Source organism: Haliotis rubra, unplaced genomic scaffold (assembly GCF_003918875.1).
Source record: "Haliotis rubra isolate DU_JTF1 unplaced genomic scaffold, ASM391887v1 Scf28, whole genome shotgun sequence".
Classification (NCBI taxonomy): domain Eukaryota; kingdom Metazoa; phylum Mollusca; class Gastropoda; order Lepetellida; family Haliotidae; genus Haliotis; species Haliotis rubra.
Genome location: NW_025766891.1, coordinates 2,742,717 through 2,878,978, shown reverse-complemented (window position 1 = coordinate 2,878,978; position 136,262 = coordinate 2,742,717). Strand labels below are relative to the sequence as shown.

The following is a 136,262-nucleotide window of genomic DNA, read 5'->3' as shown; positions in this document are numbered from 1 at the left end:
CCATGGGGCTATCGATATGTGAAGAACCAATTTGAGGAATTGTACTTGTATAGTCACCAGTGAGTGTGTTGAATTTAGCGTGCCCGCTAGTCGTTTGGTTCAATATACACCATACCTGAAAACTAGACTAATACCCCATCCCCACCACCCCCAGTCTGAATTACACCATTGCAAACTGATTAACGTAACTGTAATTGTATCACCAAGCATAATTCCAATAGTTAACACATAGTAGCTTCAGTCAGCGTCGGTAGCTTGATTCTACTGCAATAACTGGTGCCAAGGTGGCCCATTTGTCTATGGGGCAGCAATTCGCTGTGGTTGTTGTTCAAATCTCGGTAAGGTTGCTATGTCTGTCAGCACCATATACGTTGCCATGGTTTCACCAGAGTGGTAAACTCCTGAGACCTGCTTCATTCCCTCATCAAGTAAAGAGGGTGAGCCAGTTTGGTTTTAAGCCGCTTTATGCAATATTTCAGCAATATCACAGCGGGGGGCACCAGAAATGGGCTTAACACATTCTACACATGTGGGGAGTCGAACCTGTCTTCGGCGTGACGAGCGAACGCTTTAACAACTAGGCTACCTCACCGCCCCTCATCAAGTCTAACAAGAGAACTGTTCACAGCTGCTGACCCGTGAAGATCTGGGTTAGAATTGATCTTCAGTAACCCATGCTTATCGTAAGAGGCGACTAACGGAATCGGGTGGTCAGGCTTGCTGACTTGGTAGACGAATGGCATCGCATCCCAATTGCGTAGAACGATGCTCATGATGTTGATCACTGGATTGTATGGTGCAGACTCGATTATTTACAGACCGCCGCCATATAGCTGCAATATTGCTGAGTGCGGCGTAAAATTAAACACACTCACTTGCGTATGTATGTAAGTGTGTATGTATGTAAATGTACATATATGTAGGTATGTATGATGGTACGGCTGGTGGTATGTATATATATTCAGCAGCACAAAAACCAACATCAGTACGAATTCAAAATTAGATAGGCACTGTAATCAATTGATTTCAGAAATGGACATAATAAGCGGATCAAAAACATTTTTTTGAGTACAATATCTTGACACATCAACGAAAAACATTACGTGAACGTTTGCAGTCCATTCAGACCCTTGACTTCAGTATCTAGTGTGACCACCACGAGCGGCAATAACTGCAGCACAGCGTCTATGCATGGAGTGCACCAATCGATTGATGAAGGCCATTGGCACCTTGAAAAAACACACTCTGACAAAGGCCTGGCGGAGTAAATCGGCTGTGTTCGGCCTTGGTATGACATTATTCTGTCTCCTCTGAATTTCATCCCAAAGATGTTCAATTGGGTTTAAATCAGGACTAAGGGCTGGCCACTGCATAATGTTGACATCGTTCTGCTGTATGAAGTCCCGTGTAGCCCTGGCAGTGTGGGCCAGGGCATTATCATGCTGGAAAATGTTGTTCCAGTGACTTGCGAAATGTGGTATGACGTGGGGTCTGAGAACTTGGTCGATGTAGCGCACCGCTGTGATGCCGCCTTCTCTCCTTGCACCAAGGTTCTGGAACACCATAGGACCAACTCTCTGGTTCAGGTCTATTCCAACCCATACCATGATGCTTGCACCTCCCCATGGGTCTCTTTCCATAACATATTGGTCTGAGTAACGCTGGCCATGTCGTCGCCATATTCTTGTTCTGCCATCTGCAGTTGATCAGTACCGACTCTCATCTGTGATCAGAACAGTTCTCCATTGCCTGTATCGCCAGTTTTGGTGTTGTAGGGCAAACTGTAGACGTTCACGCCAATGACGAGGGGTGAGGATAGGTCCCCGGTAAGGTCTACGGCAGTGGAGGTTCTCGCTGCTAAGATGTCGGCGTACTGTATCAATACTGATTGGGTCTTCCGTGTGTTCCCACTGTCTGGCGTGCTGTTTCAGATGCCTGCATGAAGAGATTCTGTGCACAGCATGGCGGTCTTATCGATTTGTGGTCACCCTTGGTCTACCAGTACGGGGGCGAGCATTTGTGGTGTTGGTGGCCCGGAAACGTTTCTGCAGCCTGTATATGGTCCGAACGTTGACCTAGAAGTTATTGGCAACGGCTTGTGCAGTGTGGCCAGCTTCAAGTCTTCCTAGCGCCTGGTTCCACTGAGCTGTCGTGAGTCGCAGCATCCTGCTGACGTTGTTATGTGAATGTTTCAACCAGGTTTGGAGGTGCATTTTATAGGGCTGTTCTTTGTGCAGCACGAGTTGCCTGAAAAAAATGGAGAACAACGTACCATCTCCGAGATCAGGTTGCGTTTGTGAGACCATTTCCTGGGTTCTATTCTGAGTATTGGAAGGAATGTCTTTGCTCAGGTAAAGTTGGAGATGTTGCCAAAAATATTCAATCAAAACATTAAATGAGTTTACAGTTATCCGTTTCTGCGAAGGAAAATTCGAAACTGACGTTTCTTTTGCTGCTTAGTATATGTATTTATGGTTGTACATATGTGTGGTTTTATCTATGATGTTTATGATATTTATACGAGTGACTGTATTTGTATTCATGTTGTATTGCTGATATAATGTATGTGTTACAGTACAACCAGAAATTATTGAGAAGTTAAAAAAGGTATTTTTTTTTACATTTTTTTCACTCATTACTCAAGTATTAAATGTGAATATTAGCAGAACATAAATCCAGATACAAAGACAGGTGAACAGTCAGTATTTTGTCAGGTCACCATGGTCAACAATGCAACCATGGTCAACAATGCAGGCTTCAATGCGGCGGGGCATACTACTGATCAAAGAAGTTAGAAAGTCGTGGTACGTGCTGTCCCAATATCGGACCACCTCTTCTTTCATTTCAGCAATATTTGTCAGATTTTTCTTATTGACACTTTCCTTCATAAGTCCCCAAACATTTTCTATTGGATTTAGATCAGGGCTATAGCTTGGCCAATCTAATAATGTCATATTTTGGGTTCGAAACCAGGCCTGTGAATGCTTTGAACGATGTTTTTGGTGGTTGTCCTGCTGGAAAATCCAAAAATGTCCATAGAACTCGTGAGCAGATGGCAGTAAATGTCCCTCGAGAATATCTGTGTACCGCTCACTGTTCATATTCCCCTCAAATACACAGAGGGGCGTTGCCCCTAACACAGATATGGCACGCCACACGTTAAATTTCGGACTGTACTTGGGGCGCTGATACAAAGGTTTTTCAGTTTGTTTGGTCCACAATTTCAGTGTATTAGGAAACAGCCACACAAAACATTCATCTGAGAAAATCACATTGTCCCAGTTAAAAGTTCTATGCTGTAAGCACCAGTTCAACATTCGCTCCTTTCGTTTAGGTTTCATGATCGGTGATGGAATTCCTCGATTTTTTTGCCAACCCATTGCATGCAGCTCAGTTCTAATTGTCTCCTTACAGACAGTCACATTTCCTCTATCAATCATATCCAGCTTTAAGTCTTCTAAACTCCTTCGTTTGATTTTAGAAACAAAAATACCAAGTCGACTCCTGTCACCGACAGTCAATTTTCTGGGCCTACCTGCGCCTCCCTGGTGCTTAATGCCATATCCATTTGCTATACTTTTTCAAAACACGATAAACAGTGGACAAAGCGATGCCTGTTCTACTTATAATCACTTTAGTTGATCTGATGTCCTTGTTATAATACTCTAAAATCAACTTCCACTTCTCTAAATCATCCATACTGAGGATCACTGAAAATGTCGTCTGCTAGCAAGTAAACAAGGGGGGATAACTCTTCACAAACTAATGAAAAGGGATTAACGGAGTTGTCTCTCTTGAATGAAATCAAGCACTTGATAGCTGGTCAAGGTAGTTTATACTAGAAATCTAATTTAACATATTCCTAAAATTCTTAATAATTTCAGGTCATACTATAGTTCAGGGTCTTTATGTTATTTGTATTTACGGCAGAAATGTAAGCAATTAGTTTTGGATTTAGAAAATTAAAACTATTTTCAAAAAAACATTCATTTATTTTGTTTAGACACAACTGCATTTGCCGTTCAATAGTATGCATATTTTTACCACGGCAAGATATTAAAATCATCCACAAAAAGTGATCCATCGATTGAATCGTTTAAAACCTTTGATAAACTGTTGATCTTGATACTAAATAAGGTCACAGACAATATACTGCCTTGTGGGACACCCTAATCCTGATTGTAAGTATCAGACTGGGTAGAACCCACGCGGACTTCAAATTGTCTGTCATTTAAAAAGTTGGCTATAAACTGAGGCAAACGGCCTCGCAATCCGAAGCCATGTAAGTCATTTAAAATGCCATATTTCCACGTCGTGTCATATGCTTGTTCAAGATCAAAGTGAGTAAGCGAGTGAGTTAATATTAATCGTCACATCGGCAATATTTCAGCCATATCGTGACGAGAACATTATATAATTATATTAAAGATGAATAAAGTTAGAAATTAAAAAACCTGTTGACGAAGAACAGTAAAACTACTAGTGGTTCAAGATAAAAAAAGATAGACACAGCGTGTTGTTTATTAATTAGAGCGTTTTTAACAAATGATTCCAAACGCACTAGGTGATCGACAGTACTTCTGTTTTTACGGAAACCACATTGAATATCTGTTATAAGGTTATTGGTTTCCAAGTACCAAACATGTCGGTTATTTGACATTCGTTCTATAGTCTTGCAAACGCAGCTAGTTAGAGAGATCGGTCGATAATTGGAAGGATCAGTATGGTCACGTCCAGGTTTCGGGATAGGAACAATAATAGCATCGCGCCATGAAGAAAGAAATTTTCCAGAGGTCCAAATATCATCAAAATTGTTTAAGAGGGTCTCTAAACAGGATTCCGGTAAGTGCTTCAGGAGCTGATAATGTATGTTATCAGCCCCTGTAGCAGTATCGTTAGCTTGTTCAAGACCAATATGAAGCTCATGAATAGAAAATATTTCATTGTAGTCTTCCCCATTATCTGAATTGAAATTAATAGTTTTCTTTTCCTAATGTTGTTTATATTTTTGGAATTGAGGTACATAATTCGATGAGGAAGAGTGTTTGGCCAAAGTTTCTCCAAGTTTACTTGCAATATCAGATTTACAAGTTAATAATTCGTCTCCGGCTTTGAGATGTTTAATGCTAGATTGAGAGCCCTTACCTCTTATTTTCTGGATCATATTCCATACTTTTGATATCGGCGTTCGTGAATTGATTATACACATAATTTAGCCAGATTTGGCGTTTACTTTGCTTGAAAGTACGCCGTGCCTTTGAAGTTAAAATTTTGAAATTATTCAAATTATGGACCATAAGATGGCGACGGAAATAATGCTCAGCTTTTTTCCGTGCCTTTCTAGCCTGTTTGCACTCATCAGTGAACCATGGCTTTCGTATGTGTGGAATTGCAGAAGATTTGGGAATACACTCATCAGCTATATTATTGAGTTCATCAGAACAATCCTGTATGGCAGCAGGAACCTCTATAAAAAGTTCAGGTTGAAGTCGGTTACAACATAGAGTTCGATATAAGTTCCAGTTAGCTTTTTTAAAGTTCCATCTCAAGGATGGGGTAGTATCAGATGGGTTTACAGGATTTAATACCTTTGGAAAATGGTCACTTCCACAGAGGTCATCTTCGACTGACCATTCAAATTCACCCAATAGGTCTGGGTCTGTTATTGATAGATCTAGAATAAGTTACTGTGCCAGGATGAAAATATGTGTTGGAACCGTCATTATATATGCATAAATCATTATCTCAACAGAACATTTCCAATAGTTTACCTTTAGCATTAGTAGTTACCCCACCCCAGAGTGGGTTGTGGCCATTTAAGTCCCCAATAATAATACTGGGTTTTGGTTGTTGGTCATATAGAATTTGAAGATCAGTCTTCTGAAGGTTTGAGGACGGTGAGATATACAAAGAGCATAATGTAAATACAACGTGTAACGAAACTCGCACTGCAACTGCTTGGAGATTAGTAGTAAGTGTAACAGGGCTATGGATAACATTACGTCCGACCAGGATGGATGATCCTCCAGTGGCCCTATCACCCGGAGGTGAAAAACAATGATAGGCCTTGTAATGACGCAGGTAAAAAGTATCAGTCTGTTTTAAATATGTCTCCTGCAGACAGAATGCTGATGGCGTTAAATCCTGGACTAAAAGCTGCAATTCACTGAAATTAGTCCTTAATCCTCTGCAATTCAATTGCATAATATTATTCTGATAACCTATCTTTTGGAGGGATGTATTGAGGATCTACCCCAAAACCTTTTTGGTGGGCGACAAGCTGTGTGCCCTAGAACTGACGTTTTCGGACACGTCCATATCCTCCAAAGAGCCATATTTGTTTATATTTGAATTGTATTTTCTGACCCTTTTCGGGCTCTGCAAATGAGATTTTTTGAATAATCTGGCTGTTAACTTTTGGTTTTAACGAGACCTTGTTGAGACTTTGTTGATGACTGAGAAGCTTGGTCATGATCAAGGGGTGTCTCTGATTGGATTCGAGATGTACCAGGAAGTGATTCTCCTGTTTGATAAGATGCAACGGGCGAGAAAAGTTGAGGAGAATCTGTTTTTAGCCAAGTATAGTTTGTCTGACAACTTGCAGATACTTTAGTTACTCTAGATATTGCCTCAGTCATTGGTCTGGCAATGGAAGCATAGCTTTCTGTCTGTTCTGAGCTTTGGGCTCATTTCTTTGCTTCTGCAAAACCAATGTTTTGCGTGAAATTTATTTTGTTGATTGCCATTTGCTGTTTCCCAACGGGGCAGTCTTTAGAGTAAGATGTGTGATTCCCTGCGCAGTAAGTGCACTTTTTTGACAATACTGTCACAATCTTCTGCTGTGTGTGTCTTTTCATCACAGTGAGCACACACAGCAGAAGGGGCGGTGGGGTAGCCTAATGGTTAAAGCGTTGGATCGTCACGCCCAAGACCCGGGTTCGAATCCCCACATGGGCACAATGTGCGAAGCCCATTTCTGGTGTCCCCCGCCGTGATGTTGCTGGAATATTGCTAAAAGCGGCGTAAAACCAAACTCAGTCAGTCAAGCAGACACACAGCAGACAATGTGCAAGTATTTACGCCATGGCCAAACTTCTGACAGTTGAAGCACCTAAGAGGGTTTGGAATGTATGTCTCCACATTGAAGTTACAATAACCAGCCTTGAGAGATTTTGGAGTATTAGGGAAAGAAAAAGAAAACAGATAGGTGTTGGTTTTAATGGTTGTATCGTTTTTACGTGTTGAAAAAAACGTTTAACTTAAAGTACACCCTGATCCTTCATCTAGGAAACGATATCTAGTTCGGAAATGTCAGCCAGCAATCACTCACTCCAACGATTCCCTTGCTCGTGTCTTGTGAGCCGCGACGGTGACAGGAATGCCAACAAAAGTTTCAGTGTTCAAGAGGCTGGTTGATTGCTGTCTCTTGCCACACTCAAGTAGCAGCGCACCAGAGCGTAATCTTTTAATGTTCTTCACATCGCCGGCAATGCCTTGGATACACGTAGACACAGCAAAAGGATTTAATTTTAATGGTGTATTATCTTTGGTCTCAATGACAACAAACGTGGCCAGTTATCAGTGGGTTTTGGCAGGCTGAGTTCGTTGTCAACAGGGTCATTGTCAAGAGGACGTTTAATTTGGGGGGGGGTTGGGGTTTCAAAAGCCATCGTTAGTGTTTAGATTTCATCATCCGAGCTCCCCACCCACGACGGAGTATCACAAGGACAATGCTAAAAACAAGTGGATCTCCGACTTGCAGCACCAGGGATACCCGGATAATATACTCCAGCAGAAAACTAAAGAATTAATTATTCTACCAGATTGGTCCATGAGCCAACGCCTTCTGGGCATAGGACTCTACGCTGTTCCTGGAACCAGTGCCCTCAACCACCAGACTCTCGTCCTCCACCGACACTGGGGCGCAACCCACGGCAAACGGGTTGGTGGACCAAATATACCCCACAAGAGCGCTTAGCGTTACCCAGCACCCACCACGAGGAGGTGGCTCTTTACGGTGCCTGTAATCCCAAATATAACGTGTTACATTTGACCACTTTCTAAAATGGCATTGCGTATTTTCATAGCTTTCGGCCGTGGGACCCGTGGCAATTAACGCTTATCAGAGGGGTACACAAAGTTCCCAGTGTAGACTTCCATTTTTGTCGAGCCGCGGTGGTTGAGCGGTCTAGGCGTCTGACTTTGTGTGCTGGCGATTAGGTGCCTGACTCTGTGGGTGTGGAATCGAATCCCGGATGGGACTAGAATCTGTACTTTACTGAGAAAGTGTAATACCAAATATAACTTGTGTTACATTTGACTATTTTCTAAAGTGGCATTGTGTATTTTCATCAAAGTACCGCATTCAACGCATTTTGCGGCCCGGACGCTTAACTTTACAAAATTCAAAGGGGCGCTATTTTGGATACTCCAATTTGGAGGGGGCGCTTATTTCAGCAAACAAACAACAAAAATGTATATGGTGCTATAATCATAAGTAAATTGTACACCTTTTCTTTATCGTGCTACATTATAATAAGAATATATAAACTTCTTCCTGGCAACTTCATGAAGTGTGCAGGCACACATCGGAACATTTTGGTTGAAAGGAGAGAAGTGTGAGCTCATCATCTCATGTATTTCTAATGGGGGGACGCCTATTAGGGAGGGGGCGTTAAATTCGTCAAACACGGTATGAAAGAGTAATTCCACGGTGGCGCTTTGACGACACTCCTTTGTCCTTTACAAAATGATATTTTTCAAGGAAATAGTTATATTCTACCTACCTACCTACCTACCTACCTACCTATTCTACCTATCATTTAAATAAATCTTGATTTACGTTGAAACATTCTTGTCCATGTTCATTGTTTCTTCTGTGTTTGGATGTTTCGACCAAAATATTTATCAGTGTATTTATTTTTTTAGTCAATTTATGGGAAAGGATAAAAAACAACACATAACATTCCTTCTCACTTTAATCACAATCACCAAACTAGGTACCATGGGGACTTATAGTACCTTTGCTACCTCCATGGACCCTAGTTGGATTTACATCATCCCTTCAGCAGCCAACGATGGCAGTCAAAATTTAGCCATTATTAAAATCACAAAAATTCTACGCTTAAAATTCTGGTAAGTTTGAAATTCACTTTGAGAATTTTGGGACTTGCGTACCCTCTCAGGAGGGTCGCCTATTTTGAAGCAATAAATACATATTTCACTTTTTGTATGTCATATTTCAGTAATACTTTGGTAATTTCATTAATATTACCATGAACAGGTGAGCTTCATAATGAAAAATGATATTGTTGGACATTTTTCAAGATATATCAATTGTGAGAGATTTGATATATACATATATACAGTACATGTAATTAAGGGACAATATTAATTTCATATTGGATATTTCAGCGATGTTGAACAAAATATTTCAAAATATTATTATGATGTCTTGTATTTGATAGATATTTTTCCCAACAAAAGGAAGGAAAATGTGATATTGAGATTAAAGCTATTAAATTTGGAAGGAGGTGTTGACATAAGGTTTACTGACAATCCTTTTTACTGCTCAATGGAAAGGATATATGTTGAATTTTATATTAGTGAGATTTTTGGATGAAATAATAAAGATATTTTTCACTATCGGACTGTGATTACTTTTTTTCATTGAAGTATTTATTGTTGGAATTTATTGGGTAATACATGAGAAGAAAATTATGGAGGGTGAACTTGCAGAAAGCTTGAGTTCTGCGCTTACATCGCCACTGTTAGTGTATTTCATATCTTGGGCATTTATCATTTTTTATCGTTATATTGTTATTATTTAATAATCTGTTAAATTTGTATTATTTTGTGTTTTATTTTAAAGAATAAATTCTATTTTACAAGTACATTTGTGTTGTTTTGTCCTTTAAATATTGATTGTTCCAGGCATGTGTATTCCTGTTGCAACAATACATACATACATACATAGATACATACATACATACGTGAGTTGAGTTTTACGCCGCACTCAGAGTGTAGGACATGGAAATGTCGTTTCCACCAGCCGAATGTCCTCTCAGTTGTGACACGAGTCGCTTATATAGGCTGTCATTGTGTCTCTGTTCTGGTTGTCCATGGGGGTTAAAGTAGGGCGTGAGGAGGAAAGGCCTACACGGGTATCCGTTGTTTCCTAAAATGAAACCGTCAGCAATCCTTGTGTGGTGTTGCTCGAGATGATGACAGTGCAGATGTCCGGAATATGTGGCTGTCGTGAGCGGCACCTGCCCATTTGGCACACACGTTATCAACCATCCTGCAAAGCAGTTGTAATACAAGCATAAAAAATCACATTTTATGAGCGCTTCATGTCACTAAAATAGATAAAATAAAGTCTAATTGTCAATCTTTACGATCAATATATTGATTTCAGTTATTCCTCACAATTTATCATTCATATATGTTGATATGAAATGAACTTTAAACAAAAAATAAATGAAGTAACTGAAAACATTCTGGAATGGTCACCTATTGTGTATTCTATTTAGAAATGGATTTTATATAAACCAAGGAAAGTCACTCTTTCGCCCTAATATATATCTAGTCTACCTTCGTGGTCACATACAGCATGAACGTTGATACTATGGTAACCTTTTCTGTTCACATAAGCTGGTTCATCTTTTGTTGGAGCTTGGATTCCTACGTATGTACCATCTACGGAGCCTATTCCGTTAGGAAACCCACCGAGTTGGTAGAATCCACTCTGAATAGTACGCAGGTGCTCGGCGTCGGTGCTCGTGCCAAGTAATGTAAGCGTCCTTGCGTGCAACGAGGGCATCAGTGACATCTCTAACCACTCCCGAAACACAGGTCTTGTCCACACCCAAGGTATCCCCAACCACTTGGAGAAAACATCTACCAGCATTAAACCGCAAGGCAATTAAAACGTGTTGCTCAACTGAAAGTGCGTGTCCGTGAATTGTTGGTTGTCTCTTAAAGTGTCCACCAAATACTCGATAGTGAGTGAGTGAGTTAATATTTAACGCCACATCGGCCATATCTCAGCCATATCGTGACTAAATACTCGATAGACCTTCCAAACCTGTAACGCAGACGCAGTTCATTGTCCGAATAGCCTAGAATGTTTAATTCGTGAGCTTTATAAACTTTCTTTTGTCTTTGGTTCTTTACCGGCACCATAAACGCAGCAGCGTTCGGGTTGCATCAACAACCCGGTTAACTATTTGCGGCGGTCCGTAGGAAAGTTAAACTTTAACGCCAAGATAACGGCGGATTTTGAGCAACGCTTTAAACCACTTGGTTAACTTTAACGGCCGGAAAAGGCTATTTAACCAATGATTAAAAGATAACCGAGTTGGAGCAACCGAATCCTGTAAATAATCAAGTTTTAACCAGACAATCCAGTGATCAACTGTTCAAGCATGTACATGGATCTACGCAATTGGGATACGATGACGTGTCAGCAAGCTCGGCCACCCGATCCCGTTAGTTGTCGCCTCTTAAGCCTGCCTCTAATGGTATCTTACTTGTCAGTGAGCTACTAGATAATTTATGCTTACGGTTTCAAACTGCAAATATCCTCTCTTTCCTATAATATATAAGGGGCGGATACAACTTTTGAGACAGGGGTTTGTGCACAAACACAACAAACTTCAGCACAAAAAAGGGGGAATGCGTAACCCTGCAAACACACACCCCCACCCCCCCGGATTCGCCTATGTATCTGCTCAAAATATAGCTAAAGATTAAAATTTGACACGACACGAGAATGAAATGAAGTAACTTTCGCAATGACAATAAACTAGAGTTTTCTATTTATCACTCCCCGATCGGGGCCTCGCAGTAAAGCTATAAAATCCGAATCGAGCATTTGTATAAATAATTTACCAATCACTGACGAGAAAGCTGACATGCACTCGACTCCAGTAAACATTAACATCAAATACAATGTTGATATATTGTTTCATAATCACATCATGATGATTATGTCACACAACTCAGGACAAGTTACTTTCTTAATTTTTTTAAACCCCTGTCTGCATTTAAGAATACATATTTAACATTCTAAATGTACAAGTTGCCTGATGCTTGCAGGTAAAAAAGACACTTTTCACAGTTGTTCCATGATTTTATGACAAGACACCCTACACAAGCCGAATTCCAACTTATCTTTTAAAATGAGACATGTTCCAATTTCATGTTTACTTTAAGTGAGGTGAGGTGAGGTGAAATTGGGTTTAACGTCGTGCTTGAGAATATTTCGCTCATATGACGACGTGCATGCGTGTATATGTGTAGGTGTGGCTGCTTGTACTAGCCCAGACTTAAGCTTTATAGTGCTAGCCCACTGAGATACCATGCCGCAGTGAAGCATGAATACCCCACTCAGACACATTATACTGACTCCGAGCCGACCAGTCCTTGTTGTACCCATTAATGCCGAGCGCCAGGCAGGGACCAACAAGTACCATATTTTAACGTCTTTTAGTATGACCTTCCGCTCTCCGGGCGGACGCTCTAACCACTACACCACGGAGGCAGTCTCTTTACTTTAAGTGACACAAATATACTGTCAATAGAACATGAAAACTTTGCTTAGGTTCTATTTGAGAGCACACAAGCGCACAATATTTGTAGTAGAAAGGGGACTGGTCAGCTAAAAAGGTTTCATATTTTGCATGGTGAGGTGAGGGTGTGCCCAGAAAAGCGTGTAAGATAATCATTGTTTCTGCCTTACTACACCAATTCTATATATACACCTCCTGATGAAGAGGATCGGGACATTGATGATGGTGGCCTTCCTCCACAGCAAACTACCACCAGTGATGGACGGCGATACAGACAGCACTTCACTAATGTTCACTTTCAGAGTATGCAGCAACATGTATTCAAATAAATACAAAACTATGTTTAATAAGTACCTTCAATATCTCCAACCATGTTACCCGTTTAGTAATGGAGAACTTTTGATAATGTTTAGCATGTACAAACATGGTTCTTGTATTCACTTACCAGATTTATCTATCCTCATCTTTTCTAATTTAAGCATCAACAGTTCTTTCTGAAGTTGAAGGACATCAATCTGTAACACTGTCCTTGAAAGTTCTTTGTCAGTGGGGCCTACTTCGCTTGTGCGGGGTAGAGCTGGAGTAGTGAATGCTGCGGTTGCTGTACAGCAGAGCTGGGGTGGGGCTAGAACATCAAGGGCAAGCATGCTTCAGATTCTACTTCTAAAAAGAAATATTTTAATTTTATGTTTGAATGCTAAAATTAAACTGAATATTAAAAAAATATTATAACCCCCCCAAAAAAATAAAATAAAAATGAAAATGAAAAAAATAAAACAAAAATAAAAATAAATAATAATAAAAAAATGAAAAAAATGTTTGCCGGTTTGAGATGGCCATGACCAGCAAAAGGGTTAAGTAAAAAAATCCCCACATGTCCACTTTTACTGACGTTGGACTGGCATAAACAGCTTCGGAAACAGCAAGTGTTGAACCAGGTCCACATCCTGCAAACTTTGAATGTTGATGTATTTTTTTTAAGCATTTAACAATTGGGACCCAATAAATGAGGATAAAGATTTTTTTTCCTTTTATGGCATAGTTCGAATTCAGTCTTTTTGCCAGGTGTGGGGAAACATGCGAAATGTGATCATTTTGTCTAAACTCTGGTCCTGGACAAGTGGTTCTGTACTAAAGGCAGAATCATGTCGCTAAATATCTATCATGTTTGAGTTTCAAAAGATAGTAATGATATAACATTCTCTGAAATAACTTACAGTGAGTGAGTTAAATGACAACAAGAGTGAACGTTTTGTGTTTCAGTAACAGGCTTCTTACCTGCAATAGCAATCTTCTGTGGGTCTACTCCATACGTCTCTGCGTGTGTGAAGACGTGAAGGGCAGCCTTCACACAGGTGTCAAACGGTACTGGGAACGGATTGTCTCGAGCGAGTGGGTACCTGTAGAGATTAATATTTTCGACAGCTCATTGATGTTATTGGAGATCAATTCCATGTTATGTTTTGTTTGTTGTTTAACGCAAATCACGTATAACTGTGATACAGTGCTGAATAAAGAGATTGGTGTCTACTGGAAACACATGCAAACAAAACAGGTGTGCCCATAACGTCTACACACAAACCAGCTACATCCACAACCAGATGTGTTTTGTAATAATAATAATAAGACGTTAGATGCCACCATTTGCCAGTTCCTGCGGCAATCAATAGACATCTGACATCACCTCCATTTCATCGGCAAATAAACATTATGAGGACAAAGAGTTCATGTCGTCGAAGCATGTGTTTATAGGTGTGGTTAAAGAGAAGAAGCGGGCTGGCAAGGATGTAGCCAAACATCCTGATCCTATTTCATCTGGCGATATGGAGCGTTTATACTCCAGCGGTACTTTGTCCCATAAGTCCCCTCTCTCACTTGTCAGGAAAATGTTGTTCGAGGTGACCCTTCATTTTGGGAGGCTTGGCTTTAAGGGCCTTCGGGGTCTACGCGGTGACTCTTTGTTCTGTTACAGGATGACACTGGGGCAGAGTATTTCCAAATGGCCTATAATGAGGCTGGCAAAACTCATCATGGGGTAGACAGTAGGGAACAATCCAAAAAGCCTCGTATGTATGAAACTGGGGGTATAAATTACCCTGTACAAAGTTTGAAATTGTACCTTTCTAAGCGAAACAATTCCGTCAGTGCTTTTTTTCAGCGTCCACTTGCCATTCCAAAATCCGATTGCTGGTTTTCACAATCGGCATTCGGTGAAAACACCCTGAATAAAACGATGTCGACCATATCTAGGGCGGCTAGTTTGTCGCAAACTTACACTAAGCACTGTGTACGTGCAACCACGGCGACTAGGCTGTCTGAAGCAGGGGTAGGAATGATGTCAGTCACAGGCCACAGGAATGAGCAATCACTTTAAAGCTGAATTACCACGCAATCGGTAGCTCAACGAAGGGCATACATCACATATTGCAGGGCAACGACAGCGCAATCAATGCTCTTCCGCCATGTTTGTCGAATGACAACTGTTCTGTCACATGTGACAAGTTTGTATGTATTGTATTTTAACGAACCCGTGTTAGGGTTAGGTTTGGTTTTCCGTAGCCCGAGCTTGTCGTAGAAGCGACAAATGGGATCGGGTGGTCGGGCTCGCTGGCTTGGTTGACACATGTCATTGGTTCCCGATTGCGTGGATCAGTGCTTATGCTGTTGATTACTGGATTGTCGGGTCCAGATCGTTGTTTTCAGACCGCTGCCATATAGATGGAATATTGCTGAGTGTGGCGTAAAACTAAACTCATTCACTCACTTATGTATTTGCAGTATGCTTTGCACAATTTGTTTTAGTGGTATGCACTGCGCAATCTTCTGTGTCGCATCTCACTGGAAGATCCTGGTGTTAGGTTTCAGTTTGTCATGGATTGCACACGCGATGTTTTTGAGCAATTTGGTTTTAAGGCATTGCATGTTAAACTCCAGTTCCCCATGGTGTAAGTACACACTCAAGATGTTGGATAATGTTTTGCAGTACATTGTAACCCACATTTCTATCATTTAATGTAAATTTGGTTCGAATTACTATCATTCTTTTCAGAGTTCATGCCATGTGCTTGTTAAACTGAATGAAGCATTCATAAAATCTTTCTGCTAACTTTGGCTAGGAAAACCTGTGTATTTTGGCTCATGTGTTTAGAACTTCAGATTGTAATATGTTTTGGTAATATAAGTAATTATCTGTTTTCTTATTGTAGCAATTTACCACACTATTGAGGGTGATTGATACGCTCTCAGCACGGATAAAAAGCTTACAGCATAACAACGTTGTGTCATGTCAGGTCATGGAGCCCCGGAGCATTTGTGACGTCGCGTCGAGTAACATGTCTCTGCCTTGTGCTGTGTCATGCAGTGCAACCAGTTCAGTAAGTACCCTTTTTCATGGCGTAAAGCTCCTGCAGTCGGCGATTATTAGCGGGGGTACTTTTCCCTTCAATTTCTATGACAGCAGCAAGCATAAGATCTAGTTGAGTCGGTTTTGAGTGCATCATCACGCTTCCTACCCAAGCATTACCCATAATTCAACGTGGAATGTTACGTCACGTAATTATCCATATATGGATAGTGTGGAATGAACTGCACGATGGCACAACATTGGTGTTTGAAAGTAAAATGTTTAAAAAAACAGCGGTGTTTGTGTTTAATATTTTTGTGGAAAAAGGAAAAGAACTTACAAGATATAAAATCCCTTGTTAAGTCAATAACAAAATTCAATCGCAAAAATAAATCTATCGAATTTAACCAATAAAAGATGTTTTTTTCCGTAGGGGTGGGTTCTATGAATGGAATAGCCGTCAGTAAGCCCTGTTCATGGATTAATAACATACGATCAGAAAAATGATTATTGCTTTTCAAGATAATTAAATTCGGGATGTTACCTGTAAATGTCATTTAGCATCTTAGAAAAGATGTAAAGTTCGCTCTACCCCAATGTGTTTTGTAATAAAGTATAATTTTGCCCTGAACTATTATAACATCAAAGCACTCGGACTACCGTCCTCGTGCTTTAATTATAATAGTTCAGGGCAAAACTATACTTTATTACAAAACGCACTGGGATAGAGCGAACTCTATTTCCTGAATAGATTGTTTTGCATAAACTTTTTAGTAGAAATAAAACATATGTTCAAGTATCAAGCAATGTATTCCAGTTCATACACAGGTCCATATGTCAAAACTAACATTATTTTAAACATTATATTTTAGCATTATTAATTAAAACGCAAATATTATGGATGACAAACTTCTTCTTTATTGCATGTCACAACATTTCTGGGCTATTCCTTGCCCCTTCGTCAGGTGAATAAAGACGAAGTTCGTTCTACTTGAACAACACCTTTTAATGCCTCTCAAGAACCTCATTATTAATTAATTATGCATTTTTACATACAGATCTACACACGTTAGTTCACATCTCCTACTATACTTCTGGAATAAAGTAACTGTGCATTATTTGATGTTATGCCTTAAGTGCAAAAGGAAAATAACATGATTTGTGGTGTTTCCCTTAATCACTGTTCATAGGATAATATCGAAATATGTATGATTCCACACTAGGCGTCGTGACACGCCCTTGATGTTCACCATTGGCGTTGATGCAGGCTTAACGACGACGCATAGACGACACGAAGAGATTGAAGACAGCTTTGATAATGTTGTTCCATGTCTGAACCAACGCTTGTACCAATTCAGCTAAAGTTTCTGGCTGATTCTAGGATATCAACATACTTGAAAATATGTGGTTCATGATAAGGCGAGATCACAAACCAATCGCTCACAGCTTTTCAAACTGCGATGAACATTTTCGGTGAAATACTACGTGACGTCTCTGGCAAAACGTTGATATGGAGACAGTTCGAGGATTGTACCACACACTTCCGGCTAGATATTTTCACAGCAGAAGCAAACGCAATACTAACAGCTCTTAAATATATTAATAGACACCCCAAATTTAAACAATATGTAATCTTTTCAGATTCTCTTTCTTGCCTTCAGGATAAAAAAAAATCTCTCTTGTAAACATCCACTTTTAATTGAAATAATTGAATTGTATAATGATCTTGCTACTGGCCAATACGACATCGTCTTTTGTTGGTTACCCCGCCACGTTGGCATTTCTGGGAACACAATGGCCGATCTTCCTGCTAAGGCAGCACTCAACAAGTCTGTGACACCACTTTTTCTCCCTTACTCTGATTACAAATCTTGCATTAGAACCTACATCCATGATCTAATGCAGATTAAGTGGGACACCCAAGTAGGTATCAATAAATTGCATGAATTAAAACCTTATATTGGTTACACCTACTTGGGTTGTCAGTCCAGATTTGAGGAGGTCATTATGCGACGATGTCGTATTGGCCACACAAGATATACTCATGCATACCTATTGAAAGGTGAGGATCCTCCGTTTTGCATCCCTTGTGATGAGAGAACCACGGTCAAGCATGTCCTGCTTGACTGTGTTGAATTCTCCATCATAAGGGATACATATTCCAATATCAAAACAGTAAAGGACCTTTTTAGTTAAAGTAATTATCATTTAATGATTATCATTGATTTTTTAAAAGAGATAGATTTGTTAAATGAACTTTGATATATGTTTTGTAAATAGCTAAAGTTTTATAACTGGTAGCTCAGATTATCAACTTAGATTGTCAGTGGCTGTATCCTCAAAGGGGTTGAAGTAGCGTAAAATTATTGTCCTCCTGAGAGGGTACGTAAGTCCCCAAAACCTTCAAAGTTAAATTTTCAGGTACGAAGTTTTTAAAAGTAGTATTTTTGATCTTTTAAATTTCGGCTAAATTATCCTACAATCGCCAGCGGCTGAAGGGATTATGTAAATCCAGCTAGGCTCCATGCATGTAGCAAAAGTAATGTAAGTCCCCATGGTTCCTAGTATGGTGATCTACCTTTAGATGCTGGCGATCTATAGCCCGTGTCTTATTTTGTATTGTCTTCTTTAATTACACTGTTTTAGTTTTACATGCTAGTTTTATGTTCATATCTGTGATACTCTAGTATTTTCACTGTCCATCGTCGACAGGTTTAACTCTTCATAATGTTATAATTTTTATATTATATAAATTGTTTTCGTCACGATATGGCTGAGACATTGCCGATGTGACGTTAAATATTAACTCACTCACTCACTCCGGCTAAAATTCGAGAAGTAATCAGATTAGAATGAAGGCTCATTTGACAAAATATTAAGGTATGTATTAAAGTGATCGTTGAATTAGCAGTCAATCACTTGATCAAGTACAGGTTGCATTTTTGGATGTATGTATCCAGGATTATTCGATTCATGGAAAAAGGTTATTTCCAAAATTTATGTAAACATGAGACCCAAACATCACTTTTTCATACATTACCCAGACATGATATTAGATTGTGGTCCCCTTACCAGGCTTTGGACCATGGGTTTTAAAGCAAACATTCCTATTTCAAGCAGTGTGCAAGGAAATTACAAAATCACAAGCATCTTGATATGACTCTTGCATCAAGGCACCACTTGTTGCAGTGCTACTTCGGACAGCATTGAGCTTGACAATGCAATTTCATTTGACCCTACTATTTATAGTGAACATATACACAGGGAAGCTGAAGATAGAACATGAATTCTTCAATTCTTTGATTACTCCAAGCACGGTATATAGACTACAAAAGTGGCATGGTTCCTGATGATATCTCAAAATGAAAGAGGTTTGGTGATTGGCAAGATACGAGTCATTCTTATGAAAGATATTTAGAACGTCATATTAATGCATTTGGATGTTTTGTATTGAACAAAAGATGTCATGGGAGCAGAGAAACAACGAGTTTGACGAACGACATGCTATATTTATTATATACCCTTTTATCTTGCATTAATCTGTTACTTAATCATAGCGTAGCGATACATATTTTCACGCCCCCTCGATACTTCCGCATTAAGGTTAGTTTAACATTAAGTGTCACCCCGCGCGTGGCCGGATCACGCAGCTGACCTATTTCATAGATTCCTCCGCATGACGTCATGAATCAAGTCCCACATTCACAAGTTACACTAGGCAAAATAATGACACCATCCTAATGAAGTTCATTCATAGTTGTCATACCGTGGAGTGCATTATTGTTTTGGTTTACCTGACTACTGTTAGGCCTAAATTCAAACGATATTGAAAGTGACATGCGTTGTTGGTGAGAGACTGCTTTAGACGAATCGTCAACAGGAACAAGAGAGTGTTCTTTACTACCAGGAAGGATACTAGGTATGTGTTTCTGCATTGGAACGGAAGCAACAGCATAGTTATTGAGACTGTTCACATGTTTGTGCCCTGACAACTGACATATTGTCGTCGCTTCTACACCGGAAAGAAGCAGCTGTGTACACATTGAATTTCGAGCACTTGCCGACCAAACCGGCTCGGGAAGCCATGTTTTTTCTTGAGCCCACCGAGTGTGTTGATGCCAACAAGACCGTTTTGAAACTATAGACCATCATACTTTCTCTTGTGATTGATCGCTAGGTAAAATTGTGCATGGGGAGCTAACAATCTTTTAGGTCGTTGTTTGGCAAAGCATTTGTATTGTACTCTGTGTGGATACATTTTTCATTTCAGGGGAATACTTTAGGATTGAACATGCGATGGTGAGTGGAATTTCCGTCCCTTGTTTTAGTCTCCCTTTCCCCAAACTCAAGATACTCCTGGCCATCAGAATCTGATTTAAGTTGAACGTCACCCGATCTTAATTTTCTGCTTTCATCCCGCCCACGCAATCCAAACATTTTAGTAAAATACTATCGTAAACTGTTCAAAATTGACTGAGGTGAATAACTCTCGAATTCGCCTTTTTCCGACAACCGTTCCTCATCTTCCACTGACAGAAACTCGGATTTATTTGGCCGATTCCCCTTACCTTGTTGTTATAGTTGGCCTTTTGGCTTCAAGAACCTTTCTACTGGAACGGAATTCTCGCACAATGTTTAAGGGGATAATCATTGTCACAAAGGTGGCGATCAATGGCGCGATGGTAGGATGTAAATGTTTCAGGTTCGTAGGGTTCACCATTGTCCATCTCGAGAGAAAGAATGTAGGATCAAGTTCTTGAGGAGGGAGGGTCGGCATTTCTTGTTTCACATTGTTTTCCAATAATTGAATTTAGAAGCAACACTGTTTGTTTTCTTTACCGTGTTGACACTTTTCTTGGTCTCGATGTATTTCTTGAGATCTTTGTTACGAGGGGCACTACTGATGATTCCAAAGTAATCATAGAGTATTCCAGTTCAATTCTCGTCAAATAAGTCGATAGTACCATCGATGTCATTGTTTGCCGACATTTTGACAACAAGCAGACGATGTATGTCACGTGAAAAGAACACATTTTTTTCTTTCAATCTTTTAATGTACTGTGTTGAATTCTCCAAGGGATAAGGGATAAATATTTTAATATCAAAACAGTAAAGGGCCTTTTAATAATGTTAATTATCATTTAATCATTGATTTTTTAAAAGAGATAGATTTGTTAAATGAATTTTGATATATGTTTTGTAAATAGAGACAGTTTTATAATATTGGTAGTTCCGATTATCAACTTAGATTGTTTGTGGCTGTAACCTCAAAGGGGGGTTCAAGTAGCGTAAAATTATTGTCCTCCTGAGAGGGTACGTAAGTTACCTGGATTTTTAAACGTAGTATTCTTGTTCTTTTAATTTTGGCTAACATTTCTTACAATTGCCAACAGCTGAAGGTATGGTGTAAATCCAACTAGGGTCCATGCTCGTAGCAAAGGTACTGTAAGTCCCCATTGTCCCTAGTATGGTGATCTACCTTCTGTTGTTGGCGATCTATAGCCTGTTCTTATATTGTATTGTCCAAATAGTGCTATTATTTTTAACTTTCCACGCTAGTTTTAATTCTAATTGTGATATTCTAGTTGTTTTACTTACCTTCGTCGACAGGTTTTTTATAATATACATATATTCCATTTCAATGTCGAACATGTTCTCGTCACGATATGGCTGAAATATTGCCGATATGACGTTAAATATTAACTCACTCGCTCAACTTTTAATGTAATCAACAAGTACGATATTGTTTTTATTTTCTAAATTAATCGTATTCAACCTAAATATCATATTATATTCAATTGACACACCTCTCGTTAACTTGGATACCCATGACCTACATATTTGGTCTAAATTTAGTGAGTACAGAAAATCCCGGAAAGTGCCGAGCTTTGGAGTAAGTAGAACCGGCAGAGGTTCAACACGGAATCTGGGGTGCAATACGGAATTTGACCACGTCATCCGTATTGCACCCCCGTATTACTATCCTAAGTTTACATGGGTATATAATAGTATCCCATATTTCATTGGAAACCCATTAACACAGTAGTTACCGGTACGATGGGTTGGCATGCATTTGGCACTGAATGTGATGATACATCGTGTTTGAGTATCTTTGAACGTGTGGAACCTTTCCCTATATCATTATATAACATTCATGAAAACATGAAAATGTTTCTCATAAACAGTCAGTCGAACTACCAGTGATGGAAGACATGGCAGAATCCCCTCTGCCTGAGACTGGGCAGCATTTGAGGGACTACATGTGTGGAATTCTAAATAAATCTTTAAGAGACTTCTGAAAAATCTCATGTTGAAGCTGGAGAAGCTTGGAGTAGAGTGTATTGCAGATGTTTCATTCATCGAAGAAAGTGACTTGGATGACATTGTGACGCCAATTGCCACCAGGAAGAAGGGTGATGAGAAATATTCGCCACGTAACACATTCGGCTGGTAAGGTGTCATCATGTTGGAATGATGTCTCTCATTTGGTTTACAGAGTGATTGGAATACGGAATTCCACAATTGCAAGTTTTAATCCACCCAAATGAACATTTCACACTTGATTTGAACTCATCGCTTGTACTGTATGATGCTAGAACATTGGTACATCATACTGATACTACTAGATCACTAGATCATCTATTACGTCAAAGATTAGGATTCGATTAATTTCATTTTGATAAGTTAAGTAAGTCTTGTCTCTTGAGGGCGCAATAATAATTAGCTTTGATCTGTTGTTTTAATAATGATTGAGGCATCAATGGAAAAGACTGAAATATGAGATTGTTTTTCTCTGATTTGCAATATTGAGTGCCCCAGGATTCGTTTCATCAATCAATACAAGAGACAAAACAACTTCTAGGAACAAGTTTCTGTCGCTCGTCTCCTTCTTCGGTTCACTCAGGTAAGAACATAGGGTCTCAACCACCTGTAAGTGCTGCATCAAGTTCTGAAGTTATTACCTCCCATTCCACACATGTAAGTCTTACAGGCACCTACAGAACATTGTCGCCAGGAAGTATTGCACTTCCACCCAGCACTGCATCGTCCTCAACCTGCTCCACTACCGTACCACCTCCAAGTCCCATCCTTATTGAAGTTGGGAATAGAAATCCAAACTGGGCATCAACGTTTCAAATTCAATAAGATCTTCTACCCAGAGATATTTTAGTATGTTTAAGGAACAATCAGCGTTTAACAGGAGGTATTAGACTGCGCTTTGTTAGGGTTATTGTTGACCAAGTTCGCCAAATTAACCATCATCCAACAAAGAGACATTTGGGAGACGTTGCCCAAAGACTTGTGGATATGTATCCTGAAAGTCTCCAAATAAAAAAACTGAAAACGTTATTTTTGGGACAGGTGACAACTCACTGATGATGCTATTTGTCAACCGAAATGGCAAGTTAAATAGAAATTGTCGAGACCTTTGTATGTTGCAGACAAGTAGAAGGAAGTCGTCAGGTTCAGACACAGACCAAAGTGAAGGAAGCTCAACTGACAAGCAGAAGAATTGTCCAAAGGATGCATATGGATGTGCAAATTAGTCACATCCAATAACAGATGCTAAATCTGCTGAAAAGGCTAGAGATTATCTTTAACTCATTCACAAAGAGAACCCTGACAGTCGGTCTTGGGATACCATCGAGGGCCTTCTACTCAAATCGTATCCCTTACAGAGAGCAACTATCAATGATGGGAGACCTGTCCCGGTGGTATTTGAGAGGTTTATTAGCAGGAAGGTGACTTTTTAGTTTAAGCTTTTCGCACGAAGGCGAAACAGGGTACCCTTTGGTATTTAGTGTTTTTTTCAGTAACGTTTATGTAAGGGGTTACCGGGGGATTAGCGTAGGGGTGGCGACTAAACTTTGTCCTAATTTCTACGTGAACACACTTCATGGGTCGTTTCATGCTGTCACTGATTCTGTGAACTGTTTTTGGTGAACTGTTATTAATTTACAGTTGATTGGTAATCATAAGAACTGTGAGTTCGTATCAATCGCATAAAACAACAATGTCAACGGTTTTATATTAATATGCCCACACAAGCGTCACCATTACTCGATTTTCTGAGACATGGCGAACGCACAGCTACATTACATGTATCTGCCTAGGGCTGCAGATTGAATTCAGCAACATCCCCGAAATCTAGCAGTTCGTCAACGCTGTGCTGTTTTGCCTTTGATGCCATTAGCTGATGTAAGTATTCATCATGTTTCTATCTAACGTCCAAAAGGCACAAGTTCACCACTAGATCTATCTATGTGCCAGGTTTGGTGCAGAAATAGTGAACGGTGTTTAAGTTCTGCTCCGGAAAAGAACACTACCACCAATCTCAGTGGAAGTTAAACTTCTTGTTGCCATGGAAACGCTAAAACACATTTTATTCAGAAATTCAAAACTACCAAAAGGCACTGGTACACCGCCAGATCTATCTATGTGCCAAGTGAAGTAATAGTGAATGGTTTTAAGGTTCTGCTCCGGAAAAGACGAATGTGCACGGACAGATGTACACACGGGCTGAGTCCATTTTAATACCCCCGCAAAACGCGTTCCGGGGCATAACAATTGTGGAAACAATTTGTAAATATTGATAATACATACTACGTTTTTATACATTGTTGCAGTCTATCAAACTTAATTCATATAATTTCTGTTACAGGTGGAAGACGTGTGGCTACAAGCGCACTTGATGATATTCCCCAAGATCTGTCGTTTTGATTATCCTGGTTGTAACGATTGGCCGGTTTTAATGGCATCCTAACAAGTTCACTGTCCTTTGAATGAGGGTTGTAGATTCTCACAACAAGATCGATAAAAGATTCAAATTTTTCTTCAACACACAAATATTTCCTTCTGGTGCAAAATTCTTCAAAGTATGTTGAATATAGGCTTTTCTTGGTGCCAGACCTGGGTAAGGAGCGTTTTAATGCACCCCAAGTTGACTCGATGGTGTTTGTATGTGCCCCGGTCTCGGGGTCCTTGAAATTTATGGAATGATTTACTTTTAGGTGAGTAGAGTCTTCCTCTTTCAGACAGTCATATGCTTTCCAGCAATCACTAATAATAGTGGTTCCGGGTTTCATGAATTTTAATATCAGTGGAATCAAAGTTTCTGAATTTCTGTGTTCCACACAAGCAAAAAAACACTGTTTTGTGTCCCTGTCAATGCCTCCAAAGACCCACTGTCCCTCTACCCTCTTTCCCCTATTAAATTTCCTCTTTCCAAATTTTGACTCATCTATTTCTACTACGTGTCCCACACCACCTATCTGTTCACTGTCCTCATCAACAATGCAAACACATACTTCCCTGCAAAAGTTGTACCAGTCCACAGATGTACTCCCAGACACAATGTCTAATTCTCTACGCACAAAATCTTGTGGCAATTTATACACCCAACAGTATGTCAACAAAAGTAGTGTTCCCAATTCTAATTTACTGTTTTCAAAGAAAGAATCGTGCCTTATAGAAAATTTCCTACCACAAGTTTTCCTTGAACATTTCCAGCATCTGCCATCTTTCCCGTAAGATTTGTCCATGCACAAATAATATTTTCCAACACCACACTTACTACAAATTTTGCCTTCCCAGTTACCAAAAAGTCCCTTTCTTCTTAAAAAACGTATTAATTCCTCGTGATTTCTTGCTATTTCATAGACATCCCAAATTTTCATTTTGTGTCTGACATAACGCTCGTCCGTAGTGAGCCGAACTTTCCATATTAGGAACGTGTTATTGTATTACGTCATTAGAAATCAACCAATCAAAAAAACACTTACCAGCAGAGTGTTCCCACGCTGTAGAGTTCCTTTTCCAAGCATGCATTTGAATAACATTTCAACACACGATTACTTTTTACTCTGTTTACGTCAGTGAACGCTGTTAAAATCCCCAGTTTAGGTTTCCTAAACAGAAAGTAAGGTGAGGAATTCGATTTTAACCTTATTTTTTTACCTTAAATTCGTATTTTTATTGGATCGCTCGCAGGCTCGCGCTCTCTGTTTCTTCTATATATAGGAGCCTCATGCGCACATTAGAATGTATATAATTAGGTATCCGGTATTCTGTAAGTGTACCTTTGCCTCATACAAGAAGTACTCCAGCGAGAGAAAACTCTCTTTGGAGACATTAAAGGTGTGGAGTGAAGTCCATCCATCGACAGCGTACCGATGGATGGCAAGAAATCACAGACACCCTAAACGCGTAAGTTGTTCAACATCGTTCCATATTCTGTATTTACTGTTCCTCGAGAAAATATCACCAAAGCCCTCACCACTCACTACCATATTTTCCCAACAATGAAAATAATAACAAATTATCTTAGTTTGTAAAGACAATAACATTTCCAAAAACGAAACAATTTCGGCGATCTATGCGAATGTTAATAATTTATGGCTACGGGATGAGTGGTTGATAATTTCTTGGAGAAGCATGTACAATGGGAATTACTCCCAAACCCCGACCACCAGTCAAAAAAACTTATGAATGGTCCCATTTGTTCATGTTGTTAACATTGAGATTATTGATTTATGCCTGGATCAGCTGTTCAAAGCAATGCCTGTATAGCTATGAATTTATTTACTGTTGACAAATGTCATTGTTAAATGAGATGAATATATATTGTGTGACCTGTATTGTGTGAAACTGTAACCTGTTCCCCATACCCCACCCACAAATGTATACTACCCATCAAAAGTTTAGACTCACTAGTGTAAATGTGGAAAACTAGATTTTGCAAAATATACCATACTGTTTAAGGATACTGTTTACACATGAACTGATGTATTGCAAAACAAATCCATAACGTTGAAAAAAAAAATATTGTCATGAGTTTAATAAATGATGAAACTCAGTGAAAATTGGTGAATTCGTAACAAAACTTTACACCAAAATGCAGCTGTTCACATGCAAGATATCTGCACATTCTTTTCAGTAATTTGATGCATGATCCTCATGCAATTCATCTGAATAAGGTTCCCCCAAGTAAGTGGAGAAATTCATCTTCGATGTAACCACTTATATATTTTACACATAACATATTGTGAGTGCTTTAAGTGAGTCTAAACTTTTGATGGGTGGTATATGTAACTGATCATTTGTGTGTGGAGATATCAAATTTGATAATAAAACTTGTATACTTTCAGTAGACACATCAATGCCAAACGAGAGACACTGGAGGTGAAGAAGAAGTATTTTAATCTGAAGCACAGAGGTACTCTTTCACATTTGATGTAAATAGTAGTGGGTTTGTTTTTCATCCATGATTATGTATTAGGTACTTATTATTTAAATACAGAAAATGATTCTTAATCTCTCCACTAAACTCACACATGAACACATGTCAACGTAAGGATCATTGTTTATTATTCAGATATATTCCAAATATAAAATATGTGTATTAAGAAGTGAATTTAACCTGCAATTTGTTTATTGTAGCTAAAGCAAAGATCGACGGCCTCAAAAGGTTAATGGCCGTTACTGGAGGAGGGCCTCCACCATCAGCACTAACAAGTGCAGATGAGGTGCTTTCCCAGTCATTGGAAGGGAGGCCAGGCATTCATGGCCTAGACCATGGCATTGACACTGATGGTAAGGAGTCTTTTTCCATATTTTTAAAGAATGATATCAATTTTGTGCAAACATTCAGATAATACTGCTGCCTGTGGTGAGACTTAAAACCTGGAACCTTTTCATTCTGATGACCAAACAAGGAATAAGAAAAACATTCTTGACTCCACCATCATGGACAAATCAAGTACTGTCCGAGACAAATACAACAAGTACTATTTTTAAGACACAAAGCTTGCTATTCATGTAATCATAGTAAATAATACATTTGTTGTGTATTACATCGATTCCAAAGCATTCAGGTAATGATTAATCTGTGTCAAATAATGTATTTGAAGACAATTACTCAGTCATAACATTTGAAGGTACAGGTATTTGTATGTAACAGTAATAAATTGAAAAATGTTAAAATAGCTGAAAAATACATTTTGCTTTCCTATTTACAACAGATGCTTATGCCTGTGCAGATGAAACTGACACTGCAGCAGAAGGTAAAACAAACATTTTAGGGTCTCTTAATACTATTTACATGTAATATAGTAATATACACATCTCATGTATAACATGAAACATCTGTAGTACTTGCTGGGTTGTTTCCCTTAAATTACATATTTCAAGAGCATAATTCCTAAAATCTCAACTAATAGTATTACCAATAACCTTTATTTTGTGAAAATATCAATTCCATTAATGTGAACAATATAAGTATACTGTCTTGGAAAAAGATAAGTTATCTTTAATTCCTTGAATGTGAAAAATGGTATTAATCTTTTACAGGCCCAGTAGGTGAAGAACCACAAGGTGAAAGGGCAGTGCCTCAACAGGAAAACCATTCAGATGGTACATTTGAAATATTATACTAATATATGTAAAAATAACAAAATATGAACTAATGTGCATATTTCAGTATTGTCAAAGTTATGATTACACAATGCCATTTAGAAAGTGGTCAAATGTAACATATGTTATATGTGGGATTACACTTTCTTAGTAAAGTACAGATTCTAGTACCTTTTGGATTGAGTCCCATCCAGGATTCGAAACCACACCCTCAGAGTCAGGCACCTAATCACCAGCTCACAATGCGGTAGCTGAATGGGTTATGCGGCTGACTTAGTGTGCTGGCGATTAGGTGCCTGACTCTGAGGGTGTGGGTTCGAATCCTGGATGGGACTCAATTGAAAAGATACTAGAATCTGTACTTTACTAAGAAAGTGTAATCCCACACATAACATATGTAACATTGTCAAAGTTGCAGTTTGGTTACCATAATACAAGTGCAATACTAGCAAACAGTAACATATTTGCATGGAATATCATCCCAAGTTGTCATTTTAACAGAACGTATGATAGAACATTGCTAGATAATTGACTTTACACTAAACATATCAAATGTCTGTTTCATTATGCTTACAGAGATAAAAAAAAAGCCGGTAGCAGAGAAGAAATCAAGCTGAGGCAACATATCACAACACAATAGAGGACACTAAAAGGATTAAACTTGAACAAAAGAAGCTGCAAATGGAAATTGAAATGTTAGCAAAAAATCAAAAGAAATTAGATTCCGAAATTCAGTTGCTCCATGTCAGATCAATATACTATCAACTTAAGATGAATGCCGAATTTGGAGTGTCATTGGAACACTGTAAAACTGAAGAATAAATGACATCAAATTTTACTCAAGATCTTGTCTTACATTTTTAAGCAGAAATGTTTGAAATAGGAAAGTAAGAACTATTTCATCAAGAAGATGTAAATTGTAGTATTTCATCAGCCTAACCTTTAATTGAAACAGTATGTGCACCACTCTCCTGGTCCAGATGGTATTGCTGCAGAATTCATCAAGTCTGCTAAGTACCATATTACTTCAGTTCTGTCAGTTGTTTTTAATAACATTTTTGACAGTATTGTATTCCCTCTAAAGGAATAGTGTTACACAATGTCAGCTTTATTCATGTATTTTTAGGGGTGACAATAATTTCTGCAGAGCAATATTACGCGCACAATCAATAAAAGGGATATAATTGTAATGAGGCAATGGTAGTATGATTAATGATTGAAAAATGTCCGAATAATGTGATGTCTCACATCAGCTCCATCATTTTGACCTTTAACTAATGGTACTTAATTGTCATTAGCATTTGGTGTTGGAGGCACAAGATTTTCTTCATTATTAATTATATCACCCCTTTCAATCCCCAGATTGTGTAAGACAACACATGCAACAACATAGGTGACTGCATTCTTAGGCGTGGCCCGAAGCTCATTGTGCAGGCACTGGAACCGCCTTTTCAGAATGCCAAATGTCTGCTCAATGAGCACCCTTGTCCTGCACAAAGAACCATTATATCGCTCCTCAGCACGATTGGTTGGGTTCAGTAAAGGTGTCAGGAGGAACCAACGACATGGGTAGCCTGAGTCCCCCAGTAGAAAGCCAGTGTACTGTCCTTAAACAAAAAAAATTTGAAAACTTGTAAAAGATGACAGCATAATGTATTAAGCGAAAAAAATTGAAAACTTGTAAAAGATGACAGCATAATGTATAAAGCGAAATGTGTAAATATAACATATGTGATATTTATTTCAGATATTAAGAATTGCAATGCTGAAATTATACATATTGTGTGAAATAACACTTTCTGCTGGAATACTTATATTCATCTTGATTAAAGACAATGTATATCATAGTATATCAACTGAAACTCAATTAAGTATCTACTACTTTCAGAACTAATCACTACTTTCACTCTACATATTAACCAATAATAACAATAACATTATTTGTAATATTTTGGCATTATATGTAAAAATACCATCAACTATATCTTGGTTTTACTTGCACAATACCGTTAGGTACATGTTCTGAAATATAGGTTACCATTTTCAAATAGACGGCACAGTGTTGATGTCATGCACTGTCATGCACTGATCCGGGCCAGCTGGCGTTGCAAATGGTGATTTTAAAGTTTGCATCACAGCACATCTGTAGGATTATAACAGAAGAGAAAATCTAATATCATCATTCCAAATGTACATATCAGAAATCACACCCAACACCTACACCATCTTCGAACCAACCCTAAACTCATTGTGTATGTTAAATTATGTTATTCATATCGATAGTTACCTGAACATTTAGGGAATGGTAACCTCGCCGGTTCACGAAGTCTCCCTCGTTTGCAGTCGGCCGCTGTATTCGGATAAAAGTACCGTCGATGCACCCAACGACATTCGGGAATCCTGCAAGTACAATATATCATAGTCTCACAATAGATAGCATATTTTATTTTTCAGTTTTAAAACAGTTTTCATTCGCAATTAAGTCCCAGATTAAAATCATCGCTAAATTCTAAGGGCCGAATTATGGAAACAGGTTTAGACCCAGTTTAAGGTAAATCCCGGTCTAACTGTGAGTTTAAACCCTGACCTGCTATGATGAAAGGTGGTTTGAACTTAATACAAGTCTAAAACAAAGAAGTTAGACCGAGACGTAAATAGTTCATATTATCGAACGTGGTTTAAGTTAGTCCCGAGTTTTCCGTCGCTCCCCGGGAAATCCCGAACACATTTACGAAGTTTGCCGATAACCCAGGTTTAACCCTGCACTGAAGCTGAGTTTTCATTCCAGGACGGTATTACTAAAGCAGGTTTTGCACTAAACCAGGTCTAACCCGCCAAAACTGGTAAAATGCAGACCTGGGTAGGGGCAGGTTTACATGCAGGTTTTATCATGTAACTCCGATCTACCTCTAAAATTAAACGTTGTTTCGTTCAGTTCGAGAGTGTTCCATAGCCATAAGGTACTACAATAACCAAGAAAAAGTATGTAGGCATACATGTATATATCTTGTAATTTTGAATATCCTTTTTGAAAAAAACCCCCAGAACTAAGGCATGTAATTAGGAAGATGATTATATTTCAAGAACAACACTTTTATTTTTGTTGAATCAACTACAACATAACAAGCTCTTTAAAATACGGAACATTGAAGAAATATGTCATCTTACGGAGCAAGCAAAGTCTTTCAAAAATATGCTGTTGTATGGCTAAAAGACATTGCGTAACAATGACATAACCTACATGACGTTATTGCCTTTGTGGCGCAGTGTGGACATGATGCCTTCAAAATAAACAAGCAGTATTAAATGCACTAGTGTGCATACGGTATCTGGGAACATGAGGCAAGTCCATATCTGTGATTTCTTGAGAGAAATGTTGTGCAATTATCATATCTCGTTCCCTTAGGCCGCGACGTCGCAGAACAGCGTCGGTCACATTGTCATTGTCAGTCTCTGGCTCGCTGTCGTCATCGTCGTCGTCACTGTCGTCAAAGTCAGGATCATGTCTAAGTGACGCAACGTTGTGCAGAACTGAACATGTTATGATAACAGTGAATATTGTGTCCAACTTCAATCGAAGGCCAAAAGATAAGCAGGGAAAGCGACGTTTCCAGATGCCGAACAGACGCTCAACAATCCCTCTAGTCTTTCTCTGAGATGTGTTGAAACGTCTTTCTGCTTCCGTGCGAGGATTGTTTACAGGTGTCAGTAAGTACGGTAAACAAGGATACCCGGGATCACCAAGAAGGTAGCCAGGAACTTGACCACGTTCAAATTTCTCACTGATTCTGCTTTCTTGTAAAATGCGCGGGTCATGGGTGCATCCGGGCCATCGTGCGACAATGTTTGTTATCAGTGGGATGTCGTCACATATTACCTGGGTATTTATTGAAGAGAACCTTTTCCTGTTTATGAAACGCATTGCATCATTGCCACTTTGGGTAGAAATAGGAATGTGAGTGCAATCTACTGCCCCTGTAACATTTGGGAAATTAGCTACTGCCGAGAAACCAGCCATGACTCGTCTTGCTCTAGCACCAGTAGGTATTGTAATGAACTGCTGGCGACAGTAAGCCAAAGCTTTACTCACCCTTTGACAACCACGCAAACTGTCCGGTGGACGTCAAGGAGATCACCAAGGGCAATTTGAAAGGTACCTGTAGCATAAAACCTGAGAGCAATTAAACATTGCAACGCAGCAGGTAATGAATTGTTGCGTCTAGTTAAAGGCTCTGAAATCAAACCAATGATGAAGTTAGCGTTCTCCTTGTTGAACCTAAATCGGCGATGAAATTGCCCGTCGTTGTACATGTCAAAAGGATTCAGGCGATCTCTAAAAACACGGTCTCTACGCAGAGCGCGACGGAACGCATGAAGTTGCCGAAGTGCCCGAATGATGTGTCTCGGCATTTCTTACTTTCATACAAAATATTTCATACGAGGTGATGAATACCAGTATCTGTCAAATTGAAGTGACCTTCTGGGAACTATGTCAACCATATCATGTCCAAAACATACCTTGAAACAAAACGTATTCAAGACCTTTGACATTTGATTTTCAGCATCCTCTCCGTCAACCCTAACGTCGACTAATATCTGCTTGATGTTACTGAAGGTGGTCAGCAATTGTCTCAGACTAGAAGGTGTAAAAAATGAGAAGCCTACGTCAGTCAAAAGCAAACTGTGGAGACCTGGTACTCTACTCAGCAGATCTGAGATACCATCAGCAGTAAAGCTAACCACATTTGTAATCTCAAGACTCACAAGAGAATTGTTGTGAGACAAAGCATTGATCAAGTCACCCTGTAAGAACTTTTGGGCCACGGTAGCCAACAATTTTCACAAACTTCAAATTTCTCAAGACTTCCAAAACTTTGATAGAACACAATTGATTTTCAGATACTTTCAATATGCCTAATGTTTTGATTTTGGCAGGGAAGGGGTAATGTCTAAATGTGAAAGGCCAGGGTCGTCCAATATATCAATGGTTTTGATACTTAGCCAGAAGTGGAAACTATCAATGATACTTCTCCATCGTGTACACACAAAACTGATGTTTCGAAAAATGTCACTAAGTTCCAATTCACGAAATATGTTTCCCAAGATTTCGTCTGGCAAATGATCTATAGATGCAATCTGAAATGAAAACAAAATGTGTGGATTTTTCACTCAAAATACAGAATGTCACTGAAATAAAATCTCGACATGCAAGATATGCGATTCGCTAAAAGACCAATCTTTCAGAAATGTTTAGCTGCGATATTTACCAGCTGAACTTTGACATTCTATTTCGTGTCCAGTTTTGTTGAGTACACTAATCACAGTCAATGGTGGGGTAAAATGACCTTTTCTACATAAGAGATTCGTCCCTGATTTGTGTCAATAAAATATATTTTCCACTGTTACTGGTGGAAAGAAAAATACGAGGCATATGAATAACATCGAAACAGGTCTGAACTGCATAACGGAACATAGATTCAGAAATCTACACTTGCAGAACAATGGACAACGTAAAGTTCTCCATTAATGATCTACAGTTCAGTGTATGAACGATCGCCAACCCACACGACATTGTGGGTGCAAAGTTGATTTTCTGCATGTGTTTTCTGCAGTTACAGAATTTCTATCTTTAGGTTGTGTTCTTCCTTCATGTACTTCAACTTTAGTTCGTGTTCTTCTCGTGCGAGCTGCAGAAGGGTTGTCTCGGGTGTCGCATCTCTAGCTGAACCGGTCGATTGTCTCTTTCTCTTTGTAAGAATGGGGAGTTTATCATAATGACACTGACTTACGCTGATGTCATCGTCGCAGTAGTCAACATTTGGGCCGACAGAATCACGCACACACTCGGACGATGTTGATGTTGATGTTGATGTTGATGTTGACGGTATAGGGGCTCCCTTGCTGACATTTACTACCTGGACGTCGGGACTGAAGAGTAAATATCACAAAGATAAAGTATGATATTTTTGTTCTGGTACGTAAGTATTTTTTCCTTACCATTTAAACTACATTGCATGGATGTAACTATCATACATTTACCTAATCGGTTTATCTATAACGTTTAGCATACATGCTCCAATCTTACTAAACTGACCTAGCGGACACTTTTGAAGGGGAACTATTTATTAGGAGCGCTTGACTGCGTTAACCCTCTATTATATATGATAATTGTAATTCCTGGTATCTAGTGTGCCCCATAGAGTAATTGGAGTTATCTCCCTTATAGGGCCTTGATCCATGCAATTTTGCAAGTCATTCAGTAGTTTCCTACAGATATTAGCCTCTGCATGCTTAGTGCAGAAACGTCATCAAGACGGCGGCCTCCATGAAAAAAACACATGTCTGTGTGCGCTCAGACATTGATTGGATATTACACGCTGGTACAAGTGAAATTAAGTTTTATTTTTAATATTTTCCATGTTCATGGATTACCATGCATCAGTATATTATGTTATTTACACTTAAACCACTCTAGTTTAATATTAACATGTGTGACAAATGATGCGTATCATATATGATACAACCGGAAAGACGTGAATTGTAAGGGGAGATCACTCTAATATTTTTCTCTGATGATGTCTTTCAAATCTTCATTTTGTATGCTATAAATACTATATTTGTTACTGAATAATGAAATTTAAGACAATAATTATTTTCTGCTTAAACATCAGTTGAAACAAGCGTGATTTTTCGTTCACTTTGTACTTGATGTTATTGAGGATGAAGAAATCTATATAATTTTATGTGACCGCGTCTTGACAAAATAGGGTGAATGGCCAAATTTAATATTTGAGACTTTTGGTGATTTGAAATCAGCATCATCTTAATGACACACACAAAACTTTATAGAGGTACCTCACTTCCTGTTGAAGTTACAGCATGTTTTTCTGGGGGTTTTTGAAAGGCGAATGACTTTATAAATAACTGAAAATTGCTTGTGCCGCATCTGGCCCTATTTTGTCAGCCGCGGTCACATATTCATCTTTATACACATGTATACCTCAACTTATCGCCTTCCGCTGAGATATCTCCTTGTTCGTCATGGTCGTCAGCGTCGTCGTCGTATGGGTTGGTCAGTTGTTCAAACTCCCTGGGAATCCTACTGATTATTCTATGCGATACATTTGACACGTCCTTGGGCGGTGGCCCCCCTCCAGTTTTTTTAAGTTCCTTTTCGTAGTTGCGTAGTTCTCTTTTGGCAGTTAACTTTAGTCGTTTCCATAATTGCTTCAATTTATCTGTGTCAATGTTGATGCCAAAACGACCTTGAAAAGATACCTTGATTCTTCCCCATGCTGTCGATTTGTTTTTTAACGCATTGGCGTCACACCTCTTGTCTTCAATGATTGAAATATTATCCTCAATACACTGGAGAATGTACAGCTTGTGTTCCTCAGTAAAGTTTTGTATTCTAGATGCCATATTGCCTTACCTTGACGTTTGAAACGCTACTGTCATGTGCCGTCATGTACCGCCATGCAACGTATAAAACGCTGAGTCAAAACGGAAATAGGACACTGAGTATGCGCAAAAACGGTTTAATATAATGTTTGAATCATTTTTAAAGCGGAAAAACATTAAACCCCTAGTCTAGGTTTAAACCTGGTCTAAGTTAAACTTCTTTCCATAATTCGGCTCATAGGGTTTGTTGTTATCTGTGACACGTCCTCGACCCCTGACCCAATACACTGGCCAATCAAAATATCACTGACGCGAACCACACCAATGAAATCATTTATGTATGTTTAGATTGGGAAAACCCCATGTACGTACCTGCAATGTTGCCGAATGCCTCCTTTGCACGAACGGCGTCCCTTCCAACTGGAAACTGGATAAAATCCTTCGACAGTTCGGCTATTTTTACTGACACTGCCCGTATACATCTGCCCGCTGTTGATCTAGAAATGTTGAGACTGTCCCCAACCAACAGATGCATAGCGCCTGTCGCCAAAAAGCGAAGGCAGAGGAGTAGTTGCAACAGAGGTGGCAGTGAACAGTTCCGAGCTGTGTGTATGGGTAAATCCAGAAGTCCGAGCAAATATATTATTGTTGTTGGTCTAAAACCTCTCAAACACTTCATCGACTCCTAAATCTTCGAGCGGGTTCGTGCGATCTCGGAACACTCTCGGTACACGGGATGTCCGCCGAGCTTGCCGAATCTGACGCAGGTGAGCTGCCATTGTTGACATCGAACTCAGCGTTGAGCACGGTCCAGAGCATACTTGAGATCAAAGCATTTCATGCTCAAGTTGAGCACGAAAACGTACTCAGAATTTTTAATAACCTCCATTTACCGAGTCTGAGTTTTGAGTTGAGCACGAAACCCGATTTGAGCATGAGATCGTACTCAAGAAAGTTTTATAACCTCGGGGCCTGATGACCAATGGTACTACGATTTTTTCTGAAACCACATTGGATATTTGTTATAAGGTTATTGGTTTCAAGATACCAAGTTAATCTATTATTCACCATTCGTTCCATGGTTTTTACAGACAGCTGGTGAGAGATATAGGTCTGTAATTCGATGGATCTCGGCCAGGTTTTGGGTGAGTGAGTGAGTTAATATTTATCGTCACATTGGCAATATTTCAGTCATATCGTGACGAGAACAGTTTATAATTACATTAAAGATCAATAAAGTTAGAAGTTAAAAACCTGTTAACGAAGAACAGTAAAACTACTAGTGTATCAGAGATATCCATTTAAAACTAGTAATTAAATCTAAAATATTGGAACTATAAATGACAATACAATATAAAAACAGGCTATAGATTGCCAACGAGCCAAGTTTTGGTATTGGCACTACAATGGCATTACGCCATGAAGGAGGAAATTCTCCAGACGTCCATATTTGGTCAAATATATCTAAAAGTGTCATCAGACATGGTTCAGGTAAGTGTTTCAGTAGCTGGTAATGTATATTGTCATCACCCGCTGCAGTGTCATGAGCTTGCTCAAGAGCTGTATGTAGCTCATGTAATGAAAACACTTCATTATAATCTTCTCAGTTATTTGATTCGAAATTAAGTTTTGTCTTTTCCTGTTGTTTCTGATAACTCTGAAACTCAGGGACATAATTTGCCGATGAAGAAGTTTTGGCAAGAGTTTCGCCTATTTTATGTGCAATGTTAGATTTGTCAGTTATCAAATTATCACCATCTTTAAGATGTTGAACACGCGATTTTGAACATTTGCCTTTATTCTCTGAACCATCTTCCACACATTAGACATAGGCGTGCGTTAACTTATTTTGGAAACATACTTCCTCCAAGATTGCCGTTTGTTTTGTTTGAAGGTACGACGTGCCTTCGCATTAAGTATTTTAAATTTATTTAAGTTATGGACAGTTGGATGGTGACGGAAATAATGTTCTGCCATTTTCCTCGCTTTTTCTGGCTTGTCTACAATCTGTATTAAACCGTGGTTTCCGTACATGTGGAGTTGTAGAGGACTTTGGTATACACTCATCAGCTATTTTCTTTAAAACGTCAGCAAATGTCTGAATGGGATCGGTTTCGTCACTGAAGCATTCAGGTAGTAGTTTCGATTTACCCATATTTTGAAATATGGACCCTTTAGCCTTGGAAAAATTCCATCTTGTATACGATGGAGAATCAGATGGAGTAATTTCTGACAGGATAGTTGGGAAGTGGTCACTTCCACAAAGGTGATTGTGAACAGACTAATCTAATTGATTGAGGAGGTTAGAATCTGCAAGAGACAAATCCAGAGAAGAATAAGTGCCTTTGCAGGATGCAGACAGGTGCTTGAATCATCACTATGGACGTTTTACGGACACGTCCATGTCTTAAAGTGATCCGTATTTGTTAAATAATTTAATTTTATCATCTGACCCTTTGGGGGCTCTGCCACTTGGATTTTTTATGAATCTGCCCCCGATTTTTTAAGAATCTGGTCTCGGTTTGCTTTTGCTTTTGACGTTTGTGTTAGATTGAGACCTTTGAGTTGACTGACAAAAGGTGTAACGTTCATGAGATGGTTCTCCTTGGATTTGGGCCGTGACAGGAAGTGACAGTTTGTGTAGACATAGCATGTGAGAAAAATCTAAGGAGAATCGGTTTTGAGCCAAGTTAAATTCGTCTGACAGCTTACAGATGATTTGGTTATTGGAGGAGTTGATTCAGACGATGTTTTCAATGAAACACTTAACCTCTGAGGCCTATCCTATGTATTTCACAAAGTGTTTCAAGCCAATGGCAAACTGCTCGAGTAGAACAGTGAGTGAGTTAAGATTTTAAGTCACATCGGCAATATTTCAGCCATATCGTGACTGTAAACAAGTTGTTAATTCATCAGAAATACATATAAAATATAAAAACCTGCCGACGAAGGACTGTAAAATCAACTAGAATATCACAGTATCAAGGAATAAAACTAGCAACTCTGTCTAAAATTGGATTTCAAATTAGGACAACACAGTATGAAAATGGGCTATAGATCGCCAACAACTGAAGGTAGATCACCATACTAGGGACCATGGGGACTTACATTACTTTTGCTACCTGCATGGACCCTAGTTGGATCCAGTAGAACAGACTCTAGAAGATCAGTTCTATCAAAACTAGGATCTGACGTCGAGAAAAGGTCGAAAGGGCTTTATTATAAACACTTATTCCTTTATTTGATAACTATCGCCTTCTGCCTAAACAAATATATTATCCTCTCCTGAAATACAGAAGTTGTAACCATAACCTGCCTATCGAGGTTGGCCTTTGGCTGGGCATAGAGAGAGAATTTAGAAATGTAAACTGTGTATGTCGCCCGCTATAGCCGATGAATTCCACTACCTGTTTAAATGTGAAGCTTTTTGTGAATGCAAATCCAAATTTATCCCAAATAAATACATACATGTCCCTAATATAATAAAGTACAAAAAATTGTTGAGTAGTAGAATTGTAAATGAAATCAAGAGTGAGTTAATATTGAACGTCACATGGGCAATATCTCAGCCATATCGCGACGAAAACAATTTATACAATACAAAAATGAAAACATTGTGAAGAGTTAAACCTGTCGACGATGGACAGTAAAAATACTAGAGGATCACATATGTGAACATAAAACTAGCATGTAAAGCTAAAACAGTGTAATTAAAGAAGACACTACAATATAAAACGTCGCTTATAGATCGCCAACAACTGAAGGTAGATCACCATACTAGGAACCATGGGGACTTACATTACTTTTGCTACCTGCATGGAGCCAAATGAAATCAAGAACCTTGCACAATTCATCTGTATAATAGATAAGTGCCTTCGAGTGTGATTGTATACATGTGTGCAGAATTTCTAAATCGGAATTTATATTTATCTATCTATATGTACATATTCATAATTGTTTTCAGCCTCAAAGTCTTAATGTCGCCAATTATCCGTACAGTATAGCCGTCATCTTGTAATGTACAAATTATTGTTATGCTCGGAAAACCTTACTGCTGTACCACCCTGGGTGGTTCTTTTTTATGATTAATGAATTGATTGATACAATCAAACCAGCAGGTCTGTCCGTGCACATTTGTCTTTTCCGGAGCACAAAGATAGGTCTGGTGGTTGGTGTACTGGTGCCTTTGGGTAGTTTTGCATTTCTGAATAGGATATTTTTTTGCCTTTCCTTGGCAACAAGTTTGCTTAGACTGAAATTTGTGTTGGTGCGCTTTTAAACTGTTCAATATTTCTTTACCAGACTTCTCACATAAATACATTTGGTGATGAACTAGTGCCTTTTGGTAGTTTTGCCTTTCTGATTAAGATATTTGTGCGTTTCCATTGCAACAAGTTTGACTTTGACTGAAATTGGTGTTGGTGCTCTTTGGCGGAGCAGAACTAAAAAACCGTTCAATATTTGTTCACCAAACTTTTTTTATTGTGTTTTATTTTTCATTCCATTTTTACAGTTGCACATGGGGTCCAACATGCAGGGTAGAGGGCTACCTCTGTATAGAGGTTATACAGAGCATGTAGCAATGGCAATACAAAATAAATCAGTCGTTGAACAGGTTGTGACATGCCGACCAGAATTTGTAAAAAGCGTCGATTCTGGAGCATAACATTGTTACATTGTAATATTGAGTAAGCCTTTTTCACCAAACTTGACACATTGATAGGCCTGGTGGTGTACCGGTGCCTTTTAGTAGTTTTGCATTTCTGAATAAAATATTTTTTGCGTTTCCATGGCAACAAGTTTGAGTTCGATTGAAATTGGTGGTAGTGATCTTTTCCGGAACAGAACTTTAAAACCTTTCAATACTCTCCCTCCAGTTTGCAATATACATGTAGTCACTGACTTGGTTGACACATACAAATGTATCCCAATTGTGTAGATCGATGCTCATGCTGTTGATCACTGGATTATCTGCTTCAGATTGTATTATTTACACACCGCCGCCAAATATATTGCTGATTTCCAGTGAAAATACACAATGGCGTCATTCCACGTGATAATATCGCACATGTAAAATGTAACATTTTGGGCTATATTTTGGGTACAATATGTATGTGAATTTACCAATCTGAATTGACCGATCCAAATTTGACGGTGAAACTCTGAAGATTTTTTGGGTGCTTAAACGGACGAATAAAGATTTACTTAACACGTTAAAACTGCTAAGTCATGGTGACAGTGAATTATACAAGGTACTTGGATCAAGGAGGAGGTGACATTGAACAGATAACACGGCAACCGGCGGTCGATAGGCTGTCAACACACCACAGTTACAAGCGGAATACTTAAAGGTGAGGTGAGGTGAAATTGGGTTTAACGTCGTGCTGGAGAATATTTCGCTCATATGATGACGTAAACTGGTTTTATAGTGCTAGCTCACTGAGATACCATGCAGCAGTGAAGCATGAAAACCCCACTCAGACACATTATTCTGACTCCCAACCGACCAGTCCTTGTTGTACCCATTAATGCAGAGCGCCAGGCAGGGACCAACAAGTACCATATTTTAACGTCTTTTGGTATGACGCGGTCGGGGATCGAACCCGCGACTTTCTGCTCTCCGGGCGGACGCTCTAACCACTACACAACGGAGGCGCTGGGTAGTTAAAAACAAAAGGCCCAACCTATAGTGTATCGGAACAGGTGGCACAATGAGTTGATCACTGGGTAGAAATATAGACGCCACTCAACATATTTACATGTATCAACGATGGGGTTCAATTTTATCTTTCTGGGAACATTAGCAGAACAAAACTTTTATTACGCTCAAGCAGGAATAATCGGCATAAGAGGTACATATACATAATTATGAGTACATAGGATTTGCGGGATGGTTTACATGGAAGATTGAAGTTTTCATGATGGTTTTACAAAATATAATAGTTTAAAACACTAATTCGTTTACAGTTAAACATTTCGTTAAATTTTGACACATTGGGTGTTTTAACATAATGGTTTGTGATATAAGTTTTCCGATGATGTTAGAAGAATGGGCAGAGAAAAATGTAAAGAAATTCATCGTCAACATCACACGTGTCGCAGAGGTCACATTTTATTTCCATTTCGCGTGGAATTTTGTGCCACCTACCTACTTCTATAGGTTAACGCGACAGTCTGGTAGTCTCTAAGTGGTTAAAGCGTTCGCTCGTCACGCCGAAGATCCGGGTTCGATTCCCCATTTCAGGTGTCCGCCGCCGTGATATTGCTAGAAAATTGCTAAAAGCAGCGTAACTCGACGGCATTGTTTTCTGTTTGCAACAATGACTGCAAATAATTTGCCACACTAAGATAAGTAAAATGTCCTAAACAATAGATAAATCCAGAATGACATTACATGATAAAGATTATATTACCCACTTATATTTCCGAATTGTACAGGTTATGTATTGGAACTAAGATGTGGGTAATATGTTCGCCAATGTCTCCTGTCGTGTGGTGTTTACGAAACGGAGACACACTCTGCTAACAATCTATAGTTCGCAAAGCAAACCCAGAACACTCCCTTCCAGCACGCTAGTATGATAGTAACAAATCTTGTGTATTTGTTTACAAGATAATCTTAGATTTAGAAGATTAGATTTCCGTACGCGCCTTTTTCTCTTTCTAGTTTTTCTTTCTCGTCTCTTTTTTTCTGCCTTCATCTGCAATCTCATCGCTCGTCAGTATGCAGTGGGAAGTGAGCTTCCGTGGATTCCGCTGACTTTGTGTGCTGGCGATTAGGTGCCTGACTTGTGAGTTCGAATCCCGGATGAGGCTCAACTAAAAAAGTACTAGAATTTGTACTTTACTAAGAAAGTGTAATCCCAAATATAACATATGTAACATGATCGCTTAGGGTCATGAATGGGACCCCAAATGTTTTAGAGGTTTTCTGTAAGACATGCCCTGTGACTTAACTCCGGTTATTGCAGTGGCATTTGTGGATATTGTCTCTTGTTCCCCATCTGAAATACCACAAAACAAAACATCTATATTTCCAATAAAGATTTATTGCCTGCTCATTCGTTTCAGTACTCCCCAGTGCATTGCAAAAGGTACAGAATAAAACCATAATCGCTGTCTTTTTCAGAAAATTCTTTTTCCAGTTTTGATATCACTGCAATTGCAAGGCATTCAATAGAAAACATTTATTGGACAATGTCCATTATGGGAAAAAGGGTTTCTTCCATAATGGACATTGTTCAATAAATGTCTTATCATAATAAGCACAATTTCATTTCTGCAACTTTAGGCACACAACCAAGGCCCATTTTCTTTAGAATGAAATGGGCCAATTCAAATGCTGACTTCCCACTTCCATTTCTCATTGTTGGAGGAACTGAAAAAGTGGCATTATCTGGAAAGTGACAGAAAACAACAACATTTTTCTTGCCATGTTTCAGGTAGATCTTAATAGAGATATATATTGACATCCTGGTTCCCGGGCCTCTCATTAGTTATATAGAGGCCCTGGTATTCGCTACGTAAAGGCGGCGTTCACTGGAGAGATCCAAGATGGCGGACGAGGTAAGTTTACTATGGAACTGACCGATTTCTAATACTTCTAGCTGCGACATTCACACGACACTCAGCTCAATAATGCAGAATGAAATTAGTATCTGAATCCCGGTAGCAAATTTTTTAGAACAAAGACGTTTGTCTCCATAACTCCATGTTTTCTCGAAGCGTAAGCCCCGCCCACTCGCGAATGTAAACACAACTTGCACGTTTTAGTGCCTAACATAACATGGTGCATACACTGACGATGGGATGAATATCAAAATATTTATTTACAAGTCCATAGCTATATACCACATTTCACCTTTTGGCATTATTGAGTTGGTCGAAGATGTCCCCCCAGTCCAAAATACAGAGGGTCTCATCAATAACAATATATCTGTTCACATCTTCTTGAAAGTGTCCCATGGTCCCTGGTATGGTGATCTACCTTCTGGTGTTGGCGATCTATAGGTTGTTTTTATATTGTATTGTCAAAATAGTGCTATCATTTTTAACTCTCCACACTAGTTTTAGTTGTAATTGTGATATTCTAGTTGTTTTACTGTCCTTCGTCGACAGGTCCTTATAACGAACATATATTCCATTTCAATGCCAAATGCTCTCATTTCACGTTTTATTGTAGAAATTGTTTTCGTCACGATATGGCTGAGATATTGCCGATGCGACGTTAAATATTAACTCACTCACCCACTCCGGCTAAAATTCGAGAAGTAATCAGAATGAAGACTCTTGAAAGTGTTTATATACTTTTATATGAAGAACATAATATCAAAGTTGACAAAATTATGCATTTATGGCCTATATTTAATCATTTTAAATAAATTGGGGCATTTTAACTATCCCTCCCCTCTGGGGCAATTTGACCAAAACTCCGGGGCAATTTGACCAAATTTGCTGGGGCAGTTCGACTGGCAATCGTACTTGATTTAATTTATGTTAAAAATACCACTGACAGTAAGCTGTAACAGGGAATGATGGAGCATAAATGAGTGAGTGAGTGAGTTAATATTTAACGTCACATCGGCAATATTTCAGCCATATCGTGACGAGAACATTTTACATTGTAATGGAATATGTATATATTATAAAACCTGTCATCGAAGGACAGTAAAGCAACTAGAGTATCACAGATATATAAATGTAAAACTAGTAATTGAATCTAAAACATTTTAACCATAGGGGACAACACAATCTAAAAATGGGCTATAGATCGCTAACAACTGAAGGTAGATCACCATACTAGGGACCATGGGGACTTACAGTACATTTGCTTCCTGCATGGGCCCTAGCTGGATTTATATCATCCCCTCAGCCGTTAGCAATTAAGACATATCTAGCCATACATTAAAATTACAAATATTCTACGATTAAAAAACGGAAAGTTGAAATTTACTTTGAATGTTTTGGGACTTACGTACCCTCTCAGGAGGACAATAATTTTACAGTACTTTAACCCCCCTCGAGGATACAGCCACTAACACTCTATGTTACTAATTCAAACTTCCAATCATAAAATATTTAGCTATTTACAAATCTGTCAACAAATTTAATTCTTTTAAAAAAGCAATAATTAAATGAGGACTTACATTAGTAAAAAGATCCTTCATAGTTCGGGATTTGAAATAGATATCCCTTGTGATGGAGTACTCAACACAGTCAAGCAAGACATGCTTGACCGTGATTCGTTCATCACAAGGGATACAAAACGGAGGATCCTCACTTTTTAATAGGTACTCGTGAGTGTATCTTGTGTGGCCAATACGACATCGTCGTATGATGACCTCTTCAAATCTGGACTGACAACCCAAGTAAGTGCAACCGATATAGGGTTTTATTGCATGTAATTTATTGATACCTACTTGGGTGTCCCACTTCTTTTGCATCAGATCACGAATATAAGATCTTATAGCAGCTTTGTAATCAGAATATGGAATAAGAAGTGGTGTTACAGATTTGTTGAGGGCTGTCTTGGCAGCAAGATCAGCCATTGTGTTCCCAGAAATGCCAACGTGGCTGGGTAACCAACAAAAGACGATGTCGCATTGGCCAGTAGCAAGATCATTATATAATTCGATTATTTCAATTAAAAGTGGATGTTTGCAAGAGAGATTTTTAATTGCCTGAAGGCAAGAAAGAGAGTCAGAAAATATTATATATTGTTTATATTTACGGTGTTTATTAATATATTTAAGAGCTGTTAGTATTGCGTTTGCTTCTGCTGTGAAAATTGAACTGTCATTGGGTAGTCTGGAAGATATTGTTTTGGACCCAATGAGCATAAATGAATCTCGTGGGTAATTCTTCCTTCTTCAGCCTAGCTTTGGGATTTGTATGCCCCATGTGTGCTTGTCTCTTTCATATGCGTCCACCTCGGAATGATCCGACCATTTCTCCTGCCTAATTCTCTCTCTTTACTTAGAAAACGGAAGAAATGGTGGCTTTCCATTGTTCGATGATTCCGTGCATCCCCAGGCAACAGAATACACCATCGTACCACAAAACAACGGAAACAACACGATTTGTACTAATGTGGCGCTTGGTCTTTGGCAATACGGCGGACTCCAGGCACATTTGACGTCACAAGCGGAAAGGTCACGTGGGTTCCAGCGAAATATGCATAATGGCCGAAGCTGAGATTTACAGAAACTGTTTTCGTAATTAAAACATAATTATACAAAAGGTTTAATTGAAAATTTAGGGATATGTTTCTGATGACTTTATCTTTCACCCAGCAAATTATTGCAAATCACTCGTATTCTCCTTTAAGGAAGTAGCTACCATGTAGTCTCACTGTCACTATAAAAAGAAACAGATAGGAGGGTTCGTCTCAAAAGCAAAACCTGGACGGGTGTTGCAGACGATCGTTGGGGTCCCATCCCAGAAAGGTGCACCTCTATGCGAAGATCAAGGTGAAAGGAGAAAATGTGTATTGGAGATGTGTGGACAAGTCTTGTCGGGGAAAGTGTACCACTGTGCGAGATTTCATCAGGGACGCTTCTGAGCACAACCACCCACCTAAGGACGAGCTAGAGCTGAGGTTTGGTGGTAAACTGAGGAAGAGGGCCAGAGAAGAGACAACACCCATGCAGCAAGTGTACAACCACATTATCAGTCAGCAAGAAGACGACGTCGTGCCCCACTTCCCGTCCTTCCACAGCATGCAGAGCGCCATGTACCGCCACGGCCGACAGAACATCCCTCCACTGCCCAGAACATTAGCTGAAGTCGAGCTACCAGACAAGTGGACCACAATTCATGATGGGAGAAGATTTCTGCTGATCTCAGATGGAGAAGAGAACAAAATTCTAGCCTTCTGCTGAGATGAGGCCCTGGAAGCACTGCAGTCAGCCGAGAAGATCTACGTGGATGGAACTTTTTCCTCCCCTATGGAACCAAGTATATGTCATCAATGCTATGTCTGGTTCCACGAGGTACCCTCTTGTGTATGCGGAGAGAGCTAAACTTGCTCAGATAAACTTTGGTGTTGCCCAAGCACCCAAGAAAGCTGTCTACAGGGAGAAAGAAAACCGGCTTGTGAGACTGAAGGAGCAGCTCGGAAGCAGAGAGAAGTCCCCTCTTCAGTTCCTTTATGCAGTCGGCCCACTGATGCTTAAGTGACTTTGTAATCAGTGCTATCTGTGAACTGACAAACACGTGATGTAAAATAATATGGTGCATGCATGTATATAAATTATTGTTTTTGATGATCTGGCAAACATTATGTTGATGTACATATATATGCTTAAAAATCGTAATTCATTACATCAATTAATACAACTATAGTTAATACCTGATGTTTTTTTTTATCTATACCATTATTATCAGCTTAATTAAGTCAACCATAAAATGTGTTGTTTTAAGCGGTCTGTCTTTTGGGAGGTCAGTCTTATGGGAAGATACCGGTCCGTCGTCATACCTTGCTGAGCGACCTAATTGCCATCTATAGCCTGAAGTTTTGCCCGATTTTACGAGTAAACATGCTTTTCTCGATATCCTATTACGCATCCCACTGAATGCCAAGTTAGGCCGAAGTGGGTTATTTCGACATATGCTATTTGCAGTTGTGTAAATTTTAGGGATACAGAGTAACAGCCTAATAACAGTTTTTTTTTTCTATTTCCGACAGAACTTTAGGGTATCAGATAGGGACAGCGCACGTTTGGCAAAGATTGGAGACGAATTTTTCTATTTTCTGTAGTTGTAAAACGCGATTCAACAATGCCAAAAGGTGAAATGAGGTATATATGTATGGATTTATTTATAAATAATTTGATATTCATCTCGTCATCGGTGTATGCACCATGTAATGTGTTTACATTCGTGAGCGCTCCTAGAATATCCTAATATCCCGTGGGCAAAACAACTATATCATGTGGCGTACTATACAGGTACGAGTCTTCTTGTAGGTCACGGAAAGAGGCGAGTAGTTACGAATGTGCCGACATTCGAAAAGAACCACTCGTACGCAGGTTCATTGGATTAAAACCACTCATATCGTGGATAACAAATGAGTTAGGATACGGGCTAAGTGTTTAAAATAGGACCCAGGATTTCTTCAAAAGGAAGACTATTGCTTCGAGGACAAACAGCAGACACAAACATTTCTATCTAAATATATATTTAGGTGTACGATATTATGTACGGTATTTGCCTCCCCGAATCTGGAAAGTATCTTCGGGAATGAATGAAGTGAGAGATATGATGCTTCCAGTGTTACACCGAAGGAGGTTGCATAATTTGAAAACACATTCGAAACTTTTTTCTTCAGTCAAAATTTTTGCAGCCAACAACTTTAAAAACTACTCATGTCCCGAAACTACCGACAGTTAATGAACATCACTACTCACTGCTTCAGTTCAGTGTTTAGTAGATAACTATCATTCGTCATGACATCACTGGACCGCTATACATATTAATTGTTTGCACTATTACCTCACACATTCGCACATATTGATATTATCTGCAGATATAGCAATCACAGAAATTATTGGCAAATATCTAAAACATGTATACAAACTACTATACACGTTTTACTTAAATGAATATGATGAGATATGATTCTCTTACAGTCTAAAATCAATATCTTTTCAGTACTTTGTGAGATCTCCTTGCCCTGCAATACACGACTGATCAAAGTTTGTATGAAATCGAGTGACAGTGACAATATTCGACACCTTCTTCCTTCATATCCTTAGGGGCGGTGAGGTAGCCTAGTGGTTAAAGCGTTCGCTCGTCACGAGGAAAACCCAGGTTCGATTCCCCTCATGGGTACAATGTGTGAAGCCCATTGCTGGTGTCCCCCGCAGTGATATTGCTGGAATATTGCTAAAAGCGGCGTAAAACCATACTCTGTGAGTCGGTCAGTCATATCCTTAATATTTCTAAGTCCTGTTTGGTTTATTCCGCCCTTCATTAGTCCCCACACATTCTCAATAGGGTTACGATCTGGGCTGTAGCTGGGGCAGTCTAAAACTTGAGCCGCCATGAAAGGAACGAGTTCAGGGGTGAGCACCTGGTCGCGGTAAGCAGCAGCTGTGAGGTTTCCACGGATGACCAGAAGTCGGGAACGATTGTTCCCACACAGAAAGCACCCCACACCATGCAACTTCCGCCCCCAAATCTGGGCCCCTATTCTCGAAAGTGTCCCAGCTAAGACAGATCCTAAGTAGTTAAGACAGAAGTTAGGACATCCTACCGTAAGGATAAGACCCATTCTCGAAATGATCCTATCCCTGTCCTAACTTGTGCTACCTATCCTAGCTAGGATAGCGAGCTCTTCAGTAGGTGAGATAGAAAAACCTTCATTTAGTTGGGGATTCCCCTAAATATTACCCATGATTCGTGGCATAAAAAAACACATAATATAAGGAAATTCAGCTTTTGATGGACTTAGTAGATCTAGAAGAAATTATTCGATATTTTCATCACATTATAGTAATTGGAAAATTCATTTTTTTGACAAGGCGATAACAATTTTACTTCAGAATTTGAAAGTCTGCCAAAAAGAAATAAGGATATTAAAGATATGTGTAAAACATGTTTTCATTGTATTTGTTTTTTTTATGAAAATCATGACTTGAACTCTCATTATGCGTCATCTCACAAACTGAAAAATTCACCGAGGAAATAAACAGGAGTTACTTCCCCTATCAAGTTGGCCTTGACATTGACATTTTACGTGAATGTGACTGAAAAGAGCAATGTTGTGATTAAAAAGGCCGAGAATAGGTAAGAATTGAACAAATCTCTTTTGTAGATCTAAAGAAAGCGTGCATTGCAACAAGTGTGTCTATTCATTACCGATTAATTGATAATATGAACTGAAGAAACTCTCCATAACTCATCAAAACTGGGTGCTGTTGTAAATTCAAATGTAAGTTTTTTGACGAGTTATTTTGTTTGACGTCAAAATTGGTGAACAAACAAGTACCACTCTATGTTTACTTCCACTAAGATAGACTTAGGACACGTCAGAACCTATCCTAGTATTTGTCCTAAGTTAGGACATCCAAGCGCTGGGATACTTTTCGAGAATAAGGTAGGACATCTATCCTAGACCCTAGGATCAAAGTTAGGACATCCTTGGGCTAGGATCCTTTCGAGAATAGGGGCCCTGGCGACTTCCTGTACACAACATTGGGCATACTGTTCATGACGTCGTCTCCAGACTCTATGCCTGCCGTCCGCGAATCTGAGGGTAAGCCTGGATTGGTGTGTTTTAAAAGTTTAAAAATTGAAATCTTCAGTAAATAATTATTAAAATCTCATATAGAGACACAAATGTACTTTTTATTGATATTTTCAAAGAGAACACAAGGTATTACTAATACATGGGTTATGAAAGTCGCTGGGACCGAGAAAAAATGTCGGATTATACAGAGTGTCGGATAATTCAATGCATGTCTCCTTGCTTGAATACTTTTCAAACAGTACCATACATTGCAACTGGCTTATATAATGAAATTAATGCTTAGTAGCTATTTTCTTGGTAAATACAGGAGGAAAAAACAAATTCTGTATTCACGTGTACAGAGTGTCATTGTATTTATTATCTCAAGTACAGTGTGGCTAGCTAGAATTGCTGACAGTGACAATTTAAGTTGTCACCACTTACTCATTGGTAATTGATCTCACCAAATCAATTGATCCATTTTCTGTCCATTCATCCCGTGGGTGACAAAATATACCTAGGTCCTCACATTGGCCACTCAGCTTGTAAAAACAAAAGGTACAGACGTTCTCACACTGCTAATTACCTCCCAATTAGCAAGTGCTGGGACCAACGGGATTACCGGTAACAGGATGTTAGTTGTCAACTGACCATTGATAGGTTTGTTTGGCTATTTTAGTACAATAGGGGGAGAGGATGTCGGATTGTACACATTAATAGTGTCAGTTGGACCAGAAAATGGTGTCGGAATTCGGAATGTACAGATGTCGGATAATAAAATGTTTAAATGACGATAATATAGAGGAACGCTGCCGGGACCCCTAAAATATGTCGGAATTCACAGATTCTCGGATAATTCAGTTGTCGGATTGTACAGAGTTCACTGTATCTCTAAAACTAACACATATCCATTCATAAACTTTGAACAGACAGAGAGAGATCAAGTTATGAACTTGAGCCCTGTGCAATTTAAAGATGTTGCCATGTGTATTTACTGTGTCCTTGGCAATACGTTTGACTTTGTCCATGGTAGTATACTTGCAACGGCTATGTCCAAAGCCAATGGGAGTTCAGATAAGAAACTAAGTGGTGCCTTTGCTCTCCAGGTATTTGTCCATGACCCCTGTTTAGGTTTACTATAAGAAGAGTGTATTTATTGCTAAAGACTGAAATCCACATCAATATTTATCTGTTGTAACATCATGGAACCGATTCCAGCACAGGGCACCAGATCATGCATGATGGAACTTCCATGTCAACATATTTGAGGATATCTTTTGAATATAATACATGGTTAAGATATTGAAAGCTAGACTCCGAGCTGAAGGATATATTGCCATTTCTTGGAAATTTGATGTCAGGAATTAACATAACGGGTATCCAGAGAGGTTAATAGAGGGTATGTGTGTGTGTGTGTGTGTGTGTGTGTGTTACCCGGGTAGAAAATATTTACTATCGTTTCTTGGATGGATGGATTCTGTAAACATGCCTGACATAAAACTGAAACAATGTTCAACATGTCACGGGTGTCACGGTCAGGTCAGTGTCTACTTAAAGAAAACTATTAATATATTAATATTTCAAATAATTATCTCTCCATCGTATATGTTAACAGGTTAATGTTAAAGCTGATATTCAATAACGTTAACGACGACCATACTGGACCCGTGAAGATCCGGGTTAGAATCGGTCTTCAACAGGTCATGCTTGTCGTAACAGGCGATTGATATGTGCAAAGCAATCTGTGTGTCTTTAAAACTGCTTCCTGTTTCATCACATCTGAGGTACAGAGAAGCAGCATTATTATAGGATATTTATATAGTGCACATATCCACGCAACTAGTACCTACTAAAGGCGCTGTCAATCTCAACGGCACATCGTACTAGCAATCTCAACTCCCCGGGGATCATACAACTATTGCAGCCACTAGGCTTTCCCATCCTTACGAGGTACCCATTCACAGCTGGGTGGACTGGGACACATAGTCACAGTACTTTGTCCAAGTTTACTGTCCCCGCAACTAGGTGTTTGCACGTTTTCATGTGGCCACCATCTGGTCATTTACCAACGGGTTCGTTAGTTCTTTTAACAGTGTACAGGTTGTGTATTGTACACTGTGGGTTGTGACAGAGTCTGAAAGAGTCTGCACACGAAGTTGTCTCCTAGGTTTTTGCACCCGGTCACAGGTGGGCTCGATCCCGACACCTCAAGCTCGCTTGATCACGCCTTAGCCAGCTCGCCCACCAATAAGCATCATTATTCAAGGCATGACAGGACCCGTGAACATCTGGATTAGAATTGGTCTGCAATACCCCATGCTTGTCGTAAGAGGCGACTAATGGCATCGGATGGACAGGCTCGCTAGCCTGGTTGGCATCTGTCATGGTATTCCAATTGGATAAATCGATGCTCATTGTGTCAGTCACTGGATTGTCTAGTTGAGACTGGGCGGTGGGGTAGCATAGTGGCTAAAGCGTTGCGTCACGCCGAAGACCCGGGTTCGAATCCCCACATGGGTACAATGTGTGAAGCCCATTTCTGGTGTCCCCCGCCGTAATGTTGCTGGAATGTTGCTAAAAGCGGTCAGTCAGTCTAGTTGAGACTCGATTACTTACTGATATTGCTGGGATATTGCTGAGTTAAACGGCAAACAAACGAGCATAATGGTCAGCGTGCACGCCGCTGAGGCAAATTTGGAAACAATTTTAGAATGTACTGCCACGTAGGATTGCACGGCCAATATGTGTGTGTGAGTTTAGTTTTACGCCGCATGGCCAATGTGTAAACAGGGCGTCTTACTTGTTTATTTGGACCTTATGTACTGGACGAGAAGATGTCAGGGCATAAACAACGCGTTCTAAGAACACCTTTTAGATTTGGGACCCTCTTTAGAGTAGGGGCGTTCTTTAGAGTTGGGACACTGTTAGAGTTGGGACCCTCTTTAGAGTAGGGGCGCTGTTTAGAGTTGTGACCCTCTTTAGAGTTGGGACTCTCTTTAGAGTAGGGAAGCTCTTTAGAGTAGGGACACTCTTTAGAGTAGGGACGATCTTTATAGTTGGGACTCTCTTTAGAGTAGGGAAGCTCTTTAGAGTAGGGACACTCTTTAGAGTAGGGACGATCTTTATAGTTGGGACACTTTTTAGAGTTGGGACCCTCTTTAGAGTAGGGGCGTTCTTTAGAGTTGGGACACTATTTAGAGTTGGGACCCTCTTTAGAGTAGGGACTCTCTTTAGAGTAGGGGCGTTCTTTAGAGTTGGGACACTGTTTAGAGTTGGGACCCTCTTTAGAGTAGGGACTCTCTTTAGAGTAGGGGCGCTGTTTAGAGTTGGGACACTCTTTAGAGTTGGGACTCTCTTTAGAGTAGGGACACTCTTTAGAGTAGGGACGATCTTTATAGTTGGGACACTCTTTAGAGTAGGGACACTCTTTAGAGATCACACCGTCTTTAAAACAATCAAAATTAGTGAAGATACAGGTACGGTAACCGTGCAATACGGAACTCGTCAAAGCTCACCGTGTTGCTTAAATGGGTTTGTCATACACATCGGTATTCGTGTCTGCACTTATAGATTTTATGTCGTGGAGAGTAATATAATTCGATAAACGGTATCTATTTGTGATAGTCTAGTTACTTTTACTGTCCTTTGTCGACAGATATTTTACATTGATAGCTTTGTTTTCATCGCTATATGGCTGTAATATTGCAGATGCGATATACAATTATAACTCACCCACACTCGATAAACGGTATGATATTCATTTTGTCCAGTACACCACACACTACGATATGTGAGGTCGTATCTATTTGTCAGCGTGATAAAGCTATTTCAATTACGAACTATAAGTGGGTCACTTAGCTGCGGATCTATACGGAGGCCGGCCGGATTGATATGCTCAGCAACAAACGAGGTAAGGTGTTGTTGATCAAAGTCCACTCACTACTGCAGTTTGTCACTGTCGGTCCAGGTATTTATGTTTTGTCTCTGTTCACAGGTGTTGAGTTTGTAATTACTGGAGAGACGTTTTACTGTTGTATAAATATGATACTGATGGCGATTACGGCATGGTTAGACATAACGTCGAGGTCAACATTACCTCATAACTGCCAGTGATTACATACAGTCGTCTTTGTTCATGGTATCCTGTTTTGATTCGTCACTCTGTGTCAAGCCACGCCACTATGAATTTCTAATTACCTAGGAGACGTTCCACTGTTGTGTAAACAATGAGCTAACGTCGAGGTCAACATGACCTCATAACTGCCAGTGATAACATACATTCGTGTTGGTTCATTGTATCCCGTTTTGATTCGTCATTCTGTGTCAAGCCACGCCACAATGAATTTCTAATTACCGGAGAGACGTTTTACTGTTGTGTAAGCATGTTACTGCTTGCGATGACGGCATGGAAGTATAGACATAACGCTGAGGTCAACTTGACCGCTCGATCACAGTTCTATTTACATTGGTGTCCTGTTTAGCTTCGTCATTCTATCGTTATAAAAGCTTGAGGTTTCTGGATGAGATGAATTTGTGTCACTTGGCAATACAGGCCAACTATACCACGCCACGACATGACACACCACGTCACACCACGATACAGTGCTGTCTTTGAAGTATTATGTTTCAATGATTAATGTAGTATATTACTGATATTTGATACCGTTGACAAGATGTCACTTTGCCATATCGAAACGTGTAGTATCAGCAAAGTGCAGTATAGGAGATTGACATGCGGCATCACAGTTCTAGCACGTCCTTGTCAGTGGTGTTACAGTTAATAACGTCGTAGGTAGAATTGATGTACCTCTATATACCGTAGGCATTGATGTCACAGTTAATAACGACGTAGGTAGAATTGATATACCTCTATATACCGTAGGCATCGATGTTATGTACAGTTAATCACGTCGTGGGTAGAGTTCATGTACCTTTATATACCGTAGGCATTGATGTCACAGTTAACCATGATGTAGGTAGAATTGATATACCTCTATATACCGTAGGCATTGATGTTATGTACAGTTAATCACGTCGTGGGTAGAGTTCATGTACCTTTATATACCGTAGGCATTGATGTCACAGTTAACCATGATGTAGGTAGAATTGATATACCTCTATATACCGTAGGCATTGATGTTATGTACAGTTAATCACGTCGTGGGTAGAGTTCATGTACCTTTATATACCGTAGGCATTGATGTCACAGTTAACCATGATGTAGGTAGAATTGATATACCTCTATATACCGTAGGCATTGATGTTATGTACAGTTAATCACGTCGTGGGTAGAGTTCATGTACCTTTATATACCGTAGGCATTGATGTCACAGTTAATCATGATGTAGGTAGAATTGATATACCTCTATACACCGTAGGCATTGATGTTATGTACAGTTAATCACGTCGTGGGTAGAGTTCATGTACCTTTATATACCGTAGGCATTGATGTCACAGTTAATCATGATGTAGGTAGAATTGATATACCTCTATATACCGTAGGCATCGATGTTATGTACAGTTAATCACGTCGTGGGTAGAGTTCATGTACCTTTATATACCGTAGGCATTGATGTCACAGTTAATCATGATGTAGGTAGAATTGATATACCTCTATATACCGTAGGCATTGATGTTATGTACAGTTAATCACGTCGTGGGTAGAGTTCATGTACCTTTATATACCGTAGGCATTGATGTCACAGTTAATCATGATGTAGGTAGAATTGATATACCTCTATACACCGTAGGCATTGATGTCACTGTTAATCATGATGTAGGTAGAATTGATACACCTCTATAAACCGTAGGCATTGATGTCAGTTTATCATGATGTAGGTAGAATAGATATACCTCTATATACCGTAGGCATTGATGTCACAGTTACTCATGACGTAGGTAGAATTGATATACCTCTATATAACGTAGTCATTGATGTCACAGTTAACCATGATGTAGGTAGAATTGATACACCTCTATATACCGTAGGCATCGATGTTATGTACAGTTAATCACGTCGTGGGTAGATTTCATGTACCTGTGTATACCATAGGCATTGATGTTATGTACAGTTAATCACGTCGTAGGTAGAATTGATATACCTCTATATACCGTAGGCATTGATGTCACAGTTAATCATGATGTAGGTAGAATTGATATACCTCTATATCTCGTAGGCATTGATGTCAGTGTTAATCATGATGTAGGTAGAATTGATACACCTCTATAAACCGTAGGCATTGATGTCAGTTAATCATGATGTAGGTAGAATTGATATACCTCTATATACCGTAGGCATTGATGTCACAGTTAATCAAGATGTAGGTAGAATTGATATACCTCTATATACCGTAGGCACTGATGTCACTGTTAATCATGATGTAGGTAGAATTGATACACCTCTATAAACCGTAGGCATTGATGTCAGTTTATCATGATGTAGGTAGAATAGATATACCTCTATACACCGTAGGCATTGATGTCACAGTTACTCATGACGTAGGTAGAATTGATATACCTCTATATAACGTAGTCATTGATGTCACAGTTAACCATGATGTAGGTAGAATTGATATACCTCTATACACCGTAGGCATTGATGTCACAGTTAATCAAGATGTAGGTAGAATTGATACACCTCTATATACCGTAGCTATCGATCTTACAGTTACTCCTGACGTAGGTAGAATTGATATACCTCTATATAACGTAGTCATTGATGTCACAGTTAACCATGATGTAGGTAGAATTGATACACCTCTATACACTGTAGGCATTGATGTCACAGTTAATCAAGATGTAGGTAGAATTGATACGCCTCTATATACCGTAGCTATCGATCTTACAGTTACTCATGACGTAGGTAGAATTGATATACCTCTATATAACGTAGTCATTGATGTCACAGTTAATCATGATGTAGGTTGAATTGATACACCTGTATATACCGTAGGCATTGATGTCACAGATAATCATGATGTAGGTAGAATTGATACACCTCTATATAACGTAGTCATTGATGTCACAGTTAACCACGATGTAGGTAGAATTGATATACCTCTATATACCGTAGGCATTGATGTCACAGTTAATCATGATATAGGTAGAATTGATATACCTCTATATACCGTAGGCATTGATGTCACAGTTTACCATGATGTTGGTAGAATTGATATACCTCTATATACCGTTGCCATCGATCTTACAGTTACTCATGACGTAGGTAGAATTGATATACCTCTGTATATCGTAGGCATTGATGTCACAGTTTACCATGTTGTAGGTAGAATTGATATACCTCTATATACCGTAGGCATTGATGTCACAGTTTACCATGTTGTAGGTAGAATTGATACACCTCTATACACCGTAGGCATTGATGTCACAGTTAATCAAGATGTAGGTAGAATTGATACACCTCTATATACTGTAGCTATCGATCTTACAGTTACTCATGACGTAGGTAGAATTGATATACCTCTATATAACGTAGTCATTCATGTCACAGTTAATCATGATGTAGGTTGAATTGATACACCTGTATATACCGTAGGCATTGATGTCACAGTTAATCATGATGTAGGTAGAATTGATACACCTCTATATAACGTAGTCATTGATGTCACAGTTAATCATGATGTAGGTAGAATTGATATACCTCTATATACCGTAGGCATTGATGTCACAGATAATCATGATGTAGGTAGAATTGATACACCTCTATATAACGTAGTCATTGATGTCACAGTTAACCATGATGTAGGTAGAATTGATACACCTCTATATACCGTAGGCATTGATGTCACAGTTAATCATGATGTAGGTAGAATTGATATACCTCTATATACCGTAGGAATTGATGTCACAGTTTACCATGATGTTGGTAGAATTGATATACCTCTATATACCGTTGCCATCGATCTTACAGTTACTCATGACGTAGGTAGAATTGATATACCTCTGTATATCGTAGGCATTGATGTCACAGTTTACCATGTTGTAGGTAGAATTGATACACCTCTATATACCGTAGGCATTGATGTCACAGTTTACCATGTTGTAGGTAGAATTGATATACCTCTATACACCGTAGGCATTGATGTCACAGTTTATCATGATGTAGGTAGAATTGATATACCTCTATATACCGTAGCTATCGATCTTACAGTTACTCCTGACGTAGGTAGAATTGATATACCTCTATATAACGTAGGCAATGATGTTACGGTTAATCAAGATGTAGGTTGAATTGATATACCTCTATATACCGTAGGCATTGATGTCACAGTTAATCATGATGTAGGTAGAATCGATATACCTCTATAAACCGTAGGCATTGATGTCACAGTTAATCAAGATGCAGGTAGAATTGATATACCTCCATATACCGTAGGCATTGATGTCACAGTTTACCATGATGTTGGTAGAGTGACTGAGTGAGTTAATATTAACGTCACATCAGCAATATTTCAGCCATATCGTGACGAGAACATATAATATTGAAATGAAATATATGTATATCATAAAAAAACCTGCCGACGAAGGATAGTAAAACAACTAGAATATCACAGATATGTATGTAAAACTAGTAAATAAATCTAAAACGTTTTAACTGTAGGGGGAAAAAACAATACAGTATAAAAATGGGCTATAAATCGCCAATAACTGAAGGTAGATCACCATACCAGGGACCATGGGGACTTACATTACTTTTGCTACCTGCATGGACCCTAGTTGGATTGACACCATCCCTTCAGCAATTGGCGACAGAAGAGAAATCTAACCTTAAATTAAAAGCACACATATTCTACGATTAAAAACGTGGCAAGCCTAAATCTACTCTAAATGTGTTTGGACTTACGTACCTGATGTTGGTAGAATTGATATACCTCTATATACCGTAGGTAATGATGTTACAGTTAATCACGACGTAGGTAGAATTAAAACACCTCTATAAGACGTAGGCATTGATGTTATAGTTAAACCTTCCATAGTTCCAAAACATGTAAGCAATACTAATGATAACACAACAACTGATCTTTTAGGGGTAAAGGGTCAAGTTTATTTTTAACTTGACAACATTAACAAATCCAAACATGTAATTAATCATTACAAAACACTGCAATTTTCTCCATGCGGAGACACTTGACACTTGAAGCATAGGTATAAATAAATAGGTATGAATATTGCAACACTGCAAACACCAAACATGAAATTTATTATATAGGAGACAGCAAATCTATAAAAGGGTGGGCAAGGGCGGGTATTTTCGTCTGCTATGGTTCAAAGGTGATCTTGGACTGTCATGCCCCTTAGCTCATTAACAAAATATAAACAAGGCCCTTAGCACCTGAATAAATACAGTTATCTCCCTTAGGCCAGTGGTGAAGGGTGGGGAAATTAAGTTTCCAAGAGCTACGTCCCTTTACCTACAAATCAAGCCTTAAGTAGGTTATGCTGTAAGTTTTAATGTCAAATAAAATAGTTTTATTTTCAACTTCATCATGTTGTAGGTAGAACTGATACACCTCTATATACCGTAGGCATTGATGTTACAGTTAATGAAGTCGTAGGAATAATTGATACACCTCTATACGACCCTGGCATCACTGTAACATTTAATCATGTATTTAGATACCTCAAGACGATGTAGGCATCAATGCGATAGTTAATCATGACCTAAGTAGAATTGAGTCGCCTCTATACGACGTAGGCATCGATGTTACAGTTACAGAATTGATAGGATTTTGTTTAATGAAACATTAAAAATGAAAATCCCACTAATCTCGCGGTCACTACACACTAACTGGTGACTATAAAGGTACACGTCCTCAAATTGTTTTTTCACATATCTAAAGATGATTGTAAGCCTTACCAAGATTGTCGTCTCAAAGAAATAGTTTCATTGGCCACAGTAAGATGGCTCTCAAGCACTAGGACTACTGAACGTTTAACGTAGGACATTTCTGGATCCTTACCGTTCGCAAGCAACAGTGTATGAAAGCTTCAAGTGGAATTCACTGTGAACATTATAGATGCGTATGCCTATCTAACTCATCCTTCTGTGAGTTCGTCTTGATGTACAGGCGCTGTTGCAACGTGAGATCAGGGTGACATTAGTTGTGTTGTGCATGAATGATTTATGTTGAAGCAAAGGAATCTGTTTCTCACCAAAACATGCACTCAATTAAACATTAATTAATTAATCCAAGAGACACTAAGTCACGGGCAAAAGTTGAGTTAGTCAGGTCGGATAGGTACAGTATTCAAGTCCCGTGGAAGTTTTGTGATGAAAGCAAGACATTGTGTTTTTTATATTCATCAGACATGCTAGTTAAATAAAAAGTTTGGTTCCAAGCTGAAATATGGTGCAAATATTACTTTTGAGCACTGTACAAAATGGTAGTGAAAAACGTCCAGGAGGTCATAATGGGAGACTTAAATATTGAAAGTTTGAGGTTATTACCTTTATCCATGTGTGTTTCTTTATTCCATGGAGTTTGTTCTTTGAAGAAAACCAAAAAAATAATTTAAAAAAAATAATAATAAAAATAAAAATAATGAACACTCCCTCTCTCTCAAAATGGCAGCTAGCAGACGAATTTGAGCAGATGTAGGTTTTGTGCATTTTGTCAGTATACGGTTGATTCAGTTCATAAAATCAATGTAATTCAAGTTATTAATAAAGGTTAAAGAATAGGTTACCAAATGTATGTTTGCATATTTTCCAAAAACAGCTGTGCATGAAACTATATAGAGATGTTTATTTCTGTTTGATGAAACTGTCACCAAGGGAGCAGTCCTTATTTCAAAATATAGTTAGTCAATATCAAATTTATGTTTTATCAATTTTTTATTTAATATGTCCAAATCTTTTCTTCTAAAAGCATATATATTTTTAAAATTGATAAGAATATAATGAAATGATGGGGAGAAAACACTATTTTCTGCTTCATACTCTCTCAGTCAAATCTCTTGTAACAATTTTAAGGTGTTTAGTACTTTCATTTCGAATCATTCTAAAATGGTTATAATCTTTGAAAAAAAATTATACAAATAAATGAGGGGAGAAATCCTTTTTTCATGTATCTCTGTCAACAAAATTACTTTTTCAAATACAGATGTCGATATGGAATCTGATTGTCAAGTTGCACAACTGACAGAGACAGATAATCTGTTCCTCAAGTGTATCATATGCCAACAAGAGACAAAAGAAAGACTTGTTGAAAATCCGTCAAGTTATGAAAAATTACTGAACTTTGTAAAAGAACGAGCACAATATGGTGATGAAAACTTTCCTGAGATACAGAGGAGGCTAAGTTGTGTGACAAATGAGGACTTGGTTAAGGCTGCGGCAAGCTGGCATCCATCCTGCTATAAGAACACCGTGAATACAGATAAGTGTAGACGTGCCAAAGCTCGTTATGAAAAGAATCTTTCCAAAACATCAAAAGATGCCTCTCCACCAGCGTCTAGCACTTTCACTCGTTCCAAATCTGTCCCATTTGATGACAAACTATGTTTCTTCTGTGATAGACCAGCCAGTAGACTCCAGTCACTTCACAAGGTCCTCACTGACCAAGCTGGTCAAAATCTACACAAAGCAATTGAACAGAACAACAATAACACATTTAATGTCAAGCTAAGCACTGCTTTAAACCCGGATGACGCCCATGCCGTTGACATTCGGTATCATAAAAAATGTTGGGTCAGCAATGTTACAAATGTCCTGCGGGAATCATCCATGGGGCAAAGTTCAAATTTTCGATCTGATGAAATTGCAGCAGAGATCGAGTTTATTAGCCTCTTAAAAGAGGATTTGAGAGAAGGGAAAGTGCTGCAGATGGCTAATCTGCAGGTGTCATATCAGAACATCAGATCATCAAACGGTGTAGTAAATCCTGAATGTCACAGAGCTAAAGTAAAAGAATTACTTCAAAGTGAAATACCTGGAATAGAGTTTCATCGATCCAAACGCAGGAATGAATCTGATCTTGTGAGTGTAAAATGTTCCAGAGATGCTGCAATAGGCGCAGCCTCAGAAGAGCAGCAGCTTAACGAGACAGTTGATAATATGAAAACTATATTTGATGCTGCCCGGATTCTTCGAAAAGCAATAGGCAAAGTGGACAAATGGGTTTTCACAGGGTCGCTAACTGATGCTGCCATACCAAAGGAGCTGTATATGTTCTTTCGCTGGTTGCTGCAAGGACCGAATGTCACACTATCATCAGAGGGCAAACGATCTACAGTGAGCAGACATGCCAAGAGTCTTGCTTGACAGACAACTATGTCTTTCTGTCTATCTGATCGCCAGTGTGCATCAAAATCTGATGTAGTCAGGTACCACCGAGAAATGCCACAACAATTAGCAGTTGGCATTGCTATTCGCCAAGCAATACGCTGTAAGAAAGTGATCAATATGTTGCATGGATTTGGTGTCTCAGTTGACTATGACAGACTACTTCGACTTGAAACCCAGATTGCAAATGCTGCTTTAGCCAGAATTGAACAGGAAGAAGTGTATGTGCCACCCAACATTGTCAATGGCCGACACATATTCTTTGCAGTTGATAATGTAGATTTTGCTGAAGATACGCCAGATGGAAAGCACACGTTACATGGTACTATTATGGCAGTGTATCAACAATGTCAGCCAAATGATGATCTCAAAAGAATCCAGCTACATGGCCCAGCAAGTGCTCGTTCAATTGAACATCTGCCAGACACTATCACAAGACTACTTGAATGTCAAATGCCAAAAACACTGAGGCCATCAAGGCCTGCTGAGGCCACATTTACCCTGATGCAAGAAAGACGCCAAATGAGTGACTACAAAAGTGACATAACATGGCTTTTTGCTAAGACCCTGACAAGGCTGAAATGTCGAAATAATGATAAGCAAATCAATACAGAGTCTCAGGAAATGGATGAGCTACAATTGGAGTCAGCAGAAGAGGCCAAGGCACCAAACCCCGGAGATGAAGATTATACTCCAACATGGTCAGCCTACAACTCCTTGATAAGCAGAGAAATGCCAGTGACTGGTGTCAGTACCCCTCCACTGATTCCTGCACCTGCACATGAATGGCAGACACTTTTGACTGTGTTGAAGAAAGCTCAGGGCATCTCCACCAAAGTTGTCGGTGAAGGACATAAGACTGTGATCACTCTTGACATGGGACTTTACAAACCAGCAAAGCAGCTACAGATGTCTCGAAATGACTGCACACACCTCATTCTCCGACCAGGAGAACTCCATACAGTTATGGCTCAGCTGCGTACTATAGGATCTTTCATAGAAAACAGTGGAATAGATATGTCTTGGATTGAGGCAGACCTCTATGGGCCAGTAACAGTGGAACAGATTTTGGATGGGAAACATGTCAAACGTGCCATACAGGCTCATCTGACCACATTGCAGGCATTGTTCATGCTGTATGGGGAAGCTTTCTTTGAAGACAAAGAAGACATTAAACAGACCTGCACAGCGAAGGCCCAGGCTATAAACACTTCTTGCAAGAATGCAGATTCACAGAGTGTGAAAACTGCTCATGATGATTTCAATCAAACCATTGAGTCACTTCAAATCACCTATGAAATGAAAATGTTTGAGAAAAAAATGAACAGGAAGCCAGTCGCCAATGCCATGCTGCAGTACATGCAAATGGTAATAGAGATGTTGAACTACATACGAGCTGTTCGTTCTGGTGACTGGAAACTGCATCTTGAGACAACCCAGATATTTGTCAAACACTTCTTTGCCCATGACAAGTTGAACTATGCACGCATGATCCCAGTTTATCTAGCAGACATGCAGGCAGTCTCTGAGAGAGATCCAGATATCTGGTCAGAATTTATGAAGGGCAACTGGATTGTCAATAAGAACACAATTCCATTTTGTGCAATTGGAGCGGACCATGCACTGGAACAAGTAAACCGTGCTATGAAAGTATCTGGAGGACTCATTGGTATTACTCTCAACACAGCAGCTCGTAACAGATTTTTTCTGGCAGCTCCTGAACTGGCATGTTTGGCTGAAGAAGCTCGCAAAATGGCAGGATTAGTGAAAGTTGAAGCTACTCATCATCATGAAAACACTAGAGCTAAACTGAAGCAACAAGAAAAGAATGTGACAAGTCTGATGGAAACCATCTCTGATTTTACTAACCCTTTCAGTCTTGAACAACCAAATGGGCAACTCATCAACTTGGTCTCAAAGGCAGTGATGCCATCACATGTTCAAATGGACATCAAGAGGAGAACAGAGGTGGGTGAAGAATGTTTTCAAACCTTTGTCAGTGAGAGAATAAGAAATGAACACGTCAATTTGTGGGCACCCATGAAGAAATTACAGCTACAAATGTGGTCGTCCTCTGCAAAGAAGGTGCAGGTGAACACAGAAAAAGCAGTCATTGAACTCCGCGAAGACAGAGCGTTATTTGCCCGGCTACTAATTGTCTCAAAAGCAAGACCTGAAGTAAATCTTGAGGAGGCAATTGGCAAGTTTGAATTCTCCGTGGTTCCTAGATCTCTGTTTGCAGCTGATGGTAGTTTGTTGCACACCACATCAAAAAGTGATTTGATGTCCATCCTGGAAAATCTACAGAGGAATGCCACAAGTGATGAAGTTTCATCAGAAGATCCAAGTGAAAAAAAGGCAAGTTGCCATAGTTGATGGGATGGCAGATCTACAATCACTTGACAAACCAACATGGGTAAGGACATGTTCAGACATGGCAGACCATTTTGCTCACAGGCATTGGCAAAAGTATGCTAAATATGATGAGGTTCACTTGGTGTTTGACAGATACGACATTTCAAACTCCCTGAAAATGTCCACTAGGAACAGAAGGCAAGGTGGGAATATTGCTGTTGCATATCACATTACAGACACAACATCTATCAGTAGGATCAGCATGCAAAACTTGTTGGCTCATACACAGACAAAGGATGAGATTACAGCATATCTTGCAAGAAAACTACTCAACCATCCTCTAACTTTGGGAAAAGAATTAGTTGTTGCATGGAGTGACAAAGCTGATGCCTGCCACAGAGATGTTGCTCATCTTGCAAGCAATCAAGAGGAGGCTGATACAAAGCTAATTCTCCATGCCCATGAAGCAACAAGGGCAGGTGCAACCACAGTTCACATATTTTCTCCTGACACTGATGTTTTCGTTTTGGCAATTAGACATTATATTGATCTGTGCCAGGACACGTGTTTCATCACAGGCAATAAAGAGAAACACAGGATCATCAAACTGGAACCACTTGTTGGATTACTGGGGCCAAACAAGGCAGCTGCATTACCTGCATTTCATGCATTCTCTGGGGCAGACATTACTGGAAGGTTTTCTGGAAAAGGAAAACAGTTATGCTGGAGGGCATTGCAGAATTTAAATGATGAAACATTATCAGCATTTGCACAACTTGGTACCACAGTTTGGCCCTCTGATCAGACACTGGCTGCCCTAGAGAAGTATGTTTGTAAGTTGTATGTTCCACAAGGACACTTTGATTGCGTTTCAAAAGCACGCTGGTGGTTGTTTACAAAGAAACAAGCACAAGCAGAAAATCTTCCACCAACCGCTGCAGCACTACAACCAGCCATACTGAGATCACACTTTCAAGCATATATCTGGCATAATGCCATCTGCGCCAACATTGAACTTCCTTCCCCCGAAAAGTATGGCTGGACTCTAACCGAGGATGGTTTCAAACCAGTCACCACAACAGTTCCTCCAGCTCCTGCAGCGATCATTCAACTGGTGAAATGTGGCTGCACAGCATCAAGATGTTCCAACAGACTCTGTGTATGTCACAAGAACAGACTCCCATGCACCGAAATGTGTGCATGCTCAAGGGCTGACTCTTGTGAAAATGTATTCACCATTCAGTTCAGTGTTTCTGACACTGACTCTGATAGTGACTGATATGAAACACCAAACATTCAAGTCATTGGACATGAGTTTTACTCATATTAATTTCATTAAATTGAATGACCGACCAAATTGATTGTGTATACTAGAAGTAAAGACAGTTTGACTTGAACTTTTATAGTCAGGTCATGGCAACCGCAACATGTTTGATCAAGAGAAAAGGCCTTAATGATTATTTCTGGATCTGTTTCATTGTAAGACCTCTTCTAATGTTGTTAAACAGGGTAAGGAGCATATTCCTTTTTCATATCGTACTAGTTCTATATAAAATATATATGGTTTTTTTCAGAAATAGGGTTTTTATTCATCATCGTGACATGAATCATCATTATCTTTAGAACTAAAATATGTTTTGCTGTAAATTTTAGACTAAAAGCAAACTAAAACGATCTGGTGACTTACAGCATATGATAAATATATACCTTAACCAAATATGCATGGTATTTGATATTAAACCATTGTTTTGTTCCATGTTTTGCAACTTTTTCAGTTCCCGGTTAAATTTTGGCGGCCATCTTGGATTTTGAGCTAAAAATAGCTTTCGCATTAATATTCAGATTGGAACCAAACTTTTTTAAACTCCTTTAAGTAATGAACACTAAAAAGTATATGATTTGCTTTCATCAAAAACTTGCACGGAATCCCATAAGCTCCTTGACTACCGGGTTCGATTCCCCACATAGGTACAATGTGTGAAGATCATTTCTGGTCTGCCGTGATATTGCTGGAACATTGCTAAAAGTGGCGAAAATCTAAAACTCACTCATTCACTCACTTCGGTACATTCAATTCCCCTTTGATTTTATTATGTTACAGACGACAATGTATTGCTGTACTCTACCGTTCCTCGTGGGTGTCGCAGTGGCCTTTGCTGGCCTGTCCTATGTCATGTACATACCCATTAGGGAAGGCGTTGTCGACACCTCTCAAGCAAGGACCAGCGCCACTTTTTCAAGACTGATTGGTATAGTGGTAGGTTGTCTGATCAATATTTTACCTCATTCTTGGTCTCAAAAGTGGGATCTTGAAATTGGTTATATTTGTTTAACGCGGATTATCTGGAGCAAGAGATATCAAGAGTTTCATTATATTTCAGAAAGCTCACCAATTGGATCAATGTTTTGAATAATTCTAGGTCTTACAGGTGATATCTTGAAATTGCACATATATATGTTACATGTCCATCGAAAAGCTGGAAGGGTGGCGAGGTGGTGTTAGTTTATAATATTATAGGATATTTATATAGCGCACATATCCAGGCAACTAGTGCATGCTCAAGGCGCTGGTATGTTTCTCTTGATCATTGGATGTCTATCTCTACGGCACATCGTATTATCAATCTTAACTCCCTGGGGAGTATACAACTCTTGCACCCACCAGGCGCACAGAGTTAGTGTGGCTTTCTCCTAACGATGTTCCCATTCACAGCTGGGTGGACTGGGACACATAGTCACAGTACTTTGTCCAAGTTCACTGCACGTTGCTGTACCCGCAACTTGGTGTTCGCACGTATTCATGTGGCCACCATTTGGTCATATACCAACGGATTCGTGGGTTCTTTTAAGTGCACAGGGCTGTGTACTGTAAACTAGGGGTTGTGACAACACGGAAAGAGTCTGCACACAAAGTTGACTCTAAGGTTTTTACACCCGGTCACAGGTGGGCTCAATCCCGACACCTCAACCTCGCTGGATCACTAGCCTTAGCCTAAGCCTTAGCAAGCTCGCCCACCGCGCCCCCACGACCGAACTAGTATCACGACGGAGTGAGTCAAATCAGTGAATTCAATGACCGCTGATCAAACTGTAAAGGTGAAAGAAGCGTGTTAGATTACAGTTGACCATGGACAATCAGTCTTCCGTTTTGCACTTTGAATAACGAAACATCCACATCATGCTGAAAGAGAAGGGTGGGTAAGAGAGTGAGATTTTACGCCGCTTTAAACAATATTCCAGCAATATCACGACGGGGTACACCAGAGATGGGCTTCACATATTGTAACCATGTGGGGAATCGAACCTCTAGCCTTTGACGTGAGTATCGAACGCTATAACCACTAGGCAGTTTCATAGCCACATGCATATAGGCGTGTTCATACGCGTGCGCGTGCGTGTGTTTCTGATTATGTGTCTCATTGTACTAGTTCGGTCTTCTGTCGGCCCTACAGTTAGTACCCACTGAGATACCACGGATGCCCAACTCAGTATACAGATTCCCAGTCTATCTCTATAAAGCTGAGCGCCAGGCAACAACAACAGCCTTGTAGCGTTGTTTGTTTTAAAACGGCCAGGCATCCAACCAGACTCGTTACAGAGGCAGTCGGACAAACCTATAAACACGAGAATTATAACAAAAACAAATATCGGATATGAACACACGGTCATTGGATGGTTGTACATTTTTGTTAGAGAAATACTTCCCCTCTAATCTAATACAACTTACCTACTCTGATTAGGGAAATGATAATTCATCCACAGACACACAGGTGTTCCTTGAATAACACTGATTGTAGCCTGGTCCAGATGAGGGTTCTCTCTTGTCTCAACACAGTCTGAACCTGTTGCCTAGCTACAGCTGTGCCCCATCACAGGTGTTCGTTGAATAACACTGATTGTGGCCTGGTCCAGCTGAGGTGTCTCTCTTGTCTGAACACAGTCTGAACCTGTTGCCTAACTACAGCCGTACCCCATCATACAGCATCAAGGATATGAGTTGCAATGACGTACAGGATTCATAAAGTATTATCTACACATATTCCATTTCAATGTAAAATGTTCTCGTCACGATATGGCTGAAATATTGCCGCTGTGACGTTAAATATTAACTCACTCACTCATAAAGTATTATCAGGACATGTGTTTGAAATGTTTAAGTAGTAATCAACTGTCTTTCGTTTATGATGTCGTAACGATGTCCCACATGGGCCCACTCCGGTGTCTAGGTTACTCAAGATTTGACTTACAATCGAATATGCTCTTCCCAAAGACTTTTCCTAAACAGTTGTTTGACAAAGGTAACAAAATCCAGGGGTTTATTTAAGCTTTCAAAACGTTTATAGTACATGAATAGGTCGTTTGCAGATATGACATGTTACACACGCCCGATGAAGTTTCAGGTGAACAATTGGCTTGCCTTTGCATGTGTTTTGGGTGGATGTCTTTTCACGAACATCTGGTATTATTACTGTTTAGTTGTGATTTATCAACACACATGCTCTCCTATTCTCTTTCCCGTTGGTGTTATACTCTCACAAACATTTACATTGACGTATAATATCTTTTAAGGGTGGAGTGACAGAAGGTCTTGGAATTGCGAATCGTCTGACCGTGACGAGACTGATTACAAATCTACTCATGTCCGACAACAAACCGCCCCCCGATACAGATGAGCTGAAGGTAACTACGTATCTTGCTGTGTTGAATGGATCTAGAGGTACGAAAGCCCTTACGTACTACCGCAGTTGTGATGTTGTACTCGAATGTCAATGATGGCTGTTCATCTCCCAGGTTACTCCATGTCAGTCACAACGGGCCTACATGACATGACATTTAAAATATGTTGCAAAACGATTAAATATATCTCAATCGATGGGTTTACTTTTAACGATATATGTTAGCTAGTTTTACCTAATTTTGTGATACTCTAGTAATTTTACTGTTCATCGATGACAGGGTTTTATTTATTATATGTATGTATTTTGAACTCTCTCACTAGTTTTAGTTACGATATGGCTGAAATATTGCCGCTGTGACTTTAAATCTTAACTCACTCACTCACTCTCAAACGATGGTCTTTACTTGTGAACAGGCAGTTCCCCTTCCACACTCAATACGTGGATTTTCTCACGGTACTGTATATAAGTATATCTGTTATTATATAATTATTATTATTATTATAATTCTTTTTAGGTAGAAGACTACGTCTTTGATGACATTCCCGTAAGACTGTATCGGCCAACGAAAGCCAAGAACCCTTCGCCGTCTGTGATATATATACATGGTGGGGGCTGGACCATCCTAAACATGGGTATGGCAACACTTTATATATTCAATACTGACCTACTCCAACCATGGTGTCTGGACTCGTGAAGGTCCGGATGAGAATTGGTCTTTAGCAACCCATGCTTGTCGAAAGAGGCGACTAACGGGATCGGAAGGTCATGCTCGCTGATTTGATGCTCATGGTTACAGGGGCAGTGGGGTAGCCTAGTGGTTAAAGCGTTGGCTCGTCACGCCGAAGATCCGGGTTCGATTCCCCACATGGGCACAATGTGTTAAGCCCATTTCTGGTGTCCCCCGTCGTGATATTGCTGGAATATTGCTAAAAGCGGCGTAAAACTAAACTCAGTCAGTCAGTCAGTCATGATTACAATTACTGGATAGTCTAGTCCGGATTCGATTATGTACAAACCACCATCACATGGATATTGCTGATTGTGGCGCAAAACAACAAACAAAACCATAGCGATTGGCGTGAACGTGATGCTTGAATGCTGAACTGATACTTACGCTATCAACATTCTGCTCTGTCTAGTGTTTAAGATGTGTAACGATATATTCCTCAAGTAACACAATATTCTAACATACCCTGATATACAAATTCCTCAATTATGCACGTACAGTCATGTTTAAATAACTTGTTGTTTGCATGTATTGAGGATACTAATTGATATTGGAGGAAACGACGCAACTACATAACATGATACGATTTCATTGTTTTCCAGACATCTACGACGATGTTGTATCAGAATTTGCAGTTAGATCTGGATACATTTTTATTTCCATTGAGTGAGTAAAACCCAGACAGAAGGTGGAGGTCTATTCGAACCCCGTACAACCTCTAATTCATTGAGACACTTTATACAACAAAAGTAGGGTCATAGGGATATATTCCAACCGGGATTCATGAGATCATATACAAAGCACATATCTCACAACTAACATTTCTTCAAACTTGCTTCCTGTTCTGAGGTACAGAGAAAAAACATTATGACAGGACCCGTGAAGATCTGGGCTTGTATTGGTCTTCATGAACCCATGTTTGTCGTCAGGGGCGACTAACGGGATCGGATGGTCAGACTCCCTGACTTGGTTGACACACGTCATCGTATCCCAATTGCGTAGATCGATGCTAATGATGTTGATCACAGGATTTTCTGGTTAAGACTCGATTATTTACAGACCGCCGCCATATGGTTGGAGTATTGCTGCGTGCGGCGTAAAACAAAACTCACTCATTCACTCTGATGATACCGAAATGTCATTTGCCATGGATCTTCATTGACGTTACCAAATGGTGGCATCTGACGACGTCTTATTGACGTCTTATTATCATTATTACAAAACACATCTGGTTGTGGATGTAGCTGGTTTGTGTGTAGACGTTATGGGCACACCTGTTTTGTTTGCATGTTTTTTCAGTAGACACCAATCTCTATATTCAGCACTATATCACAGTTTTACGTGATTTGCGTTAAACAACAAACAAAAAATAACATGGAATTGATCTCCAATAACATCAATGAGATGTCGAAAATATTAAACTCTACAGGTACCCACTCGCTCCAGAGAATCCGTTCCCAATACCGTTTGACACCTGTGTGAAGGCTGCCCTTCACGTCTTCACACACGCAGAGACGTATGGAGTGGACCCAAAGAAGATTGCTATAGCAGGTAAGAAGCCTGTTACTGAAACACAAAACTCTCACTCTTGTTGTCCCACACAGTAACCATGTTCGAACCTCACGCACACACATGCACATACTCTCACTCACTCTCTCTCTCTCTCTCTCTCTCTCTCTCTCTCTCCTCGCACACACACACACACACACACACACACACACACACACACACACACACTGACAGTATAATCGCTTGTCTACAATATTTGGTAGTTCAAATGCTCTTTACATACTATTTCTCTTACTAATTCGTTAGAGAAGTAACAAACAAATATACATCTAATTACCTCACGTCTTCTTACACAGGAGACAGTGCTGGTGGTAATCTTGCTGCTGCAGTGGCTCTTAAACTCTCGGAGCTGAAGGACATCCCCAGACTGAGCTTCCAGTGGCTCATCTACCCAGTAACCCAAGCCTTCAGCTTCAAGACACCATCCTACATTTCCAATACGGATGCAGTACCCTACTTTCTGTCAATCGAGACGATGGCACAGTTTTGGTGCAACTACTTGGGTATCAACACACCGACCATGACAAAAGCCTTCAGAACCAATAACCATACTTCTAGGAAATTAAAACAATCCACATATGCTTCGTACGTTGATTCCCAGCTGCTGCCAACGAAATATCATCCCTCAGAAAATACAGGTTTAGACTATGGCGATGAGGAGATCTCCAATCAAATCGAGAAGATTATTTTGAATCCTTACTTTGCACCGTTGATGGCCCCGGATCTTAGTGGAGTAGCTCCAGCGTTTGTTGTCACAGCCGAGTTTGATGTTCTGAGGGATGATGGTCTGATGTATGCTCAGAGGATGAAGGACGCCGGTGTGGACGTGGTTGTCTACAACTCCCCAGGGTCTATACATGGCTTTATGATGTGGAGCGGTGGCATGCCTAAGTATGCAGACGCTGATCACACAATAGACATGTTTGTAAAGTATGCAAAGAAACAGTTTAAATGATCTGTTACTGTTCCTGTTCTCTCATGTTTGATTCATAATATTATAACTGTGCAAGTTGATTCTTCATCTGTATTTTTGTAATAAACTTTGTAAACTGGTCTTGAAAGGCGGTTCTAATTCCTAAGCCATATTTGCTGAGGCGAGTGAGCGAACATAGTGGATTTTTAAAATAAAGTGAAGTAATAGCCGTGCAATACGCTATTGGCCTCGAAGTATTGCGATGCATTGAGAGAGAGACGAGGGGTGGGGGAGAGATAGAGGGAGAGAGAGAGAGGGAACGAGAGAGGATGGGAAAGAGGGAGGGAGGGAGAGAGGGAGTCAAGGTCAAAGATGTTTATTGTACAAAAGGCCTCCCGCCTATATACATATGCATTATACATATGCTGCAATAAGTAGTAATTAGTGATCTAAACAGCAAATCATGATACAGGCAGTAAATTATGTACAAGTAGTGAAATACGATGGGTCTACAAAACTTTTTATCTGATTGTTACGTTTAATAAGAGCATAATTGATAAAGTACGACAGCTGTATTATTACATGCTGGTCAGTTGATGAAAGAAGTAGTTTAAAAGCTAATGAAGGTGGCTTACACAGATAATATTCAGGTATATATTTCGTACGCAAATCTTTATAAAAAGGACATACAAGTAACAAATGTATTTCTTTTTCCACATCTATATTTACACAGTGGGCACATTCTCTTTCAGCGTTCAATATAAAAACGTCTTCCTTCGTTTACCATTATGTTGATCAAACCTAACCTAAAACGTATACATGGATATCTTAATTTCTTTGATGTTAACACCGACAGATATTTCTCCGGCTGGAGTAGTGATTTGTATATTCTATAAGAGTCATACCGTAAACTATTATCTATTACTGCATGCCATTCTTGATTAAACATATTAAGACTTCTTTCCCGAAACTGAGTTAAAAACAATGTTGTCCAAATGAATAAGCATGTTATAAGCCTTTTTGGGTAATCTTGTGTTAAGGGAGGTAAGAGAGAGGGGGAAGGAGAGAGAGGGTGGGGAAGAGAGGGAAGGAGGGAGAGAGGGAGGGAGGAAAAGAGAGAGAGAGAGAGAGAGAGAGAGAGAGAGAGAGAGAGAGAGAGAGAGAGAGAGAGAGAGAGAGAGAGAGAGAGAGAGAGAGAGAGAGAGAGAGAGAGTTATACAAACATCCATAAAATCTGCACAGATAACACATACATTATGCCAGTAATAAAATATGAATACAAATACAGTCATACACAACGTACACGCGTATAAATATCATACACATCATAGCTAAAACCACACATACATACAACCATACATACATATACTAAGCAGCAAAAGAAACGTCAGTTTGGAATTTTCCTTCGCAGAAACGGAAAACTGTAAAATCATTAAATATTTTGATTGTATATTTTTGACAACATCTCCAACTTTACCTGAGCAAAGACATCCCTTCCCAAACTAAAAATGCAGACAAACAGACAGACAGACAGGCAGACAGACAGACAGACAGACCGACAGACAGACAGACAGACATGCATCCTTACAAACAACCATACAACCATCTATCCGTCAGTAGATGTCGGTATTTGTCTGTGTGTGCACCGAGAGATATTGTGTCTCGGAGAGTTATATGATTCAATAAACTTTATGTATTTTGTCCTGTGCTACACACAAGGTCGTATCTGTATGTGCATCGTGGTAAAGCTATCGCATCTATTAAGTACAAGTGGGTCACTGAGCTGTGGATCCAAGGCCGACCATATAGATATGCTCGGCAACAAACGAGGTAAGGTGTTGTTGATCAAAGTTCACTCACTACTCCTGTTAGTCACCTGGCTGTCCAGGTAATTATGTTTTGTCTCTGTTCACAGGTGTTGAGTTTGTAATTACTGGAGAGACGTTTTACTGTTGTATAAATATGATACTGCTGGCGATCACGGCATGGATAGACATAACGTCGAGGTCAACATGACCTCATAACTGCCAGTGATTACATACAGTCGTGTTTGTTCATGGTATCCTGGTTTGATTCGTCATTCCGTCGCTTATAAATGTCTGAGGTTTCTATAAAATTGTCAGTTGGCGATAAAAGCCACGCCATGCCACACCACGCCACAATAAAGTATTGTTTAGACGTTTTAACAAGGTTTTATACTGATATTTGATATCGTTGACAAGTGATCTGTTTGTTACATTGAAACAAGTGTGTACTCAGCAGGCTAACGAGCATAATGCCAGCACGTCGTATACAGTGGTGTTTCAGTTATAACACGTAAAAGGTAGAACTGATTCACCTCTACACGACGTAGACATCGATGTTACAGTTAATCACGTCGTAGGTAGAATTGATACACCTCTCTACGACTTTGGTAGTGATGTTACAGTTAATTACGACGTAGGTAGAATTGATACACGTCTATATGACTTGGGCATTGATGTTGCAGTTTATCATGATGTAGGTAGTAAAATTGTCTCGCCTCTACACGCCGTAGGCATCAATGTTACAGTGCGTCATGATGTAGAAAGAATTGATGTAATCACCCCTACAATCCTTATGAGTGAGTGAGTTACAATTTAACGTCACCTTCAACCATATAGTGACGAGAAATGTTGGGAATACATAATAAATACAAGTAGGTAAATAACCAGTCATCGACGGACTGTAAAATAACTAGAGTGAGTGAGTGAGTGAGTTAATATTTAACGTCACATCGGCAATATTTCAGCCATATCGTGACGAGAACATTTGACAGTAAGAAATAGAATATATATATAGATATTATAAAAACCTGCCGACGAAGGACAGTAAAAATACTAGATAATCACAGATATGAAAATATAAAACTAGCAAACAAAGCTAAAATATTCCTATGAAAGAAGACAATACAATGTAAAAATGGGCTATAGATCGCCAACACCAGAAGGTAGATCACCAAACTAGGGACCATGGGGACTTACAGTACCTTGGCTACCTGCATGGACCCTAATTGGATTTACACCATCCCTTCAGCTGCTGGCGATTGTAAGGAATGTTAGCTACAATTAAAATTACAAGAATGCTACGATTAAAAACCTGGTACTCTTAAATTGACTTTGAAAGTTTTGGGACTTACGTACCCCCTCAGGAGGACAATAATTTTACGCTACGTCAGCCCCCTTTGAGGGTACAGCCACTAACAATCTCAGTTACTAATTTTAACTACCAATAATAAAATATTTAACTATTTACAAATCAGTCAACAAATCTAATTTTTTTAAAAATGCAATAATTAAATGAGGACTGACATTATTAAAAAGATCCTTCAGAGTTTTGGATGTGAAATAGATATCCCTTGTGATGGAATATTCAATGCAGTCAAGCAAGACATGCTTGACTGTGATCCTTTCATCACAAGGGATACAAAACGGAGGATCTTCGCCTTTCAATAAATATTCATGAGTATATCTGGTATGGCCAATGCGACATCGTCGCGCATAATGACCTCCTCAAATCTGGACTGACAACCCAAGTAGGTGTAACCAATGTAGGGTTTTATTGCATGTAATTTATTAATACCTACTTGGGTGTCCCACTTCTTTTGCATTAGATCGCGGATGTATGTTCTAATGCTGGCTTTATAATCAGAGTATGGGATAAGAAGTGGTGTCACAGATTTGTTGAGGGCTGCCTTAGCAGCAATATCAGCCATCGTGTTCCCAGAAATGCCAACGTGGCTGGGTAACCAACAAAAGACGATGTCGCATTGGCCAGTAGCAAGTTCATTGTACAATTCAATAATTTCTAATAAAAGTGGATGTTTGCAAGAAAGATTTTTAATAGCCTGAAGACACGAAAGAGAATCTGAAAATATGATATATTGTTTATATTTACGGTGTTTATTAATATATTTAAGAGCTGTTAAGATGGCGTTTGCTTCTGCTGTAAATATAGAGCTGTTATCCGGTATTCTAGAAGATATTGTTCGGGATCCAACGACAGTGGCACATGCCACTGCGCCACCATCCTTGGACCCATCTGTAAATAAGGATTTGTATGTATTATATTTATTTCTTAATTGACTAAATTCTTGTTTATACTGTAATTCATTTGTTTCTGATTTTTTAAATGTAGTTAATGTTAGGTCAACTTGTGACCGAACCAATTGCCAAGGCGGAGAAGAAAGAAAACGGGAAGGAGCTATATGTTCTAGCTCAATGCCAGCAGCAGAAAGAAAAGGTTTCACTCTTATACCAAGAGGCGGAACAAGAGAAGGCTTCTTGTTATACAGATCTTCGTATAGTGGATTAAAGACACAGTTATATGCAGGGTTTGACTCATTGGAATAAAGTTTTGTAATATACTGTAAAGTTAATTTTATGCGGCGTTGTGTAAGAGATGGCTCATCAGCCTCGACGTAGAGGCTGTCAACAGGTGAAGTTCTAAAGGAACCAAGACATAGTCTTAGACCTTGGTGGTGGACAGAATCTAAAAGTTTTAAATTACTGTTGCAGGCTCCACCATAAACGATGGAGCCATAATCAAGTTTGGAACGTACCAATGATCGATATAATTGTAGGAGGGTAGCTTGATCCCCTCCCCACTTAGAATTGGAAACGACTTTCAACAAGTCAAGTGCCTTCAAGCATTTATTTTTTAGGGACTTGATATGGGGAAGAAACGTTAGATGCGAGTCAAAAATTAAAAACCCAAGAACTTGGCCTCCTTCACAACCTTGATGGGAGTGCCATTGAGAAACAGTTCCGGGTCTTTATGCGGTTTATATTTTCTACAAAAATGTATACAATTAGTTTTGGATTTAGAAAATTTAAAGCCGTTTTTAAGACACCATTTATGTATTTTATTTAAACACAGCTGCATTTGCCGTTCAATAGTATGCATATTCTAACCGCGACAAGAAATATTAAAATCATCCACAAAAAGTGATCCATCAATTGAATCGTTTAAAACCTTGGATAAACTATTAATCTTGATGCTAAACAGTGTTACAGACAAAATACTGCCTTGCGGGACTCCCTGATCCTGATTATAATGGTCAGACAGGGCTGAACCCACTCGGACTTGAAATTGCCTGTCATTTAAAAAGTTGGATATAAATTGAGGCAAACGGCCTCGTAATCCAAAGTCATGTAAATCCTTTAAAATCCCATGTTTCCATGTTGTGTCGTATGCTTTTTCTAAATCGAAAAAGATCGACACTGCATGCTGTTTATTAATTATGGCATTTTTCACAAAAGATTCTAAGCGCACCAAATGATCGATGGTACTACGGTTTTTACGGAAACCACATTGTATATTAGTTATAAGGTTATTGGTTTCCAAGTACCAAACAAGTCGATTATTTATCATGCGTTCCATGGTCTTGCAAACACAGCTAGTTAATGAAATTGGCCTATAATTGGAAGGATCAGTATGATCACGTCCAGGTTTAGGGATGGGCACAATTATAGCATCGCGCCACGACGAAGGAAATTGTCCAGATGTCCAAATGACATCAAAAATAGATAAGAGCGTCTCTAAACATGATTCAGGTAAGTGTTTCAGGAGTTGATAATGTATACCATCAGCTCCTGAAGCAGTATCGTGAGCTTGGTCAAGAGCAGTATGAAGCTCATGTATCGAAAAGGTTTCATTGTAGTCTTCCCCATTATCTGAAGTAAAATTAATAGATTTCTTTTCTTGCAGTTTTTGATATTTTTGGAATTCAGGTACATAGTTAGATGAGGAAGAATGCTTGGCCAGAGTCTCACCAAGTTTATTAGCAATATCTGATGAAGTAGTCAATAATTCATTCCCATCTTTAAGATGGTGAATACTAGATTTAGAACCTTTCCCTTTGATTTTCTGTATCATGTTCCATACCTTTGACATTGGCGTACGTGAGTTTAATTTTGAAACATAATTTCGCCAAGACTGGCGTTTGTTTTGTTTGAAAGTACGCCTTGCTTTAGCATTTAAAATTTTGAACTTATTGAAATTATGGACCATAGGATGGCGACGGAAATACTGTTCAGCTTTCTTCCGGGCCTTCCTAGCTTGTTTGCAGTCAGTAGTAAACCATGGTTTGCGTATGTGTGGATTGGAAGAGGACTTCGGAACACATTCATCAGCTATCTTCAGAAGTTCGTTAGAGAAGAGTGCTACAGGGTCGGAAACATCACGAAAAGCACCAGGTGTAAGTTTAGTAGAACAACGAGTTTCATACAAATCCCAGTTAGCTTTAGCAAAGTTCCACCGTGATGAAGGAGGAACATCAGAAGGTGTCACAGATTTTAACAGGGTGGGAAAATGGTCACTTCCACAGAGGTCATCGTGAACTGACCATTCAAATTCACTCAGTAAATTAGAGTCAACAATGGATAAATCCAGACAAGAGTAAGTTCCAGTTCCTGGATGTAGATATGTATGAGAACCATCATTAAATATGCATAAATCGTTGTTTAAGAAAAAATCCTCCAGTACTTTACCTTTTGTATTGCAGTTATTACTACCCCAAAGTGGGTTATGACCATTTAAATCTCCCATTATGACACAGGGCTTAGGGAGCTGGTCATATAGCGCCTGAAGTGCAGACTGTTGAAGGCAAGTCGACGGTGGAATGTACAAAGAACATAATGTGAAAACAACATTTAATGTTATTCGAACTGCAACAGCCTGGAGAGGGGTATTGAGAGGAACAGGGCTATGAATGATGCCCTGCCTCACTAAAACAGAAGAACCGCCAGTAGCTTTATCCCCTGGAGGAAAAGCTATGGTATGAATCATAATGTCTTAGGTCAAATTTATCGGTGCTTTTGAGAAAAGTTTCTTGCAAACAAAATGCTGATGGTTTGAAATCCTGTGTTAAAAGTTGAAGATCATTTAGATTGTTCCAAAGTCCTCTACAATTCCATTGTATGATAGTGGGAAAGCCACTCATGGTGGCTTAACTGGAGATAGTGAGCGGTTGGATTGCCCTCTATGCTGCAAAGGCAGCGGTGGATTGACTTCCATATCTAGAGGTTCAAAGACGTTATGAACATCCACAGGGGCTGTTGAGGTAGACGGGACCTTAATATTTTTAAAGGACCTTGCTTCTTTTTTCCGTTGTTGTTTTCGTTCTTTTGCAGTTAGAGTTCTATTCGTTTTCTCGGCATGTACACAGTCAGCCACAATCACGGGTTCAGGGACAGAGTCAGTCTGCGAAGCAGATGAAGTGAGTGAGTCTTCAGCATCGATTGGATACAGTATTTTCTGATCGTTTGATACCCAGCTAATAGCAGTTTGACAACCATTATCAGATTTGAGAGGAGTATAGGAAACTGCAGTGGAATAAGTCAGTGAAGGAGAAGGAGTGGTTGGTGCATTTGTTACCAATTTCCGTGCCTCTGTGAACGAAATGTCATTGGTATATTTTAATTTTAATATTTGTGTCTGCGTGACGAAAGAGGGACATGATTTGGAAGAGGACATGTGAGTTCCACTGCAATTGGCACATTTGATATCATCTGTGCACTCTGTGCTTTCGTGTTGTTTACTGCAGCGGGAGCAAACTTGGGCGTTACGACATGATTTAGCTCCGTGTCCGAATCTTTGACATTTAAAACATCGGAGGGGGTTAGGAATATACACATCAACTCCGATGTTGAAATACCCTGCTTTGATCGATGTAGGGATCTTTGTTAGGGCAAAGGTGAACAGGTATGTATTGGTATTTACAATATTGTCACCATCTTTCCTTGTAAATCGGTTCACTGATGATACACCCTTGGGCTTCAGTTCTGTCACAATTTCCTCCTCGGACATGTCTGAGAGGCACTTGGCACGATCTCGGACAATGCCTCGACATGAATTGAGAGTTTTGTGCTCTGACACAACGATCTCCGTGTTTGCAAAATGATGTGCCTTTAAAAGATTCTGAGACTGCTGTCTCCTTGTACATTCCACCAGCAGGGAACCGGGCGGAGGCATTGACATTTCTAACTGTACCACAAATTCCTTCAATAGATTTAGAAACAACGAAGGGATTGATTTTCAGTGGTTCACTATTAACTCCTTCAACGACTAGAAAACGTGGCCAAGAATCAACATTTTGAACAGATTCCTCGTCGGAAGATGTTGCTATATCTGCATCAATGTGACGTCTTTTCGTTTTAGAACGAGAACCAGTTAAATTTGAGGTATCCATAATGGGAGAAAGGTTATTCGACATCCCTGCTCCCCACCCGCCATCGAGTGTCAACAAGGACAGTGTTATAGTGGAAGCCGCCTACAAACACCAGGGGTACAGGAATGTTATACTCAAGCAATAATGACTCAGATAGCTATTTCTGCCAAACAGAATAAAGGTCAGGTTGGTTCAGCCCAAGACAGATACCTGAAGGCATATAGAATCTGGAGGTCAAAAATGCCAGATTGGCCCATGAGCCACCGCCTTCTGGCATATAGTCTCTAGGCAAAGGTGTTTTTTTAAACTGTTGTCTGTTATGTCCATTAAAGAAACAGGTATGAATGTAACAAATACAAATGTCACATGCTCAGGGCATGGCGTGACCAGCCGATTGATAGAATCGGGCCGATTCTACCACCCGTCTAGGTGAAGTAAGGGCCGAAGTGGTGTGTTGGGCAATAGGAACACGGTTCCAGGCTCCTACTGCCCTCAACCACCAGACTACCGTCCTCCACCGACACAGGGGCGCAACCCACGGCAAACGGGTTGGTGGACCATATATCCCCCCGGGTCCACAACGGGGGTGAAGGGCGCTTGGCGTTACCCAGCACCCACCACGAGGAGGTGGCCCTTCATGGGTGCCAAAATAACTAGAGTATCACAGATATGGATATAAAACTAGCATGGAAAACTAAAACATTTTAGTTAAGCAGACAATACAATATAAAAACGGGCTACAGATCGCCAACAACTGAAGGTAGATCACCATATTAGGAACCATGGCCTTATGTGTCAGCTAGTCACGAGATGGTGGCTGATATGTCTGTTGAGTTGATAAAGTCGCTGTAAGTGCCGTGTCGAGTTCGCGATGAGGTGGAAATGACGTCACAATGCATGGTACCACATTGAAATACCTATGTTTTGCCATTTGTCATTTTGGTGAAATCTGATCCATGATCCAACATGCTGTTTTTAATGATTATCAATCGATGTTTTCACAATGAGCACACTGTTGTTTTACAAACCTAATGCATTCTTTACCATCCTAACTACTTCTGCAAGGTCACTCGGATACACTTCTATTTTATGTTCCTAAGTAACGAGGGGGCGATGTAGTAGCCCAGTGGTTAAAGCGTTCGCTCGTCACGCCGAAGACCCGGGTTCGATACCCCACATTGGTACAAACACTACAATGTGTGAAGCCCATTTCTGGTGTCCCCCCCCGTTATATTGCTGGAATATTGTTAAAAACGACGTAAATCCAAACTCACTCCCTATAAAGTAACAATCCTCATGCAACGCATTGCTGAACCTCAGATATTTCAGATCTTCTTGTTGACACGTACCAAGAAAAGTGTTGTTGATTCCACATGTTGGTGATATGAAATCCATGCCATTGTTTGTCATCCACGATAGTTAAGAGCTTTGTCCTTGACCTTTGTCCCAATCTTCTTATTTTAAAACATTGAATGAAGACGTCAAACACAAGTAATGCTGTAGATGGATCTTGTGATTGCGCAGCATTGCTATGGGTGCTTGTATTTACATGGATCAGTATCTGAGTTGCACCTATTTAGTATAGGGTTCAGTATTTGACCTATGATAGCGTCAAGTGGCATTTCCTGTCAAAATTAGATATATCTATCTTACTCATCGTAATGTGTATGTAGGGCTGGATTCATCTTAATGTATTGAAGTTGTTTTTAAATCATAATTTTGAGGCCTCACTCACCAAACTATGTTAAACGATCAGGTGTGCAATATATGGCTTGACGTTGTCAGTGTTACACTAGAGTTAGTGAGGGAGTTTTAAGGAAGCTGTGAACAGTGCGACTGTATGCTCACTGAATTTCCACAACTATACCGTAGGAGATTTCAGCAAACCTGTCGCGATTGTATCAGAGTGTTTCGGAAACTTACTCTGTAATTTTACGGAACTGTCAATAAGAAGTACCTGCAAACTGCAGTGTACATCATCTGACAACCTGGGTGGCTATTTAATACACATTGATTGAGTGAGTTTTGTTTTACGCCTTTTTTAGCAATATTCCAGCAATATCACAGCTGAGGACACCAGAAATTGGCTTCACACATTGTACCCATGTGGGGAATCGAACCCAGGCCTTCGACGTGACGAGCGAACGCTTTAACCACTAGGCTACCCCCACCGCCCCTGAATACACATTAGACCACTAACGGTACGTTAGTGTAATTGCTGAGGTCTTCCCTGTACGAATGCCCTCTGATAAAGACAAACGCTTGAATAAACAACTCCTTCGGTACATTCAATTCAAATCTGATTTTATTATGTTACAGACGACAATGTATTGCTGTACTCTACCGTTCCTCGTGGGTATCGCAGTGGCCTTTGCTGGCCTGTCCTATGTCATGTACATACCCATCAAGGAGGGCATCGTCGACACCTTTCAAGCGAGGACTGTCGCCACTTCTGCAAGAGTAATGGGTATAGTGGTAGGTGGGCTGATTAGTGGGTTGGCGGCATTGGATCAATGTTGTAATTACTTCTAGGTCTCGAAAGTGGGAACTTGAAATTGTGTGATTGCAACTTTGTCAAATTGGAATAGATCCGTATGTTCATGTTGGTGGTCTGAGAGGGCTGATTTGCTGTCTACCTGAGCTGTTGAGGTTTTATGTTCTTTTATACAGGTATCAATTATCATCATTATATCAGATAGTTGGCTAGCCTTTGCATGTATTTTTCGCAAACATCTGGTATTATTATGGTTTGGTTGAGATTTATAACCCACCCTCTTTAATATCTTTTAAGGGAGGAGTGACAGAAGGTCTTGGAATTGCGAAGTATGTAACCATGATAAGACTGTTTTCAACTCATCTAGCCATGTCCGACAACAAACCACCTCCCGATACAGATGAGCTGAAGGTAACTACAAATCTTGCTGCGTTGAATGGATTTAAAGGCACGAAAACCCGGAAGTACTAGAGCAGTTGTGATGCTGTACTCCTATGTCAATGTCATACCATGTCAGTCATCACGATTACCTCCATACCATTAAAGGCACCAACAGTGTTACACAATGAACATACACAATAAGTATTTACTTAGAATGAGTGAGTTTAGTTTTACGCCGCACTCAACAATATTATAGCTATATGGCGGCGGTCTGTAAATATTCGAGTCTGGACCAGACAATCCAGTGAGCAACATCATGAGCATCGATCTACGCAATTGGGACCGATGACATGTGTCCACCAAGTCACTGAGCCAGACCACCCGATCCCGTTAGTCGCCTCTTACGACAAGCATTGGTTACTGAAGACCAATTCTAACCCTGATCTTCACGGGTGTATTTACTTATTAGGAGAGGACAGCTCCTCTTCAACACTCAAGACGTGGACTTTCTGATGATTTGATTTTCTGGTTTGTTTACAACCCGCAGTCTTGTTGCAGACTACTGTTCTGTGAGGTCTTGCAACAAACAAACATGGAGTGAGTGAGTGAGTTAATATTTAACGTCACATCGGCAATATTTCAGCCATATCGTGACGAGAACATTTGATATTGAAATGAAATATATGTATATTATAAAAACCTGCCGACAAAGGACAGTAAAACAACTAGAATATCACAGATATGTATGTAAAACTAGTAATTAAATCTAAAACGTTATAACTATAGGGGACAACAATACAGTTTTAAAAATGGACTATAAATCGCCAATAACTGAAGGTAGATCACCAGACCAGGGACCATGGGGACTTACATTACTTTTGCTACCTGCATGGACCCTAGTTGGATTTACACCATCCCTTCAGCCATTGGCGACAGAAGAGAAATCTAGCCATAAATTAAAAGCACACATATTCTACGATTAAAACCTGGTACACTTAAATTGACTAAATGTTTTGGGACTTACGTACCCTCTCAGGAGGACAATAATTTTGCAATACTTCAACCCCTTTGAGGGTACAGCCACTAACAATCTCAGTTACTAATTCAAACTACCAATAATAAAATATATATCTATTTACAAATCACTTAACAAATCTAATTCTTTTAAAAAGCAATAATTAAATGAACACTGACATTATTAAAAGATCCTTCATAGTGTTTACTTTGAAATAGATATCCCTTGTGATGGAATATTCGATGCAGTCAAGCAAGACATGTTTGACTGTGATTCTTTCATCACAAGGGATGCTAAAACGGAGGATCTTCGCCTTTAAGCAAATATTCATGGGTATACCTTGTATGGCCAATGCGACATCGCCGCATAATGACCTCTTCAAATCTGGACTGACAACCCAAGTAAGTGTAACCAATGTAGGGTTTTATTTCATGTAATTTATTGATACCTACTTGGGTGTCCCACTTCTTCTGCATCAGATCACGGATATAGGTTCTAATACAAGCTTTGTAATCAGAGTAAGGAATAAGAAGTGGTGTCACAGATTTGTTGAGTGCTGCCTTGGCAGCAATATCAGCCATTGTGTTCCCAGAAATGCCAACGTGGCTGGGTAACCAACAAAGACGATGTCGCATTGGCCAGTAGCAAGTTCATTGTACAATTCAATAATTTCTAATAAAAGTGGATGTTTGCAAGAAAGATTTTTAATAGCCTGAAGACACGAAGAGAATCTGAAAAGATGATATATTGTTTATATTTACGGTGTTTATTAATATATTTAAGAGCTGTTAGTATTGCGTTAGCTTCTGCTGTGAAAATTGAACTGTCATTGGGTAGTCTGGAAGATATTGTTTTGGACCCAATGACAGTGGCACAAGCAACCGCGCCACCATCCTTGGATCCATCTGTAAATAAGGATTTATAGGTATTATATTTATTTCTTAATTGACTAAATTCTTGTTTATACTGTAAATCATTAGTTTCTGATTTTTTAAATGTGGTTAATGTTAAGTCAACGTCTGGCCTCACCAATTGCCAAGGAGGAGAAGAAAGAAGACGGGAAGGAGCTATATTTTCCAGCTCAATGCCGGCAGCAGAAATGAAAGGCTTAATTCTGTGCCCAAGAGGCGGAACAAGAGAAGGTTTTTTGTTGTATAAATCCTCATAGAGGGATTAAAGACACAGTTGAATGCAGGGTTAGAATCGCTAGAATATAGTTTAGTAACGTATTGTAAGGATAATTTTATCCGACGTTGTGTAAGAGAAGGCTCATCTGCTTCAACATAGAGACTATCAATAGGAGAGGTTCTAAAGGACCCAAGACAAAGTCTTAGGCCTTGGTGGTGAACAGAATCAAGAAGTTTTAGGTTGCTTTTGCAGGCTCCACCATATACGATGGAGCCATAATCAAGTTTCGAGCGAACCAATGATCTATATAGGTGGAGAAGGGTAGCTTGATCCCCTCCCCACCTTGAATTAGACACGACTTTCAACAAATCAAGTGCCTTCAGGCATTTAGTTTTTAGGGATTTAATATGCGGCAAAAAGGTTAAATGGGAGTCGAAAATTAGACCCAAGAATTTGGCCTCCTTAACAACTTTGATGGGAGTGCCATTTAAGGATAGTTCAGGATCTTTATGCGGTTTATATTTTCTACAAAAGTGTAGACAATTAGTTTTTGACTTGGAAAATTTAAAGCCGTTTTCAAGACACCATTTATGTATTTTGTTTAAACACAACTGCAATTGCCGTTCAATAGTATGCATATTTTTACCACGACAAGAAATATTAAAATCATCCACAAAAAGTGATCCATCAATTGAATCGTTTAAAACCTTGGATAAACTGTTTATCTTGATACTAAACAATGTGACAGACAAAATACTGCCTTGAGGGACACCCTGATCCTGATTATAATGGTCAGACAGGGTTGAACCCACTCGGACTTGAAATTGTCTGTCTTTTAAAAACTGTGATATAAAGAGAGGCAAACGGCCTCTCAAACCGAAATCATGTAAATCCTTCAAAATGCCATGCTTCCAGGTCGTATCATAAGCTTTCTCAAGATCAAAGAAAATTGATACAGCATGTTGTTTATTAATTATAGCATTCTTGACAAAGGATTCTAAACGTACCAGATGATCAATGGTACTACGATTTTTCCTGAAACCACATTGAATATTTGTTATCAGGTTATTGGTTTCAAGATACCAAGTTAATCTATTATTCACCATACGTTCCATGGTTTTACAGACACAGCTAGTTAGAGATATTGGTCTGTAATTCGACGGATCAGTATGATCCTTGCCAGGTTTTGGTATGGGGACAACAATGGCATTACGCCACGAGGGAGGAAAATTTCCAGACGTCCATATTTTGTCAAATATATCTAAAAGTGTGACCAGACATGATTCAGGTAAGTGTTTCAGTAGCTGATAATGAATATTGTCATCACCCGCTGCAGTGTCATGAGCTTGCTCAAGAGCTGTATATAGCTCATGTAATGAAAATACTTCATTATAGTCTTCACCGTTATTTGATTCAAAATTAAGTTTTTTCTTTTCCTGTTGTTTCTGATATCTCTGAAACTCAGGGACATAATTGCCGATGAAGAATTTTTGGCAAGAGTTTCGCCAATTTTATCTGCAATTTTAGACTTGTCAGTTATTAAATTATCGCCATCTTTAAGATGATGAACAGCAGACTTTGAACCTTTACCTTTAATTCTTTGAACCATGTTCCATACTCTGGACATTGGCGTACGTGAATTAATTTTGGAGACATAGTTCCTCCAAGATTGTCGTTTGTTTTGTTTGAAGGTACGACGTGCCTTCGCATTGAGTATATTTTAAATTTATTTAAGTTATGGACAGTTGGGTGATGGCGGAAATAGTTCTCTGCCTTTTTCCTCCTTTTTTCTGGCTTGCCTACAATCAATATTAAACCATGGTTTCCGTACATGTGGAGTTGTAGAGGACTTTGGTATACATTCATCAGCTATTTCATTTAAAACGTCAGAATAAACCTCAATAGGATCAGTGAAATCACTGAAATATTCGGGTCTTAGTTTAGATGTGCATAACGTTTGAAATAAGGACCAGTCTGCCTTGGAAAATTGCCATCTTGTATAAGATGTAGAATCAGATGGATAAATTCCTGATAGGATAGTTGGAAAGTGGTCACTTCCACAGAGGTCATTGTGGACTGACCAATCAAATTCATTGAGGAGGTTAGAGTCTGCAAGAGACAAATCTAGAGAAGAGTAGGTGCCGGTTGCAGGATGCAGATAAGTGCTTGAATCGTCATTGTATATACACAAGTCATTATTGGAGATAAATTCTTCAAGTATTTTACCTTTAGAGTTAGTGCTTGTACCACCCCAGATCGGGTTATGGCCATTAAGATCACCCATTATAAGACAAGGTTTAGGAAGTTGGTCATAGAGAGCTTGGAGATCAGACTGTTGGAGTGTTGAAGAAGGGAAATATATAGAGAGCATAATGTGAAGGCAACATGAAGAGTAAGTCTCACTGCAACGGCTTGAAGATTAGTTGTAAGTGTGACGGGGCTGTGAATTACATTCTGTTTAACAAGAATTGAAGACCCGCCAGTGGCCCTATCACCCGGAGGTGAGAAAGAATGATATGCTTCGAACTGACGTAGATTAAAAGTATCTGTCTGTTTCAGATAAGTTTCCTGCAGACAGAATGCCGATGGTGCCAGATCCTGGACTAATAACTGCAATTCATTAAAATTAGATCTTAATCCTCTACAATTCCACTGTACTATATTGTTAGAATACATTAACTGTTTGGTGGGTTGATTGGGGATCTACCCCGCACTCTTCTTGAGGGCGACAAGCTGTGTGCCCTATTTTGGATGTTTTCGGACACATCCATGTCCTCTAAGGATCCGAACTTATTAAAAAGTTGGATTTTGTTATTAGAACCCTTTGAGGCTCTGCCACTTTGATTTTTTTGTGAAGATTCACATTTAGATTTAGGCTTTTTTTTAACAGTTTCTGTCATATTTGATTGAGATTGAAATTTTGTATTTGGCTGAGATGATTTCTCCATAGTACAAGGTGCATCATGAACACGTGTGGCCTCTGGAATGACTTCAGTAGTTTGAGTGGATGTTTCGGGTAGCAAAACCTGAGGAGCGTCAGTATTAACCCATGTTAAGTTGGTTTGACAGCATGCAGAAGATTTGACTACGGTCAAGGTTGGTTCAGGTGATGTTCTGGTGACGGAAGCATAAGTTTCTGTGAGGTCCGATCTTTGAACAAGTTTTTTTGCATCTGCAAAACTAATGTTTTGAGTAAATTTAATTCTGTTGATTTCCATGTTCCGTTTCCAAATTGGACAGTCCTTTGAGAAAGATGAGTGGCTACCGGCGCAATTAGTGCATTTCTTAAAGTTGTTGGTACAATCTTCTGTCGTATGTGTCTGCTCACCACAATGGGCGCACGTGACAGACAATGTACAAGTGTTCACTCCATGACCGAATTTTTGGCACTTGAAGCACCTTAATGGATTAGGAACATAGGTATCAACAGTGATGTTACAGTATCCAGCTTTTAATGATTTCGGAGCAATTGGAGAGGAAAAGGAAAACAAGTACGTGTTGGTTGGAATAGTTTCTTTGTTTTCCGGATTGTAAATCTTTTGACATAAATGACACCTTGATCTTTCATCTCTGTTACAATATCTAATTCCGTCATGTCCGCAAACAATTGATCCCGATCTCGAATTATGCCTTTGCTTGTGTTTAGCGTTCTATGAGCTGAGACTGACACTGCAATTCCTACAAACAATTCCGTTGACATCAGGTTTGCAGCTTGCTGTCTTTTACTACATTCAATGAGAAGAGCTCCTGAACGCAAGCGTTTAACGTTTTTGACGTCACCTGCAATGCCTTGAATAGCCTTTGAAACCGCAAAAGGGTTCAACTTCAATGGCGTCTTATCATGAGTCTCGATCACTACAAAGCGTGGCCAGTAATCAATTGATTGGGTCGGTCTGTGTTCATCATCGTCACGATCAATGTCTAGAGGACGTTTCGTTTTCTTAACGGGGGTTTCGTAAGCCATGGTTAAAGTTAAGTGGTTCATCATCCGAGCTCCCCACCCACCACGGAGTATCACAAGGACAATGCGAAAAACAAGCGGATCTCCGACTTGCAGCACCAAGGATACCCGGATGACATACTCCAGCAGAAAAATTAAAGATTAATGAATCCACCAGATTGGCCCATGAGCCACCGCCTTCTGGGCATACGACTCTAGGCAAAACATACATGAAATTGTTTAATTGAAATTCAAAAATTCAAAGTTCAAAAATTGCCAAGACTTAAAAATATCATATAATAATTCTCAAATTTTGTGCAACATTTTACAGTTGTAGCACAGGGCTTGGCGTGACCAGCCGATTGATTGAACCGGGCCAGTTCAACCACCCGTCTAGGTGAAGTAAGGGGCGAAGTGGTGTGTTGGGCAAAGGAACACTGTTCCTGGAACCAGTGCCCTCAACCACCAGCCTCCCGTCCTCCACCGACACAGGGGCGCAACCCACGGCAAACGGGTTGGTGGACCAAAATATGCCCCCCGGGTCCACAACGGGGGTTGAAAGGCGCTTAGCGTGACCCAGCACCCACCACGAGGAGGTGGCCTTTCATGGGTGCCAACAAACATGGAAACAAGATACCATTTAGAAAGTGGTCAAATGTAACATATGTTATATTTGGGATTACACTTTCTCAGTAAAGTACAAATTCTCGTACTTTTGTTGGGTTGAGTCCCATCCGGGATTCGAACCCACACCCAGCAGACAAAGTCAGCCGCCTAACCCGCTCACAGCACACAATGTCAGCCGGCGATTAGGTGCCTGACTCTGAGGGTGTGGGTTCGAATCCCGGATCGGACTCAACCCAACAAAAGTGTTAAAATTTGTATTTCACTAAGAAAGTGTAATCCCAAATATAACATATGTAACAAATAAACACTTATTATTAGATGCAGATTTTGAGTTGTGGGTTACATGTTTTGTCCTTTCAAGAACATGATTTCCTTTCGTCAATTTTTTTTTTTACTGTTACTTTCGCATAATGGTCACAGCATTTAAAGCAACACTGAATCCGTTGAGGCATACAGTCGAGACTGGTTATTCTCTGGTATTGACATTTTATATTTGGGTGTGATATTGCTGAATGGGACACGACTTTCACGCAGGTATTTAATTATTGCCCTGTAACAGTTGGTCCCTTGTATGGTGATCTACCTTCGGTTTTTGGCAATCTATACAAGTCAAAACATTGATTACACAATAGTCTCGTTTCCTGTTGACTGGGTCATGTCCTATTGCGCAACTTAGTACAATAACCAGTCCAGAATTTTGAGACCAATTCATTTAACTGGATATATACATAATTATTAATCAGTATTGTTTGATACATCTAAACACTTGTAAACTGCTCCTTCTAATCCTCGCAAACACGTAGTGCAGCGTGCTCTGTCGTACAGCGGGCTCTGACAAACGGAAACCTGGAAAACTCAAAACGAGGCTCTCACGCTAAAAAGGTTTGGCGATCTGGTACGGACTTGATAATATATCAATCACATTGTGCGTTACAGACCTACACTGAATATGCGCAGAAAACACATAACAGGTCATGCTGCCTACACCTCGCCATAATAGAAATACGATGTCATTAACGTATAAAACTTAAATATATTTGCAAATACCATTTGTTATGAAACAAGGAATTGGAACCATGCTTGTTTGTGATGTATATGTGTGAGAAAATTCGGATCAGCTTAAAAGTAGGTCATTGTCTAAGTTAAATTTTGTTTTTATTCATTTATAAACTTACATCTTTCTTAGTCACGATATTGCTGAATTACTGCCGACTTTGTGACTTATTTTAACTCACTCACACTCTCACTCAGTCCCTGTAACAGTTTAATCTATATCTATCCCGACCGCGCCATACCAAAAGACGTTCAAATATGGTACTTGTTGGTCCCTGCCTGGCGCTCGGCATTAATGGGTACAACAAGGACTGGTCGGCTCGGAGTCAATATAATGTGTCTGAGGGGGGTATTCATCCTTAACTGCGGCATGGTATCTCAGTGGGCTAGCACTATAAAACTAGCTTCAGTCTGGGCTAGTACAAGCAGCCGCAAATACACATACACACGCATGCACGTCGTCATATGAGCGAAATATTCTCAAGCATGACGTTAAACCCAATTTCACCTCACCTAATATATATCTTTTTATAAAAATGAAAGGCAAAACCATATAAAGACACCATGTTTCTTGCGAATCAGCACCATAGTTTACCAATATCACCTTTGAGTGTTTGTATCTTAGTATATACAGGTGTACCTTCCATTTTCAGGTGGAAGATTACACCTTTGATGACATTCCCGTCAGACTGTATCGGCCAACAAATGCCACGGACCCATCGCCTTCTGTGATATATATACATGGTGGGGGCTGGACTATCCTGAGCGTGGGTAGGACAGCACATAGTCTTTGTACTTCATATATTCTATGCGATTGAACACATCATGTACAGATCGGGTGAGAACTCTTCTTCACCACCCCATGCTTGTCGAAAGAGGCGATTAACGGATCGGATGGTCAGGCTCGCTGATTTGACTGAAGCATGCCATCATATCTCAATTGCGTATGGCGATGCTCATGATGTAAATCACTGGATTGTCTTGTCCATGTGGCTGAGTGTGGCGTTAAACATCAAACAAACCATGGAGATTGGCGTGAACATGATGTTTGAATGCTGAAACCGATACTTACTGATTAGTTTGTACTCTTAAAAACGCTATATTGAGTGAGTGAGTGAGTTATTATTTAACGTCACATCGGCAATATTTTAGCCATATCGTGACGAGAACACTTGACATTGAAACAGAATATATATAGAGATTATAAAACCTGCCGACAAAGGACAGTAAAGCAACTAGAATATCACAGATATGTATGTAAAACTAGTAATTAAATCTAAAACATTTTAACTTTAGGGGACAACACAATATATAAATGGGCTATAGATCGTCAACAACTGAAGGTAGATAGAGCCATGGTGCTCGTCTATTGTTTAAGATATGTGACTATATATAACTGAAGTAACACATTATTCTCTATCCCTGATATACCACAAGGACAAATTACTCATCTTACATGTACATTTGTTTCTGAACCAGACACTTGTTGTTTGGTTATAGTGCGAATAATCATTGATATTGGAGGAAGAGGACGCAAGTACAGAAGTATATACAGTTTTATTGTTATAAATTGTATTTTTGTTTTCCAGATACTTACGACGATGTTGTATCAGAATTTGCAGTTCGATCTGGATATGTTTTTATTTCCATTGAGTGAGTAAAACCCCGAAATCTATTCTATCCCCGATCAACCTCATCATCCGATCAATTGAGACACTGTGTACAACAAAAGTAGGCTCCTGGGAATATATTCCAACCAGTATTCACCACACAACTTCATGAGACTATGTACAAAGCACACATCTCAGAATTAGCATTTCCATAAAGTTGCTTCCTGTTCTGAGGTACAGAGAAGCAACATTATGACAGGACCCGTGAGTGAGTGAGTGAGTGAGTTAATATTTAACGTCACATCGGCAATATTTCAGCCATATCGTGACGAGAACATTTTACATTGTAATGGAATATGTATATATTATAAAACCTGTCATCGAAGGACAGTAAAGCAACTAGAGTATCACAGATATATATATGTAAAACTAGTAATTGAATCTAAAACATTTTAACCATAGGGGACAACACAATCTAAAAATGGGCTATAGATCGCTAACAACTGAAGGTAGATCACCATACTAGGGACCATGGGGACTTACAGTACATTTGCTTCCTGCATGGGCCCTAGCTGGATTTATATCATCCCCTCAGCCGTTAGCAATTAAGACATATCTAGCCATACATTAAAATTACAAATATTCTACGATTAAAAAACGGAAAGTTGAAATTGACTTTGAATGTTTTGGGACTTACGTACCCTCTCAATACAATAATTTTACAGTACTTTAACCCCCCTCGAGGATACAGCCACTAACAATCTATGTTACTAATTCAAACTTCCAATCATAAAATATTTAGCTATTTACAAATCTGTTAATAAATCTAATTCTTTTAAAAAGGCAATAACTAAATGAGAACTAACATTATTAAAAAGATCCTTCAGTGTTTTGACATTAAAATACTTATCCCTTGTGATGGAATATTCAATGCAGTCAAGCAAGACATGCTTGACTGTGATCCTTTCATCACAAGGGATGCAAAACGGAGGATCTTCGCCTTTAAGCAAATATTCATGGGTATATCTAGTATGGCCAATGCGACATCGTCGCATAATGACCTCTTCAAATCTGGACTGACAACCCAAGTAGGTGTAACCAATATAGGGTTTTATTACATGTAACTTATTAATACCTACTTGGGCGTCCCACTTCTTCTGCATCAGATCGCGGATGTATGTTCTAATGCTAGCTTTGTAATCAGAGTAAGGAATAAGAAGTGGTGTCACAGATTTGTTGAGTGCTGCCTTTGCAGCAAGATCGGCCATTGTATTCCCAGAATTACCAACGTGACTGGGTAACCAACAGAGGACGATGTCGCATTGGCCAGTTGCAAGATCATTATATAATGACAGGACCCGTGAAGATCTAGGTTAATATTCGTCTTCATGAACCCATGCTTGTCGTTAGGGGTGACTAACTAGATCAGGTGGTCAGACTCGCTGACTTGGTGGACACGTGACATCGTGTCCAAAATGCGTCGATGGATGCTAAGGATGTTGATCACAGGATTTTCTGGTCTGGACTCGATTATTTACAGACCGCCACCATATAGACGGAGTACTAAGTACCGAGTGCGGCGTAAAACAACAAACAAATAAAACATGAAATTGTTCTCCAATAACATCAATGAGCTGTCAAAAATGTTAAACTCTACAGGTACCCACTCACTCCAGAGAATCCGTTCCCAATACCGCTTCAAACAAGTCTTCACACACTGTTTGTAATCAGTTTGTATGTACGGTAATCGATTCGTGCATCAGGAAATATCTAACTACACAATGTAGATTCCCATCGATTGAGTCCATACAGGAAGCAAAGTCCCCATGGTCCCTTGTATGGTGATCTACCTTCAGTTGCTGGTGATCTAGCCTGTTTTTATATTGTATCGGCTCAATAGTGCTATTAGTTTTAACTTGCCACGCTAGTTTTAATTCTAATTGTGATATTCTAGCTGTTTCACTGTCCTTCGTCGACAGGTGTTTTTACTATACATAAATTCCATTTCAATGTCACATATGTTCTCTTCACGATATGGCTGCAATATTGCCGATGTGACGTTAATTACTAACTCACTCACCCATCGATTGAGTAAAACAATGGCAGTATGTTTGATGACTGTTCAACCTATGAACGTTTGCTGTGACAGAACGCATTTCCTTTTGAAAGTGTCCCCCACGTTAACGTCACTCTGCGCCCAATCCCTGCTTTATGATTGAAACTGAACCCCATAAACCAAGGAGTGATATTATGAGCATCCGTCGACATACAATCCCTACAGGGAAACAGCACTGTCTATATCATGAAGACCCGGGTTGGTCTCCAGCAACCAGTGCTTGTCATACGAGGCGATAAACGGGATCGGATGGTTAGTAGTTTGAGATATGACTTTGTTTCGATGAAATCTGTGCTCATGTTGTTAATCACTGAATATTCTGATCCAACTCGATTATGTAGATACCATCTAGCTGGAATACTGAATATTGAGTTCGGCGCTAAACAACAAACACACACAAAATAACATGACATTGTTCTGTAACAACTTCAATGAGCAGTCCAAAATGTTAAACTCTACAGGTACCCACTCGCTCCAGACAATCCGTTCCCAGTACCGTTTGAAACCTGTGTGAAGGCTGCCCTTCACGTCTTCACACACGCAGAGACGTATGGAGTAGACCCACAGAAGATTGCTATAGCAGGTAAGAAGCCTGTTACTGAAACACAAAACTCACACTCTTGTTGTCCCACAGAATAACTATGTTCGACCCACCAATAAACGTCGGTAAGATTGTGCGAATGAGTCAGTCAGTCAGTCAGTGACTATGATTTTCACGCCGCTTTCAGCAATATCCAACAATTTCAAGGCGGGGGACACCAGAAATTGGCTTTACGTTTTGAACCCATGTCAGGAATCGAATCCGGATCTTTGGCGTGACCATTATGCGCTTTAACCGTTAGGCAACGCCACCGACGAAGAATGTTTAGGTTGTAACGAGTTTTGCACGACTGTATAATATACTCATGGAAACAAATAAGGGAACACGTGAAAATACAAGTGTTCCTATATTCTTTTCCAGGTTTCTTCGCGTGCTTTGTATTGCACTGTGGGTGAAAATCTGGAAAAGCATAAAGGAACACTTGTACTTTCATGTGTTCCTTTATTTGTTTCCATGTGTATATGTAACTGATGTTAGAATTAATCTTCAGAAATCCATGTTTGTCGTAAGAGGCGACGAACGGGATCGATTGGATCGAACATGTTCGGTGACTTGGTTGATGCAAGCTATTGTAACCTAAATGCGTAAATCGATTCTCATGATGTCAATCACCGCATTATCAGATCCGGACCCGTCTGATCCATATTCGACATATAGCTTGATAATTACTGAGTGCGACGTTGAACAACAAACAACATATGCATGGATACGTGTGGAACAGGCCATGCGCATGATCTGACTGCAGTCAGCCCGGAGCTGGGCAATCTAGAGATAGGGACTCCGTTATTTCATAGTCCCGCACGTTTCATGTGTTTATGTTGTTGTAGCGTGTTTCATTTTCTTTATTTGCAAGGGGAATTGTGTGTGTATTGTGTGTGTGCGTCCGTCCGTGCGTCTGTCTGTCTGTCTGTCTGAAATATCCGGTTTTTCAATGCTTTTGGATATTTTTCCCAACATTAACTCCGGCGATAGACAAAAAACGATCAAACAAACATCTAATTACCTCACGTCTTCTTACACAGGAGACAGTGCTGGTGGTAATCTTGCCGCTGCAGTGGCTCTTAAACTCTCTGAGCTGAAGGACATGCCCAGACTGAGCTTCCAGTGGCTCATCTACCCAGCAACCCAAGCCTTCAGCTTCAAGACACCATCCTACATTTCCAATGAGGATGCAGTACCCTACTTTCTGCAACGCGAGTCGATGGCCGGTTACTGGTGCTACTACATGAATATCAACTGACCGACCATGACAAAAGCCTTCAGAACCAATAACCATACTTCTAGGAAGTTAAAACAATCCATCTATGCTTCGTACGTTGATTCCAAGCTGGTGCCAACGAAATACCGCGGTGATAGCTCCGAACAAACTCAAAATTTAGACTATGGCGATGAGGAGATTTCCAATCAAATTGAGAAGTTTATCTTGAATCCTTATTTTGCACCGTTGATGGCTCCGGATCTTAGTGGAGTAGCTCCAGCGTTTGTTGTTACAGCCGAGTTTGATGTTCTGAGGGATGATGGTCTCATGTATGCTCAGAGGATGAAGGACACCGGTGTGGACGTGGTTGTCTACAACTCCCCAGGGTCTATACATGGCTTTCTGTTATGGGGCGGTGCCATGCCTAAGTATGCAGACGCTGATCACACAATAGACATGTTTGTAAAGTATGCAAAGAAACAGTTTAAATGATCTGTTACTGTTCCTGTTCTCTCATGTTTGATTCATAATGTTATAACTGTGTAAGCTGATTCTTCATCTGTATTTTTGTAATAAACTTTGTAAACTGGTCTTGAAAGGCGGTTCTAATTCCTAAGCCGTGTTTGCTGAGGCGAGTGAGCGAACATAGTGGATTTTTAAAATAAAGTGAAGTAATAGCCGTGCAATACGCTATTGGCCTCGAAGTATTGCGATGCATTGAGAGAGAGACGAGGGGTTCTAATTCCCAACTCGTGTTTGCTGAAGGGAGAGGGAGTGAGTGAACCTTGTTTCACTCAGCATTCAACTATCAACTCCAACTAGGAGCTCCAGCAACTCCAGGACCTGATTTCTCGAAACAAACCTACGTTTTTACTCAGATTGAGTTTGACAATTTGAAACAGCTGAGTTTCTAACTCAGTCGCAATTCTAAAACCAAAAAGCCCAAACAACTCGTATAACCTATGTACCTAACTCAAATTATTCTTGGAGATGCATTTTCCTGCGTTTTCTCACAGTTAACTAAATCATAACTCATACTTAAGTTTGTTTCGAGACATTGGGGTCAGTCTTTGGTGTGAGTGAGTGTTCTTTTATTCCACATTCAACTAAGACTTCCACCTAGGAGATCCAGAAACTCTGGTATTTAGTGGGTGCACAGATTTCGAGATTGCCCTTTTCACCAAGATGTCAAAGCGCACCATGTAACCCTTGCCCAGATGTTGTTTCATCAAATAAAAATGTGAGTGAGTGAGTTAAGATTTTAAGTCACATCGGCAATATTTCAGCCATATCGTGACTTAAGCAAGTTATAAATATATCAACATTTTAAGTTAAATTATAAAATTCTGCCAACGAAGGACAGTAAAACAACTAGGGTATCACACATATACATGTAAAACTAGTAATTAAATCTAAAAACTTTTCAACTATAGGGAACAACACAATATAAAAATAGGCTATAGACCGCCAACAACTGAAGGTAGATCACCATACCAGGGACCATGGGGACTTACAGTACCTTGGCTACCTGCATGGTCCCTAGTTGGATTTACACCATCCCTTCAGCTGCTGGCGATTGTAAGGAATGTTAGCTACAATTAAAATTACAAGAATGCTACGTTTAAAAATCCTGGCAAGTTTAAATTGACTTTGAAAATTTTGGGACTTACGTACCCTCTCAGGAGGACAATAATTTTACGCTACGTCAACCCCCCTTTGAGGGTACAGCCACTAACAATCTCAGTTACTAATATAAACTACCAACAATAAAATACTTAGCTATTTACAGATCAGTCAGCAAATCTAATTCTTTTAAAAATTCAACTATTAAATGATAATTAACATTATAAAAAAAGATCCTTCAATGTTTTGACATTAAAATACTTATCCCTTGTGATGGAATATTCAACACAGTCAAGCAGGACATGCTTGACTGTGATTCTTTCATCACAAGGGATACAAAACGGAGGATCTTCGCCTTTCAATAAATATTCATGAGTATATCTGGTATGGCCAATGCGACATCGTCGCATAATGACCTCTTCAAATCTGGACTGACAACCCAAGTAGGTGTAACCAATGTAGGGTTTTATTTCATGTAATTTATTAATACCGACTTGGGTGTCCCACTTCTTCTGCATTAGATCACGGATGTATGTTCTAATGCAAGCTTTATAATCAGAGTATGGGATAAGAAGTGGTGTCACAGATTTGTTGAGTGCTGCCTTGGCAGCAAGATCAGCCATGGTGTTCCCAGAAATGCCAACGTGGCTGGGTAACCAACAAAAGACGATGTCGCATTGGCCAGTAGCAAGCTCATTATACAATTCAATAATTTCTAATAAAAGTGGATGTTTGCAAGAAATATTTTTAATGGCCTGAAGGCAAGAAAGAGAGTCAGAAAAGATTATATATTGTTTATATTTACGGTGTGAGTTAATATATTCTAAAGCTGTTAATATGGCGTTAGCTTCCGCCGTGAAAATAGAGCTGTTATCAGGCAATCGAGATGATATTGTCTTGGACCCAATGACAGTGGCACAAGCTACAGCGCCACCAGCCTTGGATCCATCTGTAAATAAGGATTTATATGTATTATATTTGATTTTTAATTGATTATATTCTTGTTTATACTGTAATTCATTAGTTTCAGACTTCTTAAACTGTGTCAGAGTTAGGTCAACTTCAGGCCTCACCAGTTGCCAAGGTGGAGAAGAAAGAAGACGGGAAGGAGACATATTATCCAGTTCAATGCCAGCAGCAGAAAGAAATGGTTTAATTCTGTGCCCAAGGGGTGGAACAAGAGAAGGTTTTTTGTTGTATAAATCCTCGTAGAGGGGATGAAAGACGCAGTTATATGCAGGGTTAGATTTGTTTGAGAGCAGTTTGGTAATATACTGTAATGATAATTTGATACGGCGTTGTGCAAGAGATGGCTCATCTGCCTCTACGTAGAGGCTGTCAACAGGCGAAGTTCTAAAAGAGCCAAGACAAAGTCTCAGACCTTGGTGGTGGACAGAATCTAATAGTTTTAGGTTGCTTTTGCAGGCTCCACCATAAACGATGGAACCATAATCAAGTTTGGAACGTACCAGTGATCGATATAGATGTAGGAGGGTAGCTTGATCCCCTCCCCACTTAGAATTGGAAACGACTTTCAACAAGTCAAGTGCCTTCAGGCATTTAGTTTTAAGTGCTTTAATATGTGGTAGAAACGTTAAGTGTGAGTCAAAAATAATACCCAAGAACTTGGCCTCCTTCACAACTTTGATGGGAGTGCCATTTAGAGATAGTTCCCGGGTCTTTATGAGGCTTATATTTTCTACAAAAGTGTAGACAATTAGTTTTGGACTTGGAAAATTTAAAACCGTTTTCAAGACACCATTTATGTATTTTATTTAAACACAGCTGCAGTTGCCGTTCAATAGTATGCATATTCTTACCACGACAAGAAATATTAAAATCATCCACAAAAAGAGATCCATCTATTGAATCATTTAAAACCTTGGATAAACTGTTGATCTTGATGCTAAAAAGTGTGACAGACAAAATACTGCCTTGTGGGACACCCTGATCCTGATTATAATGGTCAGACAGGGTAGAACCCACGCGGACTTGAAATTGCCTGTCAGCTAAAAACTTGGATATAAATTGAGGCAAACGGCCTCTCAATCCAAAATCGTGTAAATCTCTTAAAATACCATGTTTCCATGTAGTGTCATATGCTTTTTCTAAATCAAAAAAGATTGACACTGCATGTTGTTTATTAATTATGGCATTTTTTACAAAAGATTCTAAACGCACTAAATGATCGATGGTACTACGGTTTTTACGGAAACCACATTGTATATTAGTTATAAGGTTATTGGTTTCCAAGTACCAAACAAGTCGATTGTTGATCATTCGTTCCATGGTTTTGCAAACGCAGCTAGTGAGTGAAATTGGTCTATAATTAGAGGGATCTGTATGATCCCGTCCAGGTTTAGGTATGGGAACAATAATAGCATCGCGCCACGAGGAAGGAAAATTTCCAGATGTCCAAATGTCGTCAAAAATGTGTAAGAGCGTCTCTAAACATGATTCAGGTAAGTGCTTCAGGAGTTGATAATGTATGTTATCAGCCCCTGAAGCAGTATCATGAGCCTGATCAAGAGCGGTATGTAGCTCATGTATCGAAAAGGTTTCATTGTAGTCTTCCCCATTATTTGAATTGAAATTAATAGCTTTCTTTTCTTGCTGTTTTTTGATATTTTTGGAATTCAGGTACATAATTAGATGAGGAAGAATGTTTAGCCAACGTCTCACCAAGTTTATTAGCAATATCAGATTTATTAGTAAGTAATTCGTTTCCATCTTTGAGATGGTGAATGCTAGACTTAGAGCCCTTACCCTTGATTTTCTGGATCATATTCCACACCTTGGATATAGGTGTGCGAGAATTAATTTTTTGATATATAATTTCGCCAAGATAGGCGTTTACTTTGCTTGAAAGTACGTCGTGCTTTGGCGTTTAAAATTTTATATTTGTCCAAATTGTGGACCATAGGATGGCGACGGAAATAGTGCTCGGCTTTCTTCCGTGCCTTCCTAGCCTGTTTGCAGTCATTGGTAAACCATGGTTTTCGTACGTGAGGAATTGCAGAGGACTTTGGGATACACTCATCAGCTATGTTATTTAGTTCATCTGAAAAACATTTTATGGCATCAGGAATGTCATTAAAAAGTTCAGGTTTCAGATTGTCAGCACAGAGAGCTTCATATAAAGGCCAGTTAGCCTTTTTAAAATTCCATCTTGATGATGGAGGAACGTCAGATGGATTCACAGGTTTTAGCAATGTTGGGAAATGGTCACTTCCACAGAGGTCGTCGTGGACTGACCATTCAAATTCACACAATAGGTTGGAGTCAGTAACTGACAAATCAAGAGCTGTATATGTTCCTGTGCCAGGATGAAGATACGTATTTGAACAGTCATTATAAATGCATAAATCGTTGTTGGAAATAAAATCCTCCAGTAATTTACCTTTGGTGTTTGTATTAGTGCCACCCCAGAGTGGGTTGTGGCCATTTAAATCACCCATGATTATACAAGGTTTAGGTAGCTGATCATAAAGAGCTTGCAGATCGGTTAGTTGAACAGTTGATGAAGGCGGAAGGTATAAAGAGCACAAAGTGAGTGCAACGTGCAACGTAAGACGCACTGCAACGGCTTGGAGATTGGTTGTGAGTGTAACTGGGCTATGGATAACATTTTGCCTCACCAGGATTGATGATCCACCAATAGCTCTGTCACCCGAGGGAGAAAAACAGTGATATGCATTGAATTGACGTAAGTCAAAATTATCAGTATGTTTCAGATATGTTTCTTGTATGGAGAGAGCTGACGGTTTTAAATCTTGGATTAATAATTGTAAATCATTTAAATTATTCCGAAGTCCTCTACAATTCCATTGTATTATAGGTGAGGACATTATTTCTTCGGAGGATAAACAGGAGATCTTCCCCTCACCTTCCTTGATGGCGACAAGCTATGTGTCCTACCATGGCTTTGGTCGGACACATCCATGTCATCATCAAGGGATCCAAACTTATTAAAAAGTTGGATATGGTTATTCGCCCCCCTTTGGTGTTCTTCCACTTTGATTCATTTTGGGTGTTTCCCTGTTTTGCTTTGATTTTGCTTTTGCAGTTGGTTTGACAGTTGGATCAGGGTTAGTAAGTTTCTGAGATGTATCTATCTCAGGTGATGTCTTTGATTGAGGGATACTTTTCGATGAGGCTGCGGTTTGTGAACTGCAGGTCACTTGTGAAGGCCGTGACTGGTCGTCAGCAGACAGCAAGGTAGGTGCAGATGTCCTTGCCCATGTATAGTCTGTCTGACAACCTACAGAATGACAAGCAATAGGATTTGGCTTTGAGCCCTGAATAGATGCAGAAACTGCATTAGAATATGTTGGTCCTGATTGTTCTTGTGAAAGAACGATTTTCTTTGCCTCTGAAAATGTTATATTAGTCTGATGCTTTAATTTCGAAATTTTGGGATTGAAGCTTCCAAGTAGGACACTCCTTGGAAGAAGATGGGTGATTGCCTGAACAGTTGACACAAGTAGGAGGATTGTTACAAAGATCACTGTCGTCACACTTTCCAGCACATTTGTGACATGCAGCCGGGTTATGGCAAGACTTTGAACCGTGACCATACTTTTGGCAGGTATAGCACCTCAAAGGATTTGGGATAAAGGTATCGACCTTCAGGTGACAGTATCCCGCTTTCAGTGATGTGGGATGTAGCGGAAGACAAAATGTGAACAAGTAAGTATTTGTCTTGAAAGTCTCGTTATTCCTCCTTGCAGTGAAGCGTTTCACATGTGTAACGCCTTGCGATTGTAATTCGGACACAATCTCAAACTCATTCATGTCGGAGAGGCATCGTCCATTATCACGAACGATGCCTTTACTACAATTCAATGTCCTGTGAGGGGACACCTCCACAGGAACATTTGCTAATGATCTCGATGAGAGCAGAATCTGAGATTGTATCAGCTTTCGACATTCAATAAGCAGTGAACCTGATCTTAGTTTTTTAATTTCCTTGACATCACCTGCCAAACCTTCGATACCTTTCGCTACAGCAAAAGGATTAAGCTTTAGAGCTCCACCATCCGGTGCTGACATAACCAGAAAACGAGGCCAGTTACCAGGGTTTGTGATAACTGCAGGAGCCTCATCCTCAGAAGAAAACGAATCCTCAGATTCGTGAGAGCGTTTTTTGAGTGGGGGTGCCATGTTAGTAATATATATGATTCACCCTCCTAGCTCCCCACCCACCATGGAGTGTCAACAAGGACGATGCCTTATGTCTGTGGATCTCCAACAGACGGCACCAAGGATACTAGGAGGGTATACTCAAGCAGAAAATATCTTGAAAAGATACATCCTACCAGATTGGCCCATGAGCCACCGCCTTCTGGGCATTAGGACTCGAGGCAAAAGACAAAAATAGAAAAAGCATATTTCAAAATTCAATTTGTATATTGCACAATTCAAGAGAAATAGTATTTGGCCAAGACCACTGACAAGATATGTTAGAAGTTTGAACAATTTGTGTTATGAAATACTGCTCAGGGCTCGGCATGACCAGCCGATTGGTTGAACCGGGCCAGTTCAACCACCCGTCTAGGTGAAGTAAGGGTCGAAGTGGTGTATTGGGCAAAGGAACGCTGTTCCTGGAGCCCTTGCCCTCAACCACCAGAATCCCGTCCTCCACCGACACAGGGGCGCAACCCACGGCAAACGGGTTGGTGGACCTAATTTCCCCCCGGGTCCACAACGGGGGGTTGAAGGGCGCTTAGCGTGACCCAGCACCCACCACGAGGAGGTGGCCCTTCATGGGTGCCAAACATCGATATTGCAAGGTTAGATTATAAAACATTGTATTGTGAGATAATAAAGATACAAGAAAAAAGGTCCAACGTTAGATAAATATTTGTATTGAAAGATTAGGTAATATAGATATTGCAATGTTAGATTACACAGAAATAGTAAGGTTAGCTAAAATAGATTTATATTTAGTTCAACGTTAGATGAATATAGATATTGTAAGGCTAGATAATAAAGATACACAGACTTTGTTTTGTTAGGCAATACACAGACTTTGTTTTGTTAGGCAATAACGATGTTGTAGGTTAAGACAGCGCAGAGTTGGATAAATACAGATATTGCATGGTTGGATGATATAAATATTGTCAGGTGTGGTGATAAAGATATTTTTGAAATAGTGCGACGTTATGTATATATATTCAATGGTTAGAGTGAGTGAGTGAGTTAAGATTTAAAGTCACATCGGCAATATTTCAGCCATATCGTGACTAAAACTAGTTCTAACTTTGTAATACAGACATATAATATATAAAACCCTGTCAACGAAGGACAGTGAGTGAGTGAGTGAGTTAATATCTAACGTCACATCGGCAATATTTCAGCCATATCGTGACGAGAACATTCGACATTAAGAAATAGAATATATATGTAGAAACTAAAAAAAAACCTGCCGACGAAGGACAGTAAAAATACTAGACAATCACAGACATGAATATAAAACTAGCATACAAAGCTAAAATACTCCAATGAAAGAAGACAATACAATGTAAAAATGGGCTATAGATCGCTAACAACTGAAGGTAGATCACCATACTAGGGACCATGGGGACTTACAGTACATTTGCTTCCTGCATGGGCCCTAGCTGGATTTATATCATCCCCTCAGCCGTTAGCAATTAAGACATATCTAGCCATACATTAAAATTACAAATATTCTACGATTAAAAAACGGAAAGTTGAAATTTACTTTGAATGTTTTGGGACTTACGTACCCTCTCAGGAGGACAATAATTTTACAGTACTTTAACCCCCCTCGAGGATACAGCCACTAACAATCTATGTTACTAATTCAAACTTCCAATCATAAAATATTTAGCTATTTACAAATCGGTTAACAAATTTAATTCTTTTAAAAAAGCAATAATTAAATGAGGACTTATATTAGTAAAAAGATCCTTCATAGTTCGGGATTTGAAATAGATATCCCTTGTGATGGAGTACTCAACACAGTCAAGCAAGACATGCTTGACCGTGATTCGTTCATCACAAGGGATACAAAACGGAGGATCATCACCTTTTAATAGGTACTCATGTGTATATCTAGTGTGGCCAATACGACATCGTCGCATAATGACCTCTTCAAATCTGGACTGACAACCCAAGTAAGTGTAACCGATATAGGGTTTTATTGCATGTAATTTATTGATACCTACTTGGGTGTCCCACTTCTTTTGCATCAGATCACGGATATAAGATCTTATAGCAGCTTTGTAATCAGAATATGGGATCAGAAGTGGTGTCACAGATTTGATGAGTGCTGCCTTAGCAACAATATCAGCCATTCTGTTCCCAGAAATGCCAACGTGGCTGGGTAACCAACAAAAGACGATGTCGCATTGGCCAGTCGCAAGTTCATTGTACAATTCAATAATTTCTAATAAAAGCGGATGTTTGCAAGAAAGATTTTTAATAGCCTGAAGACACGAAAGAGAATCTGAAAAGATGATATATTGTTTATATTTACGGTGTTTATTAATATATTTAAGAGCTGTTAGTATTGCGTTTGCTTCTGCTGTGAAAATTGAACTGTCATTGGGTAGTCTGGAAGATATTGTTTTGGACCCAATGACAGTGGCACAAGCAACCGCGCCACCATCCTTGGATCCATCTGTATATAAGGATTTATAGGTATTATATTTATTTCTTAATTGACTAAATTCTTGTTTATATTGTAAATCATTAGTTTCGGATTTTTAAAATGTGGTTAATGTTAAGTCAACTTCTGGCCTAACCAATTGCCAAGGAGGAGAAGAAAGAAGACGAGAAGGAGATATATTCTCCAGCTCAATGCCAGCAGCAGAAAGGAATGGTTTAATTCTGTGCCCAAGAGGCGGAACAAGAGAAGGCTTTTTGTTATACAAATCCTCATAAAGAGGATTGAAGACACAATTAAATGCAGGATTAGATTTGTTTGAATATAGTTTAGTAATATATTGTAAAGATAATTTAATACGGCGTTGGGAAAGCGAAGGCTCATCTGCCTCAACATAGAGACTATCAACTGGAGAGGTTCTAAATGATCCAAGACAAAGTCTTAGACCTTGGTGGTGAACAGAATCAAGTAATTTAAGGTTGCTTTTGCAGGCTCCGCCATATACGATCGAACCATAATCAAGTTTAGATCGTACCAATGCTCGGTATAAGTGAAGGAGCGTAGTTTGATCCCCTCCCCCACTTTGAGTTGGAAACAACTTTTAACAAATCGAGTGCCTTCAGGCATTTAGTTTTAAGTGTTTTAATATGTGGTAGAAACGTTAAGTGTGAGTCAAAAATAATACCCAAGAACTTGGCCTCCTTCACAACTTTGATAGGGGTGCCATTTAGAGATAGTTCCGGGTCTTTATGCGGCTTATATTTTCTACAAAAGTGTAGACAATTAGTTTTGGACTTGGAAAATTTAAAACCGTTTTCAAGACACCATTTATGTATTTTATTTAAACACAGCTGCAGTTGCCGTTCAATAGTATGCATATTCTTACCACGACAAGAAATATTAAAATCATCCACAAAAAGTGATCCATCTATTGAATCATTTAAAACCTTGGATAAACTGTTAATTTTGATGCTAAAAAGTGTAACAGACAAAATACTGCCTTGTGGGACACCCTGATCCTGATTATAATGGTCAGACAGGGTAGAACCCACTCGGACTTGAAATTGCCTGTCAGCTAAAAACTTGGATATAAATTGAGGCAAACGGCCTCTCAATCCAAAATCGTGTAAATCTCTTAAAATACCATGTTCCCATGTAGTGTCATATGCTTTTTCTAAATCAAAAAAGATTGACACTGCATGTTGTTTATTAATTATGGCATTTTTTTACAAAAGATTCTAAACGCACTAAATGATCGATGGTACTACGGTTTTTACGGAAACCACATTGTATATCTGTTATTAAGTTATTGGTTTCCAGGTACCAAACAAGTCGATTATTTATCATGCGTTCCATGGTCTTGCAAACACAGCTAGTTAGTGAAATTGGCCTATAATTGGAAGGATCAGTATGATCACGTCCAGGTTTAGGGATGGGCACAATGATAGCATCACGCCACGACGCAGGGAAATTTCCAGTTGTCCAAATATCATCAAAAATATGTAACAGTGTCTCCAAACATGACTCTGGCAAGTGCTTCAGGAGTTGATAATGTATGTTATCAGCTCCAGAAGCAGTATCGTGAGCCTGATCAAGAGCAGTATGAAGCTCATGTATCGAAAAGGTTTCATTGTAGTCTTCCCCATTATCTGAATGAAAATTAATAGCTTTCTTTTCTTGGTGTTTTTGATATTTTTGGAATTCAGGTACATAATTTGCCGAGGAAGAATGTTTGGCCAACGTCTCACCAAGTTTATTAGCAATATCAGATTTATTAGTAAGTAACTCGTTCCCATCTTTGAGATGGTGTATGCTAGACTTAGAGCCCTTACCCTTGATTTTCTGGATCATATTCCACACCTTGGATATAGGTGTGCGAGAATTAATTTTTGATATATAGTTTCGCCAAGATAAGCGTTTACTTTGCTTGAAAGTACGTCGTGCTTTGGCGTTTAACATTTTATATTTGTCCAAATTGTGGACCATAGGATGGCGACGGAAATAGTGTTCGGCTTTCTTCCGTGCCTTCCTAGCCTGTTTGCTATCATTGGTAAACCATGGTTTTCGTACATGAGGAATTGCAGAGGACTTTGGGATACACTCGTCAGCTATATTATTTAACGAAGGACAGTAAAACAACTAGAATATCACAATTAGATTTAAAACTAGTGTGGAAGGTTAAAACTAATAGCACTATTAGGACAATACAAGATAAAAACAGGCTATAGATCGCCAACAACTGAAGGTCGATCACCATACTAGGGACCATGGGGACTTACAGTACCTTGGCTACCTGCATGGACCCTAGTTGGATTTATACCATCCCTTCAGCTGCTGGCGATTGTAAGAAATGTTAGCTACAATTAAAATGACAAAAATGCTACGTTTAAAAATCCTGGTAAGTTTAAATTGACTTTCGAAGTTTTGGGACTTACGTACCCTCCCAGGGGGACAATATTTTTACGATACTTCAACCCCCCTTGAGAGTACAGCCACTAACAATCTAAGTTACTAATCAAACTACCAATCATTAAAACACAGCTATATACAGAACATATTAATCAAAATTCATTAATGAAATCAATTTCTTTTAAAAAACCAAGAATTAAATGAAGATGAACAGAATTAAAAAGATCCTTAACAGTTTTAACATTGAAATATTGATCCCTTATGATGGAGAATTCAACACAGTCAAGCAGGAGATGCTTGACTGTGACTCTCTCATCACAAGGGATACAAAACGGAGGATCTTCACCATTTAACAAATATTTGTGAGTGTACCGTGTATGGCCAATACGACATCGTCGCATGATGACCTCTTCAAATCTGGACTGACAACCCAAGTAAGTGTAACCGATATAGGGTTTTATTTCATGTAATTTATTGATACCTACTTGAGTGTCCCACTTCTTTTGCATCAGATCACGGATATAAGATCTTATAGCAGCCTTGTAATCAGAGTATGGGATCAGAAGTGGTGTCACAGATTTGTTGAGTGCAGCCTTAGCAGCAATATCAGCCATTGTGTTCCCAGAAATGCCAACGTGGCTGGGTAACCAACAAAAGACGATGTCGCATTGGCCAGTAGCAAGCTCATTATACAATTCAATAATTTCTAATAAAAGTGGATGTTTACAAGAGAGATTTTTAATAGCCTGAAGACACGAAAGAGAATCTGAAAATATTATGTATTGCTCATATTTACGGTGTTTATTAATATATTTAAGAGCTGTTAGTATTGCGTTTGCTTCTGCTGTTAAAATAGAGCTGTTATCTGGTAAACGAGAAGAGATTGTTCTGGATCCAATGACAGTGGCACAAGCCACCGCGCCACAACCCTTGGACCCATCTGTAAATAAGGATTTATGAGTATTATATTCATTTTTTAATTGATTATATTCTTGTTTATATTGTAAGTCATTAGTTACAGATTTCTTAAACTTTGTCAGAGTTAGGTCAACTTCAGGCCTCACCAGTTGCCAAGGAGGAGAAGAAAGAAGACGCGAAGGAGCTATATTTTCCAGCTCAATGCCGGCAGCAGAAATGAAGGGCTTAATTCTGTGCCCAAGTGGCGGAACAAGAGAAAGTTTTTTTATTGTATAAATTCTCATAGAGGGGATTAAAGACACAGTTAAATGCAGGGTTAGACTGGCTAGAATATAGTTTAGTAATGTATTGTAAGGATAATTTTATACGACGTTGTGTAAGAGAAGGTTCATCTGCTTCAACATATAGACTATCAATAGGAGAGGTTCTAAAGGACCCAAGACAAAGTCTTAGGCCTTGGTGGTGGACAGAATCAAGTAGTTTTAGGTTGCTTTTACAGGCTCCACCATATACGATGGAGCCATAATCAAGTTTCGAGCGGACAAATGATCGATATATACTACCCATCAAAAGTTTAGACTCACTTAAAGCACCCACTATATGTTGTGTATAAACACGTGTTTACATCAAAGATGGATTTCTCCACTAACTTGGGGGAACCAACTGCAAACTTTATGCAGATGAATTTCACTAGGATATTGCATGAAATTGGTAAAGAGCAAGTGCAAATATCGTGCATGTGAACAGCTGCGTTTTGGTGTAAAGTTTTGTTAAGAATTCGCCAATTTTCACTGATTTTCATCATTAAATGAACTCTTGACAATAATCTTTTCAACGTTACGAATATGTTTTGCAATACATCAGTTCATGAGTAAGCAGTACCTTTAAACAGAATGGAATATTTTCCAACATTTAGTTTAGAACAGTTGACTGAAGTAAGTGTCTACATTTACACTAGTGAGTCTAAACTTTTGATGGGTAGTATAGGTGGAGGAGGGTAGCTTGATCCCCTCCCCACTTTGAGTTGGAAACAACTTTCAACAAATCGAGTGCCTTCAGGCCTTTGGCTTTAAGTGATTTAATATGCGGCAAAAAGGTTAAATGGGAGTCGAAAATTAGACCCAAGAATTTGGCCTCCTTAACAACTTTGATGGGAGTGCCATTTAAAGATAGTTCTGGATCTTTATGCGGCTTATATTTTCTACAAAAGTGTAGACAATTAGTTTTGGATTTGGAAAATTTAAAGCCGTTTTCAAGACACCATTTATTTATTTTATTTAAACACAATTGCAATTGCCGTTCAATAGTATGCATATTTTTACCACGACAAGAAATATTAAAATCATCCACAAAAATTGATCCATCAATTGAATCGTTTAAAACCTTTGATAAACTGTTTATCTTGATACTAAACAATGTGACAGACAAAATACTGCCTTGAGGGACACCCTGATCCTGATTGTAATGATCAGACAGGGTTGAACCAACTCGGACTTGAAATTGTCTGTCTTTTAAAAACCGTGATATAAAAAGAGGCAAACGGCCCCTTAAACCAAAATCACGTAAATCCTTTAAAATGCCATGCTTCCAGGTGGTATCGTATGCTTTCTCGAGATCAAAGAATATCGATACGGCATGTTGTTTATTTATGATTGCATTTTTAACAAAGGATTCTAATCGTACCAAATGATCAATGGTACTTCGATTTTTCCTGAAACCACATTGAATATCTGTAATAAGGTTATTGGTTTCAAGATACCAAGTTAATCTGTTATTCACCATACGTTCATGGTTTTACAGACACAGCTAGTTAGAGATATTGGTCTGTAATTAGACGGATCGGTATGATCCTTGCCAGGTTTTGGTATTGGGACTACAATGGCATTACGCCATGAAGGAGGAAATTCTCCAGACGTCCATATTGTGTCAAATATATCTAAAAGTGTCATCAGACATGGTTCAGGTAAGTGTTTCAGTAGCTGGTAATGTATATTGTCATCACCCGCTGCAGTGTCATGAGCTTGCTCAAGAGCAGTATGTAGCTCATGTAATGAAAACACTTCATTATAATCTTCACCGTTATGAGATGCAAAATTAAGTTTTGTCTTTTCCTGTTGTTTCTGATATCTCTGAAACTCAGGGACATAATTAGCCGATGATGAATTTTTGGCAAGAGTTTCGCCAATTTTATCTGCAATTTTAGATTTGTCAGTTATTAAATTATCGCCATCTTTAAGATGGTGTACAGCTGATTTGGAACCTTTGCCTTTTATTCGCTGAACCATGTTCCAAACCTTAGACATTGGCGTGCGTGAATTAATTTTGGAGACATAATTTCTCCAAGATTGTCGTTTGTTTTGTTTAAAGGTACGACGCGCCTTTGCATTGAGTATTTTAAATTTATTTAAGTTATGGACAGTTGGATGATGGCGGAAATAACGCTCGGCCTTTTTCCTCGCTTTTCTGGCTTGTCTACAATCTGTATTAAACCATGGTTTTCGTAAATGTGGAGTCGTAGAGGTCTTTGGTATACACTCATCAGCTATTTCATTTAAAACGTCAGAAAAAGTTTGAATGGGATCAGTTATATCACTGAAAAAATCAGGTCGCAATTTCGATTTACAATTATATTGAAATGAAGACCAGTTAGCCTTCGAAAAGTTCCATCTTGTGTACGAAGGAGAATCAGATGGAGTTATTTCTGAAAGGATAGTTGGGAAGTGGTCACTTCCATACAGGTCATTATGAACAGACCAATCAAATTCATTCAGGAGGTGTGAATCTGCAAGAGATAAATCCAAAGAAGAATAAGTGCCAGTTGCAGGATGCAGATAGGTGCTTGAATCATCATTAAATATGCACAGGTCATTATTGGAAATGAAGTCTTCAATTATTTTACCTTTAGTATTAGTGGTAGTACTGCCCCAGAGTGGGTTGTGACCGTTTAGGTCACCCATGATAACACATGGCTTTGGGAGTTGGTCATAGAGTGATTGAAGATCAGTCAGCTGAAGTGTCGATGAAGGTGGGATATACAGAGAGCACAATGTAAATGCTACACCCAGAGTAAGTCGCACTGCAACAGCTTGGAGATTAGTGGTAAGAGTAACAGGGCTGTGAATTACATTCTGTCGAATAAGGATAGTAGAACCTCCAGTGGCTCTATCACCTGGAGGGGAGAAATAATTATAAGCTTCAAACTGACGCAAGTTAAAAATATCCGTCTGTTTCAGATATGTCTCTTGCAGACAGAACGCTGATGGTGTTAAATCCTGGAGTAATAGCTGTATTTCATTAAAATGTTCACAGTTCAACTGCACGATATTGGTAGATAGACCTATCTTTTAGGCGGATTAATTGGGGATCTACCTCGCACCGTTTTCGAGGGCGACAAGCTATGTGCCCTAGAATGGACGTTTTCGGACACGTCCATGTCCTCAAGTGATCCGTATTTGTTAAATAACTTGATTTTATCATCTGACCCCTTGGGGGCTCTGCCACTTTGTTTCTTTGAATCTGGCTTCGATTTGCCTTTGTTTTTAACGATTGGTTGAACCTGTGATGTTGATTGAGACCGTTGAGTTGACTGAGAAGAGGTGCCACGGTCACGAGATGGGTCTGATTGGACTTGGGGCGTACCAGGAAGTGGTTCTGCAGTTTGAGTAGATATTGCAGGTGACAAAATCTGAGGAGTAGACATAGCAGGTGACAAAATCTGAGGAGAAGCGGTTGTGAGCCAGGTTAAATTCGTTTGACAGCTCACAGACGATTTGGTTAGAGGAGGAGTTGAATCAGACGATGTTTTGGCTATGGATGCATAGGATTCCTTAATTTCAGATCGTAAGACAAGCTTTTTGGCAGCAGTAAAACTAATGTTTTGGGTGAACTTGATCTTATTGATCTCCATCTGCTGTTTCCAGATCGGACAATCTTTTGAGAATGATGAGTGATTGCCTGCACAGTTGGTACATTTCTTAAAGCCACTGTCACAATCTTCTGTTGTATGTGTCTTCTCACCACAGTGAGCACACACAACAGACAATGTGCAAGTACTAACCCCATGACCAAACTTCTGGCATTTAAAACACCTTAAAGGATTAGGTATGTAGGTGTCGACATTAATGTGACAATATCCTGCCTTTACTGATCTGGGAGCATTTGGAGAGGAAAACGAAAACTGGTACGTATTAGTCTGAATGGTTTCCTGGTTTTTACGTGTTGTAAAACGCTTAACGTATGTGACCCCTTGATCTTTCATTTCGGAAACAATATCAAGTTCAGACATGTCAGCAAACAATCGATCTCTATCTCTGATGATTCCTTTGCTGGTGTTCAGTGTTCTATCAGGAGAGACTGACACTGGAATGCCGACGAATGTTTCAGTTGACATCAGGTTATTAGCCTGCGATCTTTTGCTGCACTCAACAAGTAATGCACCTGAACGTAAACGTTTGATATTTTTAACGTCACCGGCAATGCCTTGTATGCCTTTCTGTATTGCAAAAGGGTTCAATTTTAGTCTTGTGCTATCTTGAGTCTCAATCACGAGAAAACGTGGCCAGTAATCAATGGATGTGGACAGTCGTTGTTCGTTATCATCTGGATCAGTGTCAAGTGGACGTTTTGTTTTTTTTTAAGGGGGGTTTCGTATGCCATGGTTAGTTTTTTAATGGTTCATCATCCGAGCTCCCCACCCACCACGGAGTATCACAAGGACAATGCTAAACACAAGTGGGTCTCCAACTTGTAGCACCAAGGATACTCGGATGATATACTCAAGCAGAAAAACTAAAAGATTAATTTTTCCACCAGATTGGCCCATGAGCCACCGCCTTCTGGGTATAGTACTCTAGGCAAATTACAAAAGTGAAATATTTTCAAATTCAAAAACATAAACATGAAGCCAAGTCATTTCAGAAAACATTTTCCAAAGTGTCTAAAACGTGTGTATCAAAATATACATACACAGGGCTTAGCATGACCAGCCGATTGGTTGAACCGGGCCAGTTCAACCACCCGTCTAGGTGAAGTAAGGGTCGAAGAGGTGTATTGGGCAAAGGAACGCTGTTCCTGGAGCCCTTGCCCTCAACCACCAGAATCCCGTCCTCCACCGACACAGGGGCGCAATCCACGGCAAACGGGTTGGTGGACCTAATATCCCCCCGGGTCCACAACGGGGGGTTGAAGGGCGCTTAGCGTGACCCAGCACCCACCACGAGGAGGTGGCCCTTCATGGGTGCCTTCAATGGTTAGATTTTAATTTTTTTCTAAGGTTGGTTGATGAAGATACAAACAAATAGTGCACAGTTACAGAAATATAGATATTGTAAGGTTCAGTAATAAAGATATTGTAAGGCGAGAAATAGAGATAGTGTATGGTTAGATAATAAATACATAATTATAGACAGTGTAAAGTTATCTAAATATAGATATTATAAGGTTAGTAATGTTGATAACGTTAGATACACTACACAGCGTATCAAAATACAGGAGCCATATGACAGCATGTACTTCTAATGTTTTGCAAGCTTTACTGTGAAAACTATTGGCCATGTTCCATAGTACTTTTAACTATCTGTTATTTATTACTCATACGGGTGAGTAGATCCCGTGTAATATCTTTTTGATATTTGCACAGTGTGTAATTTAGTGATTCTCAACGTCGATTGGTCGATCGTATATTTATACATTTTCACTGAATGCCGGAACTACTTTCACATAACCTACGTTCATTCATAATATTTCATCGATTCATTGATGAATTGACCGTGCTGACACGAGTAGGCTTGGTCGACACATTTGCGATCTGCGACTAGATATTGGATATGTGATTGTACTCGTTGAAAATATAGTTAAAATATACATGAGGTGTGATTAATAAAATCGCTACTGTACTAATACTGACACTAATAACAATTATTTGACTTAAAATGAAGTGACAGAATAGGTAACTTATCTTCTACATATAGGTTTTCAATTGTCACAAGACTCAGCCTATGTAATCAGCTGTTGAAAATATACCGGGCTCAATCTTAAAAACTACGCTGCCACCATATTGGCTACACTGGTCACGTGACTTTCCGAGGAGGGGCTTTCCGAGGAGTGACCACTCCCCCTTATATAGTCTCCCTGTTCAAATATAAATGAGGTGTGATTTATAAAATCGCAATGAAACGACATTGGTACCTGTTGAATTGTGTTGTTTTTCATACCGTTATCTACAGTACTATATTGTGGTCCGATTGTGATTCCATGAGGCTTGAGCAGTTTGGTTTCATACCCGCATTAATACAGATAAGCTGATTTAGCTTACATGAGCCATATTTTACAGTAACTTTAAATAACTGTTATATATGTATTCAAATTATACGATAAAAGACATATGTCACAGCCGCACTTCTAAACGGAGACAACCCATTATATTACCCATAATATTTCCGAGAGAATGCTACAAAAGAATTATCGTCACCACAAACTATGACGACGATGATATTTGTTGGGACACACTGCTTCAATTCGTGTTAGGCAAGTCTGTCATATCGAAACAATGGTTCGTTTTCACCTGTTGATATTGTGAAGTAGGACGCCCCATCCAAACTCCACGCAATACTCTGGCCATTGCTTTCTTCAAAGTAAGGGAGTGTCAAAGCCTGCGTGGAATCCGTTAGAACCGACTCCATGTCTTCTTCTTTCTCAACATACCAGTAGAAGACATCCTCTTGGGACTTGAAGACGAATTCTTTACCATCAGGAGATTTATCTCCTGCACATGGGGCCTTAAATTCGCTCTCCTTTGGGAAGGCTACATCAAAGAGGTATTTACTTTCGCCATCCGGAACCTCATGAAAACCACCAGGTTCATCAAGCATATCCATCAGAAACAGCCGACCTCTTGGTGAAACCATCAGTGTTCTACAGTCCTCTAAGTCTGTTCTATAAACATATGTAAAATATTTATTACATATACCATTTAGTATTCTGATCATCCTTACGATGAAACAATTGTGATAATCTTCTCATTAACATTACTACTTATTTGCTTAACTATACTACCCATCAAAAGTTTAGATTCACTTGAACCACTCACTATATGTTATGTCATATATGGTTACATCGAAGCTGAATTTCTCCACAAACTTGGGGAACCAACTGCAAACGTTATACAGATCGTGGATCGTGCATGTGCAAATATCGTGCATGTGAAAAGCTGCGTTTGGGTGTAAAGTTTTGTTAATGAACTCATGACAATATTTTTTTCAACGGTATGAATTTCTTTTACAATACATCAGTTCATGTGTAAAACAGTACCTTTAAACAGTATGGAATATTTTGCAAAATCTAGTTTAGAACAGTTGACTGAAGTAAGTGTCTACATTTACACTAATGAGTCTAAACTTTTGATGGGTAGTATATATGGCATCATATGCCAATTGTGTTGAGTAGCTTATACACATGTATGCAGTAAGAATATTTATCATACAATAGCATCTGACCCCTTTGACAAACAATATTCGCTACATTTCACATTTAGAATTTTAATCATCATTTTGATGGGACATGTTTGAAGTGTAAATTCGCATTGGAAATATTGCAAATACTTCATATCTTCTAAAAATCATTATGTTGTAGCTGTCCTTGTCATTTGCAATGTATAGGTTGTATTGATAATGTGCGAAGCTGTAAACTTACTCGAAGCTGATCACCTCAATGTCGTCCTCCCCAAGAGAGTGTTCCCGACCGGGCATCATCACCTCGGGTTCCTGTATCTTGTAAATGAGATGAGCAGGTCCTTCTCCATTATTTCCAGTATCAGGTATATAAATACAATGTCCCAAACCACTCGTATCACACGGACCACAAGCAACGTCCTCCCAGTCGACGTTGATAACATCCAGATTGATCTTGGTAACGAGCGAAGCATTATTTTCATAGTAAGCATATGTGTTACTGTCATAGCCACTGGTACTGTCTGTCGGGCCTTCAATGAGTGTATACACAGTCCCCGGATATTGACGGCTAGCACATATTCCTGATATTTTAATGTTCCCAGAACTAAGGATGGAACCTACATACTTTCGCTCTGAAAATCCTGAAACACGAAGTCGAAACAGGTGAAACAAGATTTGTATCTATGTTTACAGAGCATAAATATATATAGAACATTAACATATGCAAAGTACATAACATAGACATCATATGAGTATAAAGAGTAATGTGTACATGACCTTATAGTTAATCATATGATGTATACTCATCAACCACCACCACGACAAAGTACCCACATTGTCGGGTCGAGGAAAAGAACAGCAGCCGCAGGTCAACTCCCTTTCAAACTAATGGACACTTGCACTTGTACTGTGTGTGTTGATCGGAGGATTGTCAGTGCCTCTCTTCAGCAGAAAGGGCAGCATTTCCTTCGCTGCCTGCTTCTGCGCCCCTTTCCTCTTTGAAAGTTATGACCTTTCAATAGGTACTCATGAGTATATCTTGTATGGCCAATACGACATCGTCGTATGGTGACCTCTTCAAATCTGGACTGACAACCCAAGTAGGTGTAACCGATACTTGGTTTTATTGCATGTAATTTATTGATACCTACTTGGGTGTCCCACTTCTTCTGCATCAGATCACGGATGTAAGTTCTAATGCAAGATTTGTAATCAGAGTAAGGAAGAAGAAGTGGTGTCACAGACTTGTTGAGTGCTGCCTTAGCAGCAAGACTGACTGAGTTTGGCTTTACGCCGCTTTTAGCAATATTCCAGCAACATCACGGCGGGGGACACCAGAAATGGGCTTCACACGTTGTACCCATGTGGGGATTCGAACCCGGGTCTTCGGCTTGACGAGCCAACACTTTAACCACTAGACTACCCCACCGCCCCCCTTTAGCAGCAAGATCAGCCATTGTGTTCCAGCAATGCCAACGTGCCTGGGTAACCAACAAAAGACGACGTCGCATTGGCCAGTTGCAAGATCATTATACAATTCAAGTATTTCAATTAGTGAGTGAGGGAGTGAGTGAGTTAAGATTTAAACTCACATCGGCAATATTTCAGCCATATCGTGACTAAAACTAGTTCTAAGATTATAATACATACATATAATTTATAAAACCCTGTCAACGAAGGACAGTAAAACCACTAGATTATCACAGATTGAGTTAAAACTAGCAAGCATATATCTTTAAAAGTAGAAAATTATTTCTGGACAATACAATGTAAAAAATGGGCTATAGATCGCCAACAACTGAAGGTAGGTCACCATACTAGGGACCATGGAGACTTACAGTGCCTTTGCTACCTGCATGGACCCTAGATGGATTTACACCATCCCTTCAGCCGCTGGCGATTGTAGGACAAGTTTAGCCAAAATTTAAAGGAACAAAAATACTACGTTTAAAAATCGGGTAAGCAAAAATTTAACTTTGAAAGTTTTGGGACTTACATACCCTCTCAGGAGGACAATAATCTTACGCTACTTCAACCCAATAATTTCAATTAAAAGTGGATGTTTGGTCGAACGATTTTTAAAAGCGTGAGGACACAATACAGGGTTTGATATGAATTCCAGTTAGCTTTTTTAAAGTTCCACCTTGAGGATAGGGTAATATCAGATGGGTTCACAGGTTTTAATATTGTTGGAAAATGGTCACTTCCACAGAGGTCATTGTGGACTGACCATTCAAATTCATTCAATAGGTGTGAGTTTGTAATTGAAAAATCAAGAGCTGAATATGTTCCTGTGACAGGATGTAAATATGTCTTCGAACCGTCATTATAAATGCATAGATCATTATTTGAGATGAAATCCTCCAGTAATTTACCTTTGGTGTTTGTATTAGTACCACCCCATAGTGGGTTATGGCCATTTAAATCACCCACGATTAAACAGGGTTTAGGTAGTTGATCATAAAGAGCTTGTAGGTCAGTTATCTGAACAGCAGATGAAGGAGGAATATACAATGAACAGAGAGTAAATGCAACTTGTAATGTAAGTCGCACTGCCACGGCTTGGAGATTGGTTTTAATTGTGACTGGGCTATGGATAACATTATTCCTGACCAGGATAGATGATCCACCAGTAGCCCTATCGCCCGGAGGAGAAAAATAGTGGTATGCATTAAAATGACGTAGGTCAAAATTATCTGTCTGCTTTAGATAAGTTTCCTGAATGCAGAATACCGACGGATTAAAATCCTGGACTAATAGATGTAAATCGTTTAAATTAGTCCTGAGTCCTCTACAATTCCATTGAATAATGGGAGAAGACATTACTTTTTTCCGCGGAGGATAGACTGGTGATCTACCCCTCACCTTCCTTGAGGGTGATAAGCTATGTGGCCTACCTTGAGTATGGTCGGACACATCCATGTCCTCAAGGGATCCAAACTTGTTATAAAGCTGGACCTGATTGTTTGATCCCTTTCGGGTTCTGTTATTTGGATTCATTTTGGACATGTCATTGTTAGGTTTGGATTTACCTTTCACAGTTGTGTCTGATTTAGAAGTTTGCTTCTGAGATGGAGATGTATCCTTCTCAGAAGATACCTTGGATTGAATGACACCTTTAGAGGAAGCGGAAGTGACCTGTGAGGGCTTCTCCTGGATCTCAGCAGAGAGCAAGGTAGGAGCAGAAGTCATAGCCCACGTGTAATCTGTCTGGCACCCTACTGAAGAACATGAAGCCTGAACTGAAGCAGATACTGTGTCAGCATAAGTCGGGCCGGAATGTTCTTGTGCAAGAACAGTCTTCTTTGCTTCTAAAAATGAAATATTTTGTTCATGTTTCACTTTCGATATTTTGGATTGTAATTTCCAGGTAGGGCATTCCTTAGATGAGGAAGGGTGAGAACCAGAACAGTAAACGTGAGTGAGTGAGTTAAGATTTTAAGTCACATCGGCAATATTTCAGCCATATCGTGACTAAAGCAAGTTATAAATATATCAACAATTTAAGTGAAATTATAAAATTCTGCCGACGAAGGAAAGTAAAATAACTAGATTATCACAGATAAAGATATAAAACTAGTAACTAAATCTAAAACATTTGAACTATACAAGACGATACAATATAAAAAACAGGCTATTGATCGCCAACAACTGTAGGTAGATCACCATACTACGGACCATGGGGACTTACAGTACATTTGCTTCCTGCATGGACCCTAGCTGGATTTACACCATCCCTTCAGCCATTGGCGACAGAAGAGAAACTTAGCATAAATTAAAAGTACACATATTCTACGATTAAAAACCTGGTACACTTAAATTGACTAAATGTTTTGGGACTTACGCTACGTCAACCCCCTTTGAGGGTACAGCCACTAACAATCTCAGTTACTAATTTAAACTACCAATAATAAAATATGTATCTATTTACAAATCAGTTAGCAAGTCTAATTTTTTTAAAAAGGCAATAATTAAATGAGAACTTATATGACTAAAAAGATCCTTCATAGGTTTTACTTTGAAATAAATATCCCTTGTGATGGAATATTCAACACAGTCAAGCAGGACATACTTGACCGTGATTCTTTCATCACAAGGGATACAAAACGGAGGATCCTCACCTTTTAATAGGTACTCATGAGTATATCTAGTGTGGCCAATACGACATCGTCGTATGATGACCTCTTCAAATCTGGACTGACAACCCAAGTAGGTGTAACCAATATAGGGTTTTATTTCATGTAATTTATTTATACCTACTTGGGTGTCCCACTTCAGAACAGTTAACGCAAACAGGAGGTTTATCGCAGAGATTGCTGTCTGCACATGTTCCAGCACATCGTTGGCATGCAGCTGGATTATGGCAAGACCTGGAACCGTGTCCATACTTCTGACAGGTATAGCACCTTAAGGGGTTAGGGATATATGTTTCTACCCTCAAGTTACAATACCCTGCTTTCAACGACTTGGGATGTACTGGCAGACAAAACGAGAACAAATATGTGTTGGTATTGACGGTCTCGTTATTCCTGTTTGCTGTGAATCGTTTGACATGAGTGACGCCTTGTGAATGAAATTCTGTGACAATGTCACTTCACTCATGTCGGAAAGGCAACGTCCAATATCATGGACGATGCCCTTACTGTTGTTCAAGGTCCTGTGAGGGGACACCTCCACAGGAACATTTGCTAAAGATTTTGTTGATAGCAGAATTTGTGATTGAATGATTTTCCGACATTCAATTAACAGTGAGCCAGATCGTAGTTTTTTTAATCTCCTTTACTTCTTCTGCCAATCCTTCAATACCTTTCGCTACAGCAAAAGGATTTAATTTTTGAGCGCCACCATCCGGTGCTGACATCACAAGGAAACGAAACCAAGTGTCTGTGTTTGAGAGAACTGCAGGAGCCTCATCCTCCGAAGAAACCGAACCATCTGATTCGTAAGAACGTTTTTTAAGTGGGGGTGCCATGGTTGATTTATATATGTTTCGCCCTCCTAGCTCCCCACCCACCACGGAGCGTCAACAAGGACGATGTCTTATGCCTGTGGGTCTCCAACAGACGATACCAGGAGGGTATACTCAAGCAAGTATATATCTTAAAAAAGATATGTCTTACCAGATTGGCCCTTGAGCCACCGCCTTCTGAGCAATGCTGACTCTAGGCAATGATAGAATTGATTACTTTCAGTGAAAAAAGTCACAAAGTTCAATGTAATAGAGCCAAGACCCAAAACTAATAATTTCAAAAAAGTCAAATTTGTGCAAATGCAATATACTGCACAGGGCTCGGCGTGACCAGCCGATTGATTGAACCGGGCCCATTCAACCACCCGTCTAGGTGAAGTAAGGGGCGAAGTGGTGTGTTGGGCAAAGGAACACTGTTCCTGGAACCATTGCCCTCAACCACCAGACTCCCGTCCTCCACCGACACAGGGGCGCAACCCACGGCAAACGGGTTGGTGGACCAAATATCCCCCCGGGTCCACAACGGGGGGTTGAAGGGCGCTTAGCGTGACCCAGCACCCACCACGAGGAGGTGGCCCTTCATGGGTGCCGACAGCTTGTGGATGATGTATATACTTTAGGGCTTGCTGTTTTGGTTATTGAAGCATAACTTTCTGTAAGTTCAGATCTCTTTACAAGTCTTTTGGCATTAAAAAAACTGTTTTTGGTATATTTGATCTTGTTGATCTGCATATGTTCTTTCCAAATCGGACACTCTTTAGACAAAAATGAATGTTCTCCTGAACAGTTTGTACAAATACCTTTAAAAAATGCACTTTCTTCAGTTGTGTGTCTTCTCGTCACAGTGAGCACACACAACGGACAATGTGCAAGTATTTACACCATGGCCATACTTCTGGCATTTAAAGTATCTGAGCGGATTTGGAATGAAAGTGTCAACATGGCTATTGCAGTAATCTGCCTTCAGTGATTTGGGAGCATTTGGTGACGAAAAGGAAAACAGATAAGTATTGGTCTGCACAGTCTCATTGTTTTTACGGGTTGAAAATTGTTTTACGTAGAGTACACCTTGATCTTTCATTTCGGTCACGATGTCAAGTTCTGACATGTCAGAAAACAATCGATCACGATCTCTGATGATACCTTTGCTCGTGTTTAATGTCTTGTGAGCAGAGACAGCGACCGGAATGCCGACGAACGATTCAGTGCTCAACAGTAACGCACCTGAACGTAACCGTTTAATATTCTTAGCTTCACCGGCGATACCTTGAATACGCTTGGAAACCACGAAAGGGTTCAACTTTAATGGTGTTTCAATCACAAGAAAGCGTGGCCAAAAGTCAATTGATTTTGACGGTCTAAGGTCATCATCATCAGGATCATTTTCAAGAGGACGTTTGGTTTTTTTGGTGGGGGGTTTCATAAGCCATGGTTAGTGTAGAGATTTCATCATCCGAGCTCCCTATCCACCACTGAGTATCACAAGGACAATGCTAAAAACAAACGGATCTCCGACTTGCAGCACCAACGATACCCGGATGACATACTCCAGGAGAAAAATTAAAAAATGAATGATTCCACCAGACTGGCCCATGAGCCACTGCCTTCTGTGCATACGACTCTAGGCAAAAACATACATGAAATTGTGTAGTTGAAATTCTGAGTTCCAAAAAATCGCCAAGACTTTAAACTATCATTGTATAATTCTCAAAACTTGGTGCAATAGTACATAGACGTAGCACAGAGCATGGCGTGACCAGCCAGTTCTACCACCCGTCTAGGTGAAGTCAGGGCCGAAGTGGTGTGTTGCGGAGAGGAACACTGTTCCTGGAACCAGTGCCCTCAACCACCAGACTGCCGTCCTCCACCGACACAGGGGCGCAACCCACAGCAAACGGGTTGGTGGACCAAATATTCCCCCGGGTCCACAACGGGGGGTTGAAGAGCGCTTATCGTTACCCAGCACCCACTACGAGGAGGTGGTTCTTCACGGGTGCCCACATGGAACGATTACTATTTCCAAACCAGAAGTCATGCAATCGCAAAGTTCACCCTTTCGCGAGGCAGGTCTCCAAGTTTCAAGGTACGTTTTGAGTTTTCAGATGTGTTATTTTGTCTCTCAAGTGTAAATGTCAATAAGGGAGGTCGTTTAGAAGCTATCGTATAAAAAACGGGTTTGTGGTGCAGTTGGATTCACATGTGTCAGTCGATTCCAGTCATGTGGAACACTGCCATGACCGCTTGCGGAAAGTTGTCCTTAAAGGGCCTCTTCGAGGTATGTGCTATTATAGCTCGATCGACCAATCGCCCTCCAGCTCGTTTGAACTACTATTGTTCGTTGTAACTATTATACCCCGTTTTCATGTTCTCCCCGACCTGGTAACTAAAAACGTTATTAAAACTCACCGCAATGGAACTTTCATACCATGTTTAGTCCGCCAGGGATGTTTTTGCTGGTGCGTCCAACAGGCTTCCTAATGACATCACGGGATCCCCCTGGTCACCATGAGCCGGCTTTACAAACTGCAAATATGGCTTGAGTGAGTGAGTGAGTGAGTTATTATTTAACGTCACATCGGCAATATTTCAGCCATATTGTGACGATAACATTCGATAATGAAATGAAATATATGTATGTTATAAAAACCTGCCAACGAAGGACAGTAAAACAACTAGAATATCACAGATATGTATGTAAAACTAGTAAGTAAACTAAAATAGGGGACTTTTAAATGACAATACAATATAAAAACAGGCTATAGATCGCCAACAACTGAAGGTAGATCACCATACAAGGAACCATGGGGACTTACATTACTTTTGCTACCTGCATGGACCCTAGATGGATTTACACCATCCCTTCAGCCATTGGCGACAGAAGAGAAATCTAGCCATACATTAAAAACACAAATATACTACGATTAAAAACCTGGTACACTTAAACTGACTTGAAATGTTTTGGGACTTACGCACCCTCTCAGGAGGACAATAATTTTACGCTACTTCAACCCCCTTTGAGGGTACAGCCACTAACAATCTCAGTTACTAATTTAATTACCAATAATAAAATATTTATCTATTTACAAATCAGTTAACAAATCTAATTCTTTTAAAAATGTAATAATTAAATGAGTACTAACATTATAAAAGAGATCCTTCAATGTTGTGACATTAAAATACTTATCCCTTGTGATGGAATATTCAACACAGTCAAGCAGGACATGTTTGACCGTGATTCGTTCATCACAAGGGATGCAAAACGGAGGATCTTCGCCTTTCAGTAAATATTCATGAGTATATCTTGTGTGGCCAATGCGACATCGTCGCATAATGACCTCTTCAAATCTGGACTGACAACCCAAGTAGGTGTAACCAATGTAGGGTTTTATTGCATGTAATTTATTAATACCTACTTGGGTGTCCCACTTCTTCTGCATTAGATCGCGGATGTATGTTCGAATGCTGGCTTTATAATCAGAATATGGAATAAGAAGTGGTGTCACAGATTTGTTGAGTGCTGCCTTGGCAGCAAGATCAGCCATTGTGTTCCCAGAAATGCCAACGTGGCTGGGTAACCAACAAAGACGATGTCGCATTGGCCAGTAGCAAGATCATTATATAATTCGATTATTTCAATTAAAAGTGGATGTTTGCAAGAGACATTTTTAATCGCCTGAAGGCAAGAAAGAGAGTCAGAAAATATTATATATTGTTTATGTTTGGGATGTCTTTCAATATATTTAAGAGCTGTTAAGATGGCATTTGCTTCTGCTGTAAATATAGAGCTGTTATCTGGTATTCTAGAAGATATTGTTCTGGATCCAATGACAGTGGCACATGCCACTGCGCCACCATCCTTGGACCCATCTGTAAATAAGGATTTGTATGTATTATAGTTATTCTTTAATTGATTATATTCTTGTTTATACTGTAATTCGTTAGTTTCGGATTTTTTAAATTTTGTCAGTGTTAGGTCAACTTGTGGCCTAACCAATTGCCAAGGAGGAGAAGAAAGAAGACGGGAAGGAGATATATTCTCCAACTCAATGCCAGCAGCAGAAATATATTGTTGGATTCTTATCCCAAGAGGTGGAACAAGTGAAGGTTTTTTATTATACAAGTCCTCATAAAGAGGATTAAAAACGCAAGTGTGAGCAGGATTGGATTCATTAGAATATAACTTTGTGATATATTGTAGGGACAATTTGATACGGCGAAGTTTTAAAGATGGCTCATCGGCCTCAACGTAGAGACTGTCAATTGGAGAGGTTCTGAAAGACCCAAGACAAAGTCTGAGACCCTGGTGATGGATAGAATCAAGTAGTTTGAGGTTGCTTTTACAGGCCCCACCATATACGATGGAGCCATAATCAAGTTTCGAGCGGACCAATGATCGATACAGGTGGAGGAGGGTAGCTTGATCCCCTTCCCACTTTGAGTTGGAAACAACTTTCAACAAATCGAGTGCCTTCAGGCATTTGGCTTTCAGTGATTTAATATGTGGCAAAAAAGTTAAATGGGAGTCGAAAATTAGACCCAAGAATTTGGCCTCCTTAACAACTTTGATGGGAGTGCCATTTAAAGATAGTTCTGGATCTTTATGCGGCTTATATTTTCTACAAAAGTGTAGACAATTAGTTTTGGATTTGGAAAATTTAAAACCGTTTTCAAGACACCATTTATTTATTTTGCCGTTCAATAGTATACATACTCCTACCACGACAAGAAATGTTAAAATCATCCACAAAAAGTGATCCATCAATTGAATCGTTTAAAACCTTGAATAAACTGTTAATCTTGATACTAAATAAAGTGACAGACAAAATACTGCCTTGAGGGACACCCTGCTCCTGATTGTAATGATCAGACAGGGTTGAACCCACTCGGACTTGAAATTGTCTGTCTTTCAAAAACCGTGATATAAAAAGAGGCAAACGGCCTCGCAAACCAAAGTCATGTAAATCCCTCAAAATGCCATGCTTCCAGGTCGTATGATAAGCTTTCTCGAGATCAAAGAATATCGATACGGCATGTTGTTTATTTACGATTGCATTTTTAACAAAGGATTCTAATCGTACCAAATGATCAATGGTACTTCGATTTCTCCTGAAACCACATTGAATATTGGTTATAAGGTTATTGGTTTCAAGATACCAAGTTAATCTATTATTCACCATACGTTCCATGGTTTTACAGACACAGCTAGTTAGAGAGATTGGTCTGTAATTAGACGGATCTGTATGATCCTTGCCAGGTTTTGGTATTGGGACTACAATGGCATTACGCCATGAAGGAGGAAATTCTCCAGACGTCCATATTTGGTCAAATATATCTAAAAGAGTCATCAGACATGGTTCCGGTAAGTGTTTCAGTAGCTGGTAATGTATGTTGTCATCACCCGCTGCAGTGTCATGAGCTTGCTCAAGAGCAGTATGTAGCTCATGTAATGAAAACACTTCATTATAATCTTCACCGTTATTTGATTCGAAATTAAGTTTTGTCTTTTCCTGTTGTTTCTGATATCTCTGAAACTCAGGGACATAATTTGCCGATGATGAATTTTTGGCAAGGGTTTCGCCAATTTTATTTGCAATGTCAGATTTATCAGTTATCAAGTTATCACCATCTTTAAGATGGTGTACAGCTGATTTTGAACCTTTGCCTTTTATTCGCTGAACCATGTTCCAAACCTTAGACATTGGCGTGCGCGAATTAATTTTGGAGACATAATTTCTCCAAGATTGTCGTTTGTTTTGTTTAAAGGTACGACGCGCCTTTGCATTGAGTATTTTAAATTTATTTAAGTTATGGACAGTTGGATGATGGCGGAAATAATGCTCTGCCTTTTTCCTCGCTTTTCTGGCTTGTCTACAATCAGTATTAAACCATGGTTTTCGTACATGTGCAGTCGTAGAGGACTTGGGTATAGACTCATCAGCTATTTCATTTAAAACATCAGAAAAGGTTTGAATGGGATCAGTTATATCACTGAAACATTCAGGTCGTAATTTAGATTGACATAAAGTTTGATATAAAGACCAGTTAGCCTTCGAAAAGTTCCATCTTGTATACGATGGAGAATCAGATGGAGTTATTTCTGAAAGTATAGTTGGGAAGTGGTCACTTCCACAAAGGTCATTATGAACAGACCAATCAAATTCATTCAGGAGGTGTGAATCTGCAAGAGATAAATCCAAAGAAGAATAAGTGCCAGTTGCAGGATGAAGATAGGTGCTTGAATCATCATTAAATATGCACAGGTCATTATTGGAAATGAAGTCTTCAATTATTTTACCTTTAGTATTAGTGGTAGTACTGCCCCAGAGTGGGTTGTGACCGTTGAGGTCACCCATGATAACACATGGCTTTGGGAGTTGATCGTACAGTGATTGAAGATCAGTCAGCTGAAGTGTCGATGAAGGTGGGATATACAGAGAGCACAATGTAAATGCTACACCCAGAGTAAGTCGCACTGCAACAGCTTGGAGATTAGTGTTAAGAGTAACAGGGCTGTGAATTACATCCTGTCGTATAAGGATAGTAGAACCTCCAGTGGCTCTATCACCTGGAGGGGGAAAAATAACTATAGGCTTCAAACTGACGTAAGTTAAAATTATCTGTCTGTTTCAGATATGTCTCTTGCAGACAGAACGCTGATGGCGTTAAATCCTGGAGTAATAGCTGTATTTCATTAAAATTTGTCCGGAGTCCTCTACAGTTCCACTGCACGATGTTGGTAGATAGACCTATCTTTTAGGCGGATTAATTGGGGATCTACCCCGCACCGTTTTCGAGGGCGACAAGCTATGTGCCCTAGAGTGGACGTTTTCGGACACGTCCATGTCCTCAAGTGATCCGTATTTATTAAATAACTTGATTTTATCATCTGACCCCTTGGGGGGCTCTGCCACTTTGTTTCTTTGAATCTGGCTTCGGTTTGCCTTTGGTCTTAACAATTGGTTGAATGTTTGACGTTGATTGAGACTGTTGAGTTGACTGAGAAGAGGCGCCACGGTCACGAGATGGTTCTGATTGGACTTGGGACGTACCAAGAAGTGGTTCTGCAGTTTGTGTAGATATTGCAGGTGACAAAATCTGAGGAGAATCGTTCAATAGTATACATACTCCTACCACGACAAGAAATGTTAAAATCATCCACAAAAAGTGATCCATCAATTGAATCGTTTAAAACCTTGAATAAACTGTTAATCTTGATACTAAATAAAGTGACAGACAAAATACTGCCTTGAGGGACACCCTGCTCCTGATTGTAATGATCAGACAGGGTTGAACCCACTCGGACTTGAAATTGTCTGTCTTTCAAAAACCGTGATATAAAAAGAGGCAAACGGCCTCGCAAACCAAAGTCATGTAAATCCCTCAAAATGCCATGCTTCCAGGTCGTATGATAAGCTTTCTCGAGATCAAAGAATATCGATACGGCATGTTGTTTATTTACGATTGCATTTTTAACAAAGGATTCTAATCGTACCAAATGATCAATGGTACTTCGATTTCTCCTGAAACCACATTGAATATTGGTTATAAGGTTATTGGTTTCAAGATACCAAGTTAATCTATTATTCACCATACGTTCCATGGTTTTACAGACACAGCTAGTTAGAGATTGGTCTGTAATTAGACGGATCTGTATGATCCTTGCCAGGTTTTGGTATTGGGACTACAATGGCATTACGCCATGAAGGAGGAAATTCTCCAGACGTCCATATTTGGTCAAATATATCTAAAAGAGTCATCAGACATGGTTCCGGTAAGTGTTTCAGTAGCTGGTAATGTATGTTGTCATCACCCGCTGCAGTGTCATGAGCTTGCTCAAGAGCAGTATGTAGCTCATGTAATGAAAACACTTCATTATAATCTTCACCGTTATTTGATTCGAAATTAAGTTTTGTCTTTTCCTGTTGTTTCTGATATCTCTGAAACTCAGGGACATAATTACCGATGATGAATTTTTGGCAAGGGTTTCGCCAATTTTATTTGCAATGTCAGATTTATCAGTTATCAAGTTATCACCATCTTTAAGATGGTGTACAGCTGATTTTGAACCTTTGCCTTTTATTCGCTGAACCATGTTCCAAACCTTAGACATTGGCGTCTTGTGAATTAATTTTGGAGACATAATTTCTCCAAGATTGTCGTTTGTTTTGTTTAAAGGTACGACGCGCCTTTGCATTGAGTATTTTAAATTTATTTAAGTTATGGACAGTTGGATGATGGCGGAAATAATGCTCTGCCTTTTTCCTCGCTTTTCTGGCTTGTCTACAATCAGTATTAAACCATGGTTTTCGTACATGTGCAGTCGTAGAGGACTTGGGTATAGACTCATCAGCTATTTCATTTAAAACATCAGAAAAGGTTTGAATGGGATCAGTTATATCACTGAAACATTCAGGTCGTAATTTAGATTGACATAAAGTTTGATATAAAGACCAGTTAGCCTTCGAAAAGTTCCATCTTGTATACGATGGAGAATCAGATGGAGTTATTTCTGAAAGTATAGTTGGGAAGTGGTCACTTCCACAAAGGTCATTATGAACAGACCAATCAAATTCATTCAGGAGGTGTGAATCTGCAAGAGATAAATCCAAAGAAGAATAAGTGCCAGTTGCAGGATGAAGATAGGTGCTTGAATCATCATTAAATATGCACAGGTCATTATTGGAAATGAAGTCTTCAATTATTTTACCTTTAGTATTAGTGGTAGTACTGCCCCAGAGTGGGTTGTGACCGTTGAGGTCACCCATGATAACACATGGCTTTGGGAGTTGATCGTACAGTGATTGAAGATCAGTCAGCTGAAGTGTCGATGAAGGTGGGATATACAGAGAGCACAATGTAAATGCTACACCCAGAGTAAGTCGCACTGCAACAGCTTGGAGATTAGTGTTAAGAGTAACAGGGCTGTGAATTACATCCTGTCGTATAAGGATAGTAGAACCTCCAGTGGCTCTATCACCTGGAGGGGAAAAATAACTATAGGCTTCAAACTGACGTAAGTTAAAATTATCTGTCTGTTTCAGATATGTCTCTTGCAGACAGAACGCTGATGGCGTTAAATCCTGGAGTAATAGCTGTATTTCATTAAAATTTGTCCGGAGTCCTCTACAGTTCCACTGCACGATGTTGGTAGATAGACCTATCTTTTAGGCGGATTAATTGGGGATCTACCCCGCACCGTTTTCGAGGGCGACAAGCTATGTGCCCTAGAGTGGACGTTTTCGGACACGTCCATGTCCTCAAGTGATCCGTATTTATTAAATAACTTGATTTTATCATCTGACCCCTTGGGGGCTCTGCCACTTTGTTTCTTTGAATCTGGCTTCGGTTTGCCTTTGGTCTTAACAATTGGTTGAATGTTTGACGTTGATTGAGACTGTTGAGTTGACTGAGAAGAGGCGCCACGGTCACGAGATGGTTCTGATTGGACTTGGGACGTACCAAGAAGTGGTTCTGCAGTTTGTGTAGATATTGCAGGTGACAAAATCTGAGGAGAATCGGTTGTGAGCCAGGTTAAATTCGTCTGACAGCTCACAGACGATTTGGTTAGTGGAGGAGTTGAATCAGACGATGTTTTGGCTATGGATGCATAGGATTCCTTAATTTCAGATCGTAAGACAAGCTTTTTGGCATCAGTAAAACTAATGTTTTGGGTGAACTTGATCTTATTGATCTCCATCTGCTGTTTCCAGATCGGACAATCTTTTGAGAATGATGAGTGATTTCCTGCACAGTTGGTACATTTCTTAAAGTCACTGTCACAATCTTCTGTTGTATGTGTCTTCTCACCACAGTGAGCACACACAACAGACAATGTGCAAGTACTAACCCCATGACCAAACTTCTGGCATTTAAAACACCTTAAAGGATTAGGTATGTATGTGTCGACATTAATGTGACAATATCCTGCCTTTACTGATCTGGGAGCATTTGGAGAGGAAAACGAAAACAGGTACGTATTAGTCTGAATGGTTTCCTGGTTTTTTACGTGTTGTAAACCGCTTAACGTATGTGACCCCTTGATCTTTCATTTCGGAAACAATATCAAGTTCAGACATGTCAGCAAACAATCGATCTCTATCTCTGATGATTCCTTTGCTGGTGTTCAGTGTTCTATCAGGAGAGACTGACACTGGAATGCCGACGAATGTTTCAGTTGACATCAGGTTATTAGCCTGCGATCTTTTGCTGCACTCAACGAGTAATGCACCTGAACGTAAACGTTTGATATTTTTTACGTCACCGGCAATGCCTTGTATGCCTTTCTGTATTGCAAAAGGGTTCAATTTTAATCTTGTGCTATCTCGAGTCTCAATCACGAGAAAACGTGGCCAGTAATCAATGGATGTGGACAGTCGTTGTTCGTTATCATTTGGATCAGTGTCAAGTGGACGTTTGGTTTTTTTAAGGGGGGTTTCGTATGCCATGGTTAGTTTTTTAATGGTTCATCATCCGAGCTCCCCACCCACCACGGAGTATCACAAGGACAATGCTAAATACAAGTGGGTCTCCAACTTGTAGCACCAAGGATACTCGGATGATATACTCAAGCAGAAAAACTAAAAGATTAATTTTTCCACCAGATTGGCCCATGAGCCACCGCCTTCTGGGTATAGTACTCTAGGCAAATTACAAAAGTGAAATATGTTCAAATTCAAAAACAGAAACATGAAGCCAAGTCATTTCAGAAATATTTTGCATAGTGTCTAAAACGTGTGTATCAAAATATACATACACGGGGCTTGGCATGACCAGCCGATTGATAGAACCGGGCCAGTTCTACCACCCGTCTAGGTGAAGTCAGGGCCGAAGTGGTGTATTGGGCAAAGGAACACTGTTCCTGGAACCAGTGCCCTCAACCACCAGACTACCTTCCTCCACCGACACAGGGGCGCAACCCACGGCAAACGGGTTGGTGGACCAAAATATCCCCCCCGGGTCCACAACGGGGGGTTGAAAGGCGCTTAGCGTTACCCAGCACCCACCACGAGGAGGTGGCCTTTCATGGGTGCCGCAAATATGGCTTGAAATAAAAGCTGCAATCCTCCTAATATGTACATAAATGCGACAAATAAAGAACACGTGCTGTCAATAAAAGCAATACTTAACATATTCATAACGAAATCAGCACACCCAAGTGACCTCAGGCATGTCAGTAACATCCAAATGCACAGCTCCCGCACCATGTCCTTAGCCGACTCGGGTGGAATGGCTGCCGTTTGTGCTGAACGATTTTTCACGTCGGCTCTACTTAATATTGCAGGCGGAATTATTCTTACGATGTAAAATTCATCTTTTGAGAGGAAAAGATATATTTTTGTTTAAACTGTATCTTTATGATCCGGTAGCTTCTCATGCTTATATATATAATTTTATTGCCTTGAAGTCGACTCTGTTAATTCTCCAAAAAACATTGCATCTAACTTTCTGGACAATAAAGACACATGATAAATCCGGTATAATAAATACAGATTATTGAATGCAACAGTTTATTTTTAAAAATATGTAAATAATAACGGCTTTAATTAATTATAAGCAATAAAAACCATCGGAAATAATGTGCCCGGTATTATTTTGCTGGGGTATATAATGGCATGTCACCACGGGTCGCGCGAGAAGAATATACGCTCAGCATGTGGACAGAAGACAACATTCAGCTATTAATCATCAATCACTAGATACCCTGTATGTTATGCATGTTATTTCTTATATTTTACATGTAGTAGTTACGAAAATGATTTTTGTCAAGCAATAATACATGTTTTTAGAATGTACTGTTATGCCATTGTCGGGATAGGACCTTTTTTTTTTAATTCAGTTCCCAAAGTTTTGCATTCGCTATGTTATATAAATTGGTTTAAATTAACTCGGCTTTCTGTGAAGTAATTTATGCTGTCAACTGACATGATTTGGAAATTATTTGGTTCGTATTAAGGCTTCTTTCAACATTTTCGTTCACACTTCAAATGTTATAAATAAGTGGTCCCGTTCAAATGTGACCTTATAATAACTTTTAATAACTGGATTTCCTCGTTTAATTTACACAACAAATAACAGTTGCATACGGAGACATTTCCAACTTAATTTACTTGCACTATTGTATAGGATGTTTATTGCTGGTTTTATTTTACCTTAATAGGCTCACAATCAATCAGATTTTAGAAAACAGAACTTAAATGTCAAAAAAAGTTCAATGGTCAAAATACCTCAATGACAAATTGTGTGTTTTAAATTTACAGCATTAATTATAATGAGGCAATGTATTGCTTTGAGTAGGTTACATGTCATGTGCACTTATACCTTGAGTATGAAGTGAATGGGATTCATCCAAATCACTCAAGTATGAGGATTTGAAGACTTTTATAGAACATATTGAAAAAGGAGGTAATGTGTTGGCCCGCACACTAACATGTGTGCTGACTCCAAAATGACCTGGTGCCTTACCTCCGATCACAAACATAAAAAGCAAGCTAACCCCACCCCACCCCCCTAAGATCCCCCACGTGTGACCCTGTCCATAAATATACAAACCTTTTTCGACCTGAGGGAACTGAAACTTCACCACAGCTTTGCTTGTATCAACTCAACAATGTTCTCAAAATCAAAACAGAAAAAAATCAGAAATCATAAACAGGACATTCACCCTTTGCATCGTCAGCTGCGCCTTTTCACAAAGACTTCATTCTTCATCGGAAACACAACTTCAAGAAAAAAATAATGAACGTCTAACCGCTGAAATTCAACATTTACAACAACAATTCATTCTACTTCAACTTGACTTGGATGCTATTTCATGATCGGCCAATGAAATCCTTGAGGAAACGTTAAACAATAATAAGCTCTACCAAATTAACCAGCAATATCTGTCTTGTCAGGACAAAATTCAAGCCTTGAATATCAAGCCAAATGAAATCTTGGAATCCCCAAACCCTCCAAAGAACACCGAAAAGGAAGGAAGAAAAAATAAATCAGCTGCTCCTTCAATTACAAAATGTAATTTCGGAAAAAACAACAACTTAAGGACGGCTAAATCTGGAGGATTTCGCTAACCTTCTGTCCTCAAAGAATGAAGATTCACAAGAATTATATGACAATAATGTTAGTCAATTTATAAAAATATCATGACGGACCAACATATTGTTAATAAGGTGTTCAAAACAAAATTGGAGGAAATACGACACAGCGTGTTGTCCAAATCGGAAGACATCTGGAGCAAGTTAAATGAAATTGAAAAAGCTCAAACCATAAATGTAAGCCAGTGGTTTTGTCACCTACATGTGCTATTAGGTCTGGCTAATTCAACTTCTCTTGCCATTTCCTAATATGAAAATATTATTACAGATAATGGCAATTTGAACACCCTAAAAAGATCTTTCGGCGGTGACAAGAAACTTGATTTTTGCCGTTCCGAAGACGTCATAAGGTCTGTCTCCAGCCTTGTTAATAATACTCTAGGCCCTCCTGCTGCTGGACTCACTGCCGATTTCACCGCATTCATGATATCCATTAACCAACAAATCCGTTTCAAACAATTTCAACATAATCGTTTCAACATCATCTTCCATAATGCTGCAGCAACAATACACCACCAACATCACCTCAAGCAGTTCCTGGCCAGCATCACACGTGAAAATAAACTCATTAAAGCTGCCAAAGAAGACCTATCCAGTGGCATCCTCCTCTCTGAAGTTCTTGCTCTTGCTCTTTTTCATGTCCACATCTTTCACCCATTTCACAGTTTAATTTTAAGTAAAATAAACCAGCAAATCTCATCCTCGATTTGAATACATACTTTGTTCAAATGCAAAATTATCTTCAACAACTCTCGGCAAATCCGATACTACAACAGGATTTCCTCATGTGGCCATCTTTGAAACTACCAGATCAGTCTTTCCTATTGGCATCTGTGGCAAACCATCCCTACATTGATCTCACCTTGGAATGTCTTGGACACATCGCAACTTATTGTCTAATTGATTTTACTCGTAATCAATTGCCATCAGGATGTCATGCAGATGATAGTACTCAACTCAGAACTGAGTCATCATCTGTACCAAAATCAAACAGTATTCGAGAAAGTCAGTTTGCTTTTCTCAAACATCTCCGTCGTTTTAAACCCAATGCGAGCACTCCCCACCTGTAAGCCAACTCCTCTTGGCGTACGACAAGCCATATGCTTGGTTGCAGTCTCTGTCTCCTGAAGATCGCCACCTCAAGCTGGAACAAGCCCGCCTGCAAATGAAGGATTTTAAAATTATCTGGCAGCAACGTCGCCAGAACCTTCATAAGCAGAGGTTGGGACGACTTGGGAAACAAGCTGAGACAGAACGAGAACATCGTAATGCAGTCAAGCGCTTGGAAGCCACACAGTCGATCGCCACTCAAGGAGGCCAGT

The 136,262-nt window shown here is 39.5% G+C and overlaps 5 protein-coding genes and 1 long non-coding RNA gene across 6 annotated transcripts; 4 read left to right on the top strand and 2 right to left on the bottom strand.

Moving 5' to 3' along the window:
- The first annotated feature begins 27,417 nt into the window (after positions 1–27,417).
- On the top strand, positions 27,418–29,164 carry LOC124281146. The gene is made up of 4 exons (XR_006899856.1): positions 27,418–27,507; positions 27,936–27,977; positions 28,264–28,326; positions 28,903–29,164. It is a non-coding gene; the product is annotated as an uncharacterized LOC124281146 (long non-coding RNA).
- Positions 29,165–30,394: 1,230 nt separating this feature from the next.
- On the bottom strand, positions 30,395–36,384 carry LOC124281181 (putative nuclease HARBI1). Its single transcript, XM_046717211.1, has 3 exons — positions 36,100–36,384; positions 30,614–30,726; positions 30,395–30,469 (listed from the first exon to the last, which is right to left on the bottom strand). Exons 1-3 carry the CDS (start codon positions 36,260–36,262, stop codon positions 30,395–30,397), a joined length of 351 nt encoding a protein of 116 aa, XP_046573167.1. The 5' UTR covers positions 36,263–36,384.
- LOC124281145 lies at positions 33,737–35,798 on the bottom strand. The gene is made up of 2 exons (XM_046717171.1): positions 35,327–35,798; positions 33,737–34,254 (listed from the first exon to the last, which is right to left on the bottom strand). Exons 1-2 carry the CDS (start codon positions 35,746–35,748, stop codon positions 33,939–33,941), a joined length of 738 nt encoding a protein of 245 aa, XP_046573127.1. The 5' UTR covers positions 35,749–35,798; the 3' UTR covers positions 33,737–33,938.
- A 17,431-nt stretch (positions 36,385–53,815) lies between the features above and the next one.
- Positions 53,816–72,642, top strand: LOC124281143 (carboxylesterase NlhH-like). Its single transcript, XM_046717170.1, has 7 exons — positions 53,816–53,867; positions 66,715–66,870; positions 69,183–69,293; positions 69,807–69,924; positions 70,622–70,685; positions 71,449–71,570; positions 71,885–72,642. Exons 2-7 carry the CDS (start codon positions 66,721–66,723, stop codon positions 72,541–72,543), a joined length of 1,224 nt encoding a protein of 407 aa, XP_046573126.1. The 5' UTR covers positions 53,816–53,867; positions 66,715–66,720; the 3' UTR covers positions 72,544–72,642.
- Positions 72,643–74,341: 1,699 nt separating this feature from the next.
- On the top strand, positions 74,342–97,443 carry LOC124281141 (arylacetamide deacetylase-like). Its single transcript, XM_046717168.1, has 7 exons — positions 74,342–74,389; positions 83,009–83,164; positions 83,481–83,594; positions 91,981–92,098; positions 92,917–92,980; positions 95,515–95,636; positions 96,677–97,443. Exons 2-7 carry the CDS (start codon positions 83,015–83,017, stop codon positions 96,892–96,894), a joined length of 786 nt encoding a protein of 261 aa, XP_046573124.1. The 5' UTR covers positions 74,342–74,389; positions 83,009–83,014; the 3' UTR covers positions 96,895–97,443.
- Positions 96,901–97,443, top strand: LOC124281142 (arylacetamide deacetylase-like). Its single transcript, XM_046717169.1, has one exon. It carries the CDS (start codon positions 96,901–96,903, stop codon positions 97,342–97,344), a length of 444 nt encoding a protein of 147 aa, XP_046573125.1. The 3' UTR covers positions 97,345–97,443.
- Positions 97,444–136,262: the final 38,819 nt, after the last annotated feature.

Bases quoted from the DNA above. Each gene is read 5' to 3' on its own strand.
- LOC124281145 (XM_046717171.1), bottom strand. From the start codon at position 35,748: ATGGCATCTAGAATACAAAACTTTACTGAGGAACACAAGCTGTACATT. The intron at 34,255-35,326 runs GTATACATGTGT...TTTACTCTTCAG, and splicing joins GCGGAAGGCGATAAGTTGAG to TCCCGACGTCCAGGTAGTAA.
- LOC124281181 (XM_046717211.1), bottom strand. From the start codon at position 36,262: ATGCATCTGTTGGTTGGGGACAGTCTCAACATTTCTAGATCAACAGCG. The intron at 30,727-36,099 runs GTACGTACATGG...TTGTACTTGCAG, and splicing joins GGCATTCGGCAACATTGCAG to GATTCCCGAATGTCGTTGGG. The intron at 30,470-30,613 runs GTAACTATCGAT...ATAATCCTACAG, and splicing joins ACCATTCCCTAAATGTTCAG to ATGTGCTGTGATGCAAACTT.
- LOC124281143 (XM_046717170.1), top strand. From the start codon at position 66,721: ATGTATTGCTGTACTCTACCGTTCCTCGTGGGTGTCGCAGTGGCCTTT. The intron at 66,871-69,182 runs GTAGGTTGTCTG...ATATCTTTTAAG, and splicing joins CAAGACTGATTGGTATAGTG to GGTGGAGTGACAGAAGGTCT. The intron at 69,925-70,621 runs GTATGGCAACAC...ATTGTTTTCCAG, and splicing joins CTGGACCATCCTAAACATGG to ACATCTACGACGATGTTGTA.
- LOC124281141 (XM_046717168.1), top strand. From the start codon at position 83,015: ATGTATTGCTGTACTCTACCGTTCCTCGTGGGTATCGCAGTGGCCTTT. The intron at 92,099-92,916 runs GTAGGACAGCAC...TTTGTTTTCCAG, and splicing joins CTGGACTATCCTGAGCGTGG to ATACTTACGACGATGTTGTA. The intron at 92,981-95,514 runs GTGAGTAAAACC...TAAACTCTACAG, and splicing joins TATGTTTTTATTTCCATTGA to GTACCCACTCGCTCCAGACA.
- LOC124281142 (XM_046717169.1), top strand. From the start codon at position 96,901: ATGACAAAAGCCTTCAGAACCAATAACCATACTTCTAGGAAGTTAAAA.